At 61.1% G+C, this 118,107-nt stretch overlaps 17 protein-coding genes across 64 annotated transcripts in view; 8 read left to right on the top strand and 9 right to left on the bottom strand.

Annotated features, from left to right (window-relative positions):
- Window positions 1-8,599: 8,599 nt before the first annotated feature.
- On the top strand, window positions 8,600-22,138 carry CRTAC1 (cartilage acidic protein 1). 12 transcript variants are annotated; one of them, XM_065068262.1, is made up of 18 exons: window positions 8,762-8,914; window positions 12,114-12,310; window positions 13,577-13,773; window positions 14,684-14,814; window positions 15,457-15,613; window positions 16,214-16,348; window positions 16,616-16,761; window positions 16,947-17,083; window positions 17,746-17,828; window positions 18,364-18,464; window positions 18,542-18,710; window positions 19,017-19,154; window positions 19,245-19,390; window positions 19,511-19,553; window positions 20,055-20,198; window positions 21,395-21,520; window positions 21,645-21,744; window positions 21,919-22,138. In XM_065068262.1, exons 1-17 carry the CDS (start codon window positions 8,870-8,872, stop codon window positions 21,707-21,709), a joined length of 2,160 nt encoding a protein of 719 aa, XP_064924334.1. In that variant the 5' UTR covers window positions 8,762-8,869; the 3' UTR covers window positions 21,710-21,744; window positions 21,919-22,138. The 12 variants fall into 12 exon arrangements, with proteins under 12 accessions (XP_064924342.1, XP_064924334.1, XP_064924339.1 ...); XM_065068267.1 differs by lacking the exon at window positions 19,017-19,154; XM_065068261.1 differs by lacking the exon at window positions 21,645-21,744.
- Window positions 22,139-22,345: 207 nt separating this feature from the next.
- GOLGA7B (golgin A7 family member B) lies at window positions 22,346-30,199 on the bottom strand. 2 transcript variants are annotated; one of them, XM_065068339.1, is made up of 5 exons: window positions 29,998-30,199; window positions 24,624-24,749; window positions 24,094-24,246; window positions 23,846-23,947; window positions 22,346-23,726 (listed from the first exon to the last, which is right to left on the bottom strand). In XM_065068339.1, the coding sequence occupies exons 1-5, from the start codon at window positions 30,052-30,054 to the stop codon at window positions 23,622-23,624; spliced, it is 543 nt and encodes a 180-aa protein (XP_064924411.1). In that variant the 5' UTR covers window positions 30,055-30,199; the 3' UTR covers window positions 22,346-23,621. The 2 variants fall into 2 exon arrangements, with proteins under 2 accessions (XP_064924411.1, XP_064924412.1); XM_065068340.1 differs by lacking the exon at window positions 29,998-30,199 and adding an exon at window positions 25,607-26,032.
- Window positions 30,200-30,789: 590 nt separating this feature from the next.
- On the top strand, window positions 30,790-35,337 carry SFRP5 (secreted frizzled related protein 5). Its single transcript, XM_005507034.3, has 3 exons — window positions 30,790-32,875; window positions 33,689-33,766; window positions 34,205-35,337. Exons 1-3 carry the CDS (start codon window positions 32,344-32,346, stop codon window positions 34,543-34,545), a joined length of 951 nt encoding a protein of 316 aa, XP_005507091.2. The 5' UTR covers window positions 30,790-32,343; the 3' UTR covers window positions 34,546-35,337.
- A 2,122-nt stretch (window positions 35,338-37,459) lies between these two features.
- ZFYVE27 (zinc finger FYVE-type containing 27) lies at window positions 37,460-42,774 on the bottom strand. Of its 11 annotated transcripts, none has more exons than XM_065068295.1 (13): window positions 42,454-42,773; window positions 42,315-42,385; window positions 42,058-42,244; window positions 41,780-41,875; window positions 41,494-41,606; window positions 40,673-40,803; window positions 40,250-40,321; window positions 40,070-40,090; window positions 39,720-39,864; window positions 39,403-39,449; window positions 38,956-39,001; window positions 38,492-38,573; window positions 37,460-38,278 (listed from the first exon to the last, which is right to left on the bottom strand). In XM_065068295.1, exons 1-13 carry the CDS (start codon window positions 42,648-42,650, stop codon window positions 37,894-37,896), a joined length of 1,593 nt encoding a protein of 530 aa, XP_064924367.1. In that variant the 5' UTR covers window positions 42,651-42,773; the 3' UTR covers window positions 37,460-37,893. The 11 variants fall into 11 exon arrangements, with proteins under 11 accessions (XP_064924367.1, XP_064924370.1, XP_064924368.1 ...); XM_065068298.1 differs by having other exon boundaries at window positions 38,866-39,001; window positions 42,454-42,769; XM_065068296.1 differs by lacking the exon at window positions 41,780-41,875 and having other exon boundaries at window positions 38,866-39,001; window positions 42,454-42,774.
- Window positions 42,775-43,784: 1,010 nt separating this feature from the next.
- On the bottom strand, window positions 43,785-46,412 carry MARVELD1 (MARVEL domain containing 1). The gene has a single exon (XM_065068336.1). The coding sequence runs from the start codon at window positions 46,266-46,268 to the stop codon at window positions 45,657-45,659; it is 612 nt and encodes a 203-aa protein (XP_064924408.1). The 5' UTR covers window positions 46,269-46,412; the 3' UTR covers window positions 43,785-45,656.
- A 136-nt stretch (window positions 46,413-46,548) lies between these two features.
- On the top strand, window positions 46,549-47,671 carry AVPI1 (arginine vasopressin induced 1). 2 transcript variants are annotated; one of them, XM_065068343.1, is made up of 3 exons: window positions 46,549-46,685; window positions 47,122-47,413; window positions 47,485-47,671. In XM_065068343.1, the coding sequence occupies exons 2-3, from the start codon at window positions 47,133-47,135 to the stop codon at window positions 47,552-47,554; spliced, it is 351 nt and encodes a 116-aa protein (XP_064924415.1). In that variant the 5' UTR covers window positions 46,549-46,685; window positions 47,122-47,132; the 3' UTR covers window positions 47,555-47,671. The 2 variants fall into 2 exon arrangements, with proteins under 2 accessions (XP_064924415.1, XP_064924413.1); XM_065068341.1 differs by having other exon boundaries at window positions 46,641-46,804.
- A 151-nt stretch (window positions 47,672-47,822) lies between these two features.
- On the bottom strand, window positions 47,823-54,871 carry PI4K2A (phosphatidylinositol 4-kinase type 2 alpha). Its single transcript, XM_065068308.1, has 9 exons — window positions 54,409-54,871; window positions 51,975-52,175; window positions 51,584-51,715; window positions 51,346-51,499; window positions 50,783-50,844; window positions 50,272-50,371; window positions 49,884-50,017; window positions 49,538-49,597; window positions 47,823-49,417 (listed from the first exon to the last, which is right to left on the bottom strand). Exons 1-9 carry the CDS (start codon window positions 54,808-54,810, stop codon window positions 49,256-49,258), a joined length of 1,407 nt encoding a protein of 468 aa, XP_064924380.1. The 5' UTR covers window positions 54,811-54,871; the 3' UTR covers window positions 47,823-49,255.
- Window positions 54,872-54,908: 37 nt separating this feature from the next.
- On the top strand, window positions 54,909-58,955 carry MORN4 (MORN repeat containing 4). 4 transcript variants are annotated; one of them, XM_065068331.1, is made up of 5 exons: window positions 54,909-55,410; window positions 56,994-57,095; window positions 57,227-57,341; window positions 57,427-57,536; window positions 57,700-58,955. In XM_065068331.1, the coding sequence occupies exons 1-5, from the start codon at window positions 54,924-54,926 to the stop codon at window positions 57,846-57,848; spliced, it is 963 nt and encodes a 320-aa protein (XP_064924403.1). In that variant the 5' UTR covers window positions 54,909-54,923; the 3' UTR covers window positions 57,849-58,955. The 4 variants fall into 4 exon arrangements, with proteins under 4 accessions (XP_064924403.1, XP_064924404.1, XP_005507045.2 ...); XM_065068332.1 differs by having other exon boundaries at window positions 55,292-55,410; window positions 56,998-57,095; XM_005506988.4 differs by lacking the exon at window positions 54,909-55,410 and adding an exon at window positions 55,425-55,673 and having other exon boundaries at window positions 56,998-57,095.
- Window positions 58,956-59,030: 75 nt separating this feature from the next.
- HOGA1 (4-hydroxy-2-oxoglutarate aldolase 1) lies at window positions 59,031-62,943 on the bottom strand. 2 transcript variants are annotated; one of them, XM_005506989.3, is made up of 7 exons: window positions 62,166-62,943; window positions 61,049-61,177; window positions 60,846-60,973; window positions 60,602-60,736; window positions 60,334-60,430; window positions 60,031-60,164; window positions 59,031-59,457 (listed from the first exon to the last, which is right to left on the bottom strand). In XM_005506989.3, exons 1-7 carry the CDS (start codon window positions 62,392-62,394, stop codon window positions 59,308-59,310), a joined length of 1,002 nt encoding a protein of 333 aa, XP_005507046.1. In that variant the 5' UTR covers window positions 62,395-62,943; the 3' UTR covers window positions 59,031-59,307. The 2 variants fall into 2 exon arrangements, with proteins under 2 accessions (XP_005507046.1, XP_021149544.1); XM_021293869.2 differs by lacking the exon at window positions 60,031-60,164.
- Window positions 62,944-63,097: 154 nt separating this feature from the next.
- Window positions 63,098-66,725, bottom strand: ANKRD2 (ankyrin repeat domain 2). Of its 2 annotated transcripts, XM_065068329.1 has the most exons (9): window positions 65,536-66,725; window positions 65,069-65,182; window positions 64,821-64,982; window positions 64,531-64,638; window positions 64,275-64,373; window positions 63,962-64,060; window positions 63,742-63,840; window positions 63,381-63,479; window positions 63,098-63,294 (listed from the first exon to the last, which is right to left on the bottom strand). In XM_065068329.1, the coding sequence occupies exons 1-9, from the start codon at window positions 65,851-65,853 to the stop codon at window positions 63,190-63,192; spliced, it is 1,203 nt and encodes a 400-aa protein (XP_064924401.1). In that variant the 5' UTR covers window positions 65,854-66,725; the 3' UTR covers window positions 63,098-63,189. The 2 variants fall into 2 exon arrangements, with proteins under 2 accessions (XP_064924401.1, XP_064924402.1); XM_065068330.1 differs by lacking the exon at window positions 63,962-64,060.
- Window positions 66,726-66,916: 191 nt separating this feature from the next.
- Window positions 66,917-72,288, bottom strand: UBTD1 (ubiquitin domain containing 1). The gene is made up of 3 exons (XM_065068333.1): window positions 72,073-72,288; window positions 67,960-68,187; window positions 66,917-67,731 (listed from the first exon to the last, which is right to left on the bottom strand). Exons 1-3 carry the CDS (start codon window positions 72,137-72,139, stop codon window positions 67,346-67,348), a joined length of 681 nt encoding a protein of 226 aa, XP_064924405.1. The 5' UTR covers window positions 72,140-72,288; the 3' UTR covers window positions 66,917-67,345.
- A 99-nt stretch (window positions 72,289-72,387) lies between these two features.
- Window positions 72,388-88,628, top strand: MMS19 (MMS19 homolog, cytosolic iron-sulfur assembly component). 7 transcript variants are annotated; one of them, XM_065068213.1, is made up of 31 exons: window positions 72,388-72,660; window positions 76,531-76,579; window positions 77,377-77,477; window positions 79,031-79,116; window positions 79,524-79,598; window positions 80,159-80,228; window positions 80,425-80,553; window positions 80,765-80,826; window positions 81,104-81,190; window positions 81,507-81,581; window positions 82,318-82,395; window positions 82,672-82,822; window positions 83,206-83,360; window positions 83,554-83,632; window positions 83,888-84,013; window positions 84,321-84,402; window positions 84,752-84,849; window positions 85,231-85,371; window positions 85,601-85,756; window positions 85,984-86,083; window positions 86,201-86,303; window positions 86,415-86,489; window positions 86,624-86,750; window positions 86,835-86,935; window positions 87,013-87,069; window positions 87,180-87,366; window positions 87,478-87,560; window positions 87,652-87,816; window positions 87,938-87,953; window positions 88,071-88,171; window positions 88,247-88,628. In XM_065068213.1, exons 1-30 carry the CDS (start codon window positions 72,513-72,515, stop codon window positions 88,121-88,123), a joined length of 3,015 nt encoding a protein of 1,004 aa, XP_064924285.1. In that variant the 5' UTR covers window positions 72,388-72,512; the 3' UTR covers window positions 88,124-88,171; window positions 88,247-88,628. The 7 variants fall into 7 exon arrangements, with proteins under 7 accessions (XP_064924285.1, XP_064924286.1, XP_064924287.1 ...); XM_065068211.1 differs by having other exon boundaries at window positions 72,390-72,660; window positions 87,894-87,953; XM_065068212.1 differs by having other exon boundaries at window positions 72,392-72,660; window positions 82,684-82,822; window positions 87,894-87,953.
- Window positions 88,629-88,770: 142 nt separating this feature from the next.
- On the bottom strand, window positions 88,771-95,312 carry ZDHHC16 (zinc finger DHHC-type palmitoyltransferase 16). Of its 12 annotated transcripts, none has more exons than XM_065068311.1 (11): window positions 94,573-95,134; window positions 92,865-93,117; window positions 92,452-92,646; window positions 92,189-92,277; window positions 91,947-91,975; window positions 91,602-91,735; window positions 90,846-90,893; window positions 90,195-90,280; window positions 89,809-90,049; window positions 89,664-89,734; window positions 88,771-89,282 (listed from the first exon to the last, which is right to left on the bottom strand). In XM_065068311.1, exons 1-11 carry the CDS (start codon window positions 94,635-94,637, stop codon window positions 89,168-89,170), a joined length of 1,326 nt encoding a protein of 441 aa, XP_064924383.1. In that variant the 5' UTR covers window positions 94,638-95,134; the 3' UTR covers window positions 88,771-89,167. The 12 variants fall into 12 exon arrangements, with proteins under 12 accessions (XP_064924383.1, XP_064924389.1, XP_064924384.1 ...); XM_065068317.1 differs by having other exon boundaries at window positions 89,809-89,932; window positions 94,573-95,126; XM_065068318.1 differs by having other exon boundaries at window positions 89,055-89,282; window positions 89,814-90,049; window positions 94,573-95,141.
- Window positions 95,313-95,362: 50 nt separating this feature from the next.
- EXOSC1 (exosome component 1) lies at window positions 95,363-97,918 on the top strand. 2 transcript variants are annotated; one of them, XM_065068337.1, is made up of 8 exons: window positions 95,364-95,497; window positions 95,799-95,914; window positions 96,086-96,160; window positions 96,797-96,885; window positions 97,124-97,157; window positions 97,291-97,341; window positions 97,421-97,505; window positions 97,639-97,918. In XM_065068337.1, exons 1-8 carry the CDS (start codon window positions 95,467-95,469, stop codon window positions 97,743-97,745), a joined length of 588 nt encoding a protein of 195 aa, XP_064924409.1. In that variant the 5' UTR covers window positions 95,364-95,466; the 3' UTR covers window positions 97,746-97,918. The 2 variants fall into 2 exon arrangements, with proteins under 2 accessions (XP_064924410.1, XP_064924409.1); XM_065068338.1 differs by lacking the exon at window positions 97,291-97,341 and having other exon boundaries at window positions 95,363-95,497.
- A 589-nt stretch (window positions 97,919-98,507) lies between these two features.
- On the bottom strand, window positions 98,508-101,155 carry PGAM1 (phosphoglycerate mutase 1). Its single transcript, XM_065068334.1, has 4 exons — window positions 100,897-101,155; window positions 100,280-100,554; window positions 99,594-99,774; window positions 98,508-99,497 (listed from the first exon to the last, which is right to left on the bottom strand). The coding sequence occupies exons 1-4, from the start codon at window positions 101,033-101,035 to the stop codon at window positions 99,328-99,330; spliced, it is 765 nt and encodes a 254-aa protein (XP_064924406.1). The 5' UTR covers window positions 101,036-101,155; the 3' UTR covers window positions 98,508-99,327.
- A 150-nt stretch (window positions 101,156-101,305) lies between these two features.
- RRP12 (ribosomal RNA processing 12 homolog) lies at window positions 101,306-112,770 on the top strand. Of its 2 annotated transcripts, none has more exons than XR_010473596.1 (34): window positions 101,306-101,751; window positions 102,796-103,031; window positions 103,130-103,213; window positions 103,453-103,529; window positions 103,678-103,783; window positions 103,937-104,053; window positions 104,161-104,299; window positions 104,595-104,722; window positions 105,030-105,128; window positions 105,209-105,300; window positions 105,379-105,490; window positions 105,655-105,752; window positions 105,881-105,995; window positions 106,257-106,399; window positions 106,544-106,665; window positions 106,809-106,873; window positions 106,984-107,146; window positions 107,245-107,399; window positions 107,777-107,844; window positions 108,042-108,135; window positions 108,338-108,496; window positions 108,597-108,677; window positions 108,760-108,865; window positions 109,023-109,130; window positions 109,232-109,389; window positions 109,755-109,846; window positions 109,959-110,117; window positions 110,238-110,410; window positions 110,549-110,665; window positions 110,995-111,150; window positions 111,313-111,391; window positions 111,647-111,714; window positions 112,108-112,190; window positions 112,393-112,770. XR_010473596.1 is itself a non-coding variant. In XM_065068210.1 (34 exons), exons 1-34 carry the CDS (start codon window positions 101,550-101,552, stop codon window positions 112,493-112,495), a joined length of 3,951 nt encoding a protein of 1,316 aa, XP_064924282.1. In that variant the 5' UTR covers window positions 101,306-101,549; the 3' UTR covers window positions 112,496-112,770. The 2 variants fall into 2 exon arrangements, 1 of the variants encoding a protein (XP_064924282.1); XM_065068210.1 differs by having other exon boundaries at window positions 110,995-111,044.
- Window positions 112,771-116,028: 3,258 nt separating this feature from the next.
- Window positions 116,029-118,107, top strand: part of ARHGAP19 (Rho GTPase activating protein 19) — a 26,375-nt gene continuing 24,296 nt past the window's right edge. Inside the window, exon 1 of the mRNA XM_065068305.1 lies at window positions 116,029-116,144. Within this exon, the coding sequence (XP_064924377.1) occupies window positions 116,086-116,144 (59 nt within the window). The 5' untranslated portion in view covers window positions 116,029-116,085. The remainder of the gene's footprint in view (window positions 116,145-118,107) is intronic.

Below are 118,107 nucleotides of genomic sequence, written 5' to 3'. Positions count from 1 at the left end.
GCGGGCCGACAGCAGAGTGGGGCGGCGACCCGGCTTGCTGGGGCACGGAGCTGAGAAGGTTCAGCGCAGGCTGGTGCAGCCGCCCTGGTTTGCCTGGCTGATGGAGAAGGGATTTTCTCCCCACTCTCAGAGCCGGGTTCCTAATGAGTCGCAGCTCTCCCATACAATTCCCAAGCAGCTTCTTCCCAGGCAGCCTCATGGGGCGGGTGTGCGAGGAGTGATGCTACAAAGCATCCACACCGCCTGCGTGTGGTGTGATGCGAGGCTGGTACCCGGGCAGGTGGCAGCCAACCCCTTCTGCAGCTCCCCTCAGGCTGTGCTGTTGCTGAGGGACCAGGGACCCGTCACCTGTCACCCTGGCAAGGTGTCAGTGAGGCATTGCATGTGGCATCAGTGCATGACGCTGTGCCAGGCATGGTATCCCTTCTACAGGGCTAGGACTGCTAATACTCCAGGTCTGGGATGCCCTGAAGTTACTCAAACCTTCCTGACTTTCCAGTGTGTGTCCCAGTACAGCCACAGCAGCTCAGCACAGAGGGTATATTAATCCCAGAGACCTGGTTCTTCTGCGCTGAGTGGTGAAACCAAGCAATAATGTGTTTTACCTTTGATTTCCCTTTATTTGGGTGCAGCTGTGAACAAGGCAGGATGCTGGGAAAGAAACAGCACTCCATCACCACAGTCCTGTGGGATCACTCCTGGGACTGGGAAGGGAGGGCTGGGCAGAGCAACCGTTGGACAAGGCTGACACAGTTGGGCAAGGCAAGGAAAGCTCACACCAGGAAGGGCCACCTGGCCCCCCCTGGGGAGCAGCCCCTGCCCCAGCCCACTGTGGCACACAGGGGACCGTGGTCCCTCTTGCAGGTAATCGATGGCAGCAGATCCTGATCACTTTCATTATTATTATTTTCGTATGCATGTGCGCTCAGGAGATTTATCGCCAGCTACGGAGGCAAAATCAATTATTCATGTTATAAATTAGAAAATGATTTATGTTTGTGGGAGGCCAAGCAGCGTGGAGCCCCTGGCCGCGTGGGAGCTGGGTTTGTCTGGGAATGGCACCAGACACCCCCTGCCAGCACTTTTCTGGCCTCTCCATCCCTGCCTCACCCTCGGTGCCCACCCACGGGTGCCCCCATCCTGTCACAGCCCCAGGGTGACCCAGGTACAGTGACTGGCAGGGAGCACCCAGCTTCTCCCACTCTGTCAACCCAGGTGCCCATGGAATGAGCCTGAGGAAGACTGGGGACCACGGTGGCCTGGTTACCCTGGCCAGTTCGGCAGGATGATGCTCCACAGCGGTTTCCATGGCAGCAGCAGTGTTGTCCAAGCGCTACGAGGTGTGAGCTGCAGAATGACCCCTTCGCTTTCCCCGGCTGGAGACATCCTCACGTGTCTCCTCCAGCCCCAGCAGCTGTGTTTGTGTTCCTGCCTCCTGCAAGGGACACTGTGGTACCTTCCACACTGCCACCACAGGGACACAGACCCATTGCACCACTGACACCCCCATGCTCACCAGGAAAGAAGGGATTGGTGAGGGCAAGGGGTGTAAAGGTATCCCGCTTGCACCAGCCCTTAAAGCCAGCTACCTCAGAGTGAGGCTATAGGGCTTTGCTTGACCGTGGCCCATCTTCTCCTGGGCTAGGGGTGTCTCAAGGGTTCTGGGAGTCTTCCCAGGCATGGAGACTCCATTCCCCGAGGGCTGACTGATGCTCTGCACAGAGCAGGTTGGCACTGGGCTCCCACTCCTCCCAGTGCTGGGGCAGGGGCTTGGCTGTTGCTGCCAGGTCTCCCCCAGCCCAGCCATGCCCCAGGTGCTCAGTGCAGTGCGAACTGCAGCACCCCATGGCTCAGCTTCAGTGGGCCCAGCACCCTGGTACTGGTTGCCTTGGCATCCTAAAACCCTAAAACTGCCCACGTCACGCAGCCAGCAGGAGTGAGTGCCGGGAGCCGGCCAGCCGCTCTCTGCTGATAGCCAAGGCTGCTCTTGCTTCTGAAGAGTCTTGATCTAAAGCTGCTGTGTCTGTGCCTCCCAGGGGACAGCAGAGCGGGCCGGGATTGCTGCCTGGCTCTCCTTGTCTGTTCATCTGCAGCTGCGTCAGCCAGGGCCGCGGGGAGGCACAGACTGAAAGGAGCAGCACAGGAGAGAAAGGAGCTGTCAGCAGCCCCCGATCTGGGTCTGATCGCAGGCGAGCTGTGCATCCAGCTCCACTTGTGCAGCATCCTGCACTGGGCTGAGCCCTGGCCCCCAGATGGGAAGGAGGGGCAGCACAGGGCAACCTTGGCTCTGCTCTGGCTCCCCGAGCAGCCTGTTCTCCCCCAGCCCTGCCTCGGGGTGCTGGAGCCTCCTCCCCACTGCCAAAGAGCCTGTCATCCCCTGTTACTCCTAGTACTCTCAGGGAGCTGAGAACTTGCTGGCTCAACACATGCATGGGGGCGTCAGAGCAGGCAGGGGTTTTTGCTGCCCACCTGATTCCCTGCTAGGCTGTGAACAGGAGGGACATGGACATGGTCCAAGGACAGGGAACAACCTCGTCCTGGGGTGCTGAGGCTGCTGCAGCCATGTCAGCCCCCAGCCAGTCCTGGAGACCCTCTGGGACCTCATGTGGAGTGCAGAGGAGTCCCTGCTTGCTCCGCTCTGGCCCTAAAGGAGTCATACAATGCAGGGAGTTCAAAGACCTGCCAGCATGTCCTGGGACCCCCCTGAGCTGTGAGCACTGGGCCTAGCACTGAAATGCTGGGAAATAGATGAGTCACATTCTGGGGCTAAGCATCACCTCAGGTGCCTTGCTGCACCCCAGTCCCAGGGAGCCCAGCACCAGCCCGTGCTCAAACAAGCATCCCTCTGATTTATTGCTGCAGAGCAAATGCTTACAGAGTGATTTTGGCACAGAAAAGCCCTGGGGAGCTGTAACAGGCACACAACGGCAAGGAGAGAATCACCCATCAGCTGCAACATGCCAGAGAACCCAGAGCACCCACCGCCCTGGGTCTCTCCCCCATGCTCAGCCAGGGGACACTCTCAGCCTGCAGGCAGGGGACTGCAGAGACCTCAGGGCTCCGGTGGATTAGATCTGCTTTGCATTATTGCACCAAACACCTGGGGACTCAGCAGCTCGTGACAGTGCTGTGTAATGTGAGGAAGCAGCCCACAGTGCGGGCAGGTGCTGGTCCTGCTGGTGGCTCATGGAAAGTGAGCATGGGGTGGTGTGGCAGGGGGAGCTGGAGCTCTTGCTCCCTGCTTTCCTGCACATCTACCATGAACAGGCACAGAAGGCAGCTCTTGTGCTGCAGGAATCAATACTGCTCCAGTAGCAGCCTGGGTGCTCCTCCCTGCACTCCCCCGGGAGCCTGCCCCCAAATGCCCCTCCCTGAGCTATCGTTGCTGTCTGGTGTCTCCTTCCCACTATTGTCTTGCTTTCCAGCACTCTCAGCAGGACCCTGCAGCAGCACGGGGTGGCCAGTGACAGCCCTGGGGCTGGGGAACTTGCTAACCTGGAAAGCCTGGCTCCTTTGGGAGATGGGAGAAATGAACAGGGAAACAAAACCTCATTGGGAGGGATCCAGGTTTCATCCTGACACAACGTAGCCCTCATTGGCACTGTGTCACAGCCAACTCCAATGTGGCCCATCATGCCACAGTCCCTAGAAGACACCAAGGTGCCGTGGCCAGCTCCAGCAGGCAGAGATGCTGCCAGGAAGCAGTTTCTGTCTGGCAGACAGCATTTGGGGATGTTGGCACTGGAAGCAGCTCCCAATCTCACCCAACGCTGGCCGTGGCAGTGCCGCCGTGTCAGGTGACAGCCACTACCCCGTGAGAAGGAACCTGGCTGCTTTTGAGATACTGTGATTTGAATTGATTAATTGTTGGGATCCACTTGGAGCTGATAAATCTTTCAGGAGCTCTGGCAGAGGAGGCTGAGCTGGGCAGGCTGGGCATCCCCATGCCTCCCTGCAGCTGCATGGCTCCCGTGAAGCAGCTGGCTGCCCTGAACATGTACTGGCCCCATGGGTCCTGACAGCCCCAGACAGCCGCTGGCAGCACCCAAGGTTTCCCCACAGCCTGTTTGCTCTTCCCCAGCCAGGGGTGTGCCCGGGTTGCCTAGAGCACAGCCTGTAGCCTCCACTCTGCTGGGACCATCCACACCAGAGAGCCACATCCAGTGCTTCTTTCACAAGGCACTGCATTGTCGCTGGTTCAGAAGAGCTGATGGTCCCTGGCTCCACCACAGCACCATCCAGGTCCCTCCTCTGGCCTCATGTCCCCTCTCCTGGCATGGTGCAGGGCAGTCCCCAGCCTGAGTGCTGGCACTGGTACATCTCCATGTCAAACACAGCTCTGGGATCCCAGGGAACACAACTCTAGCTTGTCCCATAGAGCCATGTCCTGCAGGGGGATGGGGGACTTCCCTCACTCCCCCACCCTGCGCCTCAGCAGGTAGTGAGGAAAAGCAGGGACCGGGACTGCGAGGCAGGAGACAAGCAGGAGGATCCGGTTACAGGCAGCACGGGGCAGAGAGATAGGCAGAGAATAGCAATGCAGCAAAAAGGGCTTTTAGTGATAATTAATAATTAACATTTCTAATGATGTCCCGGCGACAGGAAGAGTCCAAGTGGGGACCTGGGCGCACTGCGCACAGTGACAGGAGTGGCTGGGAACCGTGCGGGGACCAGGAAGGCTGTCCAGAGTCAGGGGCTGGGGTGGGAGAGAGCCGCAGGGCTGGGAGTCCCAGGGAAGGGGCTGGGCACGCCTGGGGCTCCCCTGGGTGGGCAGCACCTAAAGCCCAGCCTTCACACCCAGCTGCTGCAGAGGGTGCAGCAAACCTGCAATGAAGACAGGAAGACAAATTTAACATGCCTTGGGGTTGACCTGGCCTCTGTGATAACGCCTCACCAGGGGTTCCTGTGCCCAGCAAGAACCTGAGAGGGACCCTCCTGGCAGGAGAAGGGGACTGGGGAAGGGTGCTGGGAGGCAGAAGCTCACAGAGAGCCGCTGGGATGGGTGGCAGTCACCAGATCACTGCCAGCCCCAGAAAAACCTCCCAGGCTGGGTGGTATCTGGGCACAGAGAGCAGTGATCTGGCCTGGGGTGCAGGAGCGGAGCGGGCAGTGGTCTGCAAGCAAGGCAGGAGTTCAGGCCCTGTGAGACAGTGACAGGGAGGAGACAGCACAGAGAAAAGGAACTGAACAAGAAGCCAGCTGAGTGTGGGACTCCATCACTGCATGCCACTGCACAACAGACGTGCAGTCATGGGAGCAAACCTAAGAAGAACCAGGAGAGGCTCTCTGGCAGGGCTGGGGACTTGCTTGCATCCCTGCATGAGCCCCAGGGGACCTGCCTGTGCTGGAGCCAGCCTGGGAGAGGAGCAGAGGCATCACAGGCCTGCCAAGGGAGGCAGAGCCCAGAGACCCATGATGGGAGGACAGCAGCTTGTACCCAGCGCAGCACAGGCTGCGGGGAATGGAGCGCTCTCTATAAATACATCAGCAGGGTAAACGCCAGGGAGGAGAAGAGCTATTTCAGCTAAAAAGACAACATTAGCACAGGAATGACTGGGGATAAATTATCCATGAATACATTTAGGGTGGAAATTAGACCCTCAGAGCAGGAAGGTCCCAGCACAGCCCCTCCAGAGAAGGAAGCAATGTCAGGCAGGAGCCAGGTTTGGCTCAGCATCTGAGGGATCCCGCAGCGTGCTGTGGTGACAGCATGTGCCCTCTCCCAGTGTCAAAAAGCAGCAAGGGTGGCTGGTGCAGCTCATCTGGTTGCTGCCCTGGCCTTGCTGGTGGGTGCAGCAAGCAGCAGCGCGCAGGGCAGCGTTCATGGTGAGGTGCGTCCACATCACTGCATGCACGTGTGAGTGCAGATGCGTGTGTGTGCATGGGCTGTGCGCACATTTGGGCAGCACACTGAGTGCTCACACACCACATGTGTGCACAGAGCTGCTCCAGGTGAGTGTGTAGGTGCATGTGAGTGTGCTGAAAGTATGCACGTGCTGTTCACCCACCAGGCTGTGTGCAGGTGTCTCAGCCTTCATGGTGCTCTAGAAAGAGGAACAACAGCCCCAGTGAAGAATCTTGGATGTTAGTGCCTTGAGTCAGCATGGTTCTGCTCACCTGCACCCAGTTTGTGTTGCACCATCTGGAATGTGCTGGAGGGGACAGGCAGGGTTCTCCATGAATCCAGTTGATTCTGGGAAGATTCCTGTCCTTCCGAGCATCCCACAGCTCCCAGAGCAGTGCTGTTGCTTCAAGGGCCATGGGGCTCACCAGTGCAATGCAAGCAAGGGGCAGACCAGTCCCCAGCATCCTGCTCCTTTTTTTCTAGGGATATCCTGGGGTGACAGATGAGCCACCAGGCACAGGGACACAGGGTGCCAGGGCTGCCAGCTCTGAGGGGGTCCCCACTTCCAGGGGGCTGGATCGGCATGGATGTGGCAAGCACCTTGGGAACAAGGGCTGAGGAAAGCTGGGACACCTCTGGGGATGGGAAAGGGGGACCCAGCTGTGCAAGGAGGTGGCTGTTGCTCATGCTGGCCCCAGCTCACCAGACGAGCCTCCTCCTGCCTGTGTGCAGCCCTCGGTGAAGCGCAGCGGCTCCCTTCCCCCCGCAGCGTGTCTGGCTGCTGTTCGCTCTAATTTCCTGTGCATTGTCCCCACCACCGCCGCCACCGTCCCCTGCACATCCCTTCATGAGCTGCACAGCCAGGCTTGCCGTGCCCTGCCTCACCACCCTGCAACCATCCCCACATACATCTCAGCTTATTTCACCGATACTTACAGCCACAGCCATTGCTATGTTAATGTGCCTGCTGGCTGCTCTCACCCCCAGGGAAATATCCCGGCCTGGTGAGGTGGTAGCATCCATGGGAAGGGTCCAACAGTAGGTATTGGGGAGTACTTTGCAGCCCCACACATGGAAAATCCCTCTGCTGGGTGCTGGTAGCCTGGGCTGGGGGCTGCGGCGTGCAAGGCCCTCTTGGCATGCGTGCCCCATATGCAGGATGCGTGTACCCACAGCGTGTCATGCTGTGAGCACATGGTGTGTGCACCTGCAGAGCTGCATGTGCACGTCACACCGTGTGTCTCGCTGTGAATGTCATGCATGTGTACCTATGCTCACATGTACATGTACAGGTGCATGTATGCCATGTGCTGGTGTGCCAGCAGGCCTGCCCATTTCTGCTGGTGGGTGTGCACACACTCAGGGCCAGGGCTGAGCCCTGGTGTGCTGGCACATCAGGTTTGTGGCCCCAGGGAGCTGCTGTGCCCAGCATCATCCAGAGTCTCGGCATGCTCCAGCTGGCTTCCTGCCGGCGTTTGTGTTCTGTACCTGCCAGTCACAGGGAGGGTGTTGGGAGCCCGCTTGCAGAGTTTGTGCTAATAATTACCCAGGTGGTTACTAAATCTGGGACGAGCTACCGACTCAGCAGAAGGGGTGCTTGCCCTGAGCACATGCATGTGTACAAGGCTGCAGCCAGGCACCAGGGCTGTGGGCCACCGGTGGGCAGAGCACACACAGCTCTGGAGTGCATGAGGAAAGGTGAGCACAGCATTAGACACCTGTGATGGTCACACCAGTCTCCCAGCCTCAATGGGTTTGCTTGGCATCCTGACCTCCCCATGGAAAATATAGAGAGCAGGGGTGGCTTCCCATGCCCAGACACGATCATGTCAATTGTGAGGATCCTGCAGCAGGCAGCCACGCAGCAAACCCAGTGCTCAGACAGGCACCCTATAAGAGTGGGTCATCAGAAATGAAATCAAGGGCTTCTTGATGGCCATGTGGAAGCACCTTCTTGGAAGGCAATCACTGGAACTGGAGAGCTCTTGAATCCAGCAGGGAGAGAACAACTGGTTGCAACAGGCAGAAGCTGTAGCCAGACACATTCAAATGAGAAATAAGGGGTTTAGCAGGGCAGGAGATTAGCCACTCAAAGCAGCCTGAACAGTGCAGGCTCCTGCAGCTCCTACTGTCTCCCAGCATTTCTCTCCTGATGGCCACAGCCCCAAGCTCTGTGCTGGAGCACCTGCAAACATACTCCACTGAGGTCATGTAGTAGCCTGTGCCCTGCCACTGGCATTCACTGGCTACAAGATTTTGGGCAAGTCAGCCCCTTGCATGGCCTGGGATGGGGCCTTTCTTGCAGCTCGGACTGGCTTCCAGGACATGCCACTTCCAGGGTCCCTACAGAGATAGGTGACCTGCAGGATGACAGCATAGTGAGGGTGATGAGCCCTCGGGGTGCAGCTGGGTGTTGCACTACAGGAGCTGACCAGCTCCGGTCCCTTTTCCCCACCAGTGCCTGCAGTTGCACTGCACTGTGCCACACTGCACCCAGGCCAAGGCAGGTCCCTTTCTCTGCTTGCCCCATTACCTCAGCTGCCTTTGCAGGAGGTGGGGAGCCATACCCTGAGTGACACCCACCCTAGGGTGTCACCCTAGGGGCGAGGACGGGGAGAGCACCCAAGGGGCGAGCACGGGGGTGCAGCTTCTCTCCTGCGAGCTAGGTGCCTCGCAGCCAGCCAGCTCTCCCGGCCGCAGCTCCGGCTGCCTGGGAAGCGTCGCCCCGTTCTTCCCGGAGTGCCCCCCACCACTTCCAGCCCCGGCGGGCTCAGTGCCCGGAGCGATGCTCCCCGGCGGGTCCCCCCAGCATCCCGGCCGACGCTGCCGCTGCCTTGGGGGCTGTAAATCAGCACGGCGCAGCCCCACCTCCGCGCTCGCCATTGGCAGCGGCGCCCCTCGTCCCGCTCATTGGCGCTGTCGCTGCCGCCCGCCCCTACATAAGGCGCCGCTCGGCCGGGCCGGCCCCGTCGGACACCGGAGAACAGCAGAGCTGCCGGCGGGCGGCGAGGCGGGCGCTGCGGGATGCGCTCCCGCCGCCGCGGAGGCGCCGGGCAGCCCCCCTGGCCCGTGAGTAGGGGATGGTTTAGTGCTCTGTGAAGTTTCCCGGGAACTCCGGGGCGGGGAGGGGGCGGCTTTCCACTCCGGCACGGTCACCGGCCCGGAGAGAAGTTGGTGGCGGGTGGAGAGGGGCCGCAGGCAGCCTGCCCCCACAGCGTGGAGGGGATGTGGGGTGGCAAGGAGAGAGGAAGGAGGATGAAGGATGCTGGGCTGGGGGTGGACCGGGATCGGGATTTTGGAGCAGCGATGGGTGTGTGAGGTTGGAATGGGAGAGCGCTGGTAGGGGCATCAGGGTGGTGAGAAGCCAGGGACAGCTCCTCTTGTTGAGGGCACTTGTGCTTGGTCGTGGCTGAGCTTGTGCAGGGGCTGGGGGTCCAGCCATACACCTACCTGTGTGGGAAGGACCTGGCTGTGTGCTGGTAGGTCTGAGACCCCAAGGACCTGATGTCCCTTTGGGCTGAGCTCCCAGGCTAAGGTGACTGCTCATCTCCACACTGCATTAGCTGCTGCTGGCTGAGTCCCAGCATGGCAGGTCCGGCACTGAGGAGTCCTGTGTAGGAGGGGACAGGGACAAGCCAGCTTGCAGTTGGGGGCTTTGGGCCCATCAGAAGCATCTGTGATGGGACACACAGGCTAGGGTCTATGAGACGGCTGTGGGAGGGAGCAGCTCTGAGCCTATGGCAGCAGTGAGAACAGGGGCAGTGGGACTTGGGCTCCAGGGCTTTGGCCGGAGCAGAGACACTGCAGGAGATGGGCTGCCTGGGGCTGAGGTGCTGTGGAGAGGACACTGTTGGCATCCCTGGAACACTCAGCTGCTGTAGGAGAGGGGCTGTTTGGTCTGTGGGATGTCTCCTGCCTGTCACCTGCCCTGATGGGTAAAGCTGTGGCAGCCTGGGAATGGCCAGAATGGCAATGTGATGTTACTGGGGCACAAGCAGCATGATGTCATGGGATACTGCGATGTCACCATGTCACTGCTCTGGGGTGCCTTTGGGGTGTGGAGGCCCTTGCTGCATGATGTTGCGCAATGTCGTAGCGGTGCTGGAGGTGACTGCGGCCCAGGATGGGATGTTGCTGCAGTGGTGGAGCATGACATCACTGGGGTGCACGGCATGATGGGCAGCAATGTCATGCTGGCATGTGGGATGTGGTGGCCACACAGAGAGCCAGCTCCAACCCTCATAATGATATGGGCTCGGGATGTGTGTGTGGGTACATGAAAGCCCTGGGGACAGCATCTCTCCACCTGTGATGAATGGTCTGGGACACAACCTCCTTTCTGCCCCACAGCTCCCAGTTGCATCCCTCCCTCCCTGCAGGACATTGCCAGCCACAGCCATGCATGGGGACGGATGAATCCTACATGTTGCACCCCTGCCATGGGGCAGCACCCTCTCACTGTGCTGCCTGGCTGCAGCCTGTGTGGGTGCCCTTGGCATCCCCTGTCTTTTTCCCATCCTCCCACTGTCACTAATCCTTCTTGGTGCCCTAGCTTTGCGTCACCAGGTTTACCGATGTTGAGCAGGCACCATGGGGTGACCACTGCTCCTGGGATGACCTTGCCACCAGATGCCACAGCATAAGTCAGGACATAGCTCTGCTCTGTCTACGGGCAGGACTCCATAGCCTCAAACCTCAGGCTGAGCTTCATGCTGGGGTCTCAGTGTGATCAGCAACACACTGGGAACCACGAGGCCTTTTCTGTCTGCCACCCAGAGCCTGAGGCTCCCTCCCTACCCCTTCCCAAAATGGCCTGGCTCTGGGCTGTGCATCCCTTCCCCATGGCACCAGGCACCGGATCCACTGGGAAAAGCCTTTTGTCTCCAATCAAGAACATTGTTTCATCCTGGAAAGGCTCCATCCAGCCTGGAGGGATTTTGGCTGCAGCTGGATGGGGCGGGGTGGTACCTAGGGAATGGGCCAAGCTGCAGGAACAGGAGTTGGAGACAGAGCAGAGAGAGCGGTGCTAGCAGCCCAGAGACAGTGATCTGTCACCTGGTTGGGGTTGAGGGGGCACTGCTCTGCATCGGTGGGGGCTCATGCGGCAGCCCTGCACCCATGTGTCCACATGTGGGTGGCTCTTCCCCACACTTACTTCAGTGAGCCCAGTGTGGGGCTGTGGCAAAGGCTCCCCCTTTGTGGCAAAGGTCATTCACCCCTGTCACCCTGCCAGGGATGGTAGCTGTTCTTGGCTCCTCAAGAAGCCTCTGCTTGGGAACACCCAGCCACCAAGGTGAAGGACAGTGTTCCATGTAGCTGTGCCATCCCTCCAGGCAGAGAGGGGGACAGGCTGCTCTTGCTTCCAGCTGGAGCACTGGTGAGTGGGTCCATGCCCATGGCTGCACAGCTCACTGCTGGCCTTTCCCACTCTGGAGGGGAATGACTCACCTGCGGCAAGGGCTGGTCATCCTGAGTGCCACCTTGCTTGTCACCTGTGCTACAGACAGGTCAGAACCAGCTCCATAATCTCCTCAGCCTTGTCAGCAGTGCTGGCAGACACTGTCCTCCGCAGTCCAGCTTAATTGAGCCTCTCCTCCCAGTCTTCTATCCCTCCCAGTGTCTCCTTCCCGTGACCACATCCCTGTGAGGACACCTTCCCTGGCCAGTGTGGGAGGAGCTCACCCTGCAGAGCCCCTAGGAGAAACAGTGCCAGCAGGGAGGGGAAACTGAGGCACACAGGAATCACCAGGCAGAGTACCCCCACGTTCTCCCCATGGCTTTCCCCAGTTCTGGAGGCCCAGCCAGATGGAGAACAAGCTACCCAGCCTGGTGATGCCTGCTTCCTCCAGCTCTGCCAAGGAGCAGTGATTGGCGTTGTGCCTTGCCAGGAGCTTGGTTGCCAGCAGCCCCTTGGGGCAGGGTGAGCTGGGTCTGAGCCCAGCTTCGTCAGCACCCTGCAGCCTTCCTGCCAGCTTCTGGGTCCCTCCCATGGGATGACCTCCCAAAGTCCCATTCCTGCTCAGATCTGACTCCCAGCTCACTGGAGTATAGTCCTGTCCCAAGGAAGCCCCACAGGTGAGTTGCACCCAGTAGGATCCATGCATTGGGATGCCAGAGCTGTGGCCATGGGGTTGATGGGGTGGCACAGGCTGGGCTGTGTGACGAGGGGTTGGAGAAGGAGTGTCTCCTATGCAAGGGTGGTGGGGATGCTCGGGCACAGTAGAGCAGGGTCTCTTCCTGGTGCTGATGGGCTGCAGGTCTCCCCCAGGTGCCCAGGATGCTGGTGCTGTGCCTGCTGTCCCTGGTCTGGCTCAGCGAGGGCTCTCAGCGCAGTGAACCCATGTTCACAGCCGTCACCCACCGCCTCCTCCCACCCGACTATGACAACAACCCAACGCAGCTCAACTATGGTGTGGCCATCACTGACCTGGATGCTGATGGTGACTTTGAGATCGTGGTGGCAGGGTGAGTGGTGCACCCAGTGGCTCGGTGGCAGTGGGACCTGGTGTACCTGTAAGGCCGGGAGCTTCTCACCGCTCCCTGGGCGTGTAGCTGTTTGGGGGGTTGTGCACAATGGTGGTGGGGGTGTTGAGGGTGTTGATGCCAGGTGGGCATCTGCATGAGGCCAAGTGGGTGCCCACGTCCCAGGGCCAGGTCCCCTCTCTGCGGGGCACTGGCAGCTGCCGAGCAGCCAGGGTCCACCCTGCAGCTCAGAGCCAGCATGTCCCCAAGCCAGCTCAGCTCCGCTGACAGGACTCAGTGCTCTCTGGAGATTCGGTTAATTGGCTGGAGGTTTTTTTTAGCCCTTTATTGGAGTGATGGCTCAGAAGGGCTGGCAGGAGCTGGGTAGGCAGGGAGCTGTGTGCTGCCAGTGCCCAAGTGGGGCTGGACACAGAGCAGCTGCTGCCAGCAGGTCCAGCCACAGCTGGGGACGGTGGGGACCATGGCACATGCTCTGCGTGAGTGTGCTGGCATGGCTGTGAGCTGCCAGCGTTGTGTGTCTGTGCAGGCATCACTGTGCTCACCCCCAAGGGAGGTGCACATGCAGGTGTGCTCACCTGGAGGGGACCCCTCACCCCCACAGAGCCTGTCTCGGGGGGCTGCAGTAGTCAGGACACCATAGTGGCAGGTGGAGTCCAGCCCTGCCACTGCTCTGACCATCACCACGGGGCAGCAAACCACGGAAAGCTCTGGAGACCCCCCCATAGGGGCCCAGGCCACCATTCCTAACTGGGCTGAGTCAAGCAGCCAGCTGGGGTTTTGTAAGCAGCCTCAGTGCCCATTGTATAACTTGTTTACTGGTGCCTGGGGCAGGAGTGGGCAGGGAGCCTGTGAGGAGTGGCATGTGGAGAGGATTTACCTTGTGTGCCAGTTTCCCTCCCCTGCAAAAGGGCCCCAAGCAGAGATCTGCACCCCGTCCTTCGCCACTGGCTGCCCGGCCCTTGCCCTGGCATTGACCTCAGGTACTTGAGCCACGTATACACAGGATGCCCAACACAGGCTGGAAAAGATCCAGGCTGAGCCCTCCCCAGGAGCAGCCAGAAGCCAGCCCCACATTTGGGTGCTGAGGGCAGCCCAGTGTGCCTGGTCTCCATGGACCATACAGGTCTCTGCTGCGCCTGTCATGGGGAAAACCTGGTGTCACACCTGGTGTCTCCCAGCAGATGGGATGGGGGTTCTTGTCCCTGTTCCCAAGCCTTAGCAAGCCATTGCCCCTGCTTGCACTTGCAGGTACAATGGCCCCAACCTGGTGCTCAAGTACGACAAGGCACATGGGCGGCTGGTGAACGTGGCAGAGGATGAACCGGGCTCCCCGTACTATGCATTGCGGGACCGGCAGGGCAATGCCATTGGTGTGACAGCCTGTGACATTGACGGGGACGGCCACGAGGAGATCTACTTCCTCAATACCAACAATGCCTTCTCCGGTGAGCCCTGCCAGCGGCTGTGCCCTGAGCCCGGGGCGCAGGGGGACCTCCCAGCGCGGCAGCCCGCGACCTTCGGCACATGAGGGATGTGTGCGGGCTGGAGTTAATTTCTCAGTTGAGTGGGTCCATTGATTGATGGCAGTGCGGGTGGGATGCTGAGCCCAGCCAGTCGCTGAGTCAGCACTTCCAGCTGCCCACCTCCCTCCCTGCAGCACCCCAAGCAGGACAGCAGCTTCCCCAACACCCCTGGGGCTGCCCTGCCACAGGGACCCTGTGCTGCAAATCCCAGCTGTGTCCCTCTGTGCCATGGCTCCCCTGTGCCTGCTGGACCAAGCCAGGTCTAATCCTGCCCTTCCAGTGCTGTCCCAGCTCCTGGGTTGGTGCTTCAGCGCAGCTCTGCTCCATGTCCATGTTCCATGGCCCTGACCTCCACACAATGGATCAGTTTTCCTGACGCTCCTAATTGTCTGGGCTGCTGGTGACTGCCGGCACACCTGTCCCTAAATCAGGCACTGCCATCGGCACTGTTATGGACAGCATGGCTTGCTTGCCTGTGCCTGGCACAGCATCAATTTAAAAAAAAAAAAAAAGCAACACAACAAAAACAACAACAACAAAAAAAACACCAAACCATGTTCCTGCGTATGATCTACAGGGCTGCGCCCCACTGGGGACACATTTAACCTTAATGAGTTGATTCTTCTATATGTCTCCCAGGGGCCTTCATGGGTCACAGGGGCTCTTGGAGCAGCAGCCCTGTGATACTGCTGAGTGCTATGGGGGACAGAACAGAGATTTGGGATGCTCTGGGTAGAAGGGTACTCCTTCCACAACCTCCCCTTGCAGCAGGGCACCCTCCTTGAGAGGAGGCAGGACACTGCAGCCCCCTGACTCATGACCCTCACCCCAGGCATGGCCACCTACACAGACAAGCTCTTCAAGCTGCGTAATGGGCGCTGGGAGGACCTCCTGAGCGACGAGGTGAACCGGGACGTGGCCAGCCGCTTCGCTGGGCGCTCCGTTGCCTGTGTGGACCGGACGGTGAGCAGTCAGCACATGGCAGGCTGGGGGCATCTCTGCTCCCTTCCCAAACCTCATCCCCCTCCAACCCACCCCTGTGGGGTCCCAGGGGACCTCTCCCATCACCAGGGCACCAGCCCCATCCCCTCCCCTCACTGGGGGTGCTCCTCAGCAGCCCATGGCTGTCAGGACTGGCAGCCTCCCAGCCATGGGGACTGTGGCTGCCTGTCCACACAGTTGCTGCCAGCTGATAAACGTGCCTGTCGAGGTGATTTATGTTCCTGTCACCTGCTCTTTCTTCTTCTTCCTCCCCCAGCAGTTTGTTTCCAAATGATTATCACTAAATCAGGGTCCAGCTGCCACATGGGACAAGGGGGTCGGTGGGGATGGGGGGGACCTGGCACACCAGGGATGCTGAGGAGGCAGAGTGCCCTGTGCTGGCACCATGAGCCTGGGGACTGTGGAGGTCCTGGAAGCAATGTAGCACATCCCTGCTCATGGTGTGCTTTTCACCATGGGTTTTGCAGAGCTCTTGCCCAGCACATTAGTTGTGCCTGGTCCCATGGAGCCATGAGAGCATTCAGCCCCACAGCAGAGATCCTGTGGTCCCCATGGAGTTGGGTTTTGGGTGGATGGGTGCTGAGGAGGTGCCGCCGGCCACAGGGCTCCGGCAGGTACTCCATCTACATCGCCAACTACGCCAGTGGCAACGTGGGCCCCCATGCCCTGATCGAGATGGACGTGGCTGCCAGTGACCCTGCCCGTGGCATCGTGGTGCTGGTGGACGTGGCTGTCCAGGCTGGTGTCAGCAAGTACACAGGTACCCGGCTGCTGCAGCCCTGTGGAGGGGACAGGGCACAGCAAGCGTGGGACCCCGTTGCAGGCAGGGCAGTACCCGTTGCAGGCAGTGGCCTGTGCCACGCATTAGGCTGCCTCACTGCCCCATCTAGTGGCAGCCCCATGGCCCGTGGAAGGGGCCAAGGCCAGGAGATGCTCACCCAGGATCCCCGTCTCCTGCCCGGCAGCCAGGCTGATCACTCCAGAGCTGACAGCATCCCCAGGGCTGGTAGCATCACACGGAGACACAGGCACATAGGCAGGGCAGAGGGGAACATGCCAGCCTGTGCCCCACGCTGCCCCACCACCACGGGGACTGCTGCTGTGCCCCGTCTCCCCAGCAGTAAATTGTCACTAATTAGGAGTGTTGTCACCATGGTGATGGCAGTGATTGGGGTTGGGAGTGACACAAGTGGCTGCCAGGCTCAGTTAGCTTCTGATGAGAGGGTCTGAAGGAGGGAGAAGGGGCATGTTGGGGTTCCCGGGAGCACCAGGGGGGCGGCACTGAGCGGGACCTGGGGGGTACACACTCCCCTGAGGCAGGGTGCCAGCTGCCCCCTCACCCTTGTGCTGCTATCCCCAGGAGGCCGTGGGGTGGCTGTGGGTCCCATCCTGAGTGACAGCGCCTCAGACATATTCTGCGGTAATGAGAACAGCCCCAATTTCCTCTTCCACAACCAGGGAGATGGGACATACCGAGATGTGGCAGCTGCTGTGGGTGAGTAGAGGGAGCAGGAGGGAGCAGCCAGCTGTTGGGGACTCCCAGCCAGGCCTGGTTCTGGCTGCCTGGAAAGGCTGAGTGCGGGGTGGAGGGACCCAGAGTCCCCCTGACCACCAGAGGTGGTTGAGGTGCACCGGGGTGTCTGTTGGGGCAGGGATGCAGCCTTGTGTGGGGTGAACCCATCTGGGGATCACAGTGCACACCCCAGGGAGATGGAGGTAGGGAGGACGTCCTGTTTCCCCCCATCCCCTTGCGGCTCCCCAGGGCTGGATGACCCCTACCAGCACGGACGTGGCGTGGCACTGGCTGACTTCAACCGTGATGGCCGGCTGGACATTGTCTATGGAAACTGGAATGGGCCGCACCGCCTCTACCTGCAGAGCGGGGCTCCTGGACGTGTCCGATTCCGGGTGAGGGCTGAGGCTGGGACGCCCCCCCGGCACTGCCAGCTTTGCTGCTGAGCCCCCTTGGCTGGGGGCCTGGCTTCACCTCGATTTGGCTTTGAGCCCCAGTTCCCAACTGGAAGGGGACCTGAAGCACCATAGTGGGACTGTGTGTCCCATTCCTTGTCACTTTATTCCTGTCCTTTGCACAGGACATTGCCACCCCCAAGTTCTCCATGCCGTCCCCTGTCCGCACAGTCATCACAGCCGACTTTGACAACGACCAGGAGCTGGAGGTTTTCTTCAACAACATCGCCTACCGCGGCTCCTCTGCCAACCGCCTCTTCCGGTAGGAGCATGAGGACCCAGCGGGGCCAAGCAGCCCGAGCAGCACAGCCAGGCTCACGGGGCTCCTCTCCAGCAGTGCCACTGCTCAGGCTTGGCTAATAGAAGGGACCGTGACTGAGCCCTTCCCAGTGTCATTACCAGCTGCTGCGATCGTGCCTGCAGCAGCCCCTGGGGCCCCGGCTCCACTGATTAGCTGGGAGCTTGTTCATGGCTCCTGTTAATTGTGGGAGTCAATTCCTTGTTACTGCTGCGAGGCACCTCCTCACCTGGCATGCAGAATGGTGGGAGCTGATTGTTCCATCCCGGTGCTGGTACCTGTGGGCAGGTGGGGGAGAGTAGCACGGTGGGGAGACCTTGCGGGGGGGTCTCCTGTCCCAGAGTGATACGGCAGCGTTTAGAGATGGTGCTGCTGCTCTGCAGTTCAGACCCACAAGAGCCAGACTCATGACATCTCTGTCACCCTCCATGGATTGGGGATATGTGGTGTCAACAGGCAGGGGCCAGTCCTGTCCCCCATGCACCACCCTGCAAAGCCACCAGCATCACCCCCAGGTGCCACCTGGGCTGTCACCTCTCTGCCAGGCTACTCGGGGGCACAGTCACTTCCTGGGCACTGCTGTGGGGCACAGGGGCTGGCACTAATGCCCTGTCTGTGCCCTGCAGGCTCATCCGCAGGGAGCACTCAGACCCCATTGTGGAAGAGCTGAACCCAGGGGATGCACTGGAGCCTGAGGGACGGGGCACAGGTGAGTCCTCCCAGTCCTGGCAGGGGCAGCCTGTGCCGGGGTTGTGCCACAGCACCGCCTGATACCCTCTATGCCTGGGGGTGCCATGTGCCCAGCTTGGTCACCTGCCCACTCCCCACCAGCTCACTGGAGCCCATATGAACCAGCAGCAGCCCCGTGCTTTTTCCCTCCACCTGTACCCAGCTAAGGGTGCCATTTCCAGGTGTTTTCGAGGGCTTTGCTCTTGGGGAGCTTCTTCCTGGGTGCCCACTGTTCAAAGCCTCTGTGTTTGGGAGGGGGTCAGGCAGCCTCCTATGTCCCACAGCCCCGCAGGCAGTGCCTGTACCCCCAGTGCCTGGGGAACTGACCCACCTGATTGCAGCGTGTCACCCATACAGGGCTCCTAATGCCTGCACTGGGGTCACTTCATATTTCTTAATGCTCCTGCATCACTGGGACTGCTCTTGTTGGCTGTGGGAGCCAGCACTGTCAGCAAGGTATAGTGCTCATAGATGTGGGGCCAGACCCCAGCCATGACCTGATCCTGTCCTTGCAGGGGGTGCAGTGACAGACTTTGATGGTGATGGGATGCTGGACCTGATCCTGTCCCATGGCGAATCCACGGCACAGCCCATCTCCATCTTCAAGGGCATCCAGGTGAGTCAAGCAGGAGGTCCTCATGTTGTCCTTGTCCCTACCACATCTCCCAGCTCTGCCTCCATGATCCCTTGCAGGGCACCAGCAACAACTGGCTGCGTGTCATCCCCCGCACCCGCTTTGGGGCCTTTGCACGGGGGGCCAAAGTGGTGCTGTTCACACGGCGCAGCGGGGCCCACCTGCGAATCATCGATGGGGGATCGGGGTACCTCTGCGAGATGGAGCCGGTGGCGCACTTCGGACTGGGTGAGCCAGGGGACTAGGGGCTACCTCCACCCCCATCCCTTCCCGGCACCCCCATTGATGGGCTCCTGAGCTCTGCATGCCCTCCCGAGCAGGGTCCACTTCTGCCATCCTGTTGCCCTGCAGCATGGTAGTCATCCATGCCCATTGCCTTGGGCATGGTGGGCTCCAGGGGAGGCCGCTGGCAGGGTGCTAACCACCGCACCTCTGCTGCAAAGGGCAGCTGCCCACTTCCCTGCTCCCTGCCTGCTGCTTTGCCCAGTCACCAGGGCTATCCATGCCCATGAACCCTCCCCTGGCTCAGCACAGCTGGCACCCAAGCCTGCAGGGATGTCCCTGTCTGCTGGCAGGGCAACCCGTCATCCCCACGTGCAACCCTTGGGCTGACACCCCTGTGTGGGGCTGTTGGCATGGGCATCTGTATCCCAGCTTGGAAAGCAAGAGGAGGTTTGCATCTCCGTCCCTACCACCCCTCCACCTCCTTTCAGCCCCTGTCCACCCTGGAGACCCCCCCTCTGAAAAGCTGCCCATCTCCAGGGCAAGATGAAGCCAGCAGTTTGGAGGTGACCTGGCCGGATGGCCGTGTGGTGGTGAGATCTGTGGCCAGCAGTGAGATCAACTCTGTCCTGGAGGTTCCCTACCCCCTGGACATGGAGGAGCCACTCATGCCTGCTCTGCTGGAGGTGAGGGCACAGGGTGGGGCGATTTGGGGCAGGAACTGGCGGCTGGGATCTGCTGGCTTGGTGGCTGCCCAGGGCTGATTCCTCCCCATCCCGGCGGTCTCTGCTTTTCCCCAAACACAGTGCGGGCAGGGATTCTCCCAGCACGAGAATGGACGCTGTGTAGGTGAGTGGCTGCTGGGGACACAGGCATGCCTGCACCTGGGGTGCTGCAACATGGCCCCATGGGCACAGCTGTGGGGTCAGGAGGGAGCACTCTGCTGCAGGCAGCAGCCAGGGAGGTGGCTGGGCATGCAGGCAGGGCTGTAACACAGCCCAACGTAGGGTACATCGGCCTGCCCAGCGTGGAGTGTGGGAATGAGGGCAGCAGCACAGCTCTGGAGGGGAGCTGTGGTGTCACAGGGAGGCAGCAGAGTGATGTCCTGGGGGTGGGAGGCACGGCTGTCATGTGGCAGGTGTTGCTTTAGAGCCACAAGTGATGGAAGGGCAGTGGGGATGTGAAAGGGTGGCTGTAGCTATGCCATGAGCCTCCTAGGCAGAGACTGGGCTTGTGCATGGCTGCCTCTGGGAGGGGCTATCCAGCATGTGCAAGGGAAAGTGGAGGGGCTATGGCTGACAGCCTCAGGCTCCCAGCCCAGCCATCACACCAAGGCCTCTCTGCTTGCAGACACAGATGAGTGCACTGAGTTCCCCTTTGTCTGCCCCCGTGACAAGCCGGTCTGCATGAACACCTACGGCGGATATCGCTGCCGCAGCAACAAACGCTGTGGCCGGGGCTACGAGCCCAACGAGGATGGCACAGCATGCGTGGGTGAGTGATAGAGGGGATGTCCTGACTATATGCTGCTGAGCCTGGCCAAGCCAGTGTACAGCAGCCCCAAAGCACTGCCCCTGCCAAAGGCCTCGCTGCATCCTGCAAGCTGCCATGCAGCTGCCCAGCCCCTTGCACCCTGGCTCTGTGTCTGTTTGTCCTGCACCTCTTGCTGAGCCCCTACTGATTCCCCTTCTCTATTTCTCTCTCTTTTTCTTTCTTGCTCCTTCTCTGTGCAGCTCAAGTGGCCTTCTTTGGGGGATACCCCTCTGCTGGGAGCTGGCCTGGGCCCCCCCATGGTGCCCTCCTCCCTCTAGTCCTTGGACTCTGCCTTTGCCTCTATGCACTTTAACTCCTGCCCGTAATGTGCCAGAGCAGCCTTGGTGGAAGGACCAGCTGGCCCCTGCCTGCCTCTCTTTTTCTCTCTCTCTCTTTCCATGTCAAACCACCCAGGAAGCGCTGGCTGCACCTTGCTGGGGTGGCCGGCGGCAGGATGGGCACAGAGCCTATTTGCCTGGCCATGGGGGGCTTCACCCCTTGGACCATGTCTGGGAAAGCAGCCCCGGGGCAGCGCCCCTTCCCCGGCACCTCCCCACCCAGTCGCTTGCTCCGTCACCTCAATACCGTACCATGTGCCTGCTGGTTTGGCCTGCGACGTGTGTGCTTCACCTGCCCTCTCCTCGGTGATGGGTACCCCCCTCCCCAGCCCTGGCAGAGGAGGGTCCCCTCAGCCCTGTGAGGGAAGGACCCTCCTGGTCTGTTTTTTAATGTATTGACACCACTGTTTGGAGTCAGACCCTGCTCAGTCTTCCAGCCCCTCTCCTGGAGAACCCTCCCAATAAACTATAACCTGTCTGTTAGCCCAGCCTGCTGAGCTGTGCAGGACAGAGCTGTGCCCATGCTCCTGCCTGCCCTACCCTGGGGCTGCACAGGGAAGGGGTTTAGGCATGGGGAGCACAGCCAGTGTCCCCAGTTCTTCCTGCCCCAGGGCCAAGAACTAGCTGGAGGGTGTGCGGTGGCCATGGGCATCTCTGCCCCTGCCCATCCCTGCTCGCAGCCCTGGAAGCACAGCCAGATGTGCAGCGCTGGAGGGGTTGGGGTGCAGCAGGCAGCCCTGCCCACACCGTGACACCCGGGCCATGCTGCTTTCCTTGCCATGTGCTGTAACCCTGTGCCACTCTCTTCCTCACCACTAGACATCGACGAGTGTGCCCAGGGCTTGCACAATTGCAGCCAGCTCTGCACCAACACCCCTGGGGCCTACGCCTGCCACTGCCACCCAGGCTTCCACCCCCTTGATCCCGCTGCCAGCCAGTGCCTGGGTGAGTACCTGCAGGCAGCAGGGCCGGCAGCCCCCCATGCCTACACCCCTGCTGCTGCCAGGTGCAGCTGTGCTGCCCTGAGAACAGGGGTCCTGTTTTCTGGTGTGCCCTGTTGTGCTCACAGCCCTGGTCCCAGCCAGCCCAAAACATGGGGACAGGATGGACGGACTGTGCCTGTGCCAGAGTTGACAGAACGGGGAGGCATCTGCCACGCAGCAGCCTTGGTGACAAGTGGTGGCAGGACCACAGATGTGTGGCTGCAGGCATTGGACATGCCTTTGTGTCCCAGCTTCACCCAGTCCCAGAGCTACATCCCTCCTCTCCATGCCCCCTCCACCCCATGCCCCATGAGTCCCATACCTCTGGCACAGCCCTGACCCTCTCCTCTTCTTTTCCAGACATAGATGAGTGCCAGGCAAGGCCCAGCCCCTGCGACCATATCTGCCACAACAGTCACGGCTCCTTTCACTGCCACTGCTACCACCACTTTTCCCTGGGCGCAGGTGGGCGCTGCAGGCACAACTAACCTGCCCTGGCATGCCTGGGTGCCCCCTACTCACCCCCAGCCCTGTATCAGTTGTGCCCAGTGCGACTGAATAAACCCTTTCCTGCACTGGTTTCCCTGTGGGTCCCTGTCGTCAGGGCCACATGACGGCTGCACAGATCTGTCCCCCTATGGACTGCCACATCTATCCCCCTTATTTTCCCCCTGCTCACCTTTCTTGTGGAGCTCTGTGCACCCTGGGGGATGCCCAGTCCTCTATGTGACCCCCCACCATCACCCCACTTTCCCCTCCAGTGCAGGAGGACACGGGGCAGACGGCAGTGGATGAAGCACAGGGTTTATTGACAAAGGTCTCCATGCAGGGGGGCCCAGTGGGAAGGGTGGGGCCAGGGCCACCCTGCATACACGCCATAACAAAGCCAAAGGGAGCACTAGGGAACAGGGTCCTCCCTCCAGGAGAGCAATGCTGGCTCGGTTCAGCCCTGCACACAGGCAGGGACTCTTCTCTTCTGGGTGCTGGATGTCACAGCAACTCTCCTATTCCCCCCCTGGATCTGACCCTGGCCCATGAACCCACACACCTTGCAACTGGGCTCAGGTGCCCCTTGGGGTCCCCACTGCAGGCCAGGCTGAGAATTGGGGTGCTGGTGGCAGATGCATGCAGGATAGGTGGGCAGGGGAGTGCTTAGCAGCAGGAGAGGAAGAGTCCTGGTGGAGCTGCTCCACCAGCCACCCTCCCTCCATTGGTGGAGGTCATGGGGCAGAGCAGGCAAGGGGCTGCCTGCAGCTGGGTGCAGGCAGGATCTGCTGGGATGCACCAGCCCCATGCCCAGTGCTGCACCTCGTTGTCCTGGGCATGGGGCTGGGGATGGCACTGGCTTGAGCAGGGAGCAGACACAAGTGCCCAGTGTTGTGGGCAGTGCTGAAGGATTCTGCTGGCAAGGATGCTGCTACCAGATAGGTCAGAGCATCTGGCCAAGGCTGGGGAGCAGCAATGGGCAGCACATGGGGCAGGACTGGAGTGAATTCATGGCACCATCATGCAAGATGAAGCAGCACCAGGGCTCTGCCAGTCACCCTGGGCAGCGGGCACGCAGCAGCTGAACCCACCCTGCAGCACCAAGAGTGGGATGCCCCAGGAAGAGGGTCTCACAAGCGCTGGCAGTGCCCATCGCCATGAGACTAAGCCCCGCTCCCCTTAGCACTGCCTGGGGCTTTGCTGGTCCCGCTGCTCCCTGATGCATGGCACGCAGGGCACTGCCAGCTGGGGCTGCCCGCAGCAGGGCGAGCTCCTTTTCTTGGTGCAGGGGCAGCAGCACAGAGCACCAGAAGGGCTGTGGGAGTCCCTTGGCACCATTTTGGCTCAGTGGGAAGCACCTGGGATGCCCCAGCTCCTGCCCATAGTGGGTCTGAGCAGGGGCAGAGCCACTGCAGGGGCACAGAGCAGAGGGGGGTGGGCAGCCCTGCCGGGCAGCCCCCGGCCTCACTCTCCCACCTGCCATGGGCTCAGAAGCGGGTGCTCTGGTAGTGCAGCCTGCGGAGCTCAGAGAGGCCACTGTCCCGGCAGTACAAATCCCTGCAGGGACCCCCTGCCAGTCACCGGCCCCCTGCACCACCGCCCCCACCACCGCTGCTGCTGCTGGAGCTGCCGCTGCTGGAACTGCCACTGCTGCACCGGTCCTCGTAGATGGAGATCTCAATCTGGGCCCTGCTAAGGATCATCATGAGATGGGCTAGCCCCATTGCCCAGCACCTACTCCCGGTGTTCACCCACCCCTCGCCTTTGTCATCCCCCCAGCATCCCACTGCCCAGAGGATACAACCCTCATGCCACGTTCCAGGGGGTCGGTGAGCAGCAGCCCCCGCGGCGCATAGATCTTCTCGTTCTGCTCTTGGATGTACTTGGAGATCTTCTTCAGGACCTGCCAGCACACAGAGGGACACTCAGGGTCTGCTGGCACTGCTGCCTGCTCTGGCCTCCAGCCCACCTGCTCCCTGTGCCATCCCTGTGCCCAACGGCAGGCCTGCAACCATGCTTGTCCCCAAGCCCTCCCCTGGGCCTCAGCACCTTCTCATAGTGCGTCTCCATGCAGAGGAAGATGAAGTAGGCAGTGGCACAGGCCAGGCACCCCTCCAGGTAGGAGCTGCCCCCAATCTTCTCCGCCTCAGCGTAGAAGCTGTTAAGAGTTTTCACGGTTTCCTCGAAGAGCTGCCGTTCAATCTAGAGCAGAAACTGGGGTGAAGAAGAGTCTGGCCAGAGGCTGACCCCCTGCACTGCCCTGTGCCCATCCTTGGCGGGCCCTGAGGAGCACTTAACCTCCTCCTCCCTGCCCAGCTGATGCCTCAGCTGCCTGGCCCCTGCCCACCTCCTTCCCATGCCAACACCTGCTGAGCCTGCAGCCCTTCACCTCCTGGTCCACAGGACCACCTAAGCCCTTGCAGACTGTGCAAGGTGGCTGTGATTACATGCACCCAGCAGCACCGGCTGGCCCAGGGCTGTACAACACCCCATGAGGTCCCTGTGTCTTCAGACCCCATTTCCCCATATGACACCAACATAGGGCACCCCCCATCCTGTCAGCCTGCCAAGCTTCCTACCCGGCTCTCCAGCTCTGGGGGGAACTTTGTCTGGAACTGGCACGTGGTCCCATCACTGTAATCCCGCTGCACGAAGACCTTGGTGGCCAGGGATGCGCTGCGCCGCAGCTCCTGCAGGCTGTGCACCTGGGGAGTGGTGGGATGAGCTGAGGGCCTGCAGCCGTGTGACGATGGGCATCCCTGCTGGGGGCTGGGGACTCCAGGAATAATGCCATCCCCCTAGCATCAGGGCATGAGCCCTCTGTCCCCAGCAGTGCCCCAGCATGCAGCCGCTCCAGCAGATCCCAGCTGGGAGGAGGAAAGCAAGGCCAGACAGTGGGTCTGCAGTGGCAGCACAGCAGGTGACCAGGCTGTCATGAGCTGGCTGCACAAAAGGGATCGGCAGCAAGTGCGCAGCCCAGCACCACCAGCCCTGGTATGCCATAGGGTATGAGGGCCCACACCAGCTCCCCAGGGTCTGGGCCATGGAGCAGCTGGGGCGGGGCTAGAGAAGAGGATGGAGTGGCCAGGTTGTGTCAGACCCCACCCTGCACGCTTCCCCTTGGGTGACATGAGGCAACCTCATGCTGTGTGCCCACATACCTTCAGCCCCCGGGTCTCATCTGGGGCATCTAGGGGAAGCAAGCCTAGCCCCACAGCCACCCCTCCTCCCGGGGCACCTCACTGCAGGCCCACGCTGCTCCCTCCAACAAGTGCACATCGCACCACCCACCCCTCCAGACACCCCACATACACACTGGCCTTTCTGTGCACTGACCGCACACCCGTTCCAGCCCTGCACTAACCCACTTCCCACTGCACCCTCGCGGACCCCGGCCCCACGCTGCCCTCCCACGGCACTTCACCCCCGCAGACCCCACACCCCCGCGTCCAGCCAGCCAACGGCGGCGGGCGGGGAGGGCAGAGCGGGGGGGCTCCGCCGCAGCCCGGCACCGGGTCGTGCCCGCTACCGGGTTGGCCCCGCCGTGCCGCCGCTCACCCACCTCCGTGGCCATGGCGCGGCGGGCGCCCGGGCGGGGCAGGGCTGTGCCGCGGCGGGAACCGGCGCTGCCACCGGGCCGTGCGGAGCCGCGCGGGGGGACCGGCGCTGTCCGCGGTGCTGCTGTGCCGAGCGGCGGAGGCGGGCCCGGCCGGCCCGTGTGCGCAGCCGCCCGGCCCAGCCCGGCCCGCCCAGAGGCGGCGGGGATGGGCTCCCGCCGCTACCGGCACGGAGCCCATGGGGAACGCGGCCTCATTGCTGGGGACGGCAGTACCGGGGTCCGGCTGCCCCGTGTTTGGTCCCAGCGGCAGCTGCTGCTGTAGGTCTCGGTTGTCCGGACGGCACTGCGGGTACCGGGGCACGACTGCTGCGGACCTGCGGCTGTAGGTCCTTCGGGGGGACTGGCTGCCGAGGGGGTGCTGCTGGAGGTAACCGGGGGAGCATGGGCAGCCTTGGGGCTGGCCCGGATCTGGGGGGCCGGCTGTGGGGCTGGCAGCCTGCCGTGCCAAAGGGCCTCGGCTGGAGCTGTTTGCAAAGGATTTGCAATTGGCACTGAGCTCTGCTGGGGTGGGTGCTGCAATCACAGCACGGGCAGACATCAAAGTAGAGACCTAACGAATTCCCTGTTATCTATGCCCATTGACAGCTCAATTAGAGCCAGAGAAATGCCAAACGGGAGGAACAGAGGATCTCCCGAGAGGCCAAGGAGGGGTTGCTCACAGCTGGGGCCGGGGTGAGGTGGAGGGATGGAGTGGCTGGGCACAGGGCCCTGCTCAGGCGGGAGAGCAGCCAGCCCTTCCCTCAACACCTGGGCGATGCTAAAGGCAGAGCGGAACCCTGCCAGCACGTCTGCCCAGGCTGCTAACGCAGCACAGCTGGCTGCCTGCGGCACAGGGGCCCTGATGAAACAGGGGCAGCTTCCGCTGACTTCTGCTCCCTGTTCTGATCACCAGCCCAGGCTTCAGGCAGAGCAACCAGAGGCAGAGCCCTGGAGTAGCTGATGGGCAGATCCTGTACTCTGGAGTGTGGCAGGGTTTGTGACCAAGGGACCAAAGGACACATGCAGGCAGAGACCCAAGTCAGAGGGCTCATCTCCCCTACGAACCCCAAGCTACACATCCTGTGGCTTTTGGGAAGAAAACTTACTGCTCCTGAGGTCCAGAGCATCCCTGTCAGCCTGAACCCCAGAGCAGTGGGGTACACCCTAACCAGACAGTTCCACAGAGCCAAAGGACCCCCCTCAGGGGGATGTACTCTCACATGTACAATGTGTGCACATAGACACAGGCATTCATGCATGCATTTGGATGCCCACACCTGCCTGCACCCCCCATACACTCCCCAGGCACACAGTCAGGTGCACGTGCCCTCACTAACACAGCCAAGCATGCCCCCAAGATCCCCCCAAACCCAGGCCCTGCATCCCAGCTCTTTCCCGTGCTACGTGTCACGACCACGTCAGGGCTCGCCTGCCCGCCTGGCAGCACCCTGCTAGTTGCCATGGCAATGCTGCCCCTGCCAGGAGATGAAGTTTGCTCTCCCACGCCTCTACAAGGGGCTGAGAAGAGCTAGGGGAGGCCAGCTGTCCCTGTCAACCCAGACTTTGCCCATCTGCGTGGTGCAGCTGTGGTGCTGCCCCAGGGATGTACTTTCTCTGGCTGCAACAACCCAGCCCAGGCTCTGGACTCTCAGTTCTGGGCTCCAGCAGCCTCACAAGACTCAGACTTGCTGTCTGTAGGACCAGGGCACATAACAAGGAGTGTCCTTTGATGGGACATCTTCACTTCATCATGGGGAGCCACCTTTCCCCAGCCCTACCACCCAGGGGCAAGCCTTGCCCAGTGGCAGGCAGGACAGGGACAGCCTGGACATCCCCACACAGCCTCTGGCCCTGCCGGTGGTGTCTGCAACACCCAGAGTCTCTGGAGCCCACTGGGGCCTGACAGCCCTTCCATGCAGGATGCACCATTGTGGGCTTCCCAGTTTTAACCAGAGTATGACAAACCCTGCTGGTTTCCATGCAGAGGGCACAGGCTGCTGCCATACTACACCATGCCATGCTGTGCCACCCCATGTCGTGCTGTGCCATAGCTCCCAGAGGAGCAGGGCAGGGCTGGAGCAGCACTGGTGTAGCTGACATGATCCCAGGCAGTAGGAACAGGGCAGAAAGGGGTCAGGGCAGTCACAAAGTGCTGCATAACCCTGCTGTCCCCCCACCCCCTCACACCATGCAGAGGGCTGGCAGGGTGCTTGCAGCAACAGGGCTCTGGCTCTTCTGTTCCACCTGCCAAGCCCCAAGGGGCTATTTTTAGGCTGCCTGGCAGTGGGGGTGGGCATAGCATGCATGGCTGCTGCCAGAGCTGTCTGGGTCCTCCCCTGTGCCTGGAGCGAGGGGGCTCTGTCCTGTCGCACAAACAGACCCTGCGGACCTCCCCTTGCCTCTGGCTCTGCCTGACTGCACAGAAGCCCTTGCTCCTGGCCCCACAGGACAGGTCTGAGATGCACTTGGGGCCCTATGGCCAGCCCCACACATCCAGCGTGCCTGTGCTCATCACACCTTGGCAGCCGTGACCCTGCGGTGCCCCTGGTCAGCCCCTGTGCTTAACTCCCAGGCCAGGACTGGAGGGTGTGCCCAGCATGTCCCTGGATGCTCACATGCTCCCGGCACCCTGGGCCTCCCTGCAGTCCCAGCATGGTGGATGGGGGACATGGTTGACAGCTGGAGCCCTGCAGCCAGCCCAAGACCAATCCCTGGGGCCCCATCTTGCACCCGCTATGTGCCAAGCCCCCTCCTCAGTCTGTCAGGGCTGTCAGCAGCTCTGGCTTCACTTCAAAGGAGCCACGGTAGGGCCAGGCCCTGGCAGGTGCTCTACATGGCACTGGGGGGAGGGGGGGGGGGGCGGGGGTGACGTGCTTTGATTAATAGGATGGAGGAGAGGAGTATGAGCTCACCACCCCAGCAAGGACAACAGTGACATTTGGGAGGTGTGCAGCTACAGCAGGGCAGGGTGATTAGCTGATAACCTTTCCTGAGAGATGCCAGGTGTGTACACCAGTATGGGGGGGGGGAATATGTCCCCCGCACCAGGAACCACAGGAAAACAGCTCCCAGTGCCCCAGCCTGCCCCTTCACGAAGAACACAGAGACTGACTGGCCAAACTGAGACTCACTGGCCCTACAGCCTGGGTGCCGTGAAGATGGGCACAATGAGGATGTGCACCACTGTGTGGCATGCACAGCACTTCCATGTCTGGCTGTGTCCATCCCAGTGGATGGTGCCAGGACCCTGTTACATTGGGAGCCTTTGCTCCAAAGTGGAGTGGGGGCAGCCCCCCCCGCACACCCCACTGGACTGCATGGGCAGGAGGGATGCAAAACCATCTTGCAAAGGGGTGAGCAGGGCGGGATGTCATTTCAGAGGGATACACCAAGGTCCAGCTTTGCAAAGGTGCTAGCTGGGAGGCAGGACTGTGCTGAGAACAGAAGTGAGTGACTTTTCCCACCTCCATAGTGGCTCAGAGGGCAAGCAGCACTGCAGAGAGGGTCCCCATGTCCCTGTGTCCTCATGCGCAGTGCCATGCTGCAAGGCAATAGGGCTCTTCCTCAGGAGTGTCCTGACACAGGACGTCCCCCCTCTTTGACCCACAGAGGGGGCTGGAGGCCAAGGCCATGGGGCTGGCAGCAAACAAGGGGTCTGTGTGCAGGCTGGCAGGAGCCACGCAGGGCCAGAAGATGCTGGGGGGGCGCCAGGGCGGTGTCGGCCCTGCAGCTGGGCCGGGAGCACTGCCAGACACATTCCTGTGGCTGCTGGGCAAGCGGGAGCATGTGTGGGCGCAAGGCAAGTGCACGGCCACTGCTGCCCCTGCCCACTGTCTGGCCCACCGTCCCACATCCCTGGGCCAGCTTGGCCCCACAGTGTCCCCAGCCATGCCCCAACCTCCCTCGCCCCCCCAGGCAGGGCCACCCCCACGAGGCTGTGCTGTCAGCCCCACATTGCTCTCCATGCAAGGGTGCTCTCTCCTGGGAGCTGCCAAACACTCTGGGACACGTATTGCTGTCCCCTCCTGAGTGTCCCTGGTCTGTGGCAGGCGCGGCCCATGCCCAGCACTGATACAGCTCAAGAGACAGGAGTCCCAGAAGCCTGGCATGGAGCTGGGACGCGTCAAACAGCTAGGGAGGACAGAAGGATGCAATGGAGCCTGCCCAAGCCTGGAGAGAGGGAGCGGGGACATGATGAGGGAGGATGGGAGGAGGCGGTCAGGACCCTGCTCAGCATCTCAATTTCCAGGAGCTTCCTGCCCCCCAGCTCAGACCTGCTCTGTGCTCCAGGCAGGCACAGGTCCCTGGGGAGGGCCCAGAGTGCTGAGGGGGCACCACAGGGGATGTCCTCTTACCATGCCACCCTGGCTGGCTGTCCCTGAGGTCCCCAGCGTGGAGGGGGCAGTCCCCATGGCCTCTCTTCCAGTCTCGCTGCCATGAAAGGTGACAGAGGCAGTGGCACGGCCAGCTTCCCGGAGTGACAGGCGCAAGTGTCAGTCCTCCAGACGGCTGCATGCGCAGAGGACTGGCATGCAGACAGCAGAGCAGCCTGTGCAGACCCGACACAGGGAAGGTTGCCCAGATTTACCTCCCCTGGCTATGTCTCCCCCCAGCTCTGTGACAGCTTAAGTGGGAAAGAGTTAAAGAAACAACAGGGGTGCTACAGGGACCCCCCAGAGCAGAGACACAGTCTCAGCTAGGGGACAAGGCTCCCAGGTCACCTGGCACGTCTGGAGCAGGGGATGGACACGCCTCTAATGCAGCCAGCCCTGCTTCTTCCAACCTAGCCACAATGCCAGGAGGTGACTCAGTGGCTCTAATGAAGGCATCATGACAGATGGGGGAACCAGGCCACCTGGCAGGAAGCTCCTCCCTCCACTGTCCTCCAGCCCAACCAGCCCACTCACCTCTACCTGGTGTGGTGCCAGCGGGCACAGGGTGCTCAGCACCCCCAGCACCTTCCTGGGAGTGACTGTGGGTGCTGGGGGCTGGACCGGGTTGGGAAACAGGGTGGGCTGAGAGCCAGGAACCGGTCCCTGGCCAAGAGCAGGACAGCTAGAGTGCTAGCAGTGCTGTAGGGACAACCTGAGGACATTGCACAGACAAGGTGTGCTCAGCATCCCACACACTAACAGCCCCATCCCGCACACGCTAGCTCCCTTTGCCTCCACCTCCCCGCTTCTGCTCCCAGGTCTCGACAGCCCCTTCCCGACCCAGCTCCCATGGCAATTAGCTGAGCTCACTGACTGCCCTGCCCCAGCACATCCATCATGGATTAGCTATTTTCTATCAGCATTTATCTCCAGGCACTCTCACTACTACTGTGACAGCCCGATGCCTCCAGCACCCTCCCTCCTGCTACCGGGCAGCCCTGATAAAGGACCACTCTATCTTATCATGCTCCCCAGCAGTTATACATTAACGGTGCCATCTCCGGGGCTTGGGAGGGACAGCATGAGCTCAGCCCAGCCTCAGGCCAGCAGTGAGCATCCCTGGGTGATGCAGTGACGGGTGCTGTGACAAGCACAGAGGGCATGGGCAGGGCAGGCGGGCTGCAGGCAAGTGCAGGTTGTGCTGGTGAGGTTCTTAACACGGCCCCAAAGCAGAGGGAACTCACCAGGGCTGGGGGGACGGACATTGCCCCCAGCCCAGGGCAAAGGGCAGTTGCTATCACCTGCCAGCACAGAGCTGTTTGCTCTGTTGCCCATTAATAGAGCCGCCTTATCCTCTGGGCAGGGGCCAGAGGGAGCCCAAAGCCTGTTGGTCAGGCAGGGGCATTGATCGTGGGAAGGGGAGGGGGTGCCCCAGATAACCCCTGCAGACAAATGGCTTTCTAATGGGGTCTTGAGCCTTGCACCCTCCAGCCTAGCCCATCTCCAAGGGGATGGGGGAATGTGGCCTCAGCAGTACCCTCACCCCACTTGGGTTCTAGCTCTGCCCATGCCCTGGGTACCAACCAGAGCCTGGGTACAAACCCTTTGCTGGGAGATGTAACCCCAGCTACGTCTATGCCCAGCAGACCACAGGCTGCCCAAAGTGCATGCTGGCAGGCCCATCTATGAGGAATAAGTATCCCATACCCATGGCATCAGCTTGGTAATGATACCACACGTGGCACCTAGCACGGGGGTACTCCAGGTGCCCCCAGTGCTGCAGCATGAAGCCACTGGGGTGTCCTGCTCCTCCATCCCCAGCACCCCAAGCATCTTCAAACCCATACCCCATGGGGCACAGGAGTAGGAACGAGGGTGCCTGCCCCATGCCTCCAGGGTGCCAGGTGGGACGGGGGCAGAGGGGCTGGTGGATAACAGGGACACTTTGCGCCCACAACATATCCCCGTGGGGCAGATGAGACAGCACTTCTAAATGCCATAACTCAGAAGCACACAGAGCCAGGGTTGGCTGGGGGGGCTGCGTGCAGGGAGCTCCCTGGGAGGGCAAGGGGTGCACAGCGCCGCGCACCCACCCGCCTGCCAGGGGCGGGAGGGCTGGGGCAGCGGGGCGGGAGGGCGAGCGGCAGCGGGGTGGCCGGGGGGCCAGCCCCGGGGGGCCCGGCGGCCGGAGCAGATTGGCTGCCGGCGAGGCCTCCCCGGGCTCCTTAGAAAGGGCGGCGAGCGGGGGAGGCGCCAGGGGAGGCAGCAGAGCTCCCAGCCGCGCTCCCGTCCCGCTCGGCAGCCGGCGGCGGCAGACGGGCAGCGGCGATGCCGCGGGCGGGCGAAGCCCCGGGGGGCCGGGGCACGGCGCTGCTGGCGCTGGCCCTGGCGCTGGCGGGGTCCCCGGGCGGCGGGCAGCACTACGACTACTACGGCTGGCAGCCCGAGGGGCTGTCCCATGGGCGCTTCTACGGGCGGGAGCCACAGTGCCTCGACATCCCGCCAGACATGCAGCTCTGTCGCGACGTGGGCTACAAGCGCATGCGGCTGCCCAACCTGCTGGAGCATGAGAGCATGGCCGAGGCCAAGCAGCAGGCCAGCAGCTGGGTGCCCCTGCTCGCCAAGCAGTGCCACACCGACACCCAGCTCTTCCTCTGCTCCCTCTTTGCCCCTGTCTGCCTCGACCGGCCCGTCTATCCCTGCCGCTCCCTCTGTGAGGTGGTTCGTGACTCCTGTGCCCCTGTCATGGAGTCCTATGGCTTCCCCTGGCCTGAGATGCTGCACTGTGGCAAGTTTCCCCCCGACCACGAGCTCTGCATCGCCGTCCAGTTTGGGAACAGCAAGGCCACCCCGCCACCAGGTAAGCAGGAAGGGCACTGCAATGGGATGGGGACGCACACAAGGCACCTGCCAGCAGTGTGTCCCCATGCCTCCGGGGACCTGCATGCAGGTCCCCCTGCAGAACCCCTACACCCCATCTCTTCACCCCTCAAAGCAGGGCCTGGGGCAGTGGCCAAAGACCCTCTGTCTGCAGGGCACAAGTGGATGCAGTATCAGCAGCATCAGTTGCTTTGGCTGGGCAGCCCTCGCTGTCCTGGGATGCAGGCACCCTGGCCCCAGGGGAGCCAGACACCCCACTGCCTGCACAGAGCTGCCCCAGGGCAGTAGAGAGCAGAGCAACTGTGGGAGCAGCACTAGGGGTGAATGTGGGATGAGACAGGAGCTTCTGGGGGACCCATGGCAGAGCTATGTCCCTTTCCTCCTACTGGGTCCCATCCCAGTAGCAAAAAGCATCCAGCACCTGTGCGTATTGGCCCCACGCCACTGCTGCAGGGTGGCTGTCCCCTCAGGCAGGGAAGGGGACATCACCCAAAGGCGGCCCAGGGTCAGGATCAGGGCTGTGACACCCTTTGCACTGGGGCCACCCTTCTTGCTGCTGCTCTGCCCCAAAGATTGGCAGCTGGACGGGAGGTGTTCTCATAGCCCATCCCTCCTGCAAGGATGCTGGAACACAGTTCAGTGAGGTGCTCTGTGCCCCCAGCGTCACCCCAGTACAGCTGCCCAGGGACAAGAGGGACTGCCAGGGGGTCTCCCAGCATGTCCCAGTGTAGCTGGCCCAGGTGACAGACATCAGCAGCAGGGAACAGTGACAGTGGCTGGTCTCTCACTGCAGTGTCCAAGATCTGCACCCAGTGTGAGATGGAGCACAAGGCGGATGGCATGATGGAGCAGATGTGCTCCAGTGACTTCGGTGAGTGCTGGGGTCCCCTTCCTGCCCACCCTGGACAAGGGGCTGCCCTCCCCCAGCTCTGACAGCCAAGGTGGGTATTGGCTGGAGGGCACAGTTTTCCAGGGACAGCCCCATGGGAGACCTCCCAAGCCATTCCTTTGGACCCTGTGTGCATGGGATGGGTACACCACAGAAGACATTGGTGGGGGCATAGGCAGAATGGGACACTTGGGAGGGTCACTGGAGGCCTCTGCTGAAACCCCTGTCCAACAACAGCCCCTTCCCTTCTTCACACAGTAACTTCCCCAGAGACCCTTCTTCTGGGTCCCACCCTGGGGACAGGCTGCACCCTGTGCTGTACAGGTGCCTAGCCCAGACCCCCCCTCCCCAGCAGCACCATAGCAGTGCCCCATGGCAGTCATGTCCCCAACAACCATACCCCACGGCTGTCCCACACAGTGGTGAAGATGCGCATCAAGGAGATAACGGAGGAAAATGGGGAGCGGCGGCTGGTGGCCGCCCAGAAGAAGAAGGTGCTGAAGCTGGGCCCACTCAAGCGCAAGGACACCAAGAAGATGGTGTTGCACATGAGAAATGCAGGCGCCTGCCCCTGCCCCCAGCTTGACAGCCTCAGTGGCAGCTTCCTGGTGATGGGCCGCAAGGTGGGCGGCCGCCTGCTGCTCCTTGCTGTCTACCCCTGGCAGAAGCACAACAAGGAGATGAAGTTTGCCGTCAAGTTCATGTTCTCCTACCCGTGTCCCCTTTACCACCCCTTGCTCTATGGGGCTGGGCAGCACTAAGGCTCTGCCTGTCCTGGGACTCCTGCACTGGCCCAATGCTGCACCCCTAGCATCCCAGGAACCCAGCTCTGCTCCCCTCAGCCCCTTAGACCCCAGGACCATGTTCTGCACCCCCCCAGGGTTCATAGCTGCATCTGTAGGAGCTTTGATCCACTGCCAGGACCCCCACCCCCTCCTGAGACCCCTGCTCTGCACCCCTGGGACCCCTGTTCTTCTCCTAGGACTCTTGCCCATGCCCAGGACCTCGGCCTGCACCCAGGACTCTTGCTCTGCATGTTTGTGAGCCTTGCTCTGCACCAGAGGCCCTGGGCTAACCCCAAGCCCCCTGTCTGGCACCCCAGGGACCCTTGCCTGCACTTGGGATCCCTGCTTGTCCCTCTTGGGATCCCCTGACTGCACTCGAGAGCCCTGCATCCCTGTGTCCCCTGCCCAGCTCCCTTATAACATGTTCCAGACCCTCATTCCCCCTAAAGCATCCCGCACCACCCCCCCACCCCGAGCATGCACCCCAGCCCTGGGTCATCCCACCTTTGCAAGGACCCATCCCAGCCAAGGCAGGTCCCTCCTGCCCCACTGTCCCTGCAGACCCCCAAGACCAAATAGCCAGAGCAGCATGGCCTCTGTCTGGGCATCCCCATCCTTCCCATCCTACATGATTCAACGTGGGAGGATCCACCTCCAAGCCCCCCACCCAGACCAGTCCTGCTGTTTCCCCCGACACACACTCCCTCATCTGCCAGCCCAGTCACCCCTTGCCTGACCGTACCACAGTAAATTATTCTGCCTCAAGAAGCCTGTGAACAGTTCCCTGTGGTTCATGGGCAACTGTGCATTGGGGCTCCCTCAGGCACCCCGGGAAGGATGGGAGGGGGCTCCTGGTCCTGCCCACTGAGTGGGGCAGCCTGGGGGAAGCAGGATCACCCTGGGCTCCAGCTCCAGACCCGCTCCAGGCATCATGCCCAGAGCCGAGGCTGAGCAGCCCAGCCAAGCCAAGGGACGGGGTTCCCAGTGGTCACAGCCATCACTGGAGCCCCAGACATCCCAGCCACCTCTGCGCCAGCCCAGGGAGCGGGGGATATTGGGAGGATGGAGGGTACAGGGGCATCACTACTGCTGGAGCCCCACGGCTTGGTCTGAGGGTGTTTGCCAGAGAGATGCCTCCCTCTGTCACCTGCAGGGCACAGATCCGTGTGCTGAGAACAGGAGGTGCATGCAGGGAGCCTGGCATTGAGCATGGTGGGGGGCCAATCCTGGACCAGGCAGCCACCATCCCTGGACACCCACCTCTGCACCACCAGAAAGCCCTGTTTACCCAGCACATACTTGCGTCTGTCTGTCCTGCTGGGTGAGGGAGGCACGAACACAGCTGCCAGGATATTTACCCAGCACCTGGCTGCCTGACACTGTGGCTTCTCACCAGAGCTGGGCTGCTGCGGGTGAACCTCCCGGACAAGAGGGGAATTGAGGCTGCAGGATGCCTGCACCCACCCTCCTCCTGGCTGATGAGGCCACTGGGCACCTGCCCTGCACCAGGGTGATCCCTGCTCCTACAGCCCCTCCTTGGGCATGACCTCAGCCCCACCAGCTGCCCCCCACCTCCCAGAGCCCATAAGGGTACTCATGTCCCAATCCAGCTGGGCAGCCATGCCCCTGCCCCACAGCCAGCCAGGGACATGGGGCAGTCAGCCCCTGCCACAGCCTCACACCCAGGGCACCCCCACCCTCCACCCCAGCCAATGTGAAAAAAAACTGGGAAAAAAAATCAAATATTGTTAGAAGCTATGTTCAGAGCAAGGCGGCTGAGCGCGCTGCCATAGGAATAAACATCGTTAATTATGTCATTTTACTGCAAAATTTAAAGTGCGCAAATAAAACCCCATCTCCCAGAGCCCAAGTTTGTCTGTAGCCCTCTGTTTTGCATCATTAGCATCTTTCCAGGGAGTGTTTAGACATACATGGCCATCAGCTCATCGGTCCACGTGTTTTCTCTAGAAAGACACGTATCTTCTCTCTGTCTCCAGCCATTTGAGCTCTACAGTTCAACTTCCCTGCAGATGAGTGCTCTCACCCCCCACCCAGTGCTCATCCCATTGCAGATACACCCCCACCCACAAACACAACCAGACAGTTCTTGGGGTGCCACACAGCCCCCCCACAATGCTATGGCTGCTCCACTGTCCCCAGTGGCTGTGCACTGATTCCTCCCACTCACCCTGGCAGCACACTCAGCACAATTCAACACCATCATCAGCACTGAGTTCAGCTTTTCCCCAAATTTCCACAGCACACAGCTCAAGAGAAGGATCTGTGAGCCCATGGTCCAGACAGCCCCAGGGCTGCCCCACACTGGCGGAATGCAGTCAGCAGCAAGATCTGGTCCCCCAGCACCTTCCCTGGCCAGTGGGTGTCACAGGCTGGTGGGCACTGGGCAATGTCAGCCCAGACACCCCGGCCAGGGGGAGCTGCAGCTGGCTGGCAGGGACCCAGGCCATGGCCTTTCCCAGCTGCATGGCAGCCAGGGTCACATTCCTGGGATAGCTGGGAGCTTTGCTGTTCACACAGGGAAAGGTCACCCTTGTGCAGTCAGGCAGCTGCTGGGACCACCACCCAGGCAGGGCAGGGGCAGTCCCAGCAGGCAGGGAGGGAGCCCAGCAGCACCTGCCAGAGCTGAGCTGCTTTCCAGCTCAGCACAATCCAGCCCTGGCACAGCCAGAGGGGCAGCTGCAGGCAGCCCTGAGTGGGGGCAAACAAGGCCACAGTGGGACAGAAGATGGAAACTCCAGTAAGTAAAGGGAGCTGGTGGCACAGACACACATCACCATGACCACCTGCAGATCACAGAGGTGCTGGGGTGACCTGGGACTGGGATGGTTTTCATGGGACCGAGACGGTTTTCATGGGACCAAGATAAAAGTGAGTTAAGGGGAAGAGATTTATTGGTTATTCTCTATATACACATATATATTAATCTGTAGTAGAAAGCAGCAGTCACTAAGTGCACGGAGCAGCACAAACTTGTGCCTCTTCTCAGGCTGCAGCTGGAGATCCGGCCACGCAGCCCAGCCCAAATTCACTCTCTTGCCTTCTCTGCGCTGCAGCCAAATATGGGGGGAGAAAGGCTAAACCTGCAGGCAGTGAGGCTGAGGAGCACAGGAGGGACTAGCAGGGTCTCAGCTGAGCCAGGACCCAAGACTACTTCTCCTGGAAATGCAGGTAGAGCTCTGACTTGATCCCAAAAATACAGTCACCTAGCACAGTGCTGGAAAAGGTAGGGACAGATCCCTGAGGGTGTTCTGCCCCACCGAGGAGGTGGAGGTAGGACCATAAGTTGGAAGGATGGCTCCTCCATCACTGAGCCAGGCCACAGGGCCTGGGCAAGTACATGGCAGGGCCCAGTGAGTCCCAGGGAGCACCCAAGTCTTGGAGCAGCTGCCAAGGACAAGAGCAGAGCTCTAGCACAGGGACCCAGCTGGTGCTGCGGGGCAAGGAGGGCTGGTCTGCCCGCAGCCTGGCGCTGGCAGGAGGAGTGGCAAGCGCATGTGTCCTCTGGCAGGGTGATGCCACGCTGGGAACCAAGCAGCACTGGCTCCTGGTGAGCAAGGGCAGGGCACCCACTGTCCTGGATGTCAGGTAGCACAGGACCCAGGAGCTGGCTGGACCTGTTTTGGTCACTTGATGAGCACCTGGTTGCACAGAGCACACACAAACACTGTCTCCCTCTGGGCCTCCGGGGCTGGAAAGGAAAGCAGGTGTCAGAGATGCTTCCTTTCCCCATCCCAGCCTGGGGAACCCAGACAGGGCTGCCCTGAGAGCTGCAAACCCTTCACTGGTCTGACCTGAACCAGGAAGGTTCTACCAACCCTTTCAACCACAGCTGAGGCAAATCCCCACAGGAGACAGCACAGGTGGGAGCAGGAGCTTTGCTCTCGTCCACCTCCTCACTCACCTGTGGCTCCCATCACAGCCTTGGGGACTTTGAAGGAGCAACACCTGGAGCAGAAACTGTTCCCACAGTTGCTGCAGTTCCGCTGTAGAGAGAGAGAGATGGAGGTGAGACACTCCTCTGGACACGTTCCCAGCCCTCCCCAGCAAACTCCAGTGCCAGAGCACTGCTAACAGCATTCCCTGCTAAAGGGGAGTGAGCACAAACCCTGAGCCCTGACAGCAACACCAGAGAGGTCATCTGCCCATAACACCCGCACAAGCCACCCAGGCCTAACGCTGGATCTGCATTCAAGCATGCACTAACATGACAGGCAGCCTGTGCCCAGCCCAAGAAATCACTGGGAGCACAGGGCCCAGGAGGTTTAAGGACACTACATGACTTCCTATGCTGTAGTCCTGGAGGGATGCAAGTTCCAGAGAGTCCCAGAGGTATATCAGACTGAGCCAGAAGGAAGGGGAGCAGACCACAAGTCTGTAGAACACCAGGCAGCAGCAAGACAGCAACACGAGTCTGGAGGGGACAAGATATACATCCTTCCCAGAACTGTCCAGTGGACCACACGCCAAGCATCACATGCATGGGGCTGACAACAGGTGTGGCCTTTGCTCCCCCATTTCCCACAAGCAGCCCCCAAGCTCTGCTTCACAGAAAAGCTCCTAGGCCACAGGAGATGGGCTAAACCAGGGCACAGACCAGGTGTCTTCTACACCAGCACACATGGGTTTGGCCTGAAGCACCTTCCAAAGCAGCAAAAAGACAAAGGCTCCACAGCACAAGGCATTCCTGGCACCATTAGGCATGTGACAACACCCAGCACGTAGCTGAGGTCATCTGCTGCCGGACTGCCAGCTGAGCACAACACCTCTGCCCCAGGTACAGGCAGCAAGCTGGGGCAGATGCCAAAGACTCACCCTCTTCTTGAGCACAGAGAAAGTGGCTGCGCAGCCTGTGCAGCTCCCTGGAAGAAGGACAACAGAGGTCAGGCAGGGACTGCGAGAGGCACAGGAACACCCCTACCTGTCACGAAGGCTCAGCTCAGAGACCATGCTGCTGCACCTTCTCATCCCTGCACTTCCCAGGAGAGCTGGGAACACCCTCCCCATGGAGGAGGGAGGTCAGTGGAGGTGTCAGCACATCCCCAGCAGACATCACAGCACTCTGCCCACTCCCAGTTCAGTGGCCACCACTTTGCTGAGCTTCCCCAAGCAGCACCTGCTCCCAGCCTTACCAAAGTTGTTGCTGGGGTAGCGCTTGCGCAGGCGCTCGGTCAGGCGTGACACCTTGCTGCGGATCACCTCATTTTTGCTCATAAAACCATTATCTGGGAGGCTGAGGTCAAAATCTGCTGAGCACTGAGAGCTCTCGTCATCCTCCTGCAGAGAGCAGAGCCAGCTGAGCACAGAGGGGTCGCTGGAAGCACCCCAGGGGGCTGCAGGGAAACCCACCCCACAGACGGGCATCCAACAAGCAGGGTGCTCCACCTGGCATCACCACAAACCACCAGCAAATCCAGCAAGGCTGCCAGCTCTGGATGGGAGGAGATGCCCCTCTTGCACACCTTGGCATGGTAGTACTCACCATGACCAGCAGCTGGTTCTCCTTCTCCCGCAGCATGGGACAGAGAGGTAGCACAGATGGAGTCAGCAGCACACAGCCCGACAGCCGCCCTTCCTGCGCACCCAGCTTGCCCACCAAGGTCCCCAACCCTTCCCACTCCAGCTACCCAGCAGGCACAACCCACCCCTGCCAGCCTCAAACCTCGATAGCATCTTTGAACTCTTCGTCAGGCTCTGCCTCCTCTGCCTCCTCCACGCTGCCAGGGGTAAGGTCCTGCAAGAGGTTCACAGAACTAGTCCTGCTGTATCCCCACCCCTGTCCAAAGGTGGGCTTGTGCTTCCCTGGCAGGTTCAAGGACAAAGGACCAGCTGCCCAGCAACCCCATGAGTGAGTCCCAGAAGGTGGGGTGAACCTCTGCCTCCCCAGGTCATGCCCTTACATGCAGCCAAAGGGCTGAGCCAAGCCACCAGCACAGTAGGGCAGCCCCCAATAATGCAGGAGGGGCTCCCAGGCTTCCAGCAGAACTAGAAGGAACTTGCGGGCAGAGGGGCATGGGCACAGCCAGACCGAAGGGCTGACCCTGCAGCTCCCACTCCACAACCACCAGCCCTGCCCTTATCTCACCTCTGTGCTGGTGGGTGTGGGGGTCTGATCCAGGGGGGCAGAAGCTGGCAGGGGTTCAGCAGGCTCTGGAGTGCTCTCAATGGGTTTGGTGCCCACACATTGCTCGAGTGACGCCTTGAGCTCCATTATCACTGGTAAGAGAGGAACACGGCTGGAGTGGGGAGGCACTGCCATTCCCCCAGCCCTGCCACACAAAAACTGGCTGCAAGAGCCAATCTCCAGGGCTCCGGATGGGATGTTGGCACATATAACCTTGACCCATCAGGTACCCTGAGCCCTCCTCGCTCACACACCAACATTAGTGCAGCAAGCAACCTCCACCACAGGCTAGGCAACAGCATGAGCCTTAGTCACATCTCAGTGACACGGATCTCCTCCAACTGTACTCTAGCATGTGCTGCAGGACAGAAAGTGCCTTCAGCTCTTCTCTTCCCCTCCAACAGCATATTTTCAAGCCTGCATCATACATTGCCACAGGCACCGAGAGTATTTCAAGTCCTTCAGAGCGGGGTCAGTGACCAAGAGAGGTGGCAATGCTCACGCACAGGCTGCATCACCAGGCCCTGCTTTGCCAGTACAAAGGAGAGCAGGAAAGAAAACCCAGGGCAGGACACACATCAGAGGAGTGTCTTGCCTCACATTTGAGCCCCACCACCTAATCTGGGCTGCTCAGCACCATCCACAGGACATCGTTGCACTCTGGAGGCGCCAAGTCCCACAGCAGAGCCCAACATGGGACACCAGGCTCACACAAGGACTCCAGGAGAGTACTGGGGCGGGATCCGTGGCACCAGAGGGCTTTTCCCCAGCAGGCCTCTTACCTTGGTAGAACTGGGTGTTGCCCAGGAAGAGGGTGCTGTTGAGGATGGCCAGGACCCAGCAGAGGGGCAACAGGTAAAGGACACAGACAGAGCCCAGCAGCGCTCCGTAAAACCTGGGAAGGAGCAGCAGGACACAGCAGTCAAGACAGAATTATTTGTGCCAAAGCGCAAGCTCCCTTCCTTCACCTGCTCTCTCCAAGTACCAAACACATCAAACGCAGCTCCACAGACTGGGCCCCTCTCCCCGCTAAGCCCCACACAGGATGCCTGACCCAGTACTACTTACTGGGAAGAGACAGTGGGGTTCTCCCAGTATAGTACACGGTACACTGCCTCACAGCTGCAGCACATCCCACTCAGGAACCCCTCCAGCTGGATCAGGCTGTGAACATGACCTCACATAAGAAAAAAAGCCCCACAAACACACTTGCCTGGGCTCCCTCACACTCATATGCTTTATGGGGGCCAGGCTGACACAAACCCAGGCCCTCCGCAGCCACAGAGAAGCTTCCTGGCTGCAGAGGCCCCAGGAGCCCCACAGCTGTGGGGGCTCCAGAGACTCACAAGCTCTTGACCTGGGCGACAGCCTCCTGCCGCGAGAGCTGCACCTTGCGCAAGTCCTCTCGGCGGACGCTGTGGTACCTCCTGTGCAGCAGCTCCAGCTCCGAGGGCCGGGCACGGCACACCTCCTGCAGGTAGCCCAGCAGGGCCGGCACCACGACCGACAGGGCCAGCACTGAGTACCAGGCAGCTGGAAGAGGCAGGACAGCGTCAGGCCAGGGGCTCCAGGGCAGGGACCGGCCCTGTCCCCCCACACGCACCTTGGCCGAGGGTGAGCAGGAGGAAGTTGAGGCCGAGGCAGACGAGGAGGGAGCACACGGGCCGCTGCCACCTGCGGAGGAGAGGGACGGTGAGGGACCTGATGCCGCCGGGACGGTCCCGGTCCCGGGCCACACGTACCGGAGGAGGGAGCGGACGCCCTCGGCGGCGTCGCGCAGCGGCTCCAGGTAGAGCTCCAGCCGCCGGTAGCTCCGCACCAGCTCCAGCAGGTCGAAAGCGGCGGCGGCCCTGGGCGAAGACAGCTCCGGCGGGGCCTCACCGCCCGCCGCCACCCCTTCAGGGCTGCCCGCCGCCCCGTCGCGCTCCGCCGCCTGCATGACGGGCTGGGCCGAGGGAGCGGGACCAGAACCGGCCGCTGCGGCCCCGCAGCCACCGAGCTGAGCCCTACGCTGCACCCCACTTCCGGGAAACAGCCAGGTGCGCCATGACCTCACCCACGGCGTCAGCACACAGCCAATCAGAGGAGCCAGACGAGGAAGAGCAGGAAGAAACCCCGCCCCTGCGAGGGCAAAGGGGCGGAAGAAGCCTCGGCCCCAGAAGTGACGGGAATTCGGCCCCGCCCACCCGTCCCCGTCCCGCCCGACTCGCCCCGCGGGGACCCATGCGAGCCCATGGGCGCCGGGGCGGGTCCAGCGCTGCGGGGCTCGGGTCCGCGGGTGTGCGCTGGATCCTGCCAGCGGTCTGGGCGTGGGGCTCGGGCCGGTGGGTCCGATCTAGATCTGGGGCTCGGGGCCGACCTGGGGCTAATCTGGGTTCCGTCCCGGTCTGGGTCTGGTCCGGTCTAGGACTCGGTCCCAGTTCGGGTCCGGTCCAGGATCAGGGCCGGGAACTGACCCCGGTCTGGCCCTGGCCTCAGTCCCAGTCTGGATCTGACACTGTTCAGGGTCTAATCCTGGTGCGGGGAGCGCGGCCCAGGCTCGGAGCCAGCCCCGGGAGGTGCCGGCTGCCCCCGGTCCACCCCTGGCCCTCCGGCAGCCCAGCAGAGTGGGCGCGACTGCCCAGCAGTGACCCGGCCCCGAGACAGAGATCCCTTTCAGCCCGGAGTGACGAATCCCACAGGAATGCAGCTGCATCCTGCCCTCATCCTGTCCCTGCAGCCGCTCAGCCGCGGGCACTTGGCGTCCTGCCCGCTCCCTCGCTCCGCTGGGCTGCGGGAGGCGCTCGCACCCAGTGCCCGTGCGAGAACCAGGCTGTGCCTTGTCGGAGGGGGCAGCTGGGATGGGGACAGCCCATGTTCCCAGGGGCAGAGGTTTAAGCCTTGCTACCAGGAGCAGTGGCTCAATGCTGGGGAGCCTGCCCGTGACCCCAGAGCATACCAGGATGTTGCGAGCATTGCAACAGGCCCCGGGAAGGGAAGCCCCAGGGCTCAGGGCTACAAAGCCAGGTGTGATCTCAGCTCAGAGCCCATCCTCAGCAGGTCCCAACCCTGGCACAAAGCCCCAGACACCTGGTGAGTGCCAACATTGCTTTATTTGGAAGATGAATCCATAGGCACCAGAGAAAAGGCAGGAGGGGACAGAGCTGATGTGACAGGCAGGACTGTAGAAAGCTGGAGAAAGGCACTTGTGGTGGCAGAAGCCCTGCTGGGCATCTGGGATAGCACTGGAGCAGGGGGGACAGGCTGTGTCAGAGACCAGCCCTGACACAGGGTAGGAACAGCATGTCTGGCCCAGGGAAGGGGTAGAAGGCCTGGGGTCTGGCAGCATGACAGGGGATCAGCTGGGACAGCAGTGATCCAGTGCTAACCCCAGACCACTCTGAGCCTCAGGAGGATCACAGCTGCTGCTCTCCACCCCAACAAAGGCACCAGAGAACCCCAGGCAACAGCCAGAGCCTGTGGCAAGCTGCTGGGGACACCTGTCCTCCATCCTGAGCCCATGCAGAGACTGGGGCAGGCTCTCCCTCTCATCGGGAGCGGTAGAGAGGACCTGCCTCCAGGCAGGGTGAGAAGGGCTTGTGGAAGGGCAGCCCTGGTGCGGTGCTCCTCCAAAAATTCTCAGTCTCTGGCTGCCCATTGCTCCATTCAGTCCTTCACAGCCTCCTCAGGGCTTGGCACCCAGCAGGCTGTAGAGGCTGATCCACAGCTGGGGCCTCCTCTTCTCCTGTTTCCCAAAACAGGCTGTGTCCCACACCTGGCCGCAGCTCTCTGGCAGCCACAGTGCCAGCGGCAGCCCAGCACTGCCATGCTGCTGTGCTCACCCTTCCCCTCCACCTCATCACACTGTCCGGGCAGTGCAGGGCCTCAAGATGAAACCAAAGAGTCCCTAGATTAGTGTTTTCTGGGATGACAAACGAAGCACCGCAGAGCCAGGCAGGGCTACAGGCCAGTCTCCACTGCCAACAGCGAGGACATGTCTGTCGCTGTTGGAGCAGCCGGACCCCGGCACAGGCTCAGTGCCACTCAGAGCCACGAACCTTGCTGCAGGGGAGCTGGTGCCCCACTGCCTTCAACCCCAGAGGCACCTGGCCCCATCCCGGGGCAGTGTGAACCCCAAGGGTAAAAGAATTTACTCCCTGCCCAGGATCACAGGACCAGGCTACGGCCCCTTCACCCTTCCCCTCGCCCCGCAGTGATGGAGGCCTTGCTGCCCTGCATGGGCTCAGCCCCTGAACAGGACAGCATGTCCAGGGGGCTGGAATTACACCAGGTCAGGCTGTGGGAGACTTGGGTGTCTCCACACCCCAAGAGCACAAGGCAGGGAGGGGCTAAGCCCCGTGGGACTCCAGCAAGACGGCGGACATGTTCAGGCCAGACAGGAGGAGGGGCCCGGGCTGGGGAAGTTGAGATCAGAGCCTCCGTTAGGGAATTGCGGAAGTGCTGCGCGGTTGGGAACGGCAGGAGGGGGCTGCCAGTGGGTTGGTGGAGCTTATGCCCACCCAACCCCACCACACACCACTGCCCCCTGCTCTGCTCCCCCAGGTCAGTCCTCCACCCAAGGGATAGGTCGGTACCCACCTGAGCACACAGCATCTGCAAGGCCAGGGGTAGGGGAGTTGGTCACAGGCCCAGCAGGGGCTCCCAGAAATTGAGGTCCCTCTTAGAGACTCTCCACTTGGGTCCTTCCACTTGCAATAGCCTACATTTGTCCAGGGGCAGGAGAAGGGCTTGTGTAACGGCTGGGTATCCATGCTGTTTCGGTGGGATGCAGGGGAAGCCATGCTCAGGGGAGGCCTCTGTCTGTCCATCCATCTGCGTGGAAGTCTCTGGAGGAAGAGCGGTGCAGTCAGCCGGGAGGGGATGGGGTGGCAGGGTCACTTCTTCCTGAAGAGGGGCTGCACTCTGTCCATGGGTGAGGAGAAGGGGAACCAAGTGCTACAGGGTCTCAGATGATGTCGCGCTCATCCCGGCAGCGCCGTGAAAGGCAGTAGAGCCCAGAGAAGAGGTACAGGCAGGCGGTGATGCCCCCGCAGATGGAGGCGCTCAGGTAGGCACCATAGAGGCAGCGCTGGCTGTAGCCTGGCAGGTTGCAATAGCTTCTCTGCTCAGCTTTGTAGCCCATGATGCCAGTGGCGGCTGCATAGAGCCCCACGCCCAGTGCCAGGTCGTGCACCAGGTTGGTGAGGAGCCATCGGGAGCCCAGCCACGGCACCAGTGCCCAGCGCCCCAGCAGGCTCAGCCCAAAGAGGGCTAGGGTGAGGAGCCAGACCAGGACGGCAGCGAAGAGGGCGAAGTGGGCCGCCCCCTCATATTTGTGAGCCGCCACTGTCACCCAGAAGGCAGCGCCCAGCGTCAGCTGCCCCAGGCGCAGCAAACCCAGGGGGCTCCGCAGGTAGGCGCGGTGAAGGCTGAGGGAGCCGCGGGTCGGTGGTCCCGGAGGCGGCGGCACTGCCGGGGGAGCCGTGGGGGCCATGGCGGGGCCCTGCCTGCTCCGGCGCGGGTCGGGCGGAACCCAGGGCCCCGGTAGCGACTTCGTCCCCCAGCTGCTGCCAAACATCTGGCGCCTAACGGTCCACCCCGCGCGGGGCCTCTCTCCTCTCCTCCCCTCCCTCCTCCTCCCCGCCCCGCCTCCGCGCCTCCCGCCGGACACCCGCTGGCCGAGGCCACCGCCGGGCGGGAGGCGGTGAGAGGCGGCGGGAGGAGCCGGCGGGAGGCGGCGAGGCGCGGGGCGGGCAGTGCCGGCGGCGCGGGCGGGGGGAGCGCGCCGAGGCTCCCCTGTACGTCACCCGGGATTCCCTGTCGGTGTGACGCGCACAGGCGCTCCGCCCGGGGGCGGGGCCGCGCCCGCCGCACCTCCCTCCTATTGACGTCACTTGTGCCACGTGTCCCTCCTCCGAGAGGCGGGGCGGCTGCGCCCCTCGGCGCCGATTGGCCCTGGCAGCGGGAGGCGGGCGCGGATTGGCGGCGTGGCGCGGTGAGTGAATGAACGGGGCGAGCAGCGCTGGGCAGCGACAGGATCCCGGTGCGGCGACGCGGAGCGGCCCCGGGACCGCAGCGGCCAACCGGTGGATTCGCGTCGGCCGCCACCGCCAGGTCTGTGGGAGGGGCCGGCGGGCGCGGGGCGGTTGAGGGAAAGTGGGTCACGGCGGGGCCCCGGGCGCAGGCGGGGCGGGACCGAACCTGAGTGCGCCGGCCCGAGCCGGGTGCCTCCCGCGCTCCCGGGCGGCCCCGCCCGTGCGGCTGGCCTCCTGCCCGGCGCTTCGGCCCGCCCCCTCCCTGCTGCCGCGGCGCGTCCTTCCCCGCCGCCCGCCCTTCCTTGCCAGGAATCCGCGCCGGGTCCCGGGGGAGGCGGGCTGGGCCGGACGGCGGGAGCGGAGTGGAGCCTGACGCCGTCTCTCCGGTGCTCACAGCGGCCGTGGCCATGGGTACGCCAGCTTCGGTGGTGAGCGACCCTCCGGGGCGGGTAGCGCCCGCAGCCCGCTGCCGCAAGCGGGCCTCGGCCAACATCTTCCAGGGCGTGGGGCTGCCGGAGCTGCGGAGCCTGTTCCGGAGCGGTGGGGCCGAGCTGCCCGAGGAGCGCGCCCGCCTCGTCTGGCGGTACGGGGACCAGCGGCGCATGGCGAGGGCCCTGCGGCGGCTCCGGCGGCGGCCGGCCCAGCCCGGCGGCGGAATAGCGGCACTGCGGCGCTTTAGTCACCTGCGGTAGGTGTGGGCTGGGGGAACCGGGGAAGCACGGCCAGGCCGCGCCATTCTCACACACCTCTTCCCTGCAGGATCGCAGAGAAGGGGCCAGAGGACAGATGTGGGGCCGAGGCGCACCCGGGATTCGCACAGCAGCACTAAGCAGCCAGTCCACGTAGGAGCATGGCTGCTGGAGAGCAGGTGCTGGGAACAGCCAGGGTCTCCAAGGACACAAAGTGTACTGGACAGGGTGCAATAGCTAATAAAAGGTGGACAGTGGCAGCTGCATGAGGCTCTGGCTGTGCCCTGCTCACCCCTGGCCTTCCCCCAGGGTGACAGGATCTTAACCCAGGCTGTTGTGCTGGACAAAATGCAAGGGAAAGAGCCCCAACCTGCTCTACAGTGCTGCAGAGACATGGAGACAGCCAGCTGAATGGCAGCTCTGTTATTCAGACAGTTGCATGGTTTAAATACATTACATACATTTCTACAGTGCATTAGAACAATACATTTTGGGTCAGTCAAAGTTGCAGCTGGGCCTGGCGAGGGAGCTGGGGTCTCACTGCTGCCCACCCTGTGCTTGCACAGCCAGTGCTGAGCCCCCTCGCCACAGCAGGAGATGAAGGAGCTTCTCTGCAGCAGAGCCCCAACCCACCTGCATTCCCCAGGCCCCCCAAAGATGGGCTAACAGGACAGCTAGATCCAACACCAGCCTCCCCCAGCAACAGGAGAAGCTGCAGCTCAAGGCAAGCAGATGCAGGCAGCAGTCCTGGAACTGTTTTAGACAACACAAGCTCAGCAGCTACTGGGGCAACAGGGGCTCACTGCCTTACCCCTTCCACCCCACTGCCAGGCCTGCGAGATTGTCAGCACCGGGGCAGCCAGGAGCCCATGCTGGCACCCCCATGCTCCCATCACACCTCCCACCCATGCAGCAGAAGGGCCTCTCCAGCCCTTCCCCTGCCCCTCGAGGGGCCCGAGGCACAGGCGGGGCTGGCACCATGCTGGCTGCACAGCAGCCAGGGAGCTGGCTGGGAGCAGGGGCAAAAGCCAAGCGAGAGCAGCCATGGAGACATGGCAGGAGAAATGGACTGGAGCAGCAGAGGGCGGTGGGGTGCTTGCACAAACCTGTGGCCCTCTCCAGCTCTGGGGGTCTCTAGGCTGAGGCCCCTCCCAGAGCTGCCTGCTCTTCACAAGGACAAGCCCACACCTCTTTCCCCTTAGTGTCTAACTGCACCCAAGCCAGCCCTGTGAGTTGTCCCTCATATGTCCCCTCCTCAAGCCCCCAGCCAGAGAACAGCCGTTCATTGCGGTCCCTGCTGCACCAGCGGGCAGCAGGAACTCCCCCTGAGGAAAGCAGCGTGCACGGGGTTGGGGCAGAGGAGGGACAGTGGAGAAGTATGTTAAACCCTTGGGGAAAGGCAGGGGGTATAACCTGCTACAGGCCTTCCCAGCCTGGCAGCTGGCACAGCAGGGAAGAAAAGGGCCAGTAGCTGGTGTAAAGGGCTGGACGGATTCTGGACTGGGCAGCCTGCTCATCCCAGCCCCGAGCAGGGGTGCTCAGAACCACATGCAGGCCAAGGAAGGGAGGCAGGGGCAGGGTGCCAGCCACATCACGGGCTCCTGGCAGATTCCCACACCTCCCCCTGGGCTCTGCCCCAGGCAGGGCACTGAGCTTCAATAGAGCTGGGGAGGGGACCATACCCAACGTGCCTGGCTCCTCCAGTTCAGCTGCAGGGTCCTTCAGCCACACCTGCTCGCTCTACCCAGAAAGTCAAGTCCCAGCCACAGGAGCTGGCAGTGGCCTGGCTTCCCTCACAGTGCTAGTCCGAGGCAGCCAAGCCCTGCCTGCAGCTCCCACAGCTACCACCATGAGAAGAAAGGCTTCCGGCTCTGGAAGCTCTGCGTGTAGGACTCGCTGGTGGTGCGCTGGTGGGAACGCGCCGTTTCCACAATCACAGGCGGCATCTGAACCAGGTGCAAGGGGCTCTTCCCATCTTTTAGCGCCTGAGTCAGGTTCAGGATCTGTTTTGCACAACAAAGCAATACCTGAGCTTCCCTGCTGGAGCAACAGAACATCCACCCCAGCACCCTTCCTGCCACGCAGGCAGCATGAGGCTCTGACCTTCCCTACGCACAGCTTACCTGGCCTCTCATGACAGCAATCTGCTTGTGAAACTGTCCTCGATCAAAGCCAGGGTCTTTCTGCAAAAGACAGAGCAGCGAACATAGTAGGATCCACCCACTGACCCACACCATGCAAGAGATGCCTATTCCCCAAGCAAGCCCCTTGCCTCCTGTCCCGCAGGTTTCCTGCTTCTCCCCACACTGAATCGTCAGCTCCTGGCAGAGGGATAATCCTGCTATGCCCCAGCCCAGAAACATCATCAGCTTGGCTACCTTTCTGTGCCCTGCAGCTTGACTGGAAGCTCCCCAACACCACCTCACTTTTCTTCCTCCCAAGCCATTCTCACCTGCTCCCCCAGCTCACCTTGAAGAGCTCATACAGATCTTCCTCCAGGTCCTTGACAAAGTTGGGGTCTGAGATCTTGGGAAGAATCAGGTCCTTGATCTCCTGTGAAAAGGGGATTTTGGCCTGGGGCAGCCAGGCCCAGTAGAATGGATCTGTGGGAAAAAGCAGGAGACATCAGAGATGGGGATGTCAAAGAATGGTGCCACATGCCCCTGGGTGCCAGACCACCTGAGTCTGGGACCCAGGGTCCATTCCTACAGCTTCTGCTGAGGCAGAGCTGCCCATGAACCCAGAAAGTTTGCAGAGGGACAGCCTTAGCCCTCTCCTCTCCAGCCCTTGAGGAGGATGCCAGAGTGTGGAGTTGTATAGCTCACCAGGGTGCCCTGGCACAGCCTGAGGGACTCACATGCTCTCCAGGAGTCTGGGTGTTTCAAGGGAAAGGCCAAACCGTTGTCTATAGCAGCCAGCTTGATGATGGGCTCCTTCACAACCACCCAGTCGCTGTCCTGGAAGGAAGAAGAGCATGTCACAAGGAGGCCCCTCTGACAGGAACAGTCCCTCTCCAACTCTCTGCAGCCAGGATCTTTGCCCTGGCTACCATAGAGGTACTGCAGCCTCTCACCCCTTGCCTGCAGCAAAACATTGTCTGCTTCAGGTGGGAAAAGGACAAAGCTGTTCCCTGCAGGCCTCACCCCAAGGATGCACAGGTCCAGCAACACCAGTTTCCCCGCAACAGAGCCCAGCTGCATCCTAACAAAGTCTCACTAGGCCACAAACCACCAATGCAGAGGGCAACGAAAAGCCCAGGAGACAAGATCAGGTCTTCACACACTTGGAACCCAAGCCAGCTGGGAAAAGCCCATCCATCTGCCAGGCAGGCAGCTTGCAGGAGCAGAGCCCCCCATGGAGCCACTCACCCGCACGCCCGCGCTGTCCAGGGGACAGTCATACTTGATGAGCCAGTTGTCATTGCCCCGATCTGCAGGGAGATAAAACCAGCCATGTCAGTGCCAGGGCCTGCCGGCACCACACCCAGCAGAAGGATACTCCTCCTCAGACCCAGAAATGAGACAGATGAGTTTAAGGTCCAAACTCTACCCCAGAGGCCTGGATCTTGCTGCAAGCATGGGAAACACCACCAACCCCCACATAACCAGCCCTGGAGACTGGAGAAGTCCCAGCTCACAAGAAAATGGTCAGCCTGCAAGCCCCAGAGTATGACCCTGACCACTGCCAGCCTGGCAGGAATTCAGAAGCCATCATCTCCCGGGACACAGGCTGGTAGCCAGAGCATGGCCACAGCAGTGGGCAGCCACAGGAGTTGCATTCTACCCAGAGGCAGCTGCCATCTGGCAGCAACTAAGTGGTGTTGAGAGCAGTTTTGGGTGCCGGGAAGAGATGCCAAGCTCCTGTCCCACTCTCTCCAGCTGTCAGGACATAAGCAAGCAGTCAGTGTCCCACACCAGGCAGCTGACCCTACCTGTGTTCCTGATGATGTAGTCGAGCACCACCAGCCGCTCAAACTGCAGCAGCAGCTGCCGGTTGGTGTTCTCTGGGAGCGGCTCAGCTTCAAAGCGTCGCAGCCAGTAGTCAGCATCCTTGTAGCCTTCCACGAAGAGCTGGAAGGAGCCCACCTAAAGCAAGGAAAGGCTGCCTTACAGGGGGCTGGGGAGGATGGAGAAGTGGCAACAGGCAGGCGCGGAGGCCAGCAGCCCTACCTTGGGTGGCAAACCAATGCGGTTGAAGCGCTGGCCGACTTTCGGCACCTTCTCCAGGGCCAGCCTCTTTCCTCGGGACTTCACCCTGTCGATGGCACTGTAGTTAAAGGTTTCACTGGCCAGATACACCACCTGGGGGGACAGGGACACAGATGTCAGCAGGGGCACCTGGCAACTGTCACAAGACTGGCTGATAAAACCAAGACACTGCATTTCCCACAGCTCTGCCCAGCATGAGGATCCCCATGGCCTCAGCAGGAGCAGTCCTAGTCCAGAGCTCTCAACACAACAGCTCCAAGGTCAGCAGTGCCACAAGACAAGGTGCGAGCAGAGCCGGGCAGAAGCACATAAAAGCCTCCCCAGGACGAGATCCCAGCAATTGCTCCCTCACCTTTGTGCGGGGAACAATGTTGAGTTCCAGTTTCTGGTCCACCAGGCTGGCGCCCGCCTCTGACAGGTAGCCCTGGTTGAGGACAAGGCAGTCTCTCCCAAAGCAGCATGGGCAGCACAACTTCTGCAGCCACTTGGTCCACTTGGGGTTCAGCTGCCCGTAGGGTTCCTCATTTTTGGGTTTGAAGACACCAATGATTTTCTGTGAGTGGGAGAGAGAAGGGCTGACTCAAGGCAGTTGGCAGAGTTGGGACACTCCCCACTCAGCCAGCCTGTGGTAGGGACACTCAGAAACGGGCCCAGAACAGCCCCTCACCAGGGCAAAAACACAGCTCCTGGGACCAGGCAGACCTCGCAGCTCCCGGGAGGGAGGTACAGGGAGGGACCCTTCCGCAGTGCCCCATCCCATGAGAGCAGGGTACTGCCCAAAGGCCTTCATACCCAGCTCATGCACCTGGAAACAACCTGCTTTGTCCCAAAAGACACCAGTGATGCTGTTGTGCCCTGGTAAATGTCCCAGTTCCACCACAATGACCTCTGGATGGCTGGGGTGAACTACTGCTAACCACTGCTCATTAGGTCCAAGCAGGAGAGGGAGGAGGATAACAATCCCTGCTCTAGCTCCAAAATCCATTGAATGGAGCTGATTCCAAAGTGACCAGAGGAAATGGGACCAGAACAGCAGAGCAGCTGGAGAACCCCAAGGAGCCCAGGGCTGGCAGCTCCTGCTCTGGGGCAACTCAGCAGCACATGTGGCCAGCCCTCCTCCCCACAGCTGGTGCTGGCCCCAGCCTGAGTGGGTGGCATTTCCCCAAGCCACGCTCCTGCCACAATGTAGAAGTGGAACATGAGTCCCACCATCTCAGCGAGGAAACCCAGTGCAATCCCAGCCTGCCAGGGGCCAGAAGTCAGCCCAGGGCAGGCAGGAGCAAGGCTTTGTCCACCAGGAGGAGGGAAAGGAAGCATTTGAGGGAGGAGGACCACTTCAGCCATTCCCAGATCACATGGAGAAGCCACTTCCCCTGAGCAGACAGAAGGCATTCCCCTCATCAACTCCACATAAAGGCACATGACTGCCAACATGCCCTTGGGCATGAGCCTGCAAGAGGCTTGTTGGGAGCTTTGCCAGCACAGCCCTGTGCTCCACAAAGCCAGTCCAGTAGAGCAAGGCCCGGCCAGGCAGGGATGGCGTGGAAGTGGAGGCCAGAGACCTGGCAGCACAGTATCCTCTTCCAAACAAACCCGTGTTGGGAGCAGCACTGACAAGGAAAACAGGTCTGCCTGGTGCCAGCAGCAAGGCAGAGGGAGCCAGGCCTGCCCAGAAGTGCAGCCGGCAGTTGAGGTAATCCCAGCTTGGTCCGCTCAGGCCCCAGCAGCCCAGGGAGAAGCAGAACACAACAGAAAAGCTTTTCGCCCATGCCCTCTCCCCCTGCCCACAACAGCAGCACGCTGCACTCTCTCCCCGCTGCTGGTGTGGGAGGTTTGGCTGACCCTGGGCAGCAGCCACAGACACCTGACAGACACCACATTCGCTGACAAGAAGGCAGTCAGAACAACCTGCCAAGTGACATGGCCAGGAGGACGTGCACTTTGGCTCCTTGTACACATTCTCCACTGGCCCTCACCAAGTTTGGGTCTCCTACAGCCAGGCTGCCTCTGCCCTGCCACCCCCAGGCAGCTCATCCAGTCACCCACCCCAATGACACCACGTCTCACACTGGGCAACAGGAGGAAGTGAGTATTGCCCCAGAGCCCACCAGCTCAGCTGGGACCTGACTGCCACAGCTCCCAGGAGCCAGACTCCACCCAGGGCAGACAAACTAGGGCACATCAGAGACCAGCGAGCCCAGTCCTGCTTCCCAGCACACACGCAGCGAGAGTCATGGGAAGCAGCAACAGCTCAAGTAATTAGGCTGGGTGCTGCAGGCCAGAAGACAAGCCATCCTGTGCTGCACACACAGTGGCATGGACATGGCAGCCACACAGCTGACCAGATCTATAGTGGACCAACTGTATGTCAAAGACTTTCCCTTGATTATACCAACCACACAGCCACAGATAAGACATCTCACAGGCCAAAAGCCAGCTCAGATCTCAGAGACACAGCCCGAGGGCTGGAGTCACCGTGGTTGGGAGATGCTGATGCACAGGCCTGTGGCAAAGGGCAACCCTTCCTCTTTGGGCACAAGAGCCAGGCAGGAGGCTGAAGCAGCACTTGGACACAGCTGCCCCCAACTCGTGCTGCTGATCCCACTGCACATCTCCCGGGAAGTCCTGGGTGGCTCCAGCCACTCCTACCAGCCCCCCAATGCCGGTCAACCCCGGGCCAGCATCACCAGTGCCCCCAGGAGAACCCTCCTCCTGGCCAGCACCGCCCAACCCGCAGGCCTCGGGGGCCACCCCGGGGCAGGCACAGGGGCTCGGGGCCGGCTCACCCCCTGCGGGTCCTTGACGAAGTAGCTGCCGCTGGAGCCCTGCGAGATGCGCTCGGGGAAGATGCCGCGCTCGCTGGCCAGCTCGGCCCGCCGCACCACCTCGGCGAACTCGGGGTCCTCGGGGAAGTCGTTCCGCTCTCGCTGCGCCGCCGCCGCCGCTTGGGCCTGGGCCTGGGCCGCCGCCTGGGCCTGCGCCTGGGCCTGCGCCGCCGCCGGGCCCCGCGCCCCGCGTTCCAGCAGCGGCTGCCGCTCGCGGTCGCGGCCGCCGGGGGAGCCGGGAGGGGAAGGCGGCGGCGGCGGCGGGGGCGCGGCGGGCGGGAGGGCGCGCACGGCGCCCCCCGGCAGCCCGTAGTCGGGGGCCTGCGCCCGCTCCGGCGACACCAGCGGGCTCGTCTCGTCCATCGCGCCCGCCCGGCCCCGCCGCGCCGCCCGCACCCGCCACTTCCGCTCGCGTCACCGCGCCACCACGCCCCGTCGGCTGCTCAGCCCCCGCCCCGCCCAGACCGGGCGTTGCCATGGGAACGGCGCCCGCCGCGGGGGCGGCTGCGGCTGGGGTGTCGGATGAGGCGGGCCTGGACATCCGCACGCACCGCACAGCTTCTCCATCGGTCCGTGGGGGTTCCGCTGGCCCCTGCCACGGGAGCCGTCGCCGGTGCTCCACACAAAGATGGCTGGGGAATGAGGGGGGACGGCAGCGCCCCCTGCTGCCCTTTGCAAATATGGCGGCAGGGCGGAGGCGCTGCCCCGCTGCCTACACGCCCGAGAAGGAGAACGCCTTGCCCCACACAAAGATGGAGGCTAGCGAGGGCGTGATGCGAAACTGCCCAATGAGCGGCCGCGTTGCTAGCGGTTGCCGTGGAGACAGCCAACGGCGGGCGGGAATGGACGCTGGCGACATGGCACCGCCCGGTGGGGCGTGGGGCTGGCAGGGGAGGTGGCGGTGCCACCGCCCCTCGCTGGGACCCCGGTGGGGAGCGGTGCGGGCGGCGAGCGCGGAGCCAGGTGAGCGCGGGCCGCGGGTCCCTGCGCCGCCCGGCCCGCACCGCCCCCGGGCAGGCACCGGGCCACAGGTGCCCCGGTGGGGCGTGCGTGCACCGCTCCTGGGTGCGTGCACCCGGTGGGGCGTGCGCGTATCGCCCGTGGGTGCATGGACGCAGCGGGGCATGGATGAATCAGCCGTGGGTGCATGAACACAGCGGGGTATCGATACAGCGGGGTGTGCATGCATCAGACGTGCAATCACCGCCTCTGGGCACTCTGCCCAGGTGAGGTGTGCATGTGTCCCTCGTGGGTGGTGGTTTGGGCAGGTCGTGGGCTCAGAGCGGCGGTGTGCAGGGCTCAGGCTGTGCTGCATGCATCGCCCGTGCTTGCTGTGGGTGCTGTGGTGTGGGTGTGTGCCAGCGAGGGAACATCCAGCTGCTGGGCAGGCTGGGTTGCTCACAGGATGAAGCTGCAGGTCCGGGCACAGGCCATGCTGATGGAGTGAGCCTTCCTCTGCAGCAGGTGCTAACGGTCCCCAGCAGCACCGTCTCCTCCTCTTGACACTGCTGGAGGTGTCCCCAGAGGTGCCGGGCAAGCTGCAGGCTGAGGAGCCGGTGCTGAGCTCCTGGTCTCTGTCATCAGCAGAGAGCAGTGTTCAGTCACTGCTCAGCACTGCTGGGGGCCATTTCTCCTCTGGACACAAAGCCCTTGCAAGTTCCCTGTGGTGCTCCTGGGTGCCATGTCTGGCTAGTTAGCGTGGCTCCGCAGCCATCCCTCCAGGGATGCACAGCCCAGTGTGAGCAGGGATACCCCCTTTGAAAGCTGGGAGCCCCTTCCCATCTCACAGGCACTGCCTGAGCCACGCTAGGAGCTGCTGGAGAGGCAGTGCCCAGCCCACCTGCAGAGCTGCCTCCGTGCTGGTGCCTTCCCTGTGTGCTGGGGAGAGCTGCGTCACATGGCAGTGGCTGTGGGGGTGTCCACGGCTCCAGAGGCTGCTTCCTGTCAGCAGGCAGGTTTGCAGACCCTCACAGCCGACCATGGTGCTGGAGCCCCAGGGTTCTCTGCTGTCACTCCATCTCTGGGGGGTGAGCCAGGTCTGCCCATCCCTGTTGCTGGAGGTGGAAACCCCACAAGCTCTCTGCTCCCTCCCTTGAAGAGCTGGCGCTGAGCACAGTCCAGCAAGCCCAAAAATGCCTGTTTCCTCCAAAATGCCCATTTCCTCCTGCGGTTGCCCCAGTAGAGCTGAGCCTGCAGTTATGCAGGACCCCTCAGGTCCTGCCAGGGAGCAGTGCTGGAGGCAACCAGCTCCTGCCATGCTCCTCTTCCAGTCACTCGCTCACATTTCATGGGGCTGTGACCCCCGTGGGCTCACATCGCTCTGAGCCCTGCAGTGGGGCGGGCAGCAACCTGAACCCAGTGGCTGGAGTTTCAGAGGAAGGGCAGGGTGGCCACGCTCCTGGGGTCACCTCCTTGTCTGCAGCGTGCTCCAGCAGAGCCATCCGCAGGGCACACACATGCCTCTGCACGAGCTGAGTGGATGTGGGGACTCTGGATGAGCTGGGCTGGTCCCGCTGCCCAGCAGCCACCCTCCACCTCTTTCCCAGCCAGCTCTTGCACTGCGCTGCCGGAGGCTGTCACCATGACCCTCACCAAAGGCTCCTTCACCTACTCCAATGGGGAGGAGTACCGCGGCGAGTGGAAGGAAGGTGAGATGGGGCAGGAGGGGACAGTGCTGCCTATGCCAGGGGCTGCACAGCCCTCACATACCTGCCTGGCACCATGCTGGGGCAGATCCTCCTTCATCTGTCCAGCACTGCCCATTTCTGCCCTTGCCTAGGTCGCAGGCATGGTGTGGGGCAGCTGACATTTGCTGATGGCACCGCTTACATGGGGCACTTCGAGAATGGACTCTTCCATGGCTGTGGTGTGCTCACCTTCTCTGATGGCTCCAGGTGAGCGTGGCACCCCTGTGTGCACCCCTCCACGCATCCCCCCTTTCTGCAGGGAGCTTCTGCCTCAGGAACTCCTCCCCCTCAGGTACGAGGGGGAGTTTGTGCAGGGGAAGTTCAATGGCGTCGGCGTTTTTACCCGCTTCGACAATATGACCTTTGAGGGCGAGTTCAAAGGCGGGCGCGTGTACGGCTTTGGTGAGTGCCTGGCAGCATGGTGTGGGCAGCCGCAGGTCCATGCGGCCCCAGCTCAGCATGGCCCCATCCAGCATCTCCTGCTCTGCCTCCCCCGTCCCAGCCCTGGCCCCAGTGGGTGCTGCTCCCTGCCCCTTCGGTCCCAGCCCTTCCCTCCCCTGTCCAGGTCTCCTGACCTTCCCTGACGGTTCCCACGGGGTGCCCCGCAACGAGGGCTTCTTCGAGAACAACAAGCTGCTGAGGCGGGAGAAGTGCCCAGCCATCATCCAGAGGGCCCAGGGTGCCTCCAAATCTGCCCACAACCTGACAGCATGACGGTGCCCTGTGACGCCCTCCTGCCATGGTGGGGACCCCCCTACCAGGCACTGGCTGGTTCCGCCGTCCCTGGAGCAGGGATGTGGTAGGGTTGGGTGCACCGGTGCACTGTGCTCACTGGTCACCCAGCCTTGGTGGGGCCAGGGGTCTGCACCAAGCCTCCCTGCTGAACCCCTGCCAGTGGAGAGGACAGTGCCCCCTGCTCTCCAGCCAAGTGCCCCAGGGCAGCCATGGTGCCTTCCCTCTCTGGCTGTAGCCCTGACACCAACTGGAGCAGCTGGGGCTTGGCCCCTCTGCCCCTCAGGAAGGCTGCAGACCACCAGGGCTGCCAGCCTACACCTGGGCATGGAGCAGGGCTGTAGGGGCTGGGGCTGGGCCCTGACCGCACTGCCAGGGTGCCTTGGACATGGGCTGCCAGCTGGACCATGAGCCTGCAGAGGGGCAGCCACTGACCTGCTTTGCTATCCTGGTCCCAAGGCAGGGTGGGCACCCTGGGCACCCTTTGGCCTGCGCCCTCAGCTCTGGGTGACTGGCTATCCCCCCACATGCCCTGGGAAGGGTGACATGGTGCCCTCAAAGGACCCAGCCTGGTCTCAAGGCCAGCCGATGGGCTGTGTCCCACTCATCCCTGTGCTAGTCCAGTCTGTCCACTGCCCCGAGGACATCTGCAGCAGCAGCATCCCCACCAAGGGGAAGTGGGAGTCACCCAGCGTGGCCTGTGTCTGCTGCATGCTGGTGGAGGGCAGGAGCAACGGTGACCAAGGAGCAGGGCCAGCTGGAGTACAGGATGAGGGGCACAAGCAGGGCTGTGTGGGGTGCCAGGGCTGGAGCAGGGGGCCCAGGAAGGGCAGGCAGGGACAGGGGCATGGCCAAGGGGCAGGCAGGGTGGGCAGGAGGCACACAGTTCCCCACTGTGTGCTCACCTTCCTCCCGCAGTGCGGTCTGGCTGGCCGTGGTGTGAGGGGTTCCAGCAGCCCCCGCAGGCCAGTGCTGGGCCACTGGGGCCATGCCCTGCCAGTCTCTGCCTGGACCAGTCCGTGCCTTGCCGTGACCCTGCCTTGTGCTGCTGCCTGCACCGGCCTCAGCTCAGTAAACCACGTTGCCAAATGTCTGGGGTGTGTCTTTTTTGTGGGGAGCCAGGACTGGGCAGGGGCTGCTTAAGCACGGGCAGGGCTGCAGATGCAGAAGGGAGGCAGCAGGTTTATTCCCAGCTCACAGCACAGGGATCCATCCCTTCCTAGGTGGTCATAGTGGGACCCTGGGTGCTGGTGGTGGTGCAAGGGTGGTCAGGGTGTACTGGGTGTCGCCCCCACTCACTCTGCCCAGGGCAGCCCTGTCCAGCAGGAAGGAGTGAGATGGGTGGCTTTCTCCTGGCCACATTCCAGTGTCCCTGCCATGTCCCCAGCTCCCAGGGTCCCTGATTCCTGTGCCTTCCCATTGTGCGAGGTGGGGAGACTCCTCACAACCAGCCATTCATGCTGAAGGTGCCCCTCAGCTCCTCAACCTGGCGGGGGGACAGCGGGGCCAAGGGTGCACGGCAGGGACCCCCGTAGTAGCCGAACCATTCCATGGCCTTCTTCAGTCCTGGGATCCCGAACCGGCGGGTAACCTGTGGGAGGGAGGGAGGGACAGAGGGAGGATATGGGGGTTTGCTGGCTCCCATGGGACCCTACTCCATGCCGTCTCTGCTCCATGCTTGTCATCACTCCTGTCCTCCCTGACACGCGGCTGCCAGGCTGGGTAGGGTGCAGGGTGGCTGCATCCCCCACCCCATGAAGTGCCCACCATGGGGGCACAGACCATGGCGCTGCAGGGGAGCATCCCTGTGGCATGGCGGGCTCTTTGCAGCAGAGACAGGCCACCCCACAGTGTGGTTGGGGGCCCAGGGAGGAGCAGCATTTCCCCCATCACTCCCTATAAATAACTGGCAAGGATCCCATGGGACGTCAGGCAGGTGCCCGCTGCCAGCAGACATGCTGTTCCTGGCACAGCAGCACTGGCATTTCCCATTCTGCCACCTCCAGCCCGGCTTGCCTGGCTGGCTGCATGCTGTGCCATCTTGTCCCCTAGACTACCGCTCCACCCTCCCCAGCCCCAGTGACCTCAATCCTTTGCCACCTCCAGCTCTGCAATCACACAGCAACTCTACCCCTCAGCATCCTGGGGGATGCTGCCTGCTCACCGCCGTGTTGGGCTCGATGAGACGGTGCTGCAGGTCACGGGCCTCCTGCCATTGGCCCTCACGGCACAGGTGGTCCAGCTGGCACAGTGGGGCCCCCAGGACATTGGCGAGAGCACAGACCCCTCCAGAAGCGCCTGGGGGCACCAGGTTACATTGGCATCCAGCTCAGCATACTGTGCCCAGCAAACACCTCCCAGGCATCACTACCCCTTACCTTCCTGCCCCTGCCCAGCTGCCAGTCCCCACCAGTGCCCCCAGGGCAGCATCCCATGTCCCTGACCGAGCAGGGGCAGCAGCACCTACCCAGGGCATAGCTCGCCAGCAGGAAGCCAGCCGATCCCGCCAGCACCTGGAAATCCTCCTGCCTTGTCTTGTGGACCATCAGCCCCATGCGGGTGATCTGGGAAGAGACCTACTGTGACCTGGGGCAGACGTCACCCTATTCCCCTGCCACGTGGCTCCTGCTGGCATCCCCAGGGTCCAGGGAAGGGCTGCATGTCCCAGCTTCCCATTCCCAGCCTGGGCCAGGTTTGGTGGCAGCCAGCCCCATGAAAAGCCCTGCCCCACTCACGTCCCCACTGCTGTCCTTGATCCCAAGGATATTGGGGTGCTGAGCCAAAGTGAGGACAGCCTCCAGGGGTAGGTCAAGGCCAGTGTTGGCAGGGACGCTGTAGAGCACCACAGGGATGGGGGATGCATCAGCAACCTGCGGACAGCCAGGCAGAGCTCAGCAGCTGGCATGGGTTGGAGATGTGCAGGACTCTCCATCCCACTGCCCCAGCCAGGGCTGCCAGTGGACAGCAGGTACAGCTCACCTCCGTGTAGTGTTGGACCAGTGCAGCGCTGGTCATGGCCCCCCGGTAGTAGCAGGGTGTCACAACCAGTGCCACGTTGGCCCCTGCCTCTGCCATGCTGCTCGTCAGCTCGATGGTGGCCTGGGTGGCTGCGGAGGAGGCAGAGGGGTGAGGGATGACCAGGGGGGCAACATGTCCCCCGTCCTGCCCTTGCAAGCACTCACATTCGCAGCCGGAGCCGGCCAGCAGCAGACGGTCCCTGGGTAGAGCCCGGCGCACGCAGCTCACCACCTCCAGCCGCTCGTGGGGTGCCAGGTAGGGGTACTCACCGTTGGAGCCCAGCACCACCAGCCCTGAAACACAAGCATGAGGAGAGCAGTGCCTGGGCACAGGAGCAGGGTGCAGATGGGGTGGCTGTCCCTGCCTTCTCAGCACCTCACTCTTGAGTGGGCACGAGGAGCAGCCTAATGTCTGCATCCACCAGCTCCCTTGGGGCAGGTGGCTCTTGCAAGTGCCCCACAATGCCCTGGCCTCCTCACAAGGGGCACATGTGGGTAAGTGCCCTCCAGATCTCTCCATCCCCCAGAAACCACCCCACACAGCACCACTAGTGAGGGATTTATTGGTGCCTGCAGCCAGACAGTGCCACCCTGTCCTTGTCTGGGGCACAGAGAGCCCTTCCTTGGGACACTGCCAGCACCATGGGCACAAGGCAGGCCAGCTCCAGCCTGGTGCTGCTGAGCTCCAGAGTACGAGGAGGGCTGGGTGTCCCCATTATCCTCAGTCCCTTCCTTGCCCCTGAGCACCCAGTCAGGGCTCTGCAGCCCACAGTGTGCCCTCCCTCTCCTGTCCCTGTTCCTGCAGCCAGACAAGCCCTAACCTCACAGCCTGGTCAGAAGAGAGGAGGCCTGGGGCACATCCCTGCCACCCCCAGCCTCTTCCTGCAGCCCCTCTCCTCCCATCCCTCCATCCCGGACAATCAACAGGTCCGCATCCTGTGGGGCTGCATCTGTGAGTGTGTGTGGGCGTGCAGACAATAGGTGCAAGCCTGCAGCTACGTGTGGAGGATGTGTGCAAGCCTGCACACAAGTAGAGTGTGCATGCAAGCATGCACTGGACTGTGGTGGGGATGTGCAAGGACACGCACGCGTGCCTGGGCACTTGCTGTGCAAAGGGCCCCAGGTGGGTCACCCAAGGGCCTGCCAGCCCCAGAGCAAAGTCTGACAGGAGACTGAGCACCCTTGGGAAGCTGGCAGGCTGCCTGCTGCTGCTGCACAGCCCCTGTGGTGGGCAGGGGCCTGGCGGAAGCCTGCATGGAAGGGGGTAATGGGCAGCACTTACCTCGGAAGGGGATGCTGGCATAGTGGTGCAGGTTCCCCTCCAGCCGGGCGTAGTCCACCTCCCGTGTGGATGAGAAGGGGGTGGTGAGGGGTGGGAAGATGCCCCGAAGGTCGAGTGTGTGTCCATGTCCCGAGGGGGTGCTGAGCCCCCGGTGCTGCCTGGGGACTGCCTGGCACAGAGCTGCCAGGGCAGGCTGGAGGGGAGAGGCAAGGCGGACGCCGAGCACCATGGTAGGTGGGTGCCACCCCGGCTGTGCCTCCTGCCCTGCCGAGGGGCTGTTAATGATTGACGGGGCACGTGAGGGACCCACGACCAGGCTGGGCGGATGACACGGGGGTGGTACTGGGTGAGCTCAGAGTGTTCTCCGAGCTCCAGGAGCCAGGCACAGGAGATTAGCACCCCTCCAAGTGAGTCCTGGCTGCCCCAGCTGTGCTTTTCCTTCTGTGTGCCAGCCCTGGCAGCCATCTTTCTGCCACCCACAGGGCCAGGCTGCAGGGCCGGGGGGGGGACCAGGCATTGCAGGGCGTCCCAGGGCTGTAAGCAGCGTTCACCTGCTCTGGGTGTCAGTGTAGGGCCTCCTGTAAACAGGCGAGCGGGAGCATTTCTGGGTAGGGAGCAATGAGCACCACGCTCAGCAGAAGTGACCCAACCTGCAAAGGGGCTGCCGTTTCCACCCAGGGATGGCTCCAGCAGGGAACCATGGTGGGACTTTGAAGCACTGCAATAAACCAGGGCATCACACAGCAAGGAGCCCTGCCCTCGAACCACTTGTTTCCCTTCCCCATGGTGTCACTGACACCCAAGTCCCTGTGCTAGGAGGCAGGGCACACCGGTGCTGCTGGATAACCCAGCTCCCCAGCTAACACAGCATCCCCAGCCCCATTGCCCTTGGCACAGGCTGCCCAGCCACACAGCCCCCAAGAGCCGAATGCTGCTCTTTGCTAGCTTTTATTGACATGGACAAGTCTCAGGTGGATCTGGATCCTTGGAGCTGAACCAAATCCCTGGTCCCTGCCTGGTGCTGTCATGCAGGAACCTCCGTCTGTCCCTGTGGCTGTTCCTTGGTCTCCAGTGCCTGACGTGTGTCCACCTGCCACTGCTGCACCAGGTCCGTTGGGGTCTTGCCAGCCTGCAAGAGCAGGCAGAGAGGCTGGGGCTGGGGTGGTGTGACACAGTGGGGCAGCAAATGGCCCCAGTGCTGGTCCCCCCATTCACCTGGTTCTTGGCCATCATGTCAGCCCCATGCAGGATCAGCATTTTGATGATCTTGTAGCGGCTGAGCCGTGTGGCGTCGTGCAGCGCCGTGTCACCTTCCTGTGAGAGACACAGCTCAGCTGAGGATTGTGACCCAGCTCCGAGGAGAGGAGCCTGTGGCACTGCTGCCGGCTCCCTGCACACCCATCTTCCCAAGGGAGCAAGGGGGTGGTGCTCACCCCAGCCCTGGCTGTGACTGCCCGCACCCTGGGGCAGGGTCACATGTGTGCCCAGACGTGCTGGGAGCCCCCAGAGGGGTGAGGCAGGGAAGGGGGGATCAGCTTTAACGTCCCAGTGCTGGCTGCATAGCCATGGCACTCACCCTGTCTGGTGAGTTGATGTCCACCCCACAGTGGATGAGGTGCTCCACAATGTCGAGGTGCCCAGTCCGGGTGGCCACGTGGAGGGGTGTGCTGAGCAGCTTGTGGGGGGAAGGAGGTGCACACCACAGGAGATCAGCACCCATCCCTACTAACTCAACACAGGGCCAGTCCTGGCCTCGCCTGGCACAGCCCCATGCCCCTGGGATCTGCCCTGCACACCTTGTCCTTCAGGTTGAGGTCTGCCCCGCGGTCCTGCAGCAGCTTGACGGCGTCCAAGTGCCCACCCCGGCAGGCCCAGTGCACGGCAGTGCAGTCCAGCTGGGCACACAGAGCCATGTCACAGCACAGGACACCCTCAGCCTGTGTCTGTCCCCCACCCCAGCTGGTCCCTGTGCCCAGGCTGAGCCCTGCATATGGCCACCTTGGCAATGGGGACAGCACTGTCGTGGTGTGGGGACTCCGCTGTTGCTTCAGCTGCACCATGCCCAGAGGCTCAGACCAGCATGAAGCTGAGGGCAGGATCCAGCCTCACCCGGTCACTGAAGTCAACAGTGGCCCCGCTGTCCAGCAGCTTCTGTAGGATGTCCGTGTGTCCCTCCAGCGAGGCACGGTGCAGTGCAGTACGGTGGAACTGGGGGATGATGCACTGCGTTGGTAGCCAAATCCATCCCCCCATCCCAGCCTGGCTGTACCCCTATCCCAGGGGGGCCAGCCACCACCAGCAGGCACAGGGGCCATGGTGGCAGAGTGCAGACAGGGGATGGTCAGTGACTGTGGGGAACAGCTACCTCATCGCATGTGTCGGGGGAACCACCATCTGCCAGAAACTTCTCGATGACGGGCATCTTGCCCTGGACAGCAGCTCGCAGGAAGGTCTCTGGCTCTACTGGACCCTCCTGGTGGCAGGACAGGCTCAGGGCTGGGGCATCACAGGGGCACAGGAGAGGGGACAACACAGGGGGATCCTCTGCCCTGCCTCCCTGGGGAGGTCCCCAGCTGGCAGGGTGACCCAGGGGCTGGTCCGTGGGTGCCCTTGTCCTAGTGGCCCCCTCCCTCATCCCAGGACCCGCCAACGTACAATCTCCAGGGGCTCGGGCGGTGGGGGGGGCTCAGGAGTGGCTGCCCGCTCTTCCCGGCGCTGCCGGCGCTGCTTGCGGAGCTCGATGAGGCGTTGAATGCTCCCCACATCAATGATCTCCCGCCGCAGGTCCACTGAGCTCTTCCGCACCCGCTCCTGGCCCTGGGGAGGGACAAGCAACACGCCATTTGCCTTCTCTGCACCCAGCCACCCCTCAGCACCGCCCCCCCCGCCCTGACCCCCCTCACCTTGACAGCCTCAAGGCCCCTGTTCCTGAGGCCATGGTGTTTCTCCTCCTCCAGCTCAGGTGTGCTCATCCGCTCCACGGCCGGTGGCTCCTGCACACCATCCTCTTTGAAGCGCTGGAGTGGCACAGAGGGGCTGCACAGTCCTGGCTGAGCACAGAGCAGCCCCACTACCTCCATTCCCAGCCCGCTGGTGCAGGTGGCTCTGGGCATGGCTCACAGTTCACCACAGAGGTCTCCATGATGCCTGGCAGTCCTTGGGCTTGTGCTTGCCCACCTGTCCCGCTTGGCAAGCTGGGCACCTGCCTGCTGCATGGCAACAGCTCCCTGTTTGGGAACCTGATGCCCTTGAAAACCCTTGGCCACCTTGCTACATCGCCCAGGGTGGCAGGGTTGGCATCAGATTCCTCACACCCGCATCCCTAAGGGTGGACACAGCACAAGGCAGGTCCCCCTGCCTACAGACCCACCTTCTCCTCCTCCTCCTCTGCCAGTTTCTGCTCAATGAGCTCCTTGGCCCGCTGCACATCCAGCTCCATGTCTGCCTGCCGTGCACAGCGCTGTGCAGGATGCGTCCTCTTCTCACCACCACCTGGCTCCCAGGACTGCCGGCGGCTCCACTGGCCCTGGGGCTTTATGCTGCTGGCCCCCTCCGTCCTGCAGCCCAAGGGCACCAACAGCTGTGGCTGCTCCACATGACTGAGGCAGCTTTGCAATGAGCTCACCCTCCTGCTTTCTGGTGGCCCTGGCTCACCTCCCCAGCCCCACACCCTCTTAAAGATACCCATTGCCCACCCGCAGGCTGCCCAGGACCCCTGTGCTGTGTGCGGGGAGCTGGGGTGTGCATAGCCCACAGCAGCCAGTCCAGAAAGGCTCAGCAGAGTGGGTCCAGGGTCACACAGGTCCTGTGCCGATGCACCCACCCTGGGCAGTCAGGATATTTCCCGCAGCTCCACTCACCCCATTCCCATGCAACCAGATGCTGCAGCACCCACCAGCAGCTCCTAGGGCTCCCTGGGGGGTTGTCACCAACCACAAAAGGATGTAATGTGCCCCTCCCCCCCCCCCCCCCCAAATCTCTCAGACAGCATGTGACAGTAGGAGCCACAGCCCCTCCATGCCTCTTTGGAGGATGATCTCAGGTGTGGAGCATCCTGAGCAGCCCTGCCAGGGTCCCGGTGGCTGTCCAGCCTCCCCCACTGTGCACAGGCAGCCTGGCAGTGGGGCTGGCCTCACGTGGGGCAGAGCTGGCAGCTATTCCTGGCAGCAGGGACATTGTTCAGCCTCCTGGGCTTCGCTCTCCCCCTTTGTAAGATGAGGCTGGTGCTGGACTGTGCTGGGACAGTTAATGCGCTGGGCACCGTCACCCAGCACAGGACCTGGGGGAAGGACAGACAGGGACACATCACTGTCACCCTCCTGGGAAGTCCCCAGGGCCACCCTTGGGTGCCCTGTCCTGGGGGTGACACAGCCTCCATCTGCAGAAAGGTGCCATTTTTGCCAGGACAGGCAATGGCAACTGCAAAAGTGACCTGGGACCATTCTCCTTTCCAAGGTGTCCTGCATGGCCCCTGCACAGGCACAGGTTGAAACCTCCAGAGGGACCACTGGGACAGGGAGGTGGTGGCCCTGGGCCAGCAAGCAGCTGGGATGGGACAATGCTGGCAGCACTGGGGCAGGGTCCAGGCAGGCAAAGAACCTGGACTGGCAGGACAGGGTCAGAGTGGCACCAGGGAGCAGAGCTGAGGTGCCTGGGCTCTCCTCGGCCATCCTGTGCCCATCCTGACAAGAGAGGATGAGGACAGGAACCTCCTGTTGCTGCAGGTGACAACCAGCACCCCCCGCACCAGGTCAGAGGAAGGATGGAGAGGCTTTATTGATAAATACAGACTATATACAGAGGGGAGACATCTCCACCCAGCCCAGCACCCCAGGGCCTCCTGGCCAGGGGGAGCCAAAGCCCAGCAGGTCATGGCCTCTGTTTTCCCAACAGCACAGCCCAGCAGCAGGTCCCTGGCCATACCGACACCCCCAGAGACATTTGGTCTCAAACTTCCTGCAGCAAATGTGGTGTGTGCCCATGTCCCCGGCCCAGAGGGCCCACCATGGCAGCACAGTCCCATGCAGCCCTTCTTGGGGAGTCACCTGAGTGGATGGCAGCCTGTGGGGAAGCAGCGGCTGTCCCCGCTCTGGCAGGGCTGGGACACAGCACAGGGCATCTCTGGAAGTGCTGCTCTGCCCTCCAGCCCCCTGCCCTCTCCCAGCAGCCGGTGCAGGGAGTCAGTTCCTCGGTTGCACAGGCTGGTTGACGATCACTTGCACAACATAATCCTTCTGGATCTTGGTCTCCTGCAGCCGTGTGCGGTCAGTGAGCAGTTTGCCCGAGAAGAACCAGCGCTGCCAGGCCACGTTGATGCCCTCCTGTGCCTGGAGTTGCTTTTTTAGCTGCCCGATGGTGTCACTCATGCTGGCGCTCAGCCGCAGGTCCTTGCCGGTGGAGAGACGCACCTTGAGGGCGAACTCCCGTCGAGTGTTGGGCAGGGGCTCAGCTGGCTCTGCCACCTCCTCCTCGCTCCGCTCCAGGATCAGGTTGATGGGAGGTGCCAGGCAGTAGACAGGCAGCTGGTACCGATTGCCCAGCTCATCGTAGCACTCCGTCAGAGACCCTGGGGATGGCAGGATGAGATGCTGTGGGTGAGCATCTCCATGGAACCCCCAAATGGGGATGGGACCACCCCAGGCAGCTGGGCAGAGACCATCTTGCCCACCTTGGCTGGGCCGAGCTGCACGGATGGCAGCTGGGAACCCCTCTCCTCTCCAGCCTGGGACTCTAATGTGCTTGGATGTGGGGCACTTAGCACCCACCCCACCCACAGCCCAATGCCATCCCTCACCGTGGGGCAGGGTGATGCTAGCTCCATCAAGGATGGCCTGGGCCAGGCTGTGGTCGTTGACCTCCACAGCGTAGGCAGCTGCCTTCAGGGCATCCCAAATCTCCTTACGACCCTCGAAGGCAGGTGCTGTGTCCCAAAACTCGTCCCGCTTGCTGCGCAGCTGCCCGTCCGTCATGGGGTAGTCACTCTTCCACTTGGGACGCTCCTTCTTCAGGGGCTCATTGCGGCCTGGGAAGTGGGGGGATGCTCAGCTGAGAGATGGGGCTCCTCCTTGAGCCCAAGTTCCCCGTCTCCCCATCCCCATGGGTCCTGGGGATCCCTTTGCACCATGCACAACAGTGCCTGAGTGACCACCCTGCCCAGCACAGGATAGTCCCCAATGCAGCCAGAGGGAAGTCAGCTAAAACTAGCCCTGCCCAAGGTCCCGCTAGCCCCACAGCCGTTGCCCCACCAAGTGACATTCTTTGCCCCACAGGAGGGGCATAGTCTCTTGTCCCCATGCTATGAGGACCATGCCCCTGCCCCATGAGGTGGCTGCAGGGCCTTGGGGGCCTTTGAGGCAGAGTAGTATTTATAGCTTGGCGAATTAGCCAGGGAATAAGCCGTTGAGTCAGAGTGGGAAGGGGATTACAGGGGCTGAGCTGGAGTCCTGGCAGGGGGGCAGGACTTCTCCATCCTCTTTGCTCACCCCAGAGTGGCAGGGACCAGCTCTGGGCAAGACAGCAGGCACACGGCATCCAAAGCATCAGAGGGCATCAACAGTGTGGAGGGCTGCCAGCCTGGAGCAGTCCTGGCGATGGGCTGAGCTGAGCAGGCTGTCCATGAAACAGCCCCCAGCCACGTCCCCAGGGATGACCAGCAGCCCAGGGCACAGCAGCAGAGGACTGGGCCACCTGCTGTGCCAGCACCACACCAGGCTGTGGTCCCGTGGGAACAGCCCTGTCCCATCGGGCCCACGGCTGGGCCGGAAGCATGGGGCAGGAAGGAGCTGTTGTCACTCCCAGCTGAGCCGGGGACAATGAGTGACAACAGCTCCTTCCTGCCTCCCCTCTCCCTGGAGCAGCCAGCCGGCACCCTTCCTGCAGGGACGGGACATAGGGGACGTGGAGCCCTAGCCGGGCAGGAAGACGCCTGCGCCCGCACAGTGACCTGCCAGGCAAGGCAATGCCACACACCCCAGCTGCTGGAGACAGTCATCACTGCCAGCTGAGGGCTGAGCCACATCCCCCAGGCAGCTTTTCCTGGGCATGTGTGTGGTGACACAAGGCACTACATGACCTTTTGTATCAGTCCTGTTCCACCCGATCCAAGACCACTGGAGCCAGCACAGCACCCGGCCCAGAACTGGACACAACACGTGGCACCAAACTGGGCATCCCTACGGGGCACAAGAGCTCAGCTACCCCAGGGCTGGATGCTGAGCATCCCTGATGGGCAGCATCCTGCCTGCGCCGGCATCCCTGGAGTAGCTAGGCCAGCTGGCTGCAGCCAGCACTGCCGATTCAGCAGTCAAGGTGCTGGGCAGGAGGGATTTGTAGCACTGCAGGACAGAGCAAGGTCGGAGGCAGCACCTGCCCTGGGAGGGCAGCAGAGCAGTGGTCATGGCCAGCCTGAAGGACACGGCCAGGACTGCATCTCCAGGCTACTTCGTCCACCAAGCCAGGGCACCTTTACAGAAGGACTGTCATGAGTGGCAGGACTCCCAGCCATAACTATCCCCTCAGCTTCGCTCATGGCAAAGGGAAGAGGCTGGCCCAGGCAAGGCAGCAGGAACAGCACCGCCGGGCCTGAGTGCAGCCGTCCCATGCAGGCAGGTGTGCCTGGCAGCCTTGCCCAGGTAGGCAGGGGCTAAGCCTCATCTATTTATTGCTGCCGCCCAGCCAGGACCCACAGACTCTAATCACCTCTTGCTGCTCTATTCCTGGCCCCTTGTGCAACCCTCCGCCCCTGCCTGCCACAGCAGCACCACCGGACAGGTCTGGCCACTCGCTGCACCCGGACTCGAGCCAACAGGATCTGGCCAGCAGCCTGCCTGCCGCCGGCCCTGTGCCTGCAGCATCCTGCCTGTGGCTCAGCCCCCCTGCGGTGCTCCAGTGTGGGGATCCCCAGGCAGGAGGATGCACCCCCAAAGCTCCCCTGCCCTGGGGTTCGCTCCCTGCTTGGCAGGAGCCCCAGGAGAGCCAGGCAGCCCCAGGCAGCAGGTCCTGGAGGCTGGCTCAGCCCCAGAGGAGATGCCAGCCAGATGGAACATGACACTGCTTCCAGCAGTTCTGGCTGGTCCCTTCCTGGGCCAGGTGGAGTTGGGATGCTGCATGCCACTGGCATTCCTTGCTCCTCCTGCTGCAGCAAGCTAGCCACCCTAGGGACAACACTGTCAGCTGCTGCAGGGAGCCTTGGCAGGACTCCTCTGCAGGGGGTCGCATGATCCCCAGCCAGAGCAGGAGCTGGCCAGGCAGGTGGGCTGCTTAGCAGAGCCCCTGCAGCAGGAGAGGTGGGCAGGCAGAGCACCCCTCCCCACTGACAGCAGGTCCTCATGTGCTGGGACCTGCCAGGCTGGGGCAGTGTCCCCATACTGCAGATGAGGGCAGCTGCAGCCTTGTTTCATCCTCTGTCACCTCCTGAGCAGCTCCCACGGTCTGGCGGCACCACACAGGCAAGGGCAGGAGCCAGCCTGAGCACCCTGCCAGGAGGGACACACTGCAAGAAAGTGGTAGCAGCTGCCAGGGGCACAGAGGCACCTGGAGGGGCCTGTGACCCATCCCAGGAAGGCCTGGCAAGGTGATGGAGACACAGGCCCTGCAGCCAGCTGTTGCCTGGCACAGGAGGGGACCACTCATCCAGATGTTGGGATCTGACCCCCCCCCAGCCACAGCAGCCCTGGGTTATAAAGCAATGGCCCCACACCCCATCAAGCTGAGCAAACAGCAGCTGCAGACCCCAGAACTCACTGACACCTGCAAGAAAGCACCTGTGCCCCTGGGGGCCAGAGCGTGCCAGGGTGTGGGGCTGCAGCCCCAGGGGGAGCAGGGCTGCTGGCTCCAGGGGGGCCATCACCCTGACCCAAGCCAGCAGGGCATTCCCAAGGCAGGCTGGCACACCTGTAGCCTTGCACGGTGGAGACAGCTCTGCATGGGCAATAGGCACAGCTGGACCCAGCTGCCACAGGATCTTGCACGTGTTGCCAGAGCAGCGGGCACCATCCCACAGGAAAACCGCCCTCCCTCCTGCCTGCATCCCAGCTGCGGGCGAGGGCCGGGCGTCCCGTCCCCGGGCACACACTTCCTGCTCCTCCTCTCCCGCCGCCTACCACCGCTTTGCCAAAAACACGGTAATTACCGGCTGCTATTGTACCGGCCGGGGAGGTGAGTGAGGGGAAGGCAGGCGTGATTCACCCCGCCGGCCCACGTTCCCTCCGCCAGCAGGTAGCCGTGCCCATCTCCGTTGCCTCCGGGACGCCCCAGAGCAGCATCCCGGGGAAGTGAGTGCCTCACAGCACGGGGTATCCAGCTCCTGGTAACTCCGGCGAGCCGCGGGGCTGCACCGGCCTCCCCTGCGCGGCCGCTGCTCTCCGCTCGCCCCACGGCCGGGTCCCCGGCAGCTCACGAAACCCCGGGGCAGCGGGGACGTGGCTGTCCCCGTCGGCAGCAGCCCGATGTACGGGTAGCACCGACACTTGAAAGGCAAGATGCAGGCAGGGTCCCAGCAGTTTGCAGGACCCGGCATGGCAGGGTACACTGCCGAGCCCAAACCGGGGGCACCCATCGTCCTGCAGGCCCCCCGGAACACCCCCTCCCCGGGAAGTGCCGGGGCCGGCAGCGCTGAGCAGGACACGCCGTTGCTTCCCGGCGCTGAACCTGCAAACCCCCCGGGGCGCCGGGACGGGAGCGGCGGTATCCGCCGACTCCCGGCGCCGCGCACCGGACCAGAACCCCCGGTGCCCGGGAACCCCCGGGGGCACAGAACGGCTCCGAGGGCGTTCACGGGACAAACCCCTGCGCCCACAGACTGCGCCCCTCCGGTGACCACACTCCCCCATGCTCACCACCCCCACCGGTACCCACGATCCCGTGGGTGCCCACGCGAGACGGCCCCGGCAGGCTCAGCCCCCCTCACCTGCTCGCTTGCGGGGGTTCCCGGCGGCGGGCCGCTCCCGACGCTGCCGCCCCACACATCCGCCCATGGCGGGACTCAACGGCAACGGCGCTCGGCATGGGGCCGGGCCGGCGCTGCGCCCGACAGCAGAGCCCGGCACCGTGCAGCCGCGCCGCCCGGCTCTGAACACCGGGGCCGCCCCGCCGCCGGAGACACCCGGCGCCGCGCCCCGCCCCCCCCAGGTGTGCATGTGACCGCCCGCACCGGCCCCGCCATCGGCCCCGCCCACACGCGTGCGCCCGCCGCCGCGGCACTTTTGTCCCCTCCGCCTCGCCGTACGCGCCGGCCCCGCCCCTCCGCGGCCGCGCCGTTCCCGCCCCCCGCCAGGGATGAGGGGCTGAGGAGGGGGCGCTCCCGCCGCGCGCGTGCGCTGCTACTGTCCGTGGCGCGAGGCCTGGCGCATGCGCGTGTTGGGGCCGACGGCGCTGCCCTGCGCGTGGGCTGTCATGGCGGCGGCCGGGGACGGGGCGGGAGCAGCGGCGCTCGCCGCCTCCGTCCGGGACTTCGTGGCCGGGCAGCAGGACGGCTGCGCCGCGGAGGTGGCGGCAGGTACCGGGCGGTAACGGGCGGGTGCGGCTGCGGCTGCGGGGCGTGGCCGGGCGTGGGCAGGGCAGGGGGGCGGCGGGGCGGGTCGTGGGGATGGGATGGGATAGGATGGGATGGGATGGGCCGGGCACAGGCCTGGCTATGCAGCAGGGCATGGCAGGGTGTGGGACAGAACATGGCCATGGGCTGTGGGGCATGGCCCTGCAGCTGTGGGCTGGGCATGGGCAGGGAGTGAGGACTGGGAGCTGTGGGTTCGGTGCGGGGCGTCAGCCGGGTGGGGGCTCCAGGGTGAGGCGAGGGAGGGGGTGGCTGCGGGGCTGTGGGGAACTGGGGTGAAGGCAGAGTTGTGGGGCCTGTGGTTGGGGTTTTAGGTGGCTGGTCTAGAGCATGGGATGGGATTGAAGGTGCTGGATCAGCTGGGAGTGCCAAGGGCTGCCCTGGAGCCAGGAGTGGGGCTTCGGGGTGGGGGCTGCGGCACGGGGGATGTGAACTGACGGGAGCATGAGGCTGCAGGCCCTGGCACTGGGGGCTTGGGGCACAGTGGGAGCTGCTGTGAGTGGTACTGAGTATGGCTGGCCGGGGGGGTGGCCGTGACTGGATGGCTGAGAAGGTGCTGATGCGAAGGGAGCTTCTGGCCTTACGGAGATGCTGTAGGAGATGACTGATGTGCTGGCTTTGCTGGCCCCTGCTCTGCAGCCCAGGCTCTGACTGCCCTCTCTGTTGTTTCTCCTCTTTCCCTGGCACAGCTTGAGGTATTTGATTATCTTGGATAATTTGGCTTTCTGCCTGGATCACCAATTTGGTGAACTTCTTGTTTTAGGCAACTTGCAGCTTCAGGAACATGACTTTTTTTAAGGATGAAGTGGCATGTTTAGGTTTCTAGGCAATGGCTTCACTGTGTTTTGGAAGGGAGTTCAGAGAGCAGAGAAGGACTATGTAGGCTATATTACACAGGAGAGTAGCTTATAGACCTTTCCTGAGAGTGATGAATTGTGAGCTGATCCATGGTATCGTGGTGATGAGGTGAGCTGGCAAAACGGGAGCATAACCTGGTGGTCCATGTAATGCAAGGTGAACAAAATGCCAAGCAAGTCTGGAGGAATTCACTAAACTGTGTGACATTCAAGATGTTGCAAGAGAGTTGCACAAAGCTTCTGACATATTTGGGATAGATTGGGAAAGATAACCTTACAGCTGCTGATGTCATCTATGGTCACGTTACAGAAGTCCCTGGAGAAAGCTTTGTCTCTTTAAAGACGTACAAAGAGAAGAGCTGCCCCTGCCCCCCTGGCTCTCGTCAGCTGTATGGCGCTTGTGACAAACCTACCTTGACAAGTGAGGGAGCCGGCAAGTGTCCTTTGGCCCCTCTCACCTCTTATAGAATCACACATCAGAAAGTATTAACTTGCATCACGTATCCTTGAGCGAAAGGGCAGGTTTTTTTTCTAACCTTGTGGCCGTTGTGCAATTGCTGGAAGAAATGCGTCGAGCTTCTCCAATATGTTGCTGAGCACTAAATTGAGGGTAACTTGGCAAGTGGAAGAAAGGCCTCAGTGCTATCACAGGCAGCTCAGGCTGCACAGGTCAGTGGGCGGCAGAAGGAGGTTGAACTCATTTATTAAAAGATCGGGAAAGAAAGATACTGCTGTCACAGGAATCCATTGCATGCTCTCCGGGAATGCTGTGCTCACATTTTAAGGGTGTGGGGAAGACAAGAATGGAAAGTGTGTGGAAGTGATTGATGTCTAGGCCACCATGTGAAACGGGAGAGGAAGTGTCAGGAAAGGGAGCAGATTGATTCCGAGCAGTAATGCAGGAAAAGGTAAATGTCTTGCTCCTGGTTAGCCTCTTGGACTGTAGGAGCACCAGAATAGGAAGGCAACCTCTCCTGGTAAAGGTAGTGCTGAGATTCCGGGTACGTAATTGACCTTGGGAACTTGCTGCTGCCAGATGTGGAGGGAGAAGTTGCACAGGCTCGCCACTGTACCTGCCATGCTGATGACACAGGTCCGATTATAGCTGTGCTTGCACTTCAGCTGTGGCCTGTGCGGCTCTGCCTGTGAGCAGGAGGCTGCACTCGCAGGTCGTGCTGTCAGGGCTGATGTGGTCACACCACGAGAGGTGAAGCTGGTCACATCCCTGGGTCCCCAAACAGAGTGAGTTCTCTCACCATAGCTGAACGAAGGGGCTGCTAACTGCAGGAGCATCAGTAGCTGATTGTGGTTTGATCATTACACCTCAGCTCTTTCCTGTTGATTAGGAAACCAGCTTTGTGTAGATGCTGCTTTTGGTCTCTGAAAATGCAGAGGCAAAGTGTTTGGCTGCATAGACAGTGTTTGTCTTGGACCTTCTCCGTGGTGGTTCAGAGGCACAAGGGCTTTGCAGGAGCTTGCAGAATGGGATGTTGAGATGCTGGTGTGAAGGGGCCATGTGAGGTCTGCTGGCCGCTCACTCTGCTTTGTGCCAGTGCACAGCACCCACTTGCTGTTGCACTTTGCCAGCACTGTATGGCTGTTGCTCAAGGCATCCTCTGCTCAGCCTGTGCCTGCTGACTCTGCGACCTGCTGGCCTTCTCTTTCTCGCAGTTCTCCTTACCTGTTCTGTCCATCAGTCCGGGCTCACGCTCCCTGCTGTGCCCAGAGGGAGCGGAAGCTCTGTCTCTGGGGCTGCTTTCTGTCAGAAAACACCATCATCCCTTCTCCCATCCCCAGAGACTGCTCTCTGATGAACAGTGTGGCTTAATGCTGGAAATAATTGCTTAGAGAGAGACAGTAAATGCTTGCAGCAGCAGGAGACACTGGTTGAGACAAGACCTGGGAAAGCTTCAAATGAAACCTGTAGGATTCTGAGGGAGTAGATGCCCTGTCAGTCATGTACGCAAGACTTCAGCAGGGCAGAGGGATGTGCAGGGCCCTCCGGAGTACCCAGAAGTGCTCCTGGGCAAAGACAGTGAGTCTCAGTGACTGGAAGGTGCTTTTTTTGAAAGCTGTTTTGTCCAGGTAGAGAGTGAGGGATGCTGCTTGTTTCCCAGCAATGTCCTTTGCCACCTGATGTACAGGTCAGGGTTCTGAAGGTAACGCAGTCCCTTCCCTCCCACCCCATGTCTGACCATAGGGCACACACAGAGCTTTTCCTACTGGGAAAGTGACACAGTGGTGGTGGTTGGTGGGAGTGGAGAACCTGCCCTTTTGCCAAGGCTCTTACAGGATGTAGCAGGTCCTTCCCAAAGCCTCCTAAGGAGTGACTCTTCCCCTAGTTGAGCTGCAAGAATGTTGAGGCAAGAGGTGAGTGAGACAACCTGGTGTGGTGTCTGAGTCAGAGCTGGAAAGAGGCTCCAGGAGTGCCAAAGCTTCATCTTCCTCTGACCACAAAGCCGCCTTTCTCCCTGCCCTCCATCTCACAGGGAGTTTGTGCAGGTCTTGCTCAGCGCAGCATGGAGGCGGTGGGGAGCTGGGTGATCACTACTGCCTGGGCTGTTTGCTTGGCCAGCTCTCCCTTGGGAAGCACCTGGGGGGCTGCCCTCTGTCTCCTCCCAGCTTGCTCACGTTAGGGAAGTGTTTTTTGGCCTCTCAGCAAAGTGGATGCAGCCAGGCTGTAGGGAGAGGGTACGGGCAAAGTGCAGGTGAGTGTCACTGCTCTCAGCTCTGATCTAGTCAAGGCAGCACTTGGTTCCAGACATGTTTGCAGGCAGGGCTGGAGGCAGCTCCACCAACTAAGCACACATGGCTCCTTTGGTATTTAGCGAGGTGCCAGCACCCCGCCAGCCTTTTCTGCTGTGGTGCTGGGGCCCTTCGCGGTACTTCTCTCCAGTGCTGAGCTTCACTGATGGTCTGGGGGTCTCTGTGGTTCACTCTCTTTACGTCCTTTCTCCAGGGGTGAAAGATGGAAGCTGGACTGTACTGCAGCTTGTGGAAGCCCTGGGGTAAGAAAAGCCTTATACATGTTATATGTCGTGTAAGGGCCTTGCAGGGGAGGTTCCTGCAAGGAGGGACAGTGAGAAGGAAAAGTATGCTGTTCATCCAGAACAAGCTGGCATCAGCACTGGTGACACACAGCAGCACACAGGCCTGCAAGGATCTGGTCTGGTTGCAGCATGGGGCCTGAGCGGTGCTTTACCCTCCTAGGACTTGGGAGCTGTTTGGGAAAGAACAAGGCTGAAGCAGCTCCTGATGTTCTCCCAGGGCCGAGGAGAGGTGTTGTGGCAGGCATCGAGCTGCAGGGCACTTCTCAGTTGGGACTGTCCCATCAGGAGCTGCCTGAGTACACAGCTGCACATCACCATGTCACAAGTTGGCTGGCACTCAGCTTTCACTTCTGTCTCTGAGCTGTTGTGGCCTGGGACTCGGGGAGGCTTGTTTCTGCCAAGCTGGGGGCTGGGTTTGCCTCGCTGTAAGAGGCTTTGCCCTCTTTCAGCCCTTGTGATCTTGGGAGCCTGAGTTGCAGGTGCAGAGCATGGTGCAAGAGCATGTTCTTTGGTCTGACTTGAGAACTTGGGTTTATTGCTGCATGGCTCTGGGGCCGGGTGCATGTGTGCAACACGGGTGAGGAAGAGGGGTCTGTTCCCACCATGCTGACAAGTCAGGCAGGGTTGGGCTGCTCCCCTCTTGCCCAGAGAGCAGCACCTCTTTGTTTATATAATGCGTCTGCTCAGGATGTGTGTCCTGCTTGGGTGTCCCTGCTCACAGCGGGTCTCTTGGGCTTTCCCCCCACTTGGATTAGATCTTGCCTGGAGAACACAGATCCTCGGACGCGAGGGCGAGGCATCCAGCTGCTGTCACAAGTCCTGCTCCAGTGTTACTTCCAGCTCCAGGAGAAGGAAGGTAAGGGCTACTCCGGGCCCTGGAGTGGCTGCTGGCAGGTTGGGGACAAAGCCTGTGCCGCTTAGGTGTCTGTCCTGCAGTTGGCAAAGGAATTGATTTAGCACCGTGACATCTATGTACATATCTCTTCAGTCAAAGTCCAAGGAGTGCACAGGGCTGCATGCTGCAGCCGTTTTGCCAGCCTCACCACACAATTCATGTCACTCCCTGAACACGCCAAATCCCTGGGCTGCAGCTGGTGCCCGTGGCAGTGTGTGGGTGTTGCACACCTAGGCATGCTCAGCGCCACGTGGGACATCTGCACACTGCAGCCCTACAGCCTGCCCAGATGCAGATGTCACACTGCAGCCCTACAGCCTGCCCAGATTAGTTTTGGGGAACCCTGAGGAGGAAGGGGGATCAGCGTAAGGATGAGAGTGGAGTGGAGGACTGGGATGGGAAGAGGAAGACACCGCATTCGTGGAGGCAAGAAGATTTGGCTGTGTGAAATGTCCCATAGCAACTGACAGGCAGCAGGGGAAGCCAATAAGAGCTGCCGAACTTTGATTTGGAGCTGAAGGCCTTGCTGATGGATAGCTGAACCCATGCAGGCTGGCAAGGTGGGGGCAGCTAGTGAGTGAGGTGGAGGAAGGGAAAGATGGAAGTAAAAGGTGCTTAATCCTTGGCGTTTGGCTCTCTCTAAATCTCAGACTGGTGCCAGGCAAGGGCTGAGAGCAGCTGTGCAGAGAGTATGAACAGACTAGCTACTGGTGTACTGGTGATGGCTGTGATGGGGACTGGGTTGCTCTGGAGGGGCAACCGGAGGCGGGGAGGTTCAGTGGGGATCCCTGGCAAAGCCAGGGCAGCTGAGCAAGGGGAGCAAAATGGGATAGAGCCAAGTCAGCAGGAGCTCTGGAGGGCCAGAGCCAGCTAGCTCCCTAGGAAGGCACAGGCAGCTGCTGTGACACCCCCAGCTGGCCCTGTCTTTCTGCGTGTCCCTCCTCACGCAGTTCATGTCTCAAGTGCTGTGTCAGGCTGCCTCCTGGGGGGGTGAGTTTCTGCAGCAGCTGTGGGCGCAGGATGCTGCTACCGGCTCTTCCAGTCTGCTTCCTGCTGCCCCTCCCCAGGGCTGGGGTGTGCAGGCGCCCGTGGCCATGACTCAGGGGCCGGGAACGTGTTGTGGAGCCAAGCAGGGAAGCCGGAGCTCTTGCTCCAGCCCTGTGCCCCACCCCAGGACATCCTCAGCCTCCACTGAGCAGGCAACTGCTGCTTCCCCGCTGGTGTCTGCACCCACATGTCTGGACAGGCCAGGGCAAACACCTCTCGGGTGGCTCCAGCACCTCTGCAATGGCTGGGATGGGTGCTGCCCCACTGCAGTCAGGTGTGAGTTGCTGATGGGGGGAGGGTGAAGGTGTTGGAGCTAGGTGAGTGCACACAAATGTGGCAGTTTGTCCTGTTTACCAGTGTGAGATGTGCTTGCTCTTCATCTGGCAGCTGCTTTTGCCAGAGCTGGGGTTGGCGCCCTGCATCTGCATTTCCTGGGACTAACGCAGGTTGGTGTCTGTTTCTGACAGTGCTGCATCTGGTCCTGTTCTATGAGAACCGGCTGCAAGATCATCACCTTGTGATCCCCTCGGTGCTCCAGGGACTCCGAGCACTGGTGAGCTGAGCCCCCAGCCTGCAGCACTGGGCTGTGCTTCAGAACAGTGCTGGGGAGGTGGAACACCTGAGTACAGGTTGGAGCACCTTGTTGAGCGTGGCCTGGCTGGGCTGTCAGCTCCTGCTCAGCAGCATTGCTCTGTCTCCTGCTGTGCCCTGGCAGAGGGGCAGCAGAGAGGAGGCTGCCGTGATTCCCTGCCCTGTGCTGTTGTTGGGGCCAGAACTCCCAGGCTGCTCTGGGGAGCAGCAGGGATGAGATGGGCATCACATCCTGTCCTGTCTGTGGGGGTGGTGAGCTTTCTGTGGCATAGGAGAGGATCCTGCAGCTGACTGCAGTACAGAAGCAGGAACTCTGTTGTGTGGCTGCCATCATCGTTTTCTATTTCGCTTTTCTTTTCCTGTCCCCAGAGCATGTGTGAGGTGCTGTCCCCAGGGCTAGCAGTATCTGTGCTCAAAACCATCTTCCAGGAGGTACATGTGCAGGTGAGCAACGTGATTTCCCATCCTCTTGTCCTTGCTCCACACTCCCTGGATGTCTGGGGACAGACTGTCTACCCTGAGGACTGAGCGCATTTGGTGGCAGTGCAGCGTAGCACATCCTTCAGCAGCAGTGCAGTGCTCCTGCAGAGCTTAGAGGCAGTGTCTCACTGCAGAGTCAGAGGCAGACGGCAGCCGAGAGTCCTGTTTGGCCCTTGTCCTTTCTTCTCTCAGCCCTGGGGGAGTTATTTCCTTTGTTCTGTTCTCCAGACTGTGTTTAAGTGCCCTCAGCACCCAAATTCTCCTCCAGTTTAAGACTGTTTATGCTGGCAGGGCCTTGGGCAGTATGTGTGGCCCTGGTGTGACTGTGAGGGTTCATTTATGCAGTGATGGACGCAGTCACGCTCAGGTGCTGTTGCATAGGCATGTGCGCACTTTGCATGTGGTAAACGGGAGCTGCAAGCCAGGAGGCAGCAGCTGCACTGCTGGGGTTCTGCCCTTGGGTGGTGGGTAGCAACGCTGCTGTGTGCAGAAGTTTGCTTTGATTGCTCTGCTCCTCCCTCCAGTCCCTGCTGCAGCTGGATCGCCATACAGTCTACAGCATCATCACCAACTTCATGAGCACCAGGGAGGAAGGTGAGGGCGCAGATGCCAGAACCACTCTGGGGTTGTCCAGGTTGGGAGAATGCCTCACTTTTGCCTGTTCCAAAGGCTCTGTTGCTCTGCCTGTGAAGGGCTGGAAGAGCTGTTGGCCTGGGGAAACCAGGCTGATTTAATGCCATTTTGGTGAGGCCCGTTGTCCTGCATCTACTCACACTCCTCCTCTTTGCAGAGCTGAAGGGCCTGGGTGCCGACTTCACCTTCGGTTTCATCCAGGTCATGGATGGGGAGAAAGATCCCCGCAACCTGCTGGTGGCCTTCCAGATTGTGCGTGATCTCATTGCCAAGAACTACACCCTGGGTGAGCCTGTGCCTCCTGTACAGAACTGAGCTGGGGACATGTAACTTTCCTTTGTGCTGTTGGATGAGTGGCCCTTGGGTCTGACCAGAGCTGGGGTTGTCCCTGTCATGCTTTAGGAGGTGCAGGGCCAGCCTGTCATGGGTTCTAGACATAGCTGTTGTGCCTCTTTTGCCCAGTGTCTCTGCTCACGTCCTCTGTCCTTTCCCTGCAGGTCCCTTTGTGGAGGAGCTGTTTGAAGTGACATCCTGCTACTTCCCCATCGATTTTACTCCAGTGAGTGAGTCTGCCCTGTGTCACAGCCTGTTCCTTCTGGTGTTTTCTCAGGGGGTTGTGGCCCCTCCAGGAGATGGGAGGAGAGAGTGGGCGAGAGTCTTGGCTGGGCAGTGTTTAGCTGCGATCAGTGGTGCCCAGGCTGACAGGCCCATGCCAGGTTGGCTGCAGTGACTGGCATCACTGCTGCCTTGCTGGAGATGAGGTGATGCAGCCTTGGTTGATGGCTAGGTTGGGAGGTTTCCTGACCAGTGACCTGCTCTCTCGGTTTCCCTTGCAGCCCCCCAATGACCCTCACGGCATCCAGAGAGAAGACCTGATCCTGAGCCTCCGGGCCGTACTAGCCTCTACCACCCAATTTGCGGAGGTGGGAAGCTCCTAGGGGGTTCTTGAGCACCCAACTGTTCCCTGAGCACAGGCTGCATTTCATAGTGCTGCAGCTCCCACTGTGGCTCTGTGGGAAGGCAACATCTGGGAGCAAGAACCCATGCTTGGGCAGCCCTGTCTCATGCTGGGCTGGGCATGGGACAGGTGCTGATGCTGACACCCTGGGAAGGGGCTGCCTGTGGCCGGTGTCCCCCCACCTCTGCTCTCCTGTCAGAGGCTGAGCTTGCAGCCCTGCAGGACTATGGACAAAGTGATGCAAAGAGGGGGCTGAGTCTAAATACTACCTCTCTCTGCAGTTCCTTCTCCCTCTACTCATTGAGAAGCTGGACTCAGACCTGCAAAGTGCCAAGCTTGACTCCCTACAGACTCTGGTAAGGAGGGATCCCCTCTTCCCTTCAGCCCAGAGCTGGCCTGTGGCAGCAGTAGCCACCTCTGAGCCCTTCTCCCTGCCAGGTGGAGACTCCCTTGCAGAGCCACAATTTCACAGAATCACAGAATGTCAGGGATTGGAAGGGACCTCAAAAGATCATCTAGTCCAATGCCCCTGCTGGAGCAGGAACACTTAGATGAGGCTACACAGGAAGGTGTCCAGATGGGTTTTGAATGTCTCCAGAGGAGGAGACTCCACACCCGCCCTGGGCAGCCTGTTCCAGTGTCTGTCACCCTCACTGAGAAGAAGTTTCTGCTCAAATTTAAGTGGAACCTCTTGTGTTCCAGTTTGAACCCATTACCCCTTGTCCTACCATTGGTTGTCACCAAGAAGAGCCTGGCTCCATCCTCGTGACACTCACCCTTTATATATCTGTAAACATTAATGAGGTCACCCCTCAGTTTCCTCTTCTCAAAATAAAGAGACCCAGCTCCCTCAGCCTTTCCTCATAAAGGAGATGCTCCCCTCCCTTAATCATCTTTGTTTATATTTCATTACATTTTTCCCTGCCCATTTCCAGGGTCCTAGTTTGGCCTGCATCACTCTTTCTTCTTTTTCTCTCCCTTGAGTGGTTTGTGCAGTTCAGTGTGAGTCTGCCAGGATAGGCAGTGTCCCCGCTCTTGTGTTCACACAGTACTGGCTTCTCTCTGATGCTTTCTCCTGGTTCCCTCTTGCAGACTGCCTGCTGTGCCATCTATGGGCAGAAGGAGCTGCAGGAATTCCTCCCCAGCCTCTGGTCATCCCTGCGCAGGGAGGTGAGTACTGCAGAGCCCCTAACAAATGCTCCACCGCAGCTGGGCTCCTGCTGAGCAGGAGTTCACAGCCAGACCAGGCGGGCCCCATATCTCCTAGCAACCCCCACCTTGGACAGCCCCAGCTGAAAACAGGAGGGGACAGCCCAGCCCTTGTAGTGTGCCCTGGGGCTCGGATGTGCCACACTGCATGTTTGAAGGATGTGGGAAGTGAAGAGGGAGTCTGAGCCCTTCAGCCCACGGTGAGAGTGTGAAGCCAGAGCTTGGCTCATCCTACAGCCTCTCCTGCAGGTGTTCCAGACAGCGAGTGAGAAGGTCGAGGCGGAGTGCCTGGCCGCTCTGCATGCCCTCTCTGCCTGCCTCTCACGCTCTGTGCTCAGCTCTGACACCGAGGACCTGCTGGACTCCTTCCTCAGCAGCATCCTGCAAGGTAGGTAGCAGAGAGACCTCCCCTGCCCCGAGCCTGCAAAGTGTGCTTCTGCCTAGAGATCTGCCCTCCTCTTCTGTTCGAAGCCTCTCTTATCTTTCTAGCTCTCACAGCCACTGTTGTCTTCTCAAAGGGAATTAGTTGCAGGAAGGGAGGAGAAGGTGGCACAGTAGGAAATGTCTATTGGATTTAGTTGCTTTCCCCTCTGCTGGGATTGGGGCATCCACGGCTGTGCTGTGGGCTTGGAGCCGGAGGAAGCAGCTCTGCCGGGGAGGCTGTGGGGCAGCTCAGAGCTGCACCCCAGCAGCACATCCCAGCCCAGAGATCAGCTGCGTCCCCGCACATGAGGCAGAGGAGCTCTGCAGCTGATGCCCAGCATATCTCAGATTGCAGACACCATCTGTGCGAGCCTGACATGAAGCTGGTGTGGCCAAGTGCCAAACTTCTGCAGGCAGCAGCGGGCGCCTCCCTCCGTGCTTACCACCACGTCACCCACAACGTCCTGCCCCTGCTGCTGGAGCAGTACACCAAGCACCCGCAGGTGAGAGTCACCCCAGGCTCTGCCATCGCGGGGCTGAGCGTGCCTGCTGGCTCTGGCAGGCATGGTGGGAGCAGGGTATGAAGGTGGACATCCTTCCCTGGCTGGGCACCCTCTGTTTCTACAGCACTGGGCTGAGGCGTAGCTGTGTCCCAGCAGTGACGGTGATCTGGGTTATGCCTTTGTGTCCCTGCAGAGCAGCCAGAGAAGGACAATCTTGGAAATGCTGCTGGGGTTCCTGGAGTTGCAGCAAAAGTGGGGACATGTGGAAGAAGGTGAGGCTTGCTGGTTCCTCTGGAGGCACCTGTGTCCCAGGGGGCTGCTGGCTGTGGCCCCACCTTCCTTTGTACTGACAGAGAAGGAAAGCTCACTGACCTGGGTGGCTGCGTGTGTGACCCCCTGCCGTGTCCCAGGGACTTGGGATGATTGGGTGTCAACCAACAGGGCCCCAGAAAGGGTTTGTCAGGTGCTTTGGTGGTGGCTGCGTGGTGACAGCCAGGCGCAGGCAGTGACTCTGCTGCTCTCTCCAGATGAGAGCACTCTGCTGTCGCTTCGAGACCCGGTTTGCTCTGTGGTGTTCTCAGCGCTGACTGACCCCAGTGTGCAGCTGCAGCTGGTCGGGATCAGGGCTCTGACTGTCCTGGGCTCTCTGCAAGGTTGGTGCCTTGTTTCCCTTGGGGGGGCAGAGGGAAGTGTCATCCTGTTCTGGGAGACACTGTGCCTGTGGCTGCTGGGACATCCTTGCCTGGTGTCTGCAGGTGCACAGAAGCAGTGGCAGCATTTTATACCCGGGCCATCAGTTCCAGGGATACTTAGTCTCTCTCTTGCCTGTTTTTGCTGGGCGTCTTGTATCTCTGGTGTTTGGTGTCCTGCTGCATTGCTATTAGTCTGGAGGAGGGGAAAGGATGGTGGCCAGAACAGTCTTTGGCTGAGGGCAGGACCCCTCTACGGTTCTTCTTCCAGGCTTCCTGTCTCCCTCTGACCTGGAGCTGGTTGTGGATCACCTCATCCGTCTTGCCTTGTGTGAGGAGGATTCCCAAAGCAGGTGAGGGGCAGGCTGGCACCACTGCAGTCACCTACTGTCTGGGAGAGGAGCGAAGCCTGGCCTTGCTACAGAGAAGGGCTGTAGTTGGGGGGCAAGACACAGGAATTGTCTGAACTAAAAGACCATGTGGGTGTAAGAGCAAAGGGATAAACCAGGCAATTTCTCGGCTGGAAATCAAAAAGTCTGGGCCTGGCAAAGCTGCACCGTGTACCAGTAGGGTGAAAAGGGCAGGTTGCTGAGAAGTGGTTACTGGAGGCACCTACTGGCCTAGATCTGTGCAGCTGGTGTACAAGAAGCCCAGGGTTTGCAGTGCTCATGTCACCCCTTCTGCTGTCTTTGCCCTTGGCAGTGAAGCAGCGATGGAAGCAGCTGGATCTCTAGCCCCCATCTACCCGAAGGTTTTCTCTGGACGCATGGTACCCAGGCTTGAAGAGGAGCTGCAGTCAGGTAGGGTTTGCAGCCTTGCGAAGGGAACCATGTCTGCTTTAGGGGTGAAGCTATCCCCGCTCGGCTCCTATCAGGTGGTAGGGCTGTGCCATGTGGCGTGGGTGGGTGGCTCTCCTTGGGGGCTTCCCGGTGCAGGCAGTGTGGTACTGCCACAGGGAAAGCTGTGTCTGGCACGGGCAACCAGCCAGCCTGGCCAGGATCACCCCTGAGGGGAGGAGCTGCCCAGCCACAGAGCGGGCAGGGTGCCTTGGGCCTGACACAGGCTGGTTCTCCTGTGCTGCTTCACCCCATCTGCCCTGGCAGCATCTGGGCCCTGGATGCCCTTGGGTGAGGGGGTCTGGGGTCACCCCAGCACCCCTCTGAGGTGTATTCCCTCTCCAGAGCGGGAGGAGGAGAACTCCTGGGACCCCCGCTCCCTGCGGCAGCGTTGTCTGCAGGCCCTGGCAGCCATGTCCACCCACCCCAGCATCGTGAGGGAGACCGTCCCTGTCCTGCTGCAGCATCTCCGGAAGGTGCAGAAAGGTAATGCAGCCCACGGCAGGCGGCTCCACGGGGTGTTTATGTGTAGGAGGTGCCTCTGTTACCAGGGGTGGCTGGGAGAGAGGGGGGCCTGGTGTGGGGCAAGGAGCCCAGGGCTGGGCTGTGGATCCTGCCACTGGTGTGGGAGGAGGGAGGGGGTTGTATTGTCCTGGTGCAGATCAGGGGAGTGGGTGCTGTGTCTGTTTGATGTGACCGTGACTATGCTCTGCAGAGAGTGAGGCCAGAAGCCCCCAAGACATGGTCTCTGTGTGCCAGAGCCTGCACCGTGTGGCCCTGCAGTGCCAGCAACTCGAAGAGAGCTGCTGGTACTTCCACCAGACGGTGGTGCCCTGCCTGCTGGCCATGGCCGTGCAGGCTGCCATGCAAGGTAGGTGTAGGACTGGAGGGGAGAGCTGAGGGCTTCCTGGGCTCTCTGAGGTCCCTGACCCTGCAGCCAGCGCTGCTGCTGCCGCCCTCTGGCAACCGCGAGCCCTGCAGCCCCTTGCCAGAGGTGGAGCAGCCCTGCCCAGGGGCCGGTGGGGGTCAGGGCGCTGTGCCTGCCTCTTCCTCTGGGCAGTGGGCTCCAGCGTGTCCCTTTCTTCCCTCTGCCCACAGAGAGCACCCAGACGCTGCTTGGCAAGGCACTGTTAGAGGAAGAGGTGCTCTCTGCCATGGTTCCTGTCATCAGCGCTGCCACCACTCACCTGAGCCCTGAGTGAGTGATGCTGGGTCGGGATGCTGTTCAGGGGGACCCTACACCTCCTGGGAGGTACCCCAGAGCTCTCTGCTGACCCTCCCAGAGCAGCACATTGCAATATCTGCTTTCTCCCAGGCTGGCTGCACAGAGCGTGTCTCACGTGGTACCCCTCTTCCTGGACGGAGAGGTCTCCTTCCTACCCCAGAACAGTTTTTCTTGCTCTTTCCAGCCCTTTGAGGTGTGTTGGGTGGTTGGGGCTGGGATGCCGGGACAGGGGCAGGGAATGATGATGTTGGCACAGGCTGGCAGCAAGGAACGTGATGACATGAGCATTGTTCTTGCCCCGCAGGATGGGGAGTGCTTGGAGGCACAGAGACGCCTGGTTGCCCTCCTCATGGCCTTTGTCTGCTCCTTGCCCCGCAACGTGAGTTGGTGGGGAGCAGGATGGGGAAGGGGCCCTGACCAAAGTGCCCTCCTGCTGGGGTCCACAGCAAGCTCCATGGGCAGAAGAACGGAGCAGATGTGGCCCTGGGTTGTAACGTGGTGCGTCTCGTGCAGGTGGCAATTCCTCAGCAGGAACGGCTGCTCCGGGAGCTGCTGGCACTGAGCTGCTCCTGCAACTGCCCCTTCACGGCCACCACAGCTGCCAAGTGCTTTGCAGGGCTGGTGAACAAGCACCCAGAAGGTAAGGGCGGCTGGGCAGGATGCTGTGGATCCCTGCCCACTGCTGGCAGGGGAATGGCTCAGCCTGTCCCTTCTGTGTCCCCAGGGCAGCAGCTGGATGAGATCCTGCAGCTTGGAGTGAACAGGATGGAGCCTGGCCTTGCACAGGGCCCCTGCCGAATGCAGGCACTCACCCTGCTGCTCTGGGTAAGAGCCACCCTGTGTGTAAGGGGGGCAGAGCCAGGGGGCCCCAGACTGGTGCTGACTCTGCTCTGCCTGCACAGGTAACCAAAGCCCTGGTGCTGCGCTACCACCCCCTGAGCTCCCGCCTGACAGACAAGGTAAGCAGCAACAGGGTGGGTGATGTCAGAGGAACCTGCCTGCTCCCCCCATGGCCAGCTGAGACCCTGCAGCAGCAGGGCACCCCATCTCAGGGCTCTTTCCCTCGCAGCTGCTGGGTCTGCTGGGCGACGTGGAGCTGGGTGCCGCCACAGCTGACGGCTTCTTCCTGCTCATGGCTGAGTCCCCAGACGTGCTGCACAAGGGCTGCCACGCCGACGTGCGCATCATGTTCCGCCAGCGCTTCTTCACCGACAACGTCCCCAAGCTGGTGCAGGGCTTCCACGGGGCTGGCCCCGGTGAGTGGCCACCCCCAGCCTGGCCTCGCCGTCCTATCTTCCCCCTTATCCAGGCGGCCTGAGCCAGCATCCCTTCCCTCCCCTGCCTGTAACTGTCTCTGCTCTCCACAGATGTGAAGGCAAATTACCTGAAGGCCCTGTCCCATGTGCTCAATCACCTCCCCAAGCCCGTGCTCGTGACAGAGCTGCCCACGGTGAGAGCCAGTTTGGGGGGGGTGGAAATGTGTCAGTGCAGAGTGCACAGCTGGGACTTACTCATGTCTCCTGTGTCCTCCCCACCTGCAGCTGCTTCCCCTCCTCCTCGAGGCCTTGTCCTGCTCAGACCGTGTGGTGCAGCTCTCCACGCTGAGCTGCCTCCAGCCACTGCTGCTTGAAGCCCCCCAGATCATGAGCCTGCATGTCAACACACTGGTCACCAAGTTCCTCAGCCTTACCTTGAGCCCCACCATGGTGCGTGTGTCCCCTCCTTCCCCCTCCACACCCTTCTCCCTGACCCGTGCCCCTTCCCTCAGCCCTGTCTGTTCTAGGCTGTCCGCATCGCTGCCCTGCGCTGCGCCCATGCGCTGACCAGCCTGCCCACAACAGTGGTAAGTGCTCCTGCAGCTGCCTGCTCCTGCATGTAGAGGGGCAGGGGCGTCCCAAACCTCCTCCTGGGGTGCAGCTAGCACCCAGCTTTCTCACCAAGAGTCCTTTCTGTCCTATAGCTGCTCCCATACAAGGCCCGTGTTATCCGGGCGCTGGCCAAGCCTTTGGATGACAAGAAGAGGCTGGTGCGGAAAGAAGCAGTGGCAGCACGGGGGGAATGGTGAGTGTGTGCGGCTGGAGCTGCTGGGGCACTGGTGTGTTGGGAGCATGGCTAATGGCACCGTTGTCACCACAGGTTCCTGCTGGGGAGCCCGGGCAGGTGAGCATCCTGTGTCCCCTCCCTGTGCCAGCCGACAATCTGACCAGGTCCCTGCTAACCTGCCAAGCCATCCAGCCACTGCCATGGACCCTCAGAGCACATTGATGCCCCGAGTGCTGGGGCTGGAGCATGGGGGCCAGTGGACAGCACCCCTCACCACAGCACCCTCCTGGCAGCCCTGCCCTCTTCCCAACACCCACCGGAGGGAATGAGCTGTGCTGCTCGTGGCTTGCCCAGCCTCTGCTGCAGCCAGGGACAGTGATGGACAGACTCGCTCGTGTGAGTGGAGAGGGCAGGCCTGCACACACACACACGGCAACTCAGGTTGCCAGAGGAATAAATACATCTGTTTTGGTAATGCTCTGGGGGCCTCCAGTGCAGCTCCAGATGCGGAGTCACTAAAAGTGCTGCTGGTTACAGGCCCTTACTCCTTTCTCCATGTTGGGAAATCATGGGCTCCCTCTTCTCCCTTGCACCCCCACCATGGAAAAGAAACAGGCTTTCTTAGAAAAAAATATTTATTAGTTGGTCTTTAAAAGGCTCCCTGGGGTGTGCCTGGGGGCAGGGCGTCATCCTTTGCCTCTGCCCCTGCCCTGCCGTGGAGTTGAGCTGGACCCTGTGCCGACCCGTACCTGTGCTGGCGAGGGCAGCACCTTCAGTGGGAGCGCAGAGCGGCAGCTCTGCTGCCTTTCCCCAGGGCTGCCTGCAGCCACCAAGGAGCTGAGAGCAGGTGTCCAGGCACCGACACTGTCCAAACAGTTTCCCGTGACTCCGATCAATGGTATGTGTCAGCACCAGCCTTCCACGAGGTGCTTGGGCCAAAGGGAGTCATGGTGGCAGAGCGGGTCCCCAGCGCGCTCCCCTGCCTGCGGGGAGGGATGTCTGCAGCACCGGGGCTCAGATGGCCAGGAGTGGGGTGTGCTGCTGGGTCACGCAGGGAGGCAGGTCCCAGCTCAGTCCTGTCCCGTGGGGCAAGTGAGGAGAGGGCAGCAGGACACGGGTGAGCCAGTGCCTGTGGGGAGAGAAGCGAGATGGCAGCAAAAAGCTAAGTTTTGGTGCTTTTCAGCTCTGTAGAACTGAGCCTGTGCTGGCAGCACCCCTGAGGGATGTCAGCCTGAGGCCCTGAGCTGCCAAGACAGCTGAGCTCCTCAGCCGTGGTTCTCTTGGCAATGGGGTGGTGGGTTGGCCAGAGCTGGCCACCAGGCAGGGCTGAGGAGCCACAAGGCAGCTGGTGCCCAGGTCCTCCAAGCCTTGTGAAGCCCAGAGCAGCACACAGCAGGAGATGCTCACCGTTTTGTTCTGCCCCAGCTGCCTAAGGAGAGCCCCAGTGTCCCAGCACCTCACTCACTGCTGAGTGACCACGTCCTGAGCAGGAGCATCCCCAGGGCTTTACCTTGGCACATCCACACCCAGGAACACCTTCCAGTTATCCCAGCCGCCGTAACTGTAGGGGTTCCTGAAGACCTGCAGGCCAGGGAGACGCACATTGCATCTGGCTCTGCCCCGGTCAGCCCTCCCGCTCTGCATGCTGCGCTCACCTTGCCTTTCTTCTGCAGCCTCTGCCTCTCCTTCCTGTTGATGTGCCGCTCAATGCTGGTTTCCCCGCGGGTGATGAGGGCAGCATGCCACAGCGTGAGGGCACCCAGGGCCAATGCAACCGAGCTGGGGACAGCAAGGGACAGCAGGCTGCACACAGGCCTTCCTTCCCTGGTGCCACTGCTGTGGAGGGCTGAGAATGTCTCTCTGCACCCACAGCTCTGTAAGGGCTCATTTAATTTCCTGTAACAGAGCCAAAATCTCTTATCTGTGGCCTAAAAGCTGGCAGGGCAGGGACATTTGTGCTAGAGTGAGTCAACCCAGCCCTAGGGAGGTAGAGGGAGAGCAATGCTGCATGCTGCTTCTCCCAGCCCCTGGCCATCCTCACCTGCACAGCACCCAGAGGTAGACCACGCTCTTGTGGAAAGCTCGCTGGCGAAAGGAGAAGGTGGGCGGTGGGGTCTGGTAGTACGTCTGAAACGGGACCAGAAGGGGACAGGATTACCCAAGGTGCATTATAGCTTACAGCCAGACAGATTGCTCACTGATGCAGAGCTCAGACAGCTAGAAAGGACTGGGGCTGGAACCAACACAACAGCCGGGGTGATGGGAGGCAGCCTGAGACAGCCACGAGACAGACACCTGAGAGCTGGCACAGGGGTGAGAAGCAGTGGGCTGGACGTGGAGGGGCAGGGAGCAGGACACTGCACCACACCACAACTGATGCTCAGGGCAAGATGTATGCGCGCTGCTGCAGCCTCCCCAGAGCAGGGACTGAGCACCACATGCCAAGCAGCTGTCACTGGCTGCCACCAGCCAAAGCCACTGGAAGCTGGTACACGGAAGCAGAGTCCGAGCTGCTGGAGGCAGTGCCCACAGCAGAGCTGCCTGGCCAGCCCCAGCTCTCTGACACGAGACGAGCACAGGGGCTGGTTCTGACTGTGGTGCTCCTGTAGAGCAGGGCCCCAGGCAGGACCCAGCCTGCAGGGCAGCTCTGCCCAACACTGCCTGGAGCAGCTGGGGGACAGGGAAGTCCCACCTGGTTGGCAGCCACCTGCAGTCTCTCCTTCTCAAGCAGTTTCATTCTCTAAGGGGATGGAAAACAGGGCACCAGTTACGTGTGTCATAGAATCATTTTGGTTGGGAGAGACCTTCAAGATTAGTCAAGTCCAACCGTTAACCCAACACTGGCACTAAACCACATCCCTAAGAACCTCATCTATCTGTCTTTTAAACACCTTCAGGGATGGTGACTCAACCACTTCTCTGGGCCACCTGTTCCAGTGCCTGACAACACTTCCTGTGAAGAAATGTTTCCTAATAACCAATCTAAACCTCCCCTGCTGCAACTTGAGGCCATTTCCTCTCATCCTATCGCTTGTTACATGGGAGAAGAGACCAACCCTCTCCATGCTGCAACCTCCTTTCAGGTAGCTGTAGACAGCAATAAGGTCTCCCCTCAGCCTCTTCTCCAGGCTAAACAGCCCCATCTCCCTCAGCTGCTCCTCATCTGACTTGTGCTCCAGACCCTTCACCAGCTCCGTTGCCCTTCTCTGAACTTGCTCCAGCACCTCAATGTCTTTCTTGTAGTGAGGGGCCCAAAATAGAGGAGAGGGCCCTTCCCCTTCACCCCCGCGCAGGACCAGGGCAGCTGGGGGCCTTGCAGGAGGAGGGAGAGGGGAAGCAAAGTCACTACAAGGCCAGGCCTGGTCCAGCCTTGTTCTGCAAGCTCAGCCTGGGGAGTCCAGGCAGCCCCGATGCACAGCAGGGCGACGGCTGGGACCTGCCTGCTCACCTCAATGGCTGCATAGGCATCCCGGAACATCTCCCAGCCGCTGATGCTGCAGTAGATGCAGCCCATGGTCATGAACAAGCAGAAGGAGAAGAAGTAGCGGTGGTTGTAGTGTCCCACACAGTTGTTTAGCCAGGCTGCCACTGGGGTTAAAGGTGTGTAACCAGGACAGGCCACAGATCCAAACCCACTCCCAGGGACCAGGGTGGTTCTCTGACCCCCAGCACCCTTCCCCATGCTGGCAGGCTCAGGAAAGGAGCAGGGCAGGGAGAGAAGAGGGATTCAGGGCTGGCTGCCCCGGGACCGTGCTGCAGGTTAGTGCTGCAGGTTAGTTCAGCAGAAGGATACGGCAGTGGTGGTCCATCTTCAGCACACACCTGGGAGGAAGGAGAACAGTGTCAATGCCAGAACAAGCACTGTGTTTGGGAGGGGCAGGCAGCTCCCCCAGCCCTGCGTGCTGTGCTGGAGATGAGGCGGGAAGCCAGCAGAGCAGAGGGGAAGGGGCCCTGGTCTCACAGCATAGTGGAGGGCAAGGAGAGGGTCCCAAAGCTGCCTCAAGTGCTGCGGTGGGCAGAGGGAGGGAGCCCTACCTGTTGCAGATGCTGCAGTGGTGGGTGCGAGCTGGCTTGGGGGCGATGCATTTCCTGCAGATGGAGACGCCGGTGAGATCATTCTTGGCCTGCACACAGGTCAGAAGGGGTTTGTACACCCAAGTGATGCTCCCCTCCCCTCCTGCACTGCCCAGCCTGGCGGCCTCAATCTGGGGGAGGCATCCAGCTAAACCACCACCAGGCCGGTTTAGCTGTCCCCAGTGCCCAGCTGGGAGAGGCTGCACTGCCAGTCAGAGCCTCACCTGTGGTGGGTGCCCAGGTGAGGTTGTGATGGCCTTGTAGTAGTGGAAGACGATCATGATGAGGTTCCAGTGGCCATAGGCCAGATGCCAGCAGATCCAGGCAGGTGTGTAGGTCTGGAGGATGAGGGGCAGCAGGCAGATATACACAATGGCCACGATGGAGCTCGTCAGCCCGATCACCAGTGCCACAAAAACCTATGGAAAAGGGGCCTGGGTCACCACAGCAGGCAGCACCTGCCGCATTCTGCCTGGGCAGATGCACGGACAGGATTCGGACACAGTAAAACAAACTGAACCACAAGCTGAGGTCCCCTCTCCCTAGAGCACAGGCAGCCCCGAGACTCAGCTGCCCCAGCAGCAGGCTCACCCCAGCCCCCAGAGCCGGTGGTCCCCTGCCCAGTGAGGGTACTCACCACTCCGAACCACCGGGTGACATGGTCCACCAGCCAGTAGATGGGCTCGAAGAGGGAGTCAAGCACCACGTCGCTGTTGGTGAAGGAATTGTAGAGCAGGGAGCGGAGGCAGAGGTGCCCATAGTGCCACAGCTGCTCCGCCTGCCACACCAGCTTAAACCGCCGCCGCCGCCCCAGCCGCAGGCACTTGAGGAGCAGGCGCATCACCGCTGCAAACATCCGCTGCCGGCTCCTCATCCCTGCCGTGCCACGCCTGCGGGGAGAGGAGCTCCGTGTGGGCAGGCCACCCCGCTGCCTGGCTGTCCCTCAGGAAGGGTCTTCCCTCCCAGATGTGCTGATGCCAGTCATGCAGCTCCCCGCACCGGCTCTGTCGGACACCTGCCTGCAGAGTGGGGCCCTCTCCTTTGCCCTGCGCAAGGATGCAGAGCAGGGGGAGCTGAGCCCAGACTCCTGGAGGCTGTAGGGCCACTGCTGCTGGGACAGCTTTCTGCATGGGCTGGGGGGCACAGGCCCCTCGGTGTCTGGGTTCAGATACTCTCTGGCCTCATCTCGTCTTTCCCGGCGGGGAGGGGGCCGGGGGAGTGACACGGAGAGTCTGACTCAGAGGAAACCAGAGAAGGCATGAGCATCCAGGATGCTGGGCTAGTTCCAGGGATGATCCCAGAACCAGCCCTTCCCAACAGGTTTGTTAGTGGGGGAACCTGCACAAGACAGACGTGAGGGAGCCAGGCCAGGATTACCCCTCCTCCCCTGATCCCTCTCCTCACCCCCAAAACCCTGAGTCTGGATGCTACTTCACTTTGACCTCTGGACCAAGTCTGCTCCTCTCCCAACCTCACAGCCCCATTCTAGAGTCCCAGCGCTTTCCTCCTTTCCCTCCCCTGGATCCACCTCAGACACCACCATGCACTGGCAGAGGAGCAGCCCAGGGGCAGCCCCAAGCAGAGGCCATGCTGTGAAGTGCCCCCCTGCCTGCGGAGCCCCTCGTCCCACCTGAGAGCTGTGCTGTAAGCAAGGAGGAACCTGAGCCAGCACAGCAGCTGCGAAAATGATCTGCAGGGTTAGGGCCCCCAGGCCTCCACACAGGCAGAGTCCATCAATATTAAGCAGCAAGGCTGCCCCGGGGTCCTGCAAGGCATATTCTAAGCCTGGGCCAAGTGCTCGCCTCAGTGTAGCGCCAGGGAGCGGTGCCACTCTGCAACGTCCCTCCAGTGGGGACCGTGTGCTGCTGTGCCAGCTGCAGAGCCCCCAGGCAGCAGCAGAGAGGGCAAGCGCAGGAGCTACAGCATCCAAATGGGCCATCCAAAGGAGCCAGGGACGCCCCTCCACTCTGCCCATGTCTGGCCAGACAAGCATGGGGCTGACCCCAAGGCTGGCAACAGCCAGACATGAGGACACCAGACCCACCAGGCCACAAGCATGGCTCCCGCCCAGGTTTCCTGTACCCTGGTAAAGGAGATGTAGGATACGCAAACCTCAGTGCTAACCCCTTCCCCGTGTTTGCCCCGGACTCTACTAAGAGCTTTCCCCTGAAACACATCAGGTGCAAAGTGGAGCGAAAAATTCCTTCTGAGCAGCCTTTTAGGGACACCCGTCCCCATGTTTTCAGTGTCATAAGAGAGAAAACGCTGCAGCCAGCAGCAGGTCTTGCAGCCAGCCCTCCCCTCCAAACACACAGCATCTCCTTGCCCCTCAGAGAGTTCCTCACCAGCAGCTGCTGAGCAGGCAGCCCACGGTGGAGCCAGCCAGCCTGCCGAGGGGCAGGACCCCCATCTCCCCAGGCACCTGTCCACTGACCGCGGCACAGCCACAGGGACAAGGCTCCAGCAGAGCCCGGCAGGCACTGGGGCTCCCGCCCTCAGCCCTCCCCACATCCCAGCAGGGCACTGAGCCCGCGGAGACGGGACAGCAGCCACCAGCACAGCCAAGCCCGCAGGCAGCAGCACACCGCGGGGCAGCCTTCCCTCCACTCGGCGCCGCCCGGGCACAGCCGGGCCCCGCTCCCGCCGGCCCCGCCGCCCTGACCCGGGCCTGGGGCACCCTCCAGTGGCGCCCGGCTCCGCAGCACCCAGCCCCGCGGCGCCAAGACGCTCCCCGACACCCAGCCCCGCGGCGCCAAGGCTGTCCGCGACATCAGCAGAACCCCCGCACCCGGCCGCACCGCATCCGGCCCCGGAGCACCCCCGGCCGGCCCCTCCAGGCCCACAGCAACCAAAGTCGCCTCCCAGGCTCACGGCACCCTCAGCCCCCGGGAGCCCCGCGGTGCATCCCAGGCCCATGACACCCCACAGCAAAAGCCCCGTCCGGCGCCGCCGACCTGCCGCCCTGGCCCCGCCGCCCGCCGCCTCCATGCCCGGCGGCCGCCGCGCTCCCGGCCCCACGGGCAGCGCCCGCCGCCCCGCGCACTGCGCCTGCGCGCCGGCCGCGCACAGCATGCCGGAAAGCGACCTTGCCGGCACCGGACTACAACTCCCAGCGGGCAGCGCGCTCACGTTACTCGCCTGGCAGAGGCGAGCCAATAGCTGCACCGCTTACAGTGCCACCTTCCTGCCGAGGACCAATAGAGTGAGGGCTTTCTGCGAGTGAACTGCTGGTAGCTAACATGGCGCCTCCCGCTCGGTACTGCGTCCCTGGTGAGCGCGGGGCCGGGGGAGGGCTGACCGGAGAGGGGCGGTGGGGTCCCGGGGTGCGGGACGGGCTGCCCGGGGTAGCGGAGGGAGGTACGGGAGCGGGTGGCCCCGAGCCGAGGGCCCGCGGGAGGGGGCTGTGCAGAGGGGCTTTGTCCCGGGGCTGCAGGGGAGGACTGGCCGGGGCGGGGGCGGTGTCCTGCCCTATTGGGCCGGTCAGCAGCGGGCACCGTGCCCGGGGTGTGGAGGCCGGGTCCCCCGTGAGGCACCGTGCCCTGGCAGCGCCAGCCTCTGTACTGTCCCTTAGGCGAGCGGCTGTGCAGTGCGGAGGAGGCCACGGCTGGCAGTGGCACCTACACCCGGCACGGCTTCATCTTCTCCTCGCTGGCCGGCTGCCTGGAGAAGAGGAGCGAGGACAGCGGGGTGAGCACGGTCACGGCAAGGGCCGCCTTTCCCCGAAGCCGGGTGCCGAGGCTGCACAGCCCATTCCCAGGTGGGAGCTAGGCTCCAGCAGTGCCTGCTGTGAGCCTGGTCCTGCGTGACCCCGCGCACCAGCCATGCCCTCAGCTAACTGTCCTGTCTGCTGCCCTGCAGCTGCCTGTTGTGTCGGTGGTGAGAGATGCCGAGTCCCAACTCCTGCCCGATGTGGGTGCCGTGGTGACGTGCAAGGTAGGACACAAGTGTGCTGCAACAGCAAACCTCGCAGCCTGTGTGCTCTCTGCCCTGTGCCGACCTTTCTTCCTACACACATAGGCGGTGGGAAGAGGAGCCCTGGGCCCGTTTGATACCATCTGCACAGCTCCCAGCAGGGCAGAGGCAGCCCAGTAGCTCCCTTGGGTCCCTTGCTCACAAAGAAGCCAGATATTGGCATGGGGGACACCTGCCCTTGCTGCCTGCCTCAAGGCAGAGGTGGGCTGAGGGGAGGTTTTTCTTTGCTCTCACTTCCAGAACTCTTTCTGGGGCAGGGTGCGTAGAAGGCCATGCCTGGCACATCTCAGAGGAAGGGTGTCTCAGACCAGGGTTTAATTTCCTTGTAGTGCTGATGGTGGGAGAGGGACTGGGGTCACAGCAGGTGACCTTATTCATGTGTCTTGAGTTGCGCACATATCATCTTCCATGCCTGGCTCGCTGCCACGTCTCCCACCTCTGCCGACACTTCTTTGGTCACACGGAGAGGGAGGCTGAGTGAGACATGAGCTCCCTGCATCCAGCCCTGTCCTGCCTGCACCCTGCCCTTTCCCTGCCTGGTGCCCTGGGGTGAGAGCAGGCCTGTGCTGGCACTGATTCCCATTTTTCTCCTGGTAGGTTTGCAGCATTAACTCCCGCTTTGCCAAGGTGCAGATCCTGTACGTCGGCTCCACACCGCTGAAGTCCACATTCCGGGGGACCATACGGTAGGGAGAGGGCTGGGTTCCCCATGGGATGGGGTGCTCAAGTGCCCCATCCTCAAGTGGGGAGGACGGCTTCTCTGGACAGCACAGCCGGCTGTCCTGGCAGGAGCTCTGCCTCAGGCACTAGGCAGCTGTCCAGCAAGTCCTGGCCAGCCCCCAGGGAGGCTGAGGCAGCTCCTCCTGCGGGCTGGAGAGTTGCCTTTGCTCGCTGGCACTCAGATCCCTCCGTCTCCTTTTTCAGGAGAGAAGATATTCGAGCCACAGAGAAGGATAAGGTCAGTGAGGCTCTGCTGGCAGTTCTTTTACTGCAGCCACCCCCACCCCTTCTCTTTGTTGGTGAGGGACACTTGTCCCACTGCTGACAAGCACCCTGACACACTGCAGTTTTGCCTGCTCTCTCCTGTGCAGGTAGAAGTGTACAAGAGTTTCCGCCCTGGTGACATAGTCCTGGCCAAAGTTGTATCCTTTCCCCTCCTGGGACATTGGGTTTGCTCCAGCTGCCTGAGGGACACCTTTCCTTTAACCCCCGCCTAACCAGATCTCGCTGGGGGATGCACAGTCCAACTACCTGCTGAGCACAGCAGAGAACGAGCTAGGTGTGGTGGTGGCACGCAGTGAGGCAGGTAGGGACGGGCCATGGGGCTCAGACAGTCCTGCCTCGTGCCCACCTGAGGGGCATCTGATGCAGCCTCCTCCCTTTCCACATGGAGGAATGCAATTTTGGGAAGGGGAGTCACTGACATGTGGTGTCCCTAGGGGTGCAGATGGTGCCCATCAGCTGGTGTGAGATGCAGTGCCCACGGACGCACACTAAGGACTTCCGGAAGGTGGCCCGCGTGCAGCCCCAGTTCCTGCAGACCTAGCAGGCCCCTCACCCCAGGACCCCCACAGGGGCTGTGGGGCTGGGGTCTGTGGGGCCAGAGCAGCCCCTGGGCTACAGCCTCCTCCACATGTGCAAGATGCTGGAACAGCCAAACAGGCTGTTGTTTGCAGGATGGATTTTCTATTTCCAAATAATAAATATTTTTGAGAGGTCTGTGCTCTGCTTAGTTACAGCCCAGAGGGGAGCTGGGGCTGCCAGCAGTGTGCTGGTCCAGCTCCTGTAGCGGGGCTGTTGAGGGGACGGCTTCCCCCGCACTGTGGCTGGGAGGAAACACGTGTTCCCAGCGCACTGCTGGGAAGGGAAAGCCCAGCGGCTTTGCCGCGGTGAGGGGAGCAGCACAGAGCTCTAGCTTGCGGCTGGGCAGTGCTGGCGGCAGGAACTTGCCTTGCCAGGTTGATTTACCCACATCTGTGTCAAGCACAGCTTGTCTCCCTGATGTGGCACTGATAACCTGTACAGGCTGCGGCTCAGCCCCAGGCACTGCATCTCCGACCACACATGCACTGCGTGTCCTTGGGAACAGGGTGTGCCACAGCCAGAGCCTCAAAGCTACTGAGCGGCAGGGCGTCACCCTATCTGCAGGGATTGCAGAGCTGTGCTTTGCTGCCCCAGCTCCAAGCGCCTTCTGCACCTCTGTCTGCGGCCAGCAGCGACACGCACAACAGGAGCCCAGGGGAGGTGCTGGGTGAGGCAGCCGCATGCACCCAGAACCACGTGGCAGAGAGAAGCAGTGACCCCTTGCAACTGCACATAATTCCTTTATTGAACTGGAACGAGACAGCTGCTATTGTCAGACAGTTAACACTGACCCCCTGCAAGCCCAGGCTCATGGCACCAGCAGAGGGGGAGGCCACAGCGACAGGGCCACACACACGCATGTGGGATGGAGCACAATGGCACCTGCTACACTAGCAGGACTAGGATGGGCTTTGGCTGGGGGAAAGATGTGGCAGACACGAACCTCCAGACAACAGGCTCTCACCTTGTCCAAAAGCAATAAGTTAAAGCAGGGGCTGGCAGAGCTAGGTCCAGAGTCGTGAGTACCACCCTTGGGTGCTGTACCACGTGCACCAAAACACAACCCTTTCAGTGTCTGCGCATCTCAATCCTTGTGCCACACACCCACGAGGGGATGAGGTACCCATCTTGGTCGCTGTGCTCACCCCACTGCTCCCGGGAAGACTAAATCAAGCAACAGAACTACAGTAACCAGGTGACGAGAGCTGCCGAGGAAGCAAAGCAGAGGAGGAGCCTGGTGTGGAAAGGGATCGCTTGGCAGGTCCCCCTGCAGACAGGGCCCGAGGGCTGGGATCTCAGCGGGGAAAGGTGTGCGGTTGCTACCTGGCAGAGCTGGGGCTCCCTCTCACGCCACCTCTCCACACGCTCATTCCCTTGCCCCGGGCTGTCTCCAGAGGGAAGCCTGGTCCCGAGGGAATGGGCCTAATCCTGGGGAGCTGCTCCAGCTCTGCAGCTCCAAGTTCCTACAGCTGTGGGGGGTGTGCACAGAGGGGTGGGGGGACAGTGGGGGACTCATCTACTACATGCTAGACTGCTGCCCACCCTCACTTCTTGACCTTGCCCTGAGCAGCGACAGCCTCCATGGCCTTGCGCACTGTCTCCTCATCCCCCAGGAACTGCATGGGCTTGACAGGCTTCAGGTTCTTGTCCAGCTCGTAAACGATAGGGATACCAGTGGGCAGGTTCAGCTCCATGATGGCCTCTTCTGACATGCCTGTGAACACAGAGGCACTGTCACTTGTGGCCCTGCTCACACAATGCCAGCTGGGGCAGCAGGGAGACCCCAGATAGCCCTGCAGGGCTGACGTACCTTCCAGGTGCTTGACAATCCCACGCAGACTATTGCCATGGGCAGCAATAAGGACTCGCTTTCCCTCTTTGATCTGCGGCACAATTTCCTCATTCCAGAAGGGCAGAGCCCGGGCAATGGTGTCCTTCAGGCTCTCACATGTTGGCAGCTGGTCCTCTGTCAGGTCAGCGTAGCGACGGTCCTGGGAGAATGGCCACACTCACTCTGCAGCCCGACACCATGTGGGAAGGCAGCAGCAGGACCTTCATGCCCCCCCATCCCAAACTCAAGCCTGGGGACCTGGCTACATGTAGGCAAAGCTGAGCTTGGAAGCAAAAAAGTGCCTTTGAAGTTTGAGCCTGTGCTCAGCTACATTTGGGGCTCTGAACCCCTCCTAGAGAAAACCATACATCACTTGCTTGGACAAAGAGACCAGAGCAAACGTGTGCACAGTTCACAGGACTAATCATTAACAGAGGTGTCGTCTCTTCTGCTTTGCATCTATGTGCAATGCCCAGGGGTTCAACTTCTCTGGGGAGGAAGTGGGACAAACTCAGCCCCACACCAGCCAGCACCGTGTACCACAGTCCCAGTTGCTGCAACGGAGACAGAAGAGACCTTGCAGAGGAATCCAGACCGCACTGCAGGGACCTAAGGTGGCTTTTAGGAGCGTCCCAGCAAGGCAGATGAAGCCCAATGGGTCTTACCTTGCTGATGGTGCTGTAGAAGGGGTGATCAGACTGCATGGGAGGTGGAGGGATGTCATACGAACGCCTCCAGATCTTCACTTGTGCCTCACCGTGCTTTGCCGCCGTCTCAGCCTTGTTCAAACCAGTCAGAGCCCCATAGTGCCTCTCATTCAGGCGCCAGGTTCGGATAACGGGTAACCACATCTGATCGATGGCATCCAGCACGGTCCAGAGGGTACGGATGGCCCGTTTCTGTACCGAGGTGAAGCAAATGTCGAACTCGTAGCCGGCATCTGGAAAAGACCGGGGAAAGGGGGGTGGGGGGGGCAGCGGGAAGGTGAGTGCCAGGTCTTATGCAACCGGTGAGGGGCCAAGGGCGGCGGCCTCGCCGCCAACTCGCCCTAAGGGGCGGGCCAGCGGCGGAGGGGAGGCCACCGTTACCGGAGAACCAGCCCTCCCCGGTACCTGATACTGTCTCCTCGGTACTGGAGCCCCCTCCCCGGCACCGGAGGCCCTCCCCCGGGCATCGGAGGGCCCCAAAACCACCCCCACCAGGCCCGAGGCTGCCGCGCGAGGCCACACGCCCCCCTCACGGCCTAACCCATCCCCGTCCGCCTTTCACCGGTCACCGGTACCTCGGAGGGCCTCGCCGCCACGCCGCGCCTCTTGCTGACCGGCGGGGCTGAGATCGGCGTCGTACCAGCCGCTGAAGCGGTTCTCCAGGTTCCAGGCGCTCTCCCCGTGGCGAACGAGCACGAGGCGGTACGCGGCCATGGCGGCGGAGCGGGGATCGGGACGGACCGGTGCGCGCGCGCTCTCTCCTCACGCTGCCGCCCCGGCTACCGCGCGCGACTGACGCTACCGGCGTGGCGTCGCCCCGCCCCTCCCCGCGCGGTAAGGCGGGGCCTGGCGCGCACGCGCAGAGCGGTGGGCAGGCGGAGGCGCACGTAGCGCATGGCGCGTCCGAGAAGGGCGGCGTGACCTTCAGGGGCGTGACGTCACCGAGCGTAACGCACACGCAGTAACGCGCCACGGCCGGCCAGCCGTGCCGGGCAGCGACCTGAATTGCGGGGATTGTGAACGGTTCCAGATGGGTTCGGCACCAGCCGTCCCCTCGCCCCGCAGGGGCATGTCTGGCAGCTTGTCCTGATGGCGGCTGCTCCTGGGTCCTTTGAGGCTCCCGGCCAAGCCCCAACCGGCCACGGTCCCCCTCCGCTTCCCCAAAGCTGCTTCCCACCCGCCCCGCCGGCAGGCGGCCAGCCCTGAGGGCAGCGCTCCCTCACTCAAGATGGCGGCCGGCGCCGGAAGCGGAAGGGGGTGTGGCGCGGCGGCACGTGGAGCCGGTTCCAGCATGGCGCGGAGCGGGCGGCTCAGGTCCGGCGCTGCCTCCAAGCTGAAGCGGTGGCGGAAGGGCCACAGCAGCGACTGCAACCCCGAGACCCGCCAACACCGCCTGGCCGCCCGCAGCCGCTTCTGCAGCCGGCCCGCGGGTGAGGGCAGGGAGGCGGGCATGGGGCGGGGTCCCGGTGCGGGCAGAGGCCTCGGTGCGGGCAGCTCCCTGTCTGTGCCCGGCCCTTCCTGGGCTGGGGGCTGCAGGGGCGCGGAGGGGCTGCGGGACGAGCCTTTGGGTCCCCGGCTCCCGAGAGCTGGGGCGGTAGTGTCCGGAGCCGCTGACCCCCGAGCTGCAGCCCGGGAGGTGGAGGCAGCAAACCGGGGAGGGAAACGGAGCCCGCGGCATAACGAGTGTGTCCTCCTTACCTCCTCCGTGACACCGGGGCTGTGAGCACGAAGCGGAGCACGGCATGCAGCCGCGCCTGTCACCCCGCCGGGGCCATGCCTGCAGCCGCCAGGGCAGACACCGTCCCAGCAGCGGGACCCCCGGCGACCTCCTGTCAGGAGCGATTCGGGCTCCCAAAAGTCTGAGGCCGTGCCTTGTGAGCGTTGCTGTGGCGTCTGTCACGGAGAGGAAAGCGACAGAGGCTTCTGCTCAGAAGGCTTCGTGATGGAGAAGACAAACCCCAGAGCATCCCAGTCCACGGAGGGCTGGAGTTGCACAGCCCTGGCTGCTGTTGGCCAGGGAGATCTGCTCATGAAGAAATGCCTCTTGCAGCACGCACTGTCCCCTTGCAGCTGGTTGCAAGCTGGTGTGACTTAGGGGTAGGCGAAGCCTATGCCTTGACTGTCTGGTTGCCAGGGTTTCCGTGCAAAGAAGATAAATGCGGCAAAGTATACCGAGCACCTCGAGGTTAAAGCATTGATATACCAGGATGTGTTTGTGAGGGGGTAGCGCTCCCCTCCATCAGAGGAGGTGGCCGGACTGCACCCTGGTTTGTTTTCACAAGAATTATGACCTCTCTCCAGTTATCAGTCTGCTTTCTCCCATCAGGAGGAGGCAGCATCTGTGTCCCACGTGCTGGAGATGAGTTCCAGCCAAATTGTGTCTGATGGGGAAGGGAAGGAGAGGAATGTAGGGGATTTTGTCGTGAATGCAATGCAACTTCTACACGTCTGACCATACCCCTTCTTCCTGACAGAGAAAAGCAACTTGACGGTGGATGCGGTGAAGCTGCACAATGAACTGCAGTCGGGGTCCCTGCGTTTGGAGCGACCAAGTGACAGCACTCAGCTCCGTATGGAGGAGGATGATGCTGGGGAGGCCGCCACAGAGAAGTCCTCTGGCACTTTCCTGAGCGGGCTGAGCGACTGCACCAACGTCACCTTCAGCAAGGTGCAGCGCTTCTGGGAGTCCAACTCTGCTGCTCACAAAGAGGTGCGAGAAGGAGCAGGGCTGGGTGGGGGAGTCTGGTGGAAATGGCCTCCCCAGACATCAGGCTGAGGGTGCTGACCTGCTTTGTTTGCTGCTCATAGATCTGTGCCGTGCTGGCAGCCGTGACAGAGGTGATCCGCTCACGGGGGGGCAGGGAGAGCGAGACAGAGTATTTTGCTGCACTGGTGAGTGATGTTCACGGGAAGGAGGTGTGAGGAAAGCTGCTGTTGACAGCCTGGTTGGCCTCTCAGGAGTGCTGGTGGTGGAACGTGATGTTCTCATAGCCAAGGTCCTGGACATCCTTCTCCAGCAGAGATGCTGTTGGGCTGTTCTTGGTTTCTCTGCCCCAGTCCCCAAGGGCCGGGGAAGGGCTGGCCTGATGTGAACTCCCGCTCCCCCTCGCTCACATTTCCTCTGTTCCCAGATGACCACGCTGGAGGCAGTGGAGTCCCCCGAGTCACTTGCTGCTGTTGCCTACCTTCTCAACCTTGTCCTAAAGCGGTGAGTGGCTGATAGAAGAGCAGGGAGAGCTGCCCATGCCCACCATGGAAGAGGGGCCAGTGCTGTCCCCCTCCCCAGGCTGGGGATGCAGTTCCCTGTGAGACTGTCACTGGCTGCCTGCTCCTGACACATCCCTTTTTGCTGGCAGGGTCCCAAGCCCTGTGCTCATAAAAAAGTTCTCAGATGCCTCAAAAGCCTTCACAAGTATCATCTCCTCACAGGCCTGCAGCAGCTCCACCTCAGCCCTGCGATGGGTGAGTACCCAAGAGGCAGCCAGTGGTGCCAGCTCTGGCCAGGGCTGTGCTGAGAGCTGGAGTCAAGGAGGCGCTGGGTGCTCCGCCTGCAGCCGTTGCAGTGAGGAGGAGTTTCGGTGGGTTGATGCTAACGCCATTGCTGCTCCCTTGTAGATCCTCTCCTGCCTGGCTACGCTGCTGCGGAAGCAGGACTTGGCGGCCTGGAACTACCCTGTCACCCTCCAGGTCTATCATGGCTTGCTGAGCTTCTGTGTTCATACCAAGCCCAAGGTAAGCGCCCCTGGTGAGGAATAACACTGCGTTTGGGGCTTGTTCCTGAGGCTGACTATACCCCCAGGGTCTGCAGCTCCTACAGACCTCAGTTCTCCTTCCCCCAGGTGCGGAAAGCAGCACAGCATGGCGTATGCTCTGTCCTGAGGGGCAGCGAGTTCATGTTTGGAGACACAGCTCCTGAGCATCACCCCGCAGCACCCTCCACCGCCAAGTTCTGTGTGCAGGAGATTGAAAAAGCTGGAGGTGTGGGGCACTGGAGCAAGGGGTCTGCAGCTGAGTATGGGAGGGCCTGTGGCTGTGGGAGAATGAGGACTTGAAGGGAAAAGGGGAGGGTGCAGCACCTTGGATTGCTGGGGAGGATATGAGAAGCCTCAGGGGCAGCTAAGGTGTTTTGAAGAGTCCTCAGCCGTCTGTCTGTTGTTCTGCTTTTTCTAGAAGCTGGGGAGAGTGTTCACCCCAGCTCTGTCACAGGGGTTTTGCCTCGGGCATTTCTTTGCCAAGGGGCACCACAGGCTCAGGTGTTGTTTTGCTCCTGCAGGCACCAAAGAGGCGACCACCACCCTGCATGTCTTGTCCCTGCTGCGGGACCTGCTGCCCTGCTTCCCCGCAGCCGTGGTGAAGACCTGCTGTGAAACCTTGCTCCGAGTCATGACCCTCAGCCACGTGGTGAGTGTCCCCGTGCTCGGGATGGGGAGGGCAGCTCCTTTGCCCCTTGCTGTGCCATGGAAGGGCTCAAACCCTGTTGGCTGCCAGCAAGGAGCCTGGAAATGGAGGATGCAGGCACAGAGGAGCCCAGGGCAGCTGGCATTTGCTGGTTTGCCTGCTCTGGATGAGGGGGGCTGAAAACGAGGTGCAGTCACAGCAGCAGTGGGCTTCCCCAGGCAGAGCCTGCTTTGAGGTTGTGGAGGCAGGGGTGTGAAGAGGTGCCACTTGCTGTGGAACTACCCCCCTCCTGATGCCGTGTCCTTTGCAGCTGGTGACAGCGTGTGCCATGCAAGCCTTCCACAGCCTCTTCAGCGCCCAGGCCAGCGTGGCCTGCCTGCCGGCCGAGCTCAATGCCCAAATCATCACCGTGAGTGTGGGGTGTTGGTGTGGGGGGTGAAGGATGGCGCTGGCAGTGCCACGGCATGCACCCACCCTCTGCTTCCCCAGGCTCTCTACGATTACGTGCCCAGCACGAGCGACCTGCAGCCACTGCTGACCTGGCTCTCCACCATGGAGCGGGCACATGTCAACCTGGGCAGGTGCGGGCAGGAGCTGTGTCTGGGCAGGGGGGAGAGACGGCCGCTCGGTCTCTCACCTGCGTTGTCTCTCTGCTCCAGGCTGCAGAAGGACCTCTGCTGGGCTCACCTGCCCCGGCTCTTCTCTGCTGCCATGAACTGCTTCCTCTCCCCGCACTCCCAGGTGGTGTCGGCGGCGGCGCAGACCCTGGAGGTACCATGCATGGGTGCTGCTCCATGCTTGGCTGCTCTGGTCCTCACAGGGGGCTGTGCCCTGAGGGTTTGGGGCTTACCAGGGGATGGTGTGTTTCTCTGTGCCTGCCAGGCTGGGGGATCTGTAGTACACTGCCACTCCATTTTCTGTGTTTGTCCTTGCAGACACTCCTGAGTGAGTGTGTTGCTCCTCACATGGATGACCTGGGCACTGTCTCTGCATCTGCCTCAGCCCCTGCTGCCTTCCTGTGCAAGATGTTCAAGTGAGGAGCGGTGGTGTGGGAGAGGCTGTCCCTGTGGGCCTGGCTAAGCTCTGAGCAACCTCTGCCCAGTCCCCGATCAGTGCTGGGTCGGTCCCTGCCAGTGTGACCATCTCCTCTCTCCCCCACAGGTCAGTGGAGGAGGGCCTGACATATCGTTTCCACGCGGCATGGGGTGAGGTGCTGCGGGTGCTGGAGGTCTTCTTCGAGACGTGTGGGAAGCAGTGTCACCCGATCATGAGGAAGGTGAGCCAGGCTGTCAGGGGCATCCATGGAGGCAGGTGGGGTGGCAGTGCTGCTACCTGGCCTGTGTTGCCCTCTCCGGCTGCAGCACGGGGCTGCCCTGCTGCCTGCCGTCCTGCCTGTGTGTGGGTAGGGTGTGCGCAGCTCTGGCACTCAGCATGGGGACACACAGGGCAGCTGGCATCCCTGGGCAGGAATAGCAAGTGATACATGCTGGATCTGTTTCCGTGGCTCTGCTGTGACCATCCTACCCTGTCCCCACAGTGTCTCCGGTCCCTGTGTGACCTACGTCTGTCCCCACACTTCCCCCACACCACTGAAGTGGACCAGGCGGTGGGGGCTGCTGTAAGTGCCATGGGCCCTGAGGTGCTGCTCGAGGCCGTGCCTCTGGAGATCGACGGCAAGGAGTGAGTGCAGTCACGGGCTTGCAGTTTGGCAGCTGTTCACGTTCTTGTTCAGTGCCCTTATGGTGCTGGAGGGGTTTGGCGCTGCTGACCTGCCCTGTGCCCAGGGGCTGGTGTGCCTCCCTGACCCCTGCCTTCCCTCCCCAGGGAGACGCTGGATTTCCCTCGCAGCTGGCTCCTGCCGGTGCTGCGGGACTACGTGCAGGGCACGCGGCTCGGCTTCTTCACCAGCTACTTCTTGCCCTTGGCGGCCATCCTGAAAAACAGAGGTGAGCAGGGTGACACAGTGGGGGTTCCAGCAGCTGAGGTCCTGCACTCCTGGGAGCTCCAGGGACCTTCCATCCCTCCCCTGGAGCCGAACAGGTTTTTGCCATCTCTGCTGCTCAGCTCATCTCTCTCTTCTCTTCTGCAGCTGTGGAGTTTACCCAGGCTGGAAAGAGTGTGGAGGCCAAGATCTATGACACGCTGCAGTGGCAGGTCAAGAGGGGTGCCTAGGAGCCCTGCTGTGGCATTCCCGTGGCGCCAGGCTGGGGAGCGGTGACTTGGGTGAAAGGGGCTGGCCTCCCATGTCTCTCTTTGCCTTCCAGGTCTGGACTCTGCTGCCCGGCTTCTGCACCCGCCCCACAGACGTGCTGGGGGCCTTCAAGGGGCTGGCCCGCACCCTGGGCATGGCCATCAGCGAGCGCCCTGACCTGCGCCCCACCGTGTGCCAGGCCTTGCGCACCCTCATCCACAAAGGATGCCAGACAGGTTGAGGGGGGACAGACCCTCGTGGTGGGTCCCTGTCCCCTGTGGTGACCCAGAAAGGGGAAATGCTGATCTGCACCCCTTTGTCATTCTCTCCCTAGATGCGGAGCGGGCAGAAGTGGGTCGATTTGCTAAAAATTTCCTGCCCATTCTGTTCAACGTGTACAGCCAGGCCGAGGAGGATGCAGGCAGCAATGCTCAGCGCCGCTCCGTGCTGGACACTGTCCGTGCTTACTTGACCATCACCGACCCCCAGGTGAGGGCCTGGGGCAGTGGGGCAGGCTGTGCTGGCCCACAACAGCATCTCCCAGCCATACCCAGTTTGATGGGGCTGTGGTGGGTGCCTGAGTGGAGAGGACAGGAGGAAAGATGCTGGGCCGAAAGCAGCCCTTCCCTGCCCTCATGGGGAGGGACCCCTTCCCAGCCAGTGGTTTGGGATTTCCCAGTCTTGCAGCTGTGCCTGGCACATTGTGCACAAGCTCTTTGGGAATTTGGCCTGTTCTTTGTGGACCCACTGGTGCTTCTGGTCTCCGCAAAGTCCTGTCCCAAGGCATTTGCCCACTGGATTGCAAACTCTCGTAGAAGTGCTCCCTTCATTCAGTTCTGATCCTGCTCTGTGTGCCTTACCTGCAGATGGTGTGTGGGTTCCTGCAGAAAGCCAGTGAGAAGCTGACCAGTCCTGAGAGCTCTGAGTTTACCAGGTAACACCTGGGGGCTGGTGCTAACGGGTAGAGCTGCCACCTTCCTCCTGATGAGCAGCACTGAGGCATTTGTGCTGTCCCGTGTGGAGTGTGCCGGTTTTATGTGTCCCATGAGTCTCGCAGCTGGAATCCCAGCTTGGTTAGAGGAGTGTTAGTGACCCTGCAGTCACGCATCTGCTTGTCTCTCTCTGCTGCAGGCTCTCCATCCTGGACCTGGTAGTGGCAATGGCTCCCTATGCCAATGAGCCGGCTCTGGGCTGCCTGTACCGCACCATCCAACCTTCCCTCCAGGTGAGTCACCCCCAGCCCCACAGGTGCAGGGGGTGCAGTGGGGCACCTTCTGCTTGCTGCCAACTCTGACCCACGCTGTGGGGGGCTGAGCAGCTGCTGTAGGGGACAGGTCTCTGTTGGGTGGTGTGGGGTGCTGGGGGGTCTTTCCAGACACTGGTGAGTGGCTGGCCTGACAGCAGGGGCACATTCGCTGTCCCTGCAGAGCAAGGAGCACAGCATGCAGAAGAAGGCGTATCGCGTGCTGGAGGAGGTGTGTGCCGCTCCACATGGTCCCTGCCAGGCCTTTGTCCGCTCCCACCTGCGGGATCTGCAGACGGCGCTGCTGGACTCGCTCAAGAGCGCGGCGTCCCCGGCCAAGAGGGTGAGAGCAAGGGCTGCGGTGGCTGAGCTCAGCCATGGGCAGCAGGACAGCAAGGTGTGTGTCTCTGGGTGTACCAACACTGGGCCGTTTCTTTCCCCAGCCCCGGCTGAAGTGCCTGTTCCACATCGTGAAGCAGCTCTCTGCCGAGCATGAGCCCTTCATCACTGCCCTGGTCCCAGAGGTGAGCATGGTCCCTGTGGGGACATGGCTGGTTCTGGCCATGGGGGTGGCAACAGTGATGTGACATGTTCTTGTGCCTCCAGGTCATCCTGTGCACCAAGGAGGTGTCGGTGGGAGCCCGCAAGAATGCTTTTGCGCTGCTCGTGGAGATGGGGCATGCCTTCATCCGCTTCGGACCCACCCCGCAAGGTGAGCTCCAGCTCCACTTGCTCAGCCCCACGGCTGCTTTGTTCCCGGGGGAATCGGACCCATGCCCAGCACTCTGCTGAAACAGGAGTCAGACCCGTGCCTAGGGATGTTGCTGGGCAGGGGGTGAGTGGGGTCCTGAGTCCTTCCCCTCCTGCAGAGGCCATGGAGAGGTTCCTGCTGCTGGTCTACGCGGGGCTTACGGGCTCGGTCACCATGATCAGCTGCACGGTGCTGGCGCTGACCCGACTGTTCTTCGAGTTCAAAGGTGAGCAGGAGGGCTGGGGGCCAAGGACAGCACAGGGGGACGAGGCAAGCTGCTCAGTGAAGGCGGAGACTGGCTGTAGCTGAGCCCTGCTGTGGTTGCAGATCACCTGGAGCTGAGTGTGGTGGAGCAGCTCCTGCAGAACGTCTGCCTACTGCTGGCCTCCCGCACACGGGATGTGGTGAAGGCGGCCCTGGGCTTCCTCAAAGTTGTGCTGCTGCTGGTGGACACCAAGCTGCTGGCCAAGCATGTCCAGGTCATGGTAAGATCCCACTGGGGGGTGAGCCATGGGGCATGGTGAGGCACAACCTTGGTCTTGGTGGCTTAGAAAGAAGTGAGGAGGCCTCTTTTCTGAATGCTGGCATGGACCAGCCAGAGAAACCCTGTGAACCAGTCCTGCCAAGCAGGGAGACTTCACCACAGCCCTGCCAGGGTTGGGTATGGGAAGGTGGTTTAGTGCTAGAGTTACGTTATGGCTGTAGTCAATGATCTTGAGGGTCTCTTCCAACCAAAATGATTCTATGAGATGGCAGCAGGATGAGCTGGGTGGCTGTGCAGGGGAGTGGGGGGAGGCTGGGTGCCCAGGGCAGGGGTGCTCTGGTCTCAAGGGTCTCTCTCTCCTGGCAGCTGGAGGCCTTGGGGAACCTTTCGGACGACATGAGACGCCATTTTCGCGTGAAGCTGCGAAATCTCTTCACCAAGTTCATCCGCAAATTCGGGTGAGCTGGGGACTCCTGGGTTGTGCTGGAGCCGCACTGGGGCGGGAAGGGAGCTCCCTGGGAAACAGTGTGGGAGGAGGCGGGCACTGATGACTCTCGGTGCGCTCCTCAGCTTCGAGCTGGTGAAGGGGCTGCTGCCGGTCGAGTACCACAAGGTGCTGGTGAACATCCGCAAGGCTGAAGCCCGGAGCCGCAAGCAGCGTGCCCTGAGGCAGGCGGCTGCGGATACTGATGAAGAGGAGGCACCGCCAGCACAGCCCAGAGGAGACAGGTAAAGATGGGCCAGGGTGAAGAAGGAACAGTGCTGTTATATTTGTTCAGCTGGTGCCTCTAGAGATGCTGGGGACATCTCTGGGGTCTGATTCCATCATCCTGCCTGCCTTTTGACCAGCATGGAGGAGATCCTGGCTGACTCAGAGGATGAGGAGGAGGAAGAGGAGGAACGGCAGCAGAGCAAGGAGCGGAGGAAGCAAGCACGGCAGAAGGGCCAGGCCTGGCTGAAGGAAGGGGAAGAGGATGAGCCTCTCAACTTTCTGGACCCCAATGTGTCCCAGCGGGTGCTGGGTGAGGAGCAGATCTTGGGATGTGGCTGGGGTGGAATGGATGGGGTGGGAGCTGGTGTGGTGCACAGTGTCCCTGGGGGTACGACTGCTCCCAGGAACAGGTCCTTCCCTAGGTTCTGACCACCCTCTTTGTGAGCAGCCACCAAGCCAGGCCCCAGGAGGTCCAAAGGAGTGAGCCATGACTTCCAGATGTCTGAGGATGGGCGCCTGATCATCCACGAAGAGGAGGAGGAGGTGGATGATGCTGAAGCCAAAGGTACTGCCTGGCTGGCCGGGGGGCATGTCAGACTTGCTTTGGTACTCTGTTTTCTTTGTGGCATCCATATGTGGGAGCTTGGGGGAATGTGAGCGGAAGCAGCCAGGGGTTCGTGTGTCCTGGTGTCACACCCAGTGGCTCTCATTTGGGCCACTGCCATCCAGGGGAGGTGGCCCACTTCATCACCAGGAGGGTCCTGGGTGAGACACAGCCACCTGTGCTGGTTCGGCAGGGGCACCCCACTCCCGCAGCCCACTCCAGGGGCTGGCACGGTACTGGGGCTCACCTGCACCCCCATCCTACACTAACCCTCTTGTCCTGTGCTATAGGAGTGGACGAGGAGATGAAAGATGTGCTGCAAGATGTAGGCCTCCGCAGTGTGAGTATGGGGCTCATGCTCCTGAGGAGATGTGGCGGGGTTTGGCACAGTCCTGCCTGTGCTACAGCAGCTGCAGCTGTGCCCCAGAGGCCAGTGGGTACACCAGGCAAGTGCCAGATACTTGGAGGGATGTGGGAGGCTTGCTGGGGACAGGGGACATGCGCAGGCAGTCTTGGAAGGTCTCTGGGCCCCCATGGGAGGAAGCAGGAGGTCAGGGTTACATGGGAGGACCAGCTAGCTGCAGGCTCTCCGCTGCTTTCTTCTGCAGAAGAAAAGCCAGAAGCGTCGGTTCAGAGAGGAGCAGGAAGATGAGGAACCTGAGTCTGGGACCTACCCTCAGTACAGAGGTATGTTCTCTGCCTGTGCCCAGTCTGGGGCTCCCCGGGGGGCAGAACCACATACCTGTCTTGCAGGGCTGCTCCAGGGCAGCTGAAGCAGAGATCTTTGCTCATGGGAAATGGTCATCCTTCTCTGCTGTCCTCACAGCCAAGAGCTGAAGGCAAAAACAGGAACAGCTTCCCCAGCCCTGGTGCATTCTGGCATAAGAAATGGGAATAGGGAGTCCTGGGGCCCCTTTTCAACACACATTCCCTGTTTTCCAGCTGGAGGCTCTGGGATCCACCGGCAGCTGGACAAGCAGCCAGCCTTTGGTGCGGAGTACAGATCCAAGGTCAGGGACCTGGGAGGTGGCAGGGTTTGGGTATGGGGATGCCTGGGGTTCTGCTGGGGCAGGGCTGCTGCTGGTCTGGGCTTTGGGAAGCACCGGTTGTTTGCTGAGGGTCTGGTCCAGCAGTGTCAGGCTGGAGGGGGTCTGCGCTCTGAGCTGCCAAATGCTTGGTACCCGGGAATGTTGCCAGCCCATCTTGACCAGTTCCTGTGCACTGCTCAAAGCAGGTGTCTGTAGCAGCATCTGGGTGGAAAATCAACTCCAAGGGCCATGTGCTCAGCTGGCATCCCGCTGTGACATAGTCTTTGGGGTGTCCAGGTGCCAGGGTTGCACCAGAACAGGGCACTTGTGTCTCCCCTGGTGCTGAATCTTCTCCCATGTCACTTTCTCCCACAGAAAGGCAAAGGTGATGTGAAGAAGAAGGGCCATCTTGACCCCTATGCCTACATTCCCCTGAACAGAGCTAAACTCAACAGAAGGTGAGGCGGGCCAGGAAGGGCGCAGGGTGGCAAACAGGGCCAAAATCTGCCTTTGATGCTCTGTTTTGTTGTTATGTTGTTTTTGTGGGTCTGGGAACTCCCTGCCAGCCTCTGTGCCGCTCCTTGCAGAGCTTGGAGCATCCCTGCCTGTCAGCTGTGCCCAGTGCCCACACTAACCCAGCCTCCTCCTCCCTCTCCCCAGGAAGCAGGCGAAAATGCAGGGCCAGTTCAAGGGGCTGATGAAGGGTGCCCAGCGTGGGGCTAAAGCCGGCCGCAGGAACCGTCTGAAGGCCCAGCGCCCCTGAGGAGCCCTGGGTGCTCGGTCTGCACCTGCACAAGGATGGACAACACCCCGTGGCCTCTGGACAGGGGCTTGCTGAGTGGAGCAGACAGTGGCCTGCATCTGTTTGGGACTCCCTGGGAAGCCACCCCATTGCATTACAGACTCATGGCCCCAGCCCTGCCTTCCTGTGCCTGGAGGAAGATGTGGGGTAGCCTGGTACGGGGCAGGGGCGGTGTGTGAAAGCAAGGAAAGCATAATGAATTCTTTATGTTGATAAATACCCACAGTTCATACCCAGCCCAGATTCCTCCTGTCTTTCCCTGAAAAGCTGTGCAGCAAGGCAGAGCCCGTGTCCTGTGCTCGTCTGGCAGACGTGCATAGGGCTGAGTCGTGGGGTTGACCAAAGAAAGAAACCAGAGGGTTGGTGAAGTTCTTTGCTTACAACCAGCTTCCTTATAGAACCTCCCTCTTGGCAGGATCTTCTGGATGAACAGGGTCTCAGCCCTAAGCTGTGGGCCAGGGGATCTCTGCCATGGGGGGATGTCTGCCATTTGGCTGCCCCTGGTTTCTGTCTTGCCTCTGCTTTTCTATTATCAGTCACGCCTGGCTGCAGAGCAGAATGGTTCACAGCAAATTTCTTCAAATTGGCTAGAAAACTACTCCTGCAAACTCTATGCCTTGCCCTTTCCCATACTCATGAGAGCTGAGAGGAGCCCTTTCCTCTGCTCTGACTATCTGCCAACTGGACCTGAGCAGCGCAAATAATCCTGGACCTTTTTAGCTGTCCAACCGTCTCAGGTTGACATAAGCATCTGGTTTTGCTCAGTTACTTCTGCACTGAGCCCAAAAGATGATGTTTGGCCAAAGCACACTGAAGAGAATGGGGCTAAGGGTAGTGGACACAGGTTCAGTTGCTCACATTACAAATAACATGTATTTGTGAACAGAGCTGGCTTTCCCTTCCTCTTCTACATGAAAAAGCCTTTAGTCTTTGCCATTTCCTTACTGTGGTAGCTTACATGCTGGAATTGCAACGCTTCTCAGTCTTCTAATAAGCTAAAGGGATTGTGCTTGTTCAGCCTGTTACTGCAGGCTTCTTTCTGGAGGCTGCAAATCCAGTTTTGTGCCTCTTACATGCTTTTTGATTTTTTCCAAGATCCTTTTAAAAGCCTGGGGGTGGAGTACGAGCTCTTGTACTGGTTTGTCAGTCTTGTCCTGCATTGTCAGGAACACTGTCCCCTTACTGCTTCCCCGCCCAGAGGTCTCACTTGAACCCTCGAGCCCCAGGGCCACGTTGAGGTGCTGCTCTAATCCCACCAGAAGGTAGCCCACAGCCTGGTTTATAGGACAGGCATCTCCTGACCATGTTCAGTCAGCAGGAGCTACATGCACCTCCTGCTGCCTGCAGCCTTGGCCTGATGCCCTCCGTCCCCTGGGAAGGATAGGGGGAGACAGGCAGCTGTCACCTTCTGAGCCCCAACACCTGTCACAAGTGGCTCCAGGCTTACCAGAGCTATCTGTTACTGCTTTTTCTCTTCTCTCCTTGGAGACAGAGCCTGGAGAAGGTTGTAGCTAATTCATTTAAAAGCTACAGATTACTCACTGTATTGTTCTTCATTTGCATGTTGTTGCTTAAATTAGTGCACGCCTGTGTGGAACAGAAGAGTTTCATTAGCACAGAAGATGGTGTTTGCCAGAGCCAGTGTCCAGAGAACAGATTCTTCTGCAACAGCATCTTGTTAATCAGCTAATTAATCATGTAACGCAGTAGAAACCCTTGGAGACGAGACGTCATCCTGCCCAGAGAGGCTGGCTGCGAGTCAAGCCTGCTCCCCACAGCAGCTGTCCCTGCTGGGGAGAGGAGCTGCAGCTCAGGGGCTCGCGGGAGCCTCAGCACAGCTCTCTGCTATGGGGCAGGGTGAGGGGTGGTGTGGGGTTCTACCTCCTGCAGATACCAGCCACAAATATTTTGTGGTTACCCGCAGAGGAGAACAAGACAGGCACCTGGAGCAATGCCTGGTGTTTGTTGCTCAAGCTGAAGGGCGGCTGGAGGCAACTTCTTCACCCAGCATGCTGTTAAACCATGCAACTCCTTTCTGCAGGTGACAGTGGGCAATGTCAGTGTCCCTGTGTTCAGCTGTGCTTGTGCAGGAAACTGTCACGAAGGGCTCTTAACCTTGCAGATAGCTGCAAAGCAGGTCTGCGAGCTGTGGCCTGCAGGTGTCCTGGGCTCACTTGAGGAGAGACTGACAGGACTAACAGGCTCCCTGGGCTGTCTGGGACAGTTGCGGATGCCCACATTGAATTTTAAAGCTTAAAATCAGGAGGAGAAGGACAACATTGTTTCCTTCCCCTAGAAGCTGCCTGCCTGGGTTGTGTCTGCTGTGATGTGCTGCTGAGGGGGGTGCATGTGCCCCATGGGGCTGTGGCCACCACCACCTCCTCCAGGCACGCTGTAGCACATTTGGGGCTCCCCAGTTGTTAAGGATGGCAATAAGCTGAGACAGTCTATTCCCTAACACCAATTCAAAGCCAGGATTGGGCACACACCAAGGGATGGGCAGCACTCAGGGCAGCAGTGTAAGAAGAACCTTGGTGTTTATATGCTAAAATGATTGGCAGTAAGATAATTAAGTGTTGAGGCTTAAAATGGCAAGGGACCACTCCAGCTGAAATATAGTCAATTAAAAAAAATGTCAGATTAATTCTTAGTCCCATCAGCATTCTAATCTACAGTTTAGCTTATTGTTTCTAAAAAGTTGTCTTTCTTTTCTTGGTTGCTACCTGAAAGCTCTGTGCAAAGCTGGTGCAGGCAGTGTGCAGGGGCACGGGGCAGCTTGGGCCAAGGCAGGTGTTTTCATGCACAAAGGAATAAACAAACCAACAAAACCAGATAGGAAACAAAGAAACAAAACTTTCCCAGTGTCTCTGTTCCTCTAATTTCTCCATGATGGTGAGCAAAGACAACAGATCTTCAAGCAGGGATGCAAGTTGGGGTTTATGGTGTAACTCCTGCTTCTTGGAGCACTCCATGTGGTCTCTGGGGCTCAGGCAGACCCTGCTGCGTTGGTTACATATAAGCCACAAATTAAAGGTTTCCTTGAAATAAAATGGCTACAACTGTTATTCTTCTGCGGAACGTTAAGGCTCGGAGTGTCTGTTGTGCACAAGACTCTGAAAGGCCACAAGAACTTCCACAGCTCTGTACCCCTGTCCCCGTGTGCTGGTCAAGCTGGCATTGGCCCTTCTTGTCTTCCATGCCAGGAGCGGCGGTGGCTCCTGCCACATGAAGGATGCTCCAGCGAGGGGAAAATGGCACAGGCACCTTCCTGTCCCCCAGCAGTGGGTCCGTGCCGGTCAGGCCCCGTACGGCGCCGGCTCCCGGCCGCTGCCGCAGCGCCCCGGGGAGGGACCCCGCACCTCGGCCCCTCCGCCTACAACTCACAGCATGCTGCGCGCGGTGTGGGCGGCCGTTCCCCCCCTCCGCCGTGCGCGCGGATCGGCCGTTGCCTGTTCGAATCGGCCAATGGCGATGGGGCGGTGCCGGATTCAGCCAATGGCGATGCGCGTCCCGGGCAGGGCGGAGCCGAGGACGGGTAGTGCGGCGGACCAATGGGGAGGCGGAGCGGCAGGTATGAGATGGCGGCGGGAGCACCGGCGTCCGGCGGCAGGTAAGTGCGGGGCTTCCCGGGGCCGGCACCCCCATCACTTTCGCGGGGCACTTGGGAGCCTTCCCCAGCCCTCGCCCCCTTACGGCCGACTGTGGGCACTCCGCACCCGCCCGCAGCTTGCTGCTGCGGCAGGCACCAGCCGGCGCACCTCTGTACCGGCCCGCCCATTGCGGCGTTTACCCTGCAAGCCGGGCTGGCTCCGTCCCGCTGCGGCGAGGCAGCTGCTCCTCCGGCCGGGGTCCCTGGTCTCCTGCCGGCCATGTCACCGGGCAGCCCTGGGGGATGGCGGCAGCACCCTGCGGGCAGCTCCGTGCTGCTTTGCCGCGGTCCACCCGCCCCCGCGGGTTCGGCCCCGGCGACCGGTGAGCGCTCGCCGCGGCCCCCCTGTGCTGCATTGCGGGGGAAGCACCGCCCGCCGCTCCGGCGAGGAGGCAGCGGCTGCTTCGACCTGCCCGCCCCCGGTCAGAGAGCTGCTGTGCCGAGAAGCGTGTCCCCGCACCCGGTTTAGCCCCGAGGGGTGCCTGCCCGCCGTTCTGCCCCGGCGCGGCCGCTCGCTGCCCGCGGAGGGCCGGGGGAGACAGGGCTGGGCTGGCGCAGCTCCGCAGCCGCAGTGAGACCGACCGCCGAGCGCTTGGCAGTTGCAGGGTTTGGTAGGGTGATGGCACTATACAGACTTGCTTCGCATCCAGAGCTTTCTCCCTGGCTTTGTCCGCTCCACATGCGTTATTCTTGCTTTCCAAATGTGCGTACGCTCTGAGCTTCACATCCTTCATCTTTAGCCCATACATAACCGTTTTATGACTGCTTGCCAATGAAACAGCAGAGACCATATGAGCACCTCACTAGAACAGTTGTTTTGGATTGGATTACTGCTAAAAAGCTGTAATATCTCTTCCTTTTTTTTTTTTTTTTTTTAATCTCCATGTGTAGTGTGGAGCTGCAAACTGAGTATCCTTTAAGTGGTAATTCTTGTGTACTTGCAAAATAAATACAGTTGAGGGCTGATGCCTCAGACCCAGCCTGATTCGTAGTGGTGCTGTCCTGCTCACTGCTGAGCCGAACTCACCTTGATGGCACTCCAAGAACTGCTGCAGTGCCTGGGCTGGGGCAGAGTGTTGCTTGAGGAGAGGTGAGGAGATGGTGCTCAGTGTGGCACGTTTGAGCAGGGATTGTCTAAAATGCTGGACCTGGTAAAGGGATGAGTATGCTTTATGCAGTTGAGACTTAAAACACTCTTTTAGATAAAGTGCTTTAAACATGGCCTGGATCAGTCCAAGTAACTGTATTTGTTTTATGCTGACAGTTGTCCTTAGGATGTAATTCCCCAGTTATTTTACCCACCCGCTCACTCCCCCTTCCTGCAAACGACTGTGTTAAAGCAAAGCCTGAAGTGTAAGTTTTACTCTAATGCTCCTTGTCACCCACACGTAGTGCTAGCAAACTGGCGTCTTACTTTGCAGGTCTATCACCACAAAGCTTGCCTTTATTTTTTTTCCCAAATATGTGCTGTGACTCTGCTTTTGCCCATTGCCTCTCATCTGGAGAGAAGTGCAAGTTAGCTAGTAAAGCTTGCATGATGCGCGTGTGGTCTTATAGCACGCTGACTTAAAGATTGGAAATGAAAGCTGGTTGTCTTAACCTCCTTACCAAATGTTACTAACGTGACAAAAGATGATTTGTGTGTCTCTCTTTGGTTTGTGGTCTCTCTAACCTCTGCCTGGCTCTTCATAACCATGAATGATGATTGCAGTGTGACCGAGTGCTCAATTTCAAAAGAGAAACATCTGTCTGTTTAATGAACGCATTTAATATTTGATTCAAGCAGCACCTAAATGCTTTGCTAGGCATTCAGTGTTCACGTTGGCCATTTGCTATGGCAGGGGTGGCATAAATGGAAGGGAAAACACCGTGGATCTGGAAGGCAGGATGTGCTGAAAAAAGGCATTTTGCTAAAATGGCTTGA

This window comes from Columba livia, chromosome 6, assembly GCF_036013475.1.
Source record: "Columba livia isolate bColLiv1 breed racing homer chromosome 6, bColLiv1.pat.W.v2, whole genome shotgun sequence".
NCBI classification, from domain to species: domain Eukaryota; kingdom Metazoa; phylum Chordata; class Aves; order Columbiformes; family Columbidae; genus Columba; species Columba livia.
The sequence above is the reverse complement of the archived record's forward strand: the minus strand, read 5'-3'. Positions and strand labels throughout refer to the sequence as shown.

Bases quoted from the DNA above. Each gene is read 5' to 3' on its own strand.
- GOLGA7B (XM_065068339.1), bottom strand. From the start codon at position 30,054: ATGGGGACTGCCCCCTCCACGCTGGGGACCTCAGGGACAGCCAGCCAG. The intron at 24,247-24,623 runs GTAGGAAGCTTG...TTTCTGCTCTAG, and splicing joins CCCCAGAGCTGGAGAGCCGG to ATTGAACGGCAGCTCTTCGA. The intron at 23,948-24,093 runs GTGCTGAGGCCC...GTGTGCTGGCAG, and splicing joins TGGAGACGCACTATGAGAAG to GTCCTGAAGAAGATCTCCAA.
- MARVELD1 (XM_065068336.1), bottom strand. From the start codon at position 46,268: ATGTTTGGCAGCAGCTGGGGGACGAAGTCGCTACCGGGGCCCTGGGTT.
- UBTD1 (XM_065068333.1), bottom strand. From the start codon at position 72,139: ATGGGCGGATGTGTGGGGCGGCAGCGTCGGGAGCGGCCCGCCGCCGGG. The intron at 68,188-72,072 runs GTGAGGGGGGCT...CCCACTTCCCAG, and splicing joins GAACCCCCGCAAGCGAGCAG to GCCGCAATGAGCCCCTGAAG. The intron at 67,732-67,959 runs GTGAGGGATGGC...TGCCATCCCCAG, and splicing joins TAGCATCACCCTGCCCCACG to GGTCTCTGACGGAGTGCTAC.
- AVPI1 (XM_065068343.1), top strand. From the start codon at position 47,133: ATGGGTACGCCAGCTTCGGTGGTGAGCGACCCTCCGGGGCGGGTAGCG. The intron at 47,414-47,484 runs GTAGGTGTGGGC...TCTTCCCTGCAG, and splicing joins CGGCGCTTTAGTCACCTGCG to GATCGCAGAGAAGGGGCCAG.
- SFRP5 (XM_005507034.3), top strand. From the start codon at position 32,344: ATGCCGCGGGCGGGCGAAGCCCCGGGGGGCCGGGGCACGGCGCTGCTG. The intron at 32,876-33,688 runs GTAAGCAGGAAG...CTCTCACTGCAG, and splicing joins CAAGGCCACCCCGCCACCAG to TGTCCAAGATCTGCACCCAG. The intron at 33,767-34,204 runs GTGAGTGCTGGG...TGTCCCACACAG, and splicing joins GATGTGCTCCAGTGACTTCG to TGGTGAAGATGCGCATCAAG.
- ZFYVE27 (XM_065068298.1), bottom strand. From the start codon at position 42,650: ATGCAGGCGGCGGAGCGCGACGGGGCGGCGGGCAGCCCTGAAGGGGTG. The intron at 41,876-42,057 runs GTGAGTCTCTGG...TCATGTTCACAG, and splicing joins GTCGCCCAGGTCAAGAGCTT to CCTGATCCAGCTGGAGGGGT. The intron at 40,322-40,672 runs GTGAGATAAGGG...AACCTCTTGCAG, and splicing joins CCACACCCACCAGCACAGAG to GACCTTACCCCTGGCAGCGT.
- ANKRD2 (XM_065068329.1), bottom strand. From the start codon at position 65,853: ATGGGTATCTTTAAGAGGGTGTGGGGCTGGGGAGGTGAGCCAGGGCCA. The intron at 64,061-64,274 runs GTGAGGCTGGAT...CTGTGTGCCCAG, and splicing joins CTGTTGACTTCAGTGACCGG to CTGGACTGCACTGCCGTGCA. The intron at 63,841-63,961 runs GTGTGCAGGGCA...TCCCCCCACAAG, and splicing joins ACCTCAACCTGAAGGACAAG to CTGCTCAGCACACCCCTCCA.
- ZDHHC16 (XM_065068309.1), bottom strand. From the start codon at position 94,637: ATGGGGGTCCTGCCCCTCGGCAGGCTGGCTGGCTCCACCGTGGGCTGC. The intron at 93,118-94,572 runs GTGAGGAACTCT...CTCTCCCCGCAG, and splicing joins TGCCTGCTCAGCAGCTGCTG to GCGTGGCACGGCAGGGATGA. The intron at 90,281-90,845 runs GTGGGACTTCCC...GTCCCGTTTCAG, and splicing joins TGCAGGTGGCTGCCAACCAG to ACGTACTACCAGACCCCACC.
- MORN4 (XM_065068331.1), top strand. From the start codon at position 54,924: ATGGGAACGGCGCCCGCCGCGGGGGCGGCTGCGGCTGGGGTGTCGGAT. The intron at 55,411-56,993 runs GTGAGCGCGGGC...CCTCTTTCCCAG, and splicing joins GGCGGCGAGCGCGGAGCCAG to CCAGCTCTTGCACTGCGCTG. The intron at 57,342-57,426 runs GTGAGCGTGGCA...CCTCCCCCTCAG, and splicing joins ACCTTCTCTGATGGCTCCAG to GTACGAGGGGGAGTTTGTGC.
- HOGA1 (XM_005506989.3), bottom strand. From the start codon at position 62,394: ATGGTGCTCGGCGTCCGCCTTGCCTCTCCCCTCCAGCCTGCCCTGGCA. The intron at 61,178-62,165 runs GTAAGTGCTGCC...CTTGTGTTTCAG, and splicing joins TGCCAGCATCCCCTTCCGAG to GGCTGGTGGTGCTGGGCTCC. The intron at 60,431-60,601 runs GTGAGTGGGGCA...GTCTCTTCCCAG, and splicing joins TCAAGGACAGCAGTGGGGAC to ATCACCCGCATGGGGCTGAT.
- CRTAC1 (XM_065068258.1), top strand. From the start codon at position 8,870: ATGCGCTCCCGCCGCCGCGGAGGCGCCGGGCAGCCCCCCTGGCCC. The intron at 15,614-16,213 runs GTACCCGGCTGC...TGCTATCCCCAG, and splicing joins TGGTGTCAGCAAGTACACAG to GAGGCCGTGGGGTGGCTGTG. The intron at 16,762-16,946 runs GTGAGGGCTGAG...TCCTTTGCACAG, and splicing joins CTGGACGTGTCCGATTCCGG to GACATTGCCACCCCCAAGTT.
- MMS19 (XM_065068211.1), top strand. From the start codon at position 72,513: ATGCGCGTGTTGGGGCCGACGGCGCTGCCCTGCGCGTGGGCTGTCATG. The intron at 84,403-84,751 runs GTGAGGGGCAGG...TGCCCTTGGCAG, and splicing joins GAGGAGGATTCCCAAAGCAG to TGAAGCAGCGATGGAAGCAG. The intron at 87,367-87,477 runs GTGAGTGGCCAC...TGCTCTCCACAG, and splicing joins CTTCCACGGGGCTGGCCCCG to ATGTGAAGGCAAATTACCTG.
- PGAM1 (XM_065068334.1), bottom strand. From the start codon at position 101,035: ATGGCCGCGTACCGCCTCGTGCTCGTTCGCCACGGGGAGAGCGCCTGG. The intron at 100,555-100,896 runs GTACCGGTGACC...GGTCTTTTCCAG, and splicing joins TGGCGGCGAGGCCCTCCGAG to ATGCCGGCTACGAGTTCGAC. The intron at 99,775-100,279 runs GTAAGACCCATT...CCATTCTCCCAG, and splicing joins TCTACAGCACCATCAGCAAG to GACCGTCGCTACGCTGACCT.
- EXOSC1 (XM_065068337.1), top strand. From the start codon at position 95,467: ATGGCGCCTCCCGCTCGGTACTGCGTCCCTG. The intron at 97,158-97,290 runs GTCAGTGAGGCT...TCTCCTGTGCAG, and splicing joins GAGCCACAGAGAAGGATAAG to GTAGAAGTGTACAAGAGTTT. The intron at 97,506-97,638 runs GTAGGGACGGGC...TGGTGTCCCTAG, and splicing joins GGTGGCACGCAGTGAGGCAG to GGGTGCAGATGGTGCCCATC.
- PI4K2A (XM_065068308.1), bottom strand. From the start codon at position 54,810: ATGGACGAGACGAGCCCGCTGGTGTCGCCGGAGCGGGCGCAGGCCCCC. The intron at 50,845-51,345 runs GTAGGGTCAGCT...ATCTCCCTGCAG, and splicing joins CTACATCATCAGGAACACAG to ATCGGGGCAATGACAACTGG. The intron at 49,598-49,883 runs GTGAGCTGGGGG...TGTCTTTTGCAG, and splicing joins ATCTGTATGAGCTCTTCAAG to AAAGACCCTGGCTTTGATCG.
- RRP12 (XM_065068210.1), top strand. From the start codon at position 101,550: ATGGCGGCCGGCGCCGGAAGCGGAAGGGGGTGTGGCGCGGCGGCACGT. The intron at 107,147-107,244 runs GTTGAGGGGGGA...TTCTCTCCCTAG, and splicing joins CCACAAAGGATGCCAGACAG to ATGCGGAGCGGGCAGAAGTG. The intron at 110,411-110,548 runs GTGAGGAGCAGA...CTTTGTGAGCAG, and splicing joins TGTGTCCCAGCGGGTGCTGG to CCACCAAGCCAGGCCCCAGG.